This window comes from Ovis canadensis, chromosome 6, assembly GCF_042477335.2.
Source record: "Ovis canadensis isolate MfBH-ARS-UI-01 breed Bighorn chromosome 6, ARS-UI_OviCan_v2, whole genome shotgun sequence".
In the NCBI taxonomy this organism is placed as follows: domain Eukaryota; kingdom Metazoa; phylum Chordata; class Mammalia; order Artiodactyla; family Bovidae; genus Ovis; species Ovis canadensis.
In genome coordinates, this window is record NC_091250.1 from 26,953,189 (window position 1) to 27,097,367 (window position 144,179).

At 40.5% G+C, this 144,179-nt stretch overlaps 1 protein-coding gene across 1 annotated transcript; it reads right to left on the reverse strand.

The window, feature by feature from the left end:
• Positions 1-9,550: 9,550 nt before the first annotated feature.
• UGT8 (UDP glycosyltransferase 8) lies at positions 9,551-114,517 on the reverse strand. Its single transcript, XM_069593408.1, has 6 exons — positions 113,949-114,517; positions 77,573-78,396; positions 18,299-18,441; positions 16,209-16,285; positions 13,497-13,716; positions 9,551-11,824 (listed from the first exon to the last, which is right to left on the reverse strand). The coding sequence occupies exons 2-6, from the start codon at positions 78,392-78,394 to the stop codon at positions 11,461-11,463; spliced, it is 1,626 nt and encodes a 541-aa protein (XP_069449509.1). The 5' UTR covers positions 78,395-78,396; positions 113,949-114,517; the 3' UTR covers positions 9,551-11,460.
• Between the last annotated feature and the right edge of the window lie 29,662 nt (positions 114,518-144,179).

Genomic DNA, 144,179 nt, shown 5'->3' on the forward strand with positions numbered 1-144,179 from the left:
AGCGACCCCATGGACTGCAGCCCACCAGGCTCCTCCGTCCATGGGATTCTCCAGGCAAGAGTACTGGAGTGGGTTGCCATTGCCTTCTCCAGAAGATATGTGCAGATGCTTCTTAAAATGTTTCTGAAACCTTTATTAATCTTATAGTTTAACTATCTTCATCCATTGGTAGAGAAAAGTTATTGAATCTGAGAAGAGACCTAACTATTGAATTGAGTCAGATGCCATTATTGCTTCATTTACCACACATGGTTCTTTCAATCGTCCTGGAGTGGGGTTTAGCCATCCTTCCATTCCACAGTTTTAGGAAGCTTTAGAAGCCACAGCTGATCTGATTCTGGGACCTGAGTTTGGTGTTTGGAATACAAGCTTTTCTGAAATGGAGACTGATAAAAACAGTAGTAACTGCTCAAGCAAAGACCAAAACTGTAGGAAAAAATCCAAGTGCTATTTGGATAATACGCATGGCTTGATTTAAAAGCTCTAAAAATTGTAATATATAACATTCAGTTGTTATATTTCTTGCATTTCACTGTTGCGGGCATAGCAGTTTCTCTTTTGTTCTCATGGACATTATGTCATAATCTCCACAATCACATTTAACCCATGAATTGCCGAGATAATCATAATGCTTACTCTGTTACTGTCATTCTCGAGCACTCCGTCAGTCAAAATTCCTAGGCATTTATTTTTCTTTACCAAGTCAAGTAAAACACAATTTATAAACTGTTACTTTTGCTGAAGCCTTTCATTACCAGAACATATTCTTTCCTATTTTAAGATGAAAAAAATTCCCATTTCTTTTTCTTCAAACTAGTTAAGAAGCTGGACTCATTACAACTAGTTTGCAGATTACCTAAGTACACAGGTACACTTAAGAGGGTTAGAGTTTGGTCTTCTACAGTTTGGCATAATAGAATGGCCTTTGCACGCTTGCATGCTAAGTTGCTTCAGTTGTGTCTGACTCTGTGCAACCATATGGACTGCAGCCCAACAGGCTCCTCTGTCCATGGGATTCTCCAGCAGTGGGTTGCCATGGCCTCCTTCAGGGGATCTTCCCCATTCAGGAATTGAACCCAAGTCTCCTGCATTGGCAGGTGGGGTCTTTATCACTAGCGCCACCTGGGAAGCAGAATGACCTTGACATTATGCCAAGTGTCTGATACAAGAAACTTGGTAACAACGGTGGTGCAACTGTGCCAGAAAACCAGGTATTCAGCCCTCAGGCACAGACACAGGCTTCCGGGGCAAGCCGCTGCCTGGCTAATGCAATGCAGACTATATTTGAGAGTGATTAACTGAAGATCCAAAGGGAAGAGTGTTGTCAGAAAATCACTTTCCTCAGTATAGTGGTCCTCCCTTCTTCAGAACGTCCCAGGTGTCTGAGTGGTAAAAAATCCACCCACCAATGCAAGAGATAGAGGTTTGATCACTGGGGTGGGAAGATCCCCTGGAGAAGGGAACGGCTACCCACTCCAGTATGCTTGCCTGGAGAATCCCATAGACAGAGGAGCCTTGCAGGCTACAGTCCATGGGGTCACACAGAGTCAGACACCACTGAGCGCACACACACACACACACACACACGCCTCCCTTCTTCATCACATATCCTTCTGTTAGAACAAACTACTTGTAGCTTTTGTGCCACAATTCTCCATAACTCATGATCCACCATGGAATCATGCCTTCCAAAAATTCTCTCTACTTACTTATCTGCCTCTTGAATGTCTATTCATTCTTTGTAATTCAACTAAAACAAGCCTAGGTGGACACTCCCTCATCCTTCTCTATGCCTCAACAGCACATTTTCCGTGTACATTACAATATATTCCACTGCTGACTGAAGCTGCTTGCTTGTGGGCTTTGTCTCCTTCATGTCCGGGACCGTGGCTTTTTCATCCTTCTATTCCCAGGGGCGCATACAGTGCCTGGCACTTTAGAAACACAGAAAACAATGTTTGATTGTGTTTTAATAAAGGCAGTACTTAGAGCAGTGAGATGGAGAGGATAATAAGAATACTGACAAAGGAACATTATTTTGTGGTGTTGTAGATGAAGATACAACTTTTGACTATGTGTAAATTAAAATAAATGTTATAGATGATTACATCCAATTTAGCATTAGAGATGTCAGTATGGACAGAATTGATAGCAAAAAATGTAGGCTACCTGTGATGCAACATTAAGAAGTGTTAGAAAAATAGGAGCTAGAAAGTGAATATAAGCAAGTAAGTCAAGGATTTTGTATAAAACGATAATTACAGTGTAGTCAGATGGATGTTTTTCATAACAGCTTTAGTAAAGATCTTCGGACATGACTGAGCAACTTCGCTTTCACTTTTCACTTTCATGCATTGGAGAAGGAAATGGCAACCCACTCCAGTGTTCTTGACTGGAGAATCCCAGGGATGGGGGAGCCTGGTGGGCTGCTGTCTATGGGGTCGCACAGAGTCGGACACGACTGAAGCGACTTAGCAGCAGCAGCAGTAGCAGCAATAGATATATCAAATGTTCTAGTATATGTGAAGCAGAATATTTCATTAAGATGCTTATATTAATGAATGAGGCAAATAGAAAACTATAAAAACATTGAGGTTTATGGTTTAATTATAAAACAGTATAAGAACACAGATATCAGAAGGGAAGCATTAATGTAATGAACAGATATTTCAGCAGAATGAAGAGAAGCGATAAGCTGGTGTTAAAAGGAGTGTAAGGAACAATTGATTTGTTAAAGAGATGTACAAAAGCCCAGGTGAGGGGTAAAAATGACATAGATATATCTGAGGAACAGAAACAACAGCCCAAAGAGGACAAAGCACTGTTCTGATGGGTGGCAGAGGTTTAACACCAAAAATCTGAGCTGGAATGTATGAAATCTTTCATCTCCGTAGATCTTCAAATCGTTTTCTATGGCGCTGACCATGAAGCCAATGGATTTTTGACTTACAATGAAATAGAGAGTCTACTAGAAGAAACACCAGAACAAGAGCAATTGAAGCTATTTAATGCTGATAATAAGGTGTTCTCCTATGTTGAACCAGTAAGAGAATTTGGACTGACTGGTAAAGGGGCGTCAAGGGCTAGGCCATAGATGAAGGCCCAGGGACAGGTAGCCTTGGACAGTGTTGTGTATTACAGCCCAAAACTAAGCAACCTGCAACTTAAGATTTCTAGTTTACAGTTGGATCCAAAAGCAAATGTTAAAAGAAAACCTTGGAACTAACAAATAAACATGGCATCCCATGCCAAACGCAGTGATAATGTAACTAATCAGTCAATCTAATTGCATGAGTAGAGGGTTTATATTTTCTGGAGGTGAAGGAAAAGCATAGTAATGTCTTCCTCTGTATTCGCTTAAAGGATTTTAGAATGACACTTTTAAGACTAGAACTTAAAGCTGAGTAGCATAAAGTGATGAGGTAAAAACAAAAATAGAAGGCTACTATTCACTTTATAGAATAAAATGTTAAGGCAATATGTTACTACATATGAAATACTAGAGAATCTTAAACACCTTTTAAAATTAGACAGCTTCCCTCATCTGCTTCTTTTCTATTTAGTTTTCACAGGCCCTATGGTGTAAGGAATTTAAAAATGCAGTAAATATCTAAGGGTAGTTTCTTAACCAGTGATATGAGCAACAGCAGAAGGAAATACAGATGGCTATGGAAAATTTGATCAATTAAATGGAGGAAATTCTGATGTGAAAAAAGGAGGCTTTTTGAGGTATTAATTCTTTTGAAGACATGTTAGAGCTTATATTTGAAGCTGGGAGATTAATACAACATACTTGGCCATGGAACAAAATTCCATGTAATCAAATGCCGAACTTAACCTATTTACTTTTAAATTGTGTGTGTGTATGCTCAGTTGCACAATTGTGTTCAAATCTCTGCAGCCACATGGATTGTGGTCCACCAGGCTTCTCTGTCCATGAGATCCTCCAGGCAAGAATATTGGAATGGGCTTCCCTTTCCTCTTCCAGATCTGCCTGACCCAGGGATCAAACTCGGATCTCTTGCGTCTCCTGTATTGACAGGTGGATTCTTTACCACTGTGTGCACCACCTGAGAAGCCCGCTTTCAAAACTGGAAAATAATAAATTATAAAATTGCAGTCTCCCTCATTTGAGAAAATAATAACCAGGAGAGATGCTTTGCACCTCTCCATCTGGCATGGACACGCAGTAGCTGACTCCCAGTGCAGTCACCCACTCTCAAGGATCACATCTGCTGCACATGGAAATATCTATGAAATAACAGGACCCACACGGCTGTAGATGCCTGGATACTGCAAAGTCCTGCATTGTTGGCCAAATCCCCCTGACTTCCCTGGGCCTTATATTCAAGACTTTAAAGATCTTTGCTTGATTTTGCCCCTTCCCAGCTTCATTTTTGCGAAAGAAAAAACAAACAAAAAAGATAGGCTAGCATTCCAAAATACAAATTGCATGGTTGGAGGAACCATTCATCCAAAGCATGAGAGCCATTCTGAGGTGGATTTGGATCTGAAAATGCTGCCTCCTTCCCAGGTCACCCTTGCTTCACTCTCACACCTTTCTATTGCTTCAGGAGCTAAGTTGTTGAATGGCTGCCTCCTATCAGGCCTGGGCCTTTCTCTGTCTCTAACCTGACAGCTGGCTGCAGTTCCAGCATCTTCTGTTAATATCAGGGACACGAGTGATGCTAAATAAGTGAGAGTTAGAGAATCAGAGACAAAATGCATCCTGGTGCAGAAGATCCTTTTAGAAGTTCCAGTAATGAAATGAGGCAGGCTCTCGCTGGGGAAAGATCAGGTCTCTATTTGTACAAACCAGTTGTATTAAAATTTTGATTACCAAGTAGGAGGTAAAAAAGGGAATACATGGCTTGACAGTTTAAAAGATCACTAATCTATGCCCCAAACCAGTTCACAGGGCCCCCTGGCTGTCCCCTGCTCAGAGCAGCATTCCTCCCAAACCAAAGACGAGACGCCATCTGTACATTCATCATTTTTGATGGAAACTACATCCTAAAGGACATTCAGCTAGTGCAGGCAAAATATTTTTTAACACAGTTGAACATTTTCTCAATTTGGCCTTCAGTAATGTGGAATGCTTGAACTTCCAATTGGATTTCCACACTCTGTTGAAAAACACATTATTATATACATAAGCACAATCTATGTGCCATAAACTGGAAACCGCTAAGGCAACTTAAAAAACATTGAACAGCAGACAACCCAAGAGAGGAAACTGAAAGCCTGGAAGCAAGAAGATGGGAAGCAGAAAAGGGAAGAAGGCAGATTGTATAATATGTAGTATGAAATCTGTAACTGGAAACCAACACACTCAAAAGTTAATTATGCTTTCACAAGTGGCAAAGCTAACTTATCCATTCTCCTGGATCTATGAAATGGGTTCAGAGGTACATGAGTAAACTTCTTTCTTGTCCTCATCTCCTCGAGATCCCAAATGAAAAATTGTCTGTGTCCGTTGAATTCATTGTAAAAGAAAATGTTATAACTAGGATCTGGTTTAAACTTCTAAATCTCAAAATATTTTTATTCTAGAATAAATAAGAAGATGGAAGTTCCAGAAAGAAGACTATATTCAGAGCAGTAGCTTGACTTTATTTTATAACTATTTCATCCTATTTTTTGCAATATTTTAGCCATAAGTTTTACAGAGGCACACCTGACTTAGATGCTAAAATGCCCTACTTCTTTTGGCTATCATTCAGTTTCAAAGAAGTTTTTGTTTTTTAAAATAAAATTTGTTTAAAATACTGCTTTTATTTTAAAAAACAGATGAATTATTGAGTTCATTTTTGTATAAAGAATTGTTTACTATAATTTAAATGTTAACTACACACATGCACAGAATCTTATCTATTTTTCCACGTATATAGGCATTTGTATTTGCTTTTTTTCCTACTGACCAAGCTTTAACCAGTTGTTCACAGTGGCATATTTAAGTATCTAGAACCACCTTCTTATTCATAAGGTGGTAAACTTATTATGTCCAGAGTGCAGAATCAGAATTGGAAGCAGAATTGATGATTTTTATATCATAGCCTTGGGCTCTTCTTAATGCCTGCTCTCTAACTACCAGCTCTTTCGATCTGAGAAAAAAATGTATAGACATCAATCAGAAATATAACACCACATATCATCAATAATGTGAGATTTGGATGTTACATTCAATTTACCTAATACGTTTATATCCAAAGTCACCATTTGCTGCAAAAAGGAATCCTCAGTCACAGTCCCATGAGTGTAACTAAAGCAAAATTAGCATAAATACATAAATTTCTTCCTTTCTAACATATTAGTAATTTACATTCTAATGCAGCACTGTGCTGAGAGTAATATATCCTTCAACAGCAAAATTGCTTTTATCTAGGATCTCAATAAGTAACTATTTCCTGTTGTGTTTTGCTTCTGCCCTGGATGGACAATTGATCTTAATATTAGGGCTAATATGGCTTGGTAGAAATTATCTTTTAAGTGTAGATATTATATTGAATTCAAGGTAATTCTCCCTTTGTAATAAGAAGTGATCACTTACTGCACAAATATGTCACTGAAAGAGGAATAACTAATTGTAAATGGAAACTAACATAGCAGTAAAATATTTTTAGTTGCATAAAATTCTGTGAGGACTTCAGATTTCATGATTTAATACATGAAAATGCTTTGAAATACCTGAGATATTTAATGTTGGTGCTAGACTTCTTACAGTAGATTTACACTATAACTGGGGGCTCTCCTGGTGGCTTAGTCGGTAAAGAATCCGCATGCGATGCAGGAGACCAGGAGACACAGGTTCGATCTCTGGGTGGGGAAGATCCCCTGGAGGAGGAAAACGGCAACCCACTCCAGTGTTCTTGCCTGGAGAATTCCATGGACAGAGGAGCCTAGCGGGCTACAGTCCATGGGGTTGCAAAGAGTCAGACACAATGGAGCGACTAACACACACGCACACACATTAGTGCTTTGGCGTAGTAATAAATATGTGAGACCTTTTGTTGGGAAACATAGCTGGCTAAAAATTATGCTCTCTCAGAAGAAAGAAAGAAGCTCTTTAATAAAATTCATATAATTCCTAAACTTTGTCATGTAAGATTTAAAAGCTTTGTTTCAAATTGTTTTTGATAATATCAATTGCAAATAAGCATTCTCTACTGTGATTTAATATTTACAAACCAGCTGAATTAGAGACTGGAATGAAAAATAACACTTTCAATAATAAAACAGATGACTTGAAATTGTTTTGTCAATTCAATTTGGTTTTCTCATGTTTAAACCTTGTCAAAGTGGAGCCATTCCATTTCAGTGGCACTTTGGAATCTGGTGCAGAGTTGAGCTATGAAGAGAGAGGATATGATGCAACTGTGATGGCCAAACGCACATCAGCAGGTGAACAGAAGCCTTAATAAATAGTTGGTGGATGAATGAATAAGACATGTTTTCTTAAACAGTTAACTTTCAAACACTGAAGTCACAGTAATATGAAAGAAGTTCGTCTATTCAGTATGTGTGTGTGTGTATTTGTTAGTTGCTCAGTCATATCCAACTCTTTGTGACGGCATGGGCTACGTGTGTGTGTGTGTGTATGTGTGTGTGTGATATATGTATTCAAGATATCATACAAATAAGAAATTAAAAACTTAAAATTAGTAGATGTTGGGGTAAGCTTGCAAAGTCAGGACCCTCAGACAATTAGAGCTTGAGTCCAATACATGATTCAAAAACTACATAAATTCATGAGGATGTTCCCAATGAGGCAATCCATGGACACACTGCATTGTAAGACAAGCAGTAGTGAGTGAACTCTCTGGTGCACACAAAAGCTTTTTTGACATGTACTCTTGCCCTCTGAGTGTCCCCACAGAACCCTGCACATATATTGACTATAGGTGCCAGTATTTATAGTTACTTGTATGTCCATGTCTCCCAATAGACCACAAGCTCCTTGAAGGAGAGACTGTCCTTATCGTCTGTAAATTCCCTTGGTATCCAGCTTATTGTCTGGAACAAGGTAGCAACCACAGAATATCAAACAATCTCTACCCCTACCCCTTCATGGCAGCTCCTAAGTTCTGGTGTATAAATATTCTTTCAATTCACTACAGTTGTGTATTTCAGAGGAAGTACTTACCGTTTATAAATAACAATGGTCCACAAAATTTTTACAACAAGCAGCTGAACGTTTTCATGTTAATTTCACTGCAAGTTTTATGTTCCACGATGTTTAATTATAATGTCTAATATACTTAATTATTGGGCTTCCCAGGTGGCTGGGTGGTAAAAAAATCTGCCTGTCAATGGAGGAGACAAGACGCAAGAGAGGCAGGTTTAATCTGTGGTTCAGAAAGATCCCCTGGAGGAGGGAAGGTCAACCTACTCCAGTATTCTTGCCTCAGAAACCCCATGGACAGAGGAGCCTGGTGAGCTACAGTCCACAGCTTAGCGACTGAGCACGCAGGCATGTGTATCCAATAACAGGCAAAGCTGGGAGTAGGGCCCTGAAGCAGGTCATCTGGGCATAAATATTCTTGTAGTTTTGGCAGAAACAGGATATGGGTGGAAAAAACCAAGAGGTTCGTCTTGTCTCCGCAGCACCTCACCACTGCTGGTTCCTAGCAGGGCAGGGCACCAGGGACAGGTACCGGATCACATGAAGAGGGTTTTTCTGTTTGTTTTTTAATTGGAGTCCTCAAGAGGATCCAGTGTGGTGGATTCCAGTACAGCTGGAGAAGGGCGTTGCATAGCACAATATGGAAAAGGGGTGGTGGTAAATATGTGGTTGGGTAGGAGAGATTCAGAGGTGACTCTTTTAAAAAAGGACAATACTCTCAAATCTAAGTTGATAAACATCAGTGGAATCTTTACCAGAAAATACCAACTTTGTACTCGGGTATCTGGGAATGTCCCCAGACTATAATACAAAGTATCTACATCTTCAAGAAAGAATCTCCAGCTTTTTTCAGTCTTAACCATATACCACTGCTTTAACCCAAACATTGCTTCCCTCCAATCATGGACATCCAAACTCTGCTTCTATGTCTATGTGGAGGGATACTGAAATTTATGGCTCTAGAGGAAAAATGATTGATGTATTAATTCTCATTTGCATTTGACAAGATGACAACCAGTTATAGAAACACTTGCAGAAGTTTTTAAAAAAAATAAATGAATAAATACCTTCATGAAAACTTTACTTTATTAGAGAATCTAGCCCAAGTGTGGAAAATTTAAAATCACTCTATTTACCAAAACTGGCTGACAATAAGCTTACTAAAAAAACAACAACAACAATGATCAGTAAATACCTACACTTAACATTCTTAATTATGGGACAATTTTATGATCCATGTTGATGTATTTGTAAGGTAAATCCCTCTGTTTAATAATAATTAAAAAAAAACATTCTCACATGTAACACACTGTTTTCACACTCATATACACATATAAAAGATGGGAGACCTGTCTCAGAAACATGTTTATAATGGATATACATAATATTGTGAAATAAAATCTGAATAAAAATTTTATTCCAACAACATTTCTCTATTTTTAAATCATGTTTATTGTTTAAGTTCTTATCACAGTGGAGATTAACTTATGCTTAATCGTCCAGTGAATGCCTACTGTCAACTTCATCCAATTCCAAAAAAGCAAAATCAACTCAGTCATACACTCTAAGTCCTGTTGCCATCCCACCACTCATTGCCTGCGTTTTTCTTTCCCTTTAACGGCAATATTACAAGATTGTGAAAAGGTATAACTAATAGGCTTACATATGTAATACCATTTCTTCAAGTATTCAGAAAGCAATATATTTGCCTGCATTGTATACTAGAAAACTACTTGTGACATTATTTCTAAGTACAGGAGAGTGGCTCCTGGTGGGAGTTGATGAAGTTGTATGTCATAGTGTATGACAAGGATTTACAGCATTCTAGAATTTTCACAACTCTTCCCCTGTTAGTGAAAGCCATTAGGTAAATGCTGTAGTTTTCTCCTTTCAGCCGTCAGACAGAAGATTTCGAACTACAAATAAATAAAGCATACACTCAACAAGTGTAGTGCAAATGCTAAGTAAACAGAATGACGTGGAATGAACTCCTAGATGCCAGTGAGTGTGTGGTCCAGCGGGGAGGTCCTGATTTTATGATGTCTGTGGCTTGCACCCCATTCTCAAACGAATACTGTCACTGCCCCACGTCAGCCACAACGGATCCAAGAGCCAGAGCAGACTGAAGTGAGGTGAAGGGAGTGACGAGGAAGTGGGAACTCATCTTCACAAACAAGTGGTACAATTTCTCTGTTACTTCTATATGTCATGGAAAGTTTGATTTGGTAACCAGATCTCAAACCTCTCAGACAAAGCAGGTACCAAAATGGAGAAAAGCGAAAGATTCAATGAAAAGAATTAAATGTTGGCACCTATATAAGAGATTGTGTGGCCCAGACACCAAAAGGGGATGAAGAAGGTGGTTTTTCAGTTAAAACTTTGGAAATATCACATCTGAACATTCAAAAATTACATTATAGAAAAGTCATCAAACAACGGTCCTGTTTAAAGATGCTATATAAGCAGTAGTCTTCAGTATTTTGAACAAAAATTAAAGCTTTGTTGCTTTGTCTGGATTATATAGTTAAGAAAATGTTATTCATTCAAATGAAATAGAAAAAAACTATAAAATTCTCCCAGAGGCAAATTATTGGTAGGGGGGAAATAAAAATTAACTATGACAACCAATTTGTACATTTACTTAATTGTACGTTTCCCACCCACCCACCCCCCCCAGAAGAATCCAATTGTTAAGAAAAAAAAAAAAAGAAAGAAAACAAATTTAAAAACCCCAAAGTACAAAAACAGGTGCCATTTATCTTTTGCATTTCCTTCCTCTGCATTCACTTTTAAGGAAAAAAGTGTTCTTTCGTGGTACTGTTTCTGAGTTCCCATATATTACGTTCTAGAAGAGAAACATTCGGATCCTAACTGTCTTTCTATTTCATTCTTAGATGTGTTGTACCGTCAACAAATATAACAAGCAGCTGGCTAAAAGTCTCTCATTTAGGAAACACACACACACACAGACATACACACATACACACACAGACAAACCTTTCTAAGAGAAAATAAACCATTCCTCATCCGGGACACACATATGTCAAGACTTAAAACTGAAGTCTGACACAGTCACTTAATTGATTTAAATAATTAAGGCTTCTAAAAGGTTCAGTGCCAAAACTACCTGTATCAGTATTCGAATAAAATACATTTTTGCATTTTAGGTTTGTGCTTTTTACAGCCATCTTAATTCCACAGAATTTCATTAATAAGATCAGATAAGGGAGTGTTAGAATTGTTTACTGATGTTTTTAATTTAGTAGTTGTTAGACTAACTTGTAGCAATAAAAATTCAATGACTGAATAGATTTGTTACTACCAGGTGGGCTGTTGGCTCATTTCACCTTCTTTTCGTGTTTAATGTGGCCATTTCTCTTATACTTGCCATTGAGGATTCCATTATGGTAATGTCCATTCACTGTGCTATGCTTATTGCTTGACCACAGACTTTTGATTCTTCTGCAGATAAATTTTGTCACCCATGACAAGAGGAAGTAAAACAAGGCAGCACCAAGCAAAAGCACGAAGACAATATCCAGTAAAAAATACTGATAGAAAGAGATCTGATGGACGGCGGCACGTAGGTGATGAGCTCCATCGTGACGGAGGATATAATCGATCCAATAGACAGTCCGGTTGACGGGGTGACCAGGTTGATCCTTGTGGATTTCTGAAAGCTTCTGAGCCCTCTGACGGTAGCTATGGAGTAGAGGCAAGACACACATGTCATTTTCTGTAAGAACATCATATTCTGAAAAACACTATACTTTTAAAGCCTTGATATACTCCAATACTTTGGCCACCTGATGCAAAGAACAGACTCATTGGAAAAGACCCTGATGTTGGGCAAAAGTGAAGGCAGGAGGAGAAGGGGATGCAGAGGATGAGATGGCTGGATGGCATCACCAACGTGATGAACATGAGTTTGAGCAAGCTCGGGTAGTTGGTGATGGGCAGGGAAGCCTGGTGTGCTGCAGTCCATGAGGTCACAAAGAGTTGGACACGACTGAGCGACTGAACTGAACTGATACTTTTAAAGGACTTCCCAGATGGTAAGGAATATGCCTGCTAAAGCAGGTAGATGCAAGACACATGGGTTCCATCCCTGGGTCGGGAAGATCCCCTGGAGAAGGAAATGGCAAGCCACTCCAGTATTCTTGCCCGAAGAATACCATGGGCAGAGGAGCTGGGTGGGCTAAGTCCACGGGGTTGCAAAGAGTTGGACATGACTGAGCATCTGAGCACAGTTTTAAAAGGAAAGCTATAGAACACAGACAAAGGGGTCCCCTACTCCAACACCTTGGATGATCAAACATACTGCTCCAAGTGCCTAGAATTACAACCAAGACCGTAGATCCTCTAAGGGGTCAGTGCATAAAGGTCGCCTCCGAGCCCACATATGGCAGCATAAAGAACCCCAGGACACTTGAATCCAGTCTTTTACATAGAAGAAACATTTTATATGAAAGAGTTTTTCTTTATTATATATTCTTAGAATAGGGCAATATTTCTCAATCCAGTGTTATGCTATATATCCTGGGTATTAAGAGGAAAGTGAAAGTGAAGTCACTCAGTCGTGTCTGACTCTTTGCGACCCCGTGGACTGTAGCTCACCAGGCTCCTCTGTCCATGGGATTCTCCAGGAAAGAATACTGGAGTAGGTTGCCATTTCCAAAGCTCACACATTTCCAGATGTTAATGCCACTTGAAATGCAGGATGAATTAAATGTCACATAAAAATGGGAAAACCTATGCTTTGTTTTAAAACTATGCAGGCCAACTCTCAACTGTTTGAAGCTCAGTTGCGAACTGGGTAAACTCAAGACACATCAAGAATTTAAGAAATAAAATAAGACAAAATATTCTGACCAAGTCATTCACCTGAGTAAATATACCTTGGCATTTCATTGACGGCCAGTGCTAGGGAAACCCAGCACCTGGCAGTATCAAGAGCACCTGTTTTGAAATCAGACAGTCTTGGTTCAAGTCCCTACTCCAAAGCTGTATAACTAGGGGTGTATTACTTAAGCTCTCTGAGTTTTAAGTGCCTCATCTCTATAATGGAAATAAGGAAAATGGTGATATAAAGTTTTATGAGCATTAAAATGACGTAAAGGACACAAAAACCATGGTGGTTTCTTCCCCAGTTTGGCAAACTGTGGTGGAATATTATTCAAGGTCACACATGGCTGGCCAAATGATTGCTATTTTTATTTTTCAAATGACAGAAGCATGCACAAAGCATCACACACAGGAATCTAAAGGATATTTCTATATTTAGTTTACTGACGACCTACTGGCAATTATCAGCTAGTGACAATATGCTGTGGTAAATACAGTTCGCCTGCTTTAACAGCAGTTGAAACCTTACCTGGGGTTATTGATAACTTTCACTAGTGCTTCATACAGCTCTCCTTCAGTCACTGTCTTCCATTCCAGCAGTATCCCCATGCCTTTTGCCTGTACCCGGGTCATAGTATCATAATGGTCTCCAAAGAGCGGGATTCCCACCACAGGCACACCGTGATACATAGTTTCAAAAATACTATTCAAACCACCATGGCTCAGGAAGGCTTTAATACTGGAATGCCCTAAAGAAGGATTTAAAAAGAAAACCACTTAGAGTATTGTCTATTATTCTAGAAAGATGTTTTCCAGAAATCTTTAAAGAGTTGACATTATAATAAACATGCATTTCAGATAAAAGATTTTTAAAGACATAGTTTCACTGATTCCTACACTGCGCCAATTACAATGTTTATTATAAGCATAATTATCAGATGTGTATATATCAATTAAAAGCCATTGTAAGTAGTTAACATTTATAGTTTTACGAAGTATATTACAATATCTTCACCCAAAAAACAAATACCAACTGCATTCAAATAGCCAGTAATTAATAAGAGGTCAATGAAAGCAAGGAATAACCAAAAAATACCAGAGTATAACCACATTCTACTAAATGCAGATATCCACTTCTGGCTACTTCAACATTTATCTATATTAAAGTCAAACATACTCTGTAAAAAAAGAAAGTTAAAATGTGAGGCTGGACTCCAGATGTCCAAGAAATGTTTCTGTGCTTCTCCAAGGAGGAACATTGCACAGCGCTCAGTATTCACAACATTCAAGTCATGTCTGCAGCATCTGTGCTTCTCAATCTTAGGGTCCATTTCTACATTTTACGAATAAAAACAAGCAGGGACAGATAAATACAAAAATTAGTTCTAAGAGATAGGACATCATGTAACATCTGGTTGTCATGGAGATGAAAGAGATAATTTATCAGAGTTAGTGATATTTCAAACTCTACATCTCCTTGTGAGCAGAGAGACTTGCATAAAAAAATGGAAAGACAAAAAAACATGGCACTTGAGATGGGTATTAGACGGCCAGAAAGAAATTACAGCTTGCAAAAACATGAGCATTTAAAATAAACGCATGTCACGTATGAACCTAGGTCTCAGTGGGGCTCCAGGACCCTCCACCCCCAACATCTAGCAGGCTGCTCACTCAGTGTCTCTTGCCCTGACCCACAAGGGGCTTCTCAACGCAGCCCAACTAAGGACTCTGCCCTCGCAGTGCATTTCAAACTTTCTTTTCAGCAGTAGAACTCTTTTTCTTCAAGTGAAACCGGACCACCAGCAAGGCCAGCTGTGAAAAAGTAAAGAGAACTGGTGTGTGGAGACCAAGGGGAATGCACTGAGAGAGGAAGGAACACTGATTTGGTTCCTGCTTCTGTCCTGGAGGAATCTTCTGAACAAAGTTAGAAACCAACAGGATCCACAGAGGTCATGGCTGGAGCTGAAAAGGATGCTAATCTCAGCAAAGGCGAAGAGCTGAGATTCTGAGGAACCTGGAGGAGCTGCGGAATTGGGAGGCCCTCTGGGAGCAGCTACACCCCACTGTATAGCCTCAGAGACAAATGGCATGAAACCAATTCCAGCGATCCCAGACAGCAGTCTGCTACTGCAGTGAGATGGCTGAGGGCCAAGACGCAGAGGCATTTAAATTTCTTGCTTCCTGCCTACTTTCTAAGGCATCTGACATCATAACAGTAAAGATAAGAAACAGAAAAAAATGCAAATATCAAAAAAGGTAAATTGTCTTTTTTCCCATCATTTTTATAATTATAGAATATTTATAATAAACTAGATGAAAAGGAAGTATTCATATTTACTGTTTTATAGTTACAAAATTCAATTTGCAGGGTTTTAGAGGGTCCATTTAGCTTCTAAAAGATACTCTCTAAAAGTCTATTTTTAAGAATATAACTTTCACCTACTTTCACATAATCTGTTAAGATTAGTACTATTGAACAAATAAATGAGTTGATATTGCCAAAATCAATAACATTTTTATAATTTCCTTAGGAAGTAATATCTCAAAGGATAACATGACATTATGTTTTCCTAGAGATTTAATGAATAAAGCAACTTACATTTTACTATCTCTGCTTATCAAAGAGAATTAAATTGTTTATATTCAAATCTTGAGATATGCATATAATTGGCATTTTAATTTTGAGTTGAGGATCAGAACCCCAATAAATAAATAAATCAAAAGAAATAAAGTGTTCAAAATTGCCCAGTGATTTGGGGGTAAATTTAGTCAGACAATTCAAATAAAGTTGAAATAAACTGACTGTTTTTTGGCTTTCTGCTTGACTGTGGTTTCAAACAAATGAGTAACTTCAACTTTCTCTGGTTTCTTAGATATAGCTATAGTAAAAGTATAATACAAATCTAAATTTTCACTGTTTTTAATTTGACTACTTTTAGCTGATCAGTCTAATGAGATATAGCTTTACTCCTACTAGTTGATGCAGTGTTCAGTATATTTTTCAGAAAATCAAAATTTGTGACTGGTCTGAAATTTATAGGCCTAAATGATTACACTTTAAAATGATTTGCCAATAACTGAAGATCTGACTTGTTGGTCCGAAATCTAGGACTTAGCACTCAAGATAACATAATGATTCTATTATAAACCACACGTATACTATATAAGCCACTCAAGTGTAAAATTCACATTTACACAATTAAAATCAAGCCAAGTAACCACCCATGGGTCACTGACTTACCAAGCAGGTCATTTTGTGGTAACCATTCTATGAGCCTGGTGTTGTTTCCCAGATTCTTTGGTTTGGTTCCAGAAAATCTGAAATGTATACCAGACAATGAATCAAACTTGACTCCTGGTATGAACTGTCTGGTCAAACTTTTAGGTTTAAAATAAATGTTACATGATCTTTTGTTGATATTCAACAGCAAAAATTTTAGTTACTTTTTCACATTTTCATTGATTGAGGGACAAATACGAAACATTCTGGATTATCTTGAGATCCATGTTCCTTCAGCAGTTCTCACAGAGCTGGGGAAAATAGCAACCATATGAACCTCTGCTAGAAAGTCAACTTTCTACCAGCATCTAGAAGGTGAAAGAGGAAGGCAGGGAGGGCCACCACTGGGCAGCCCCCACTTCCCATCTGGACACCCAGAACCCGAGGAAAGGCTCGAGAACTAGGAGAAAGCAGGAAGTATTCTTCTCCAGCTGGGCCCCAGGGATGGTACTGTGGGGTAAGGATGCAGGCTGTTTCCTGCCTTGGTCTTTGAAACACAAACCATAACGTGCTCATCAACTGAGCGGAAGGCAAGAGCCTGAAATGGGCTGATACAAACCAGCCCAGATAATTAACTGAAGGGGCACTTTCTGGGTTAAGCCTGAAACAGGAAACCCAACATCCACTTCATAGCTTAGCCGAGAGAAAAGGAAAAGTGTTAGCCCCTTAGTCGTATCAACTCTTTCTAACCCCACTGATTGTAGCCTCTGTCCATGGGATTCTCCAAGCAAGAATAGTGGAGTGGGTTGCCATGCCCTTCTCCAGGGGATCTTCCTGACCCAGGGATTGAACCCGGGTCTCCCACATTGCAGGCAGATTCTTTCCCATCCGAGCTGCACCAGAAGAAGTGGGAACTAATTCTGCCACAGTCTGTACAAGGGAGAAAACCACATTCCTTACAGCATATTTGTAAAGGCTTGACACTGTGGGGCTGACCTTGTTCACTTCTGTATCCCTAACGCTCAATGGTGGGGGCAGGTACTAAATATATAAGTGCTCAGGGCCAAGTTCAGACACTGGGTTAGAAATTCCAGAGACCGGACTGCCCCGATGGTACAATGGATTAAGAATCCGCTTGCCAGTGACAGGGACATGGGTTCAATCCCTGGTCTGGGAAGACTCTACATGCCGCGGAGCAACTAAGCCCGTTCACCACAACTGCCACAATGAGAAGCCCGAACACCACAACCAAGAGTTGCCCCAGCTCGCTGCAACTAGAGAGTGCCAGAGAGCAGCAATGAAGACCCAGAGAAACCAAAAATAAAAATAGGTAAATAATTTAAAAAAAAAAATTCCAGAGACAGACACTTGTTGGCCATGCCTCCCAAAAGAAGTGAGGTCTGTTTGGACCAGCACTAACTGGCAAGTCACTTCTTTTTTTAAAGGCCTGGTCTCTTGGATGAAAGGAATCAAAAGCATTTATAAACAAAGTGGGAGCCCCAAAGGTCCCATGAAATATTTTACCTATTTAATCATTCACCTATCAGTTTTTAATCTCATTCCAACACTGATTTGAAGGAGTATACAGAAATGGCTTCTCTGATGGCTCAGACAGTAAAAAATCTGCCTGCAATGCAGGAGACCTGGGTTTGATCCCTGGGTCAGGAAGATCCTCTGAAGAAAAGAATGGCAACCCACTCCACTATTCTTAGACAGGGGAGCCTTGTGGGCTGCAGTCTATGGGGGTGCAAACAAAATGACAGTATTATATAAATTATATATATTAAAATTTAATATATATTAAAGAGTATTATATAAATTGTTTTATTTATATTAGAAATATATAAATTCATGTAAATTATAATTATATAAATTAATTTATATTGAATATTATATATTAATAATATATAAATTGATGTGTTATTTATATATTAAAGAGTATTATATAAATTAATCCCTAGATTTCAACACACTAAGAAATAAAATGAAAAGTCAGGGCATCCTGCTAATGCTGCCAAGGTATCAGTGTGTTGTGGTTATTTACACCTGCGGACTAAGCAAGAGGATACGGAAAATCAGTGGTGAAGAAACAATCTATATTATTCCTTTACCTCCAAATTACTTTCTGGGGCAATCTCCCCAGAGCACCAGCCAGTTTGGTAGCAATGTCTTCTGACAGATACTTGACGCCAGCTCCAAAAGACACCAGGACAAAGCCATGCTCATGAGCACCATTGACCCACCTTTGGAGGTCCTGCAATTCAAAACATGGCAGTTAATTTTATGATGGAGTAATATAGCTTATCATCAGTGTCATCACAGCTCTGTTTTTAAAAAACACTCAGATAATTTTCTTAAACAATTAGAACCTGAAGAGGATATATTTTCCTTTAAATGCTTTTCTTACAAATATTTCACCTGCTGATGCTAACTAAAATAAGGAGAACAGATAGTTAATTCGGTAAGATTAATAAACAACAACAAAATATCAGTAATTAATGGCCTAAGACCTCAGACAGAAGTAAAAAAAAAAAATTGAAACTTATGTTTAAAACATGGCTAGAGATAAATCTGTATGAGGATATACCTAAAAGATTAGACATATGATAAAAATAAAAACTACTACCGCAACACCCACCCAGGGAGAAGCTCCAATACTCTGGCCACCTGATGCAAAGAGCTGCCTCAATGGAAAAGATGCTGATGCTGGGTAAGATTGAAGGCAGGAGGAGAAGGGCATGACAGAGGATGAGCTAGGTGGATGGCATCCCTGACTCGACGGACATGAGTCTGAGCAAGCTCCAGGAGTTGGTGACAGACAGGGAAACCTGGCGTGCTGCAGTCCATGGGGTTGCAAAGAGTCGGACACAGCTGAGCAACTGAACTGAATTAATCTGAACTGAGGCTGATTTTATCTTGGTCTAAGCATTTCTGAAAAGCATACTGTAGTATATGACTGAGAAAGAGAAGGAATTAGCTGATAGGGGCACAGAACCATAGGCCTAACAACTTTTACTGTATCTCTAATTATTTCTTCAACTTCCACTCACACAGAACGGAAATCATACGTACTGTATAGAGAGGCATCCCAGGGTTCTGGAAATCTCCGAGCAGAAGCTTGCCCTCGTTGTGTGGGAAAACACTAAATTCTCAGACATGTCCATCTACAGCTAACAGATACAGGGCCATAGCAAATCTGATATTAACTAAGGAAACTGCCAAACTTCAGGAATTACTCCTTCCATAGGAAGACACATTAACACCCTTCTGCCAGCATCACTGACTTGTGCTAAAGATAAAAGCAGTTTGTTTTAAGGAACATGACCCTGGCAGCATTTTATTCTGTAAGCACCAGCTTGTTTTCAGGGTAACTCATCCCTCTGACTAAGCCTTTTGTCAAAGTCACTGAGCTTCAGTTCCCCATATGAGAATTCATAAAGCCACAGTGCTTTGAAGAACACGTAATTCTACTGTAAGGAAAACAAATATACTATCCACTGGCAATACCTATGCCCTATTACAGTCATGGAAACGGGACAGTCCCACATTGTAGTCACAACAGGCAGAGTGAGCTGTCTCAGTTAGGGCTTGCAGTCCTGGGAGGTCTCTGGTTCAGGGTGAAGAAGTTATTGATATGACTGTGTCGTCTGTGTTTTTCATGGCACACCACTTTCTGGCATAACTGAGCTGCAGCTGAGAGGTAAGAAGTACAGTATGGAGTACCATCACAACGGCATCACCATGTAGCTGAATATGAAGTATTTATATGGAATGTTTGGCCTCTTTATGTCTTGATTTTCTCTGCTGTCTTTCCCGCCTCTCACTTAATGAGATCTGTGTTAACTGGCTCTATTACACTTTTTCTTAGCAGGGAAGAGAGGACTACATTTTATGCCCCAAATGAATTAGTGAATAGTGTCATTATATGACCAAGAATGAAGATGGAAAGGAAGTACATCCTTCCAGCTACTGAGTGAGTAAAATAGGCTATCATTATTTGGGAGGGAAGAAAATCTTATCAAAATACCTCATTTTCCAGGAAACTCTACTTATTAATGAATATATAAAAGAAACAGAATATATCAACTGTAGATTAATGCTTTTAACTTATACGCTACCACATTTATCAAGAATATCACATGTGCTAAAAATTTAATAGTGAAATTTGAAGATTCAAAGTAAGAAACACAACAAACTGATTCAGAATTTTCATTTTATATTTATAAGCTAGGTGTACTTAGAACAACTATAAACATAGCACAGTAGAATGATCTCAATACATATGGTGGTTTCTCCCTATGGCTTGTCTTCAAATAATTTATCACCAACTATCCAATTCTCTAAAGCCAAAGATTTCAGGGCCCCTGCTATTTACAAAATGTTTACATTCAAAAATACTAAACCTTATAGGAAAAGTAATGCAAAAAAATAGAGGAGAACAATAGAATGGGGAAGACTAGAGATCTCTTCAAGAAAATTAGACATACCCAGGGAACATTTCATGCAAAGATGGGCAGATACAATTAAGGACAGAAATGGATAGACCCAACAAAAGCAGGAGGTATTAAGAAGAGGTGGCAAGAATACACAGAAGAACTATACAAAAAAGATCTTCATGACCCAGATAACCACAACAGTGTGATAACTACGAACAAAGATACTGGAAGTGATGGAATTCCAGTTGAGCTATTTCAAATCCTAAAAGATGATGCTATGAAAGTGCTGCACTCAACAGTCCAGCAAATTTGGAAAACTCAGCAGTGGCCACAGGACTGGAAAAGGTCAGTTTTCATTCCAATCCTAAAGAAAGGCAGTGCCAAAGAATGCTCAAGTGAAGTGAAGTGTTAGTCACTCAGTTATGTCCAACTCTTTGTGACCCCATGTACTGTACCCACCAGGCTCCTCTGTCCATGGAATTCACTCATCTCACACACTAGCAAAGTATAGTTCAAAATTCTCCAAGCCAGGCTTCAACAGTACATGAACCATGAACTTCCAGATATTCACACTGGATTTAGAAAAGCCAGAGGAACCAGAGATCAAATTGCCAATATCTGTTAGATCATAGAAAAAGCAAGAGAGTTACAGAAAAATATCTACTTATCAACTATGCCAAAGCCTTTGACCGTAGATCAAACAATAAATTGGTGGATCACAACAGTTTGTGTGAATCACAACAAACTGTGGAAAATTCTTAAAGAGGTGGGACTACCAGAACACCTTACCTATCTCCTGAGAAACTTGTATGCAGGTCAGGAAGCAACAGTTAGAACTGGACATGGAACAACAGACTGGTTCCAAATTGGGAAAGGAGTCCATCAAGGCTGTATATTGTCACCCTGCTTATTTAATTTTTATGCAGAGTACATCATGTGAAATGCCAAACTGGATGAAGCACAACTTGGAATCAAGATTGCCAGGAGAAATATCAAGAACCTCGGATACACAGATGACACCACCCTTATGGCAGAAAGCAAAGAGGAACTAAAGAACCTCTTGATGAAAGTGGAAGAGAAGAGGGAAAATGTTGGCTTAAAACTCAACATTCAGAAAACTAAGATCATGGCATCCAGTCTCATCACTTCGTGGCAAATAGATGAGGAAACAATGGAAACAGTGAGAGACTTTATTTTGGGGGGCTCCAAAATCACTGCAGATGGTGACTGTAACCATGAAATTAAAAGATGCTTGCTCCTTGAAAGAAAAGCTATGACCAACCTAGACAGCATATTAAAAAGCAGAGTTATTAATTTGCCAACAAAGGTCCATCTAGTCCATCTAGGTTTTTCCAGCAGTCATGTATGGATGTGAGAGTTGGACTATAAAGAAAGCTGAGTGTGGAAGAAATGATGCTTTTGAACTGTGGTGTTGGAAAAGACTCTTGAGAGTCCCTTGGACTGCAAGGAGATCCAACCTGTCAATCCTAAAGAAAATGAGTCCTGAATATTCATTGGAAGGACTGATGTTGAAGCTGAAACTCCAATACTTTGGCCACCTGATGCAAAGAACTGACTCATTGGAAAAGACCCTGATGTTGGGAAAGATTGAAGGCAGGAAGAGAAGGGGACGACAGAGGATGAGATGGTTGGATGACATCACCGACTCAATGAACATGAGTTTGAACAATCTCCAGGAGTTCGTGACGGACAGGGAAGCCAGGCATGCTGCCATCCATGGGGCTGCAAAAAAGTTGGACACAACTGAGCAACTAAACTGATGGGAATAACATTATTCAATTTTTGTCTCGTAAGAACTTAGAACGTCTTTAAGTTTCAGCTGACTCTATGGATACATACAGAATTACAGATACTTCTTCAGTTGTTCTCTGCTTTGCTTGACACACAATGAAATCATAAACCTGTTTTCCCAGCTTTTCCTATCACAGTCATTAGCCATAAGCAGAATATATTCAAGTATCTTGTCTTTATTGGTATGTAAGGGACTAGAAAAACTTTTATTCATTATGGTTCACTCCCTCCAGGAGAAATACTCAGCTTTTTTAGAAGGTAGTACCACATTTGGCTTGCGATTTCCAGGTGGCATTAGTGGTACAGAACACTCTCATCAAAACAGGAAACATAAGAGACACAGGTTCAATCCCTGGGTCAAGAGGATCCCCTGGAGGAGGGTGTGGCAACCCACTCCAGTATTCTTGCCTGGAGAATCCCATGGGCAGAGGAGCCTGGCCGGCTACAGTCCATGGGATTGCAGAGTCAGACCCAACTGAAGCGATTTAGCACGTACATGCACCGCACTTGGCTTAATGTGATTTTCCGACTCTCTGTCCTGAGCTGGAGGCAGAAGAGGAGAGTGAGAGACTGGAGTCGAGAGAGGGAGGGGCAGAGGCCACCTGGCCACGAGGGGACGGAACCCCTCCCCAAGGTCTCCAATCTGCCGCGTACATTCAGAAAAGGTTTGGTGTGACTCATGTCCGCCAAGTACACAGAAACAGCTGGGTTTGGGGTTTGACTGGTTCAGTGACCCTCAGGTAATATGAGGAGATGCAGGAGCTAGACACCAAGGGGGTCTAGAATCTGTTCAACTCATTGGGAAGACTCTGGAACTGAAGCTTCACTGAAAAGTGTGCTCAGGTTGCCAAAGAGCTACGAGGCCAGGCAGCATCTCAATTCTACGTACAGGCACTGTGTCTCCTAGAATTTAAGACTCCACTGGTTATAAAGGGTAAACTGTTTTCATAACAGTTCTTCACAAAACCCTCTCCACCCTTCATAATAAATGCAATTAATGTAAAAAAAATTATCCCAATTCCAGAAACTTACCATTATTAAAATTATAGATACTTTAGAATCCCCCTGCCCTGTGGCAAACACTAACTTAAAAAATTGGACTGGAAAAAAAAAAACCCTCAAGATATCAACAAAGATAATACACATTTAAGATGAACTTACTAATAAAATATATAAGATCCACAGAAAGAAAACAAGAAAACTTTACTGAAGGACAAAAACAAAAATCTATTCAAATGGAGAGATGTAACATGGGCTGGGAAGGAAACATCAATGTTATTAAGATGCTGATTTTTTATAAAATTTAGTTCAATGCATCCTCAACCTACATTCCAAAAGGATTGTTACATACCAAACTTAAAAATCTGAGCCTACAATTCATCCAGAAAAGAAAATGTATAAGAAAGGCTAAAAAACTTATGAAAAAACAAGAGTTTAAAGATACTAAATGCCTCAAGATATTAAAATGCACTGTAGAATCTAGAAGCATCACAATTCACGTCTTTGGTATTCGGAAGAGAGAGAGCCATGAGGTGGCAGACAAGATGGACTGCCTTGTGGACAGGAAGTCGGCATCTTTATCAGCACAGGAATGAGGTCTCCAGCCACGGGTCCAGAAAAAAACAGTGAGCTAGATCCTTCCGCTAACACAAATCGGGAAAGGATTAAACAGTTAAACTAAATTAAAACAGGTGAAGTACTTGAAATAAACCCCAAAGATAATTTTATTGCATTTGGCGGCGGGGGGGAGACCTTCCTGAGCCAGTCACATACCCCAGAAGTCATAAAGAAAAGACCGACACATACGATCACAGAATAAACATCTAGAGAAGGGAAGACATTTTATCAATAAAAAGCAACAGAACCAAAAGTTGATGCAGAGTATTTGTAACACACAAAATAAAGAATACATAGAACAAAATAATGAGGAAATGGGTAACCCACAAGAACCCACTGTACAGCGCAGGGAACTCTGCCAGTGTTACGTGGCAGCCTGGGGGCAAATGGACACGTGTATATGTACGGCTGAGCCCCTCTGCTGTACACCTGAAACTATCACAACTTTGTTAATTGGCTATACTTCTAAACAGAATGAAAAATTAAAATTAAAAAAAAAACTTAAATAATGAGGAACACCCCCCACACCAACAGCTTGAGAAAACACCTATTTCACAGAAGAAAAGCAGATGGCGTAACACAGAAGCTGTTCAGCCTCAGATAGATCATCGGGGAAACAGAAATTCAACTCTTTTCATCTCTCGTTCTCCAGTAGTCTGTATAGTACTCTATCAGATGCTGTCAAGGCAGTATCACCTGATTCACTTTAGCTTCAGAACTGAATGTGGCATTTCCCTTGAAGTATTGCTGCTTTATAATTTTCTGACTTTTTTTTTTTTTGGCCAGAAGGATAAATGCCTTTTCCTAAGTGGTCTCTGAGTTTATTCCCAAATTACTTAGCAAACATTTCCCACTTTAAGATTATCTTTTAAATTGTTCTACTTCATTTTATATTGTTTCTTTAATTTTCAACCTTTCCTCATCTAGACATTTTTTTCTTTTTTTGAGGAAAGAATGAAACTGGGATCCATTTAAACCAAATTTCCAGCCTTTTCAACACTCCTAGGTATTTCATCTGGTTCTCATTTATTTGAAATGTCACTCTCTCAGTCAATTTCTAAATTCTATTTTTTTTTTTTTTGGCCATGCTTCATGGCTTGTGGGATCTTAGTTCCCTGATCAGGGATTGAACCCATGCTCTCAGCAATGAGAGTGCAAAATCTTAACTACTGGATTGCCAGAGAATTCTCTCTAAATTCTATTCTGTTCCACTGAGCTATCCATTCACTTCTGTGCCTGTGTCAGAGAGCTGTACTTATTGGTATAAAACATTTTAATATTTGCACTAAATGTCTCACTACTTTCCATTTACAGACTTTGCTTTTTTAACACATCAATGTATGTAATGCAGGAGACCCCAGTTCGATTCCTGGGTCAAGAAGATCTTCTGAGGAAGGGGTAGGCTATCCACTCCAGTATTCTTGGGATTCCCTTGTGGCTCACCTGGTAAAGAATCCACCTACAATGCAGGAGACCTGGGTTTGATCCCTGGGTTGGGAAGATCCCCTGGAGAAGAGAAAGGCTGCTCACTCCAGTGTTCTGGCCTGGACAATTCCATGGACTGTCACATGGAGTCCACGGGGTCTCAAAAAGAGTTGGACACGACTGAGCAACTTTCACCATTTATCAGCAGTACCATTTTTTAATGGATGTTATTGGTATTTATGCATATATGCACAGCATAAACACATCATTTCACATATCATATGAGTTTAGAAATGCATTCGGTCCTCTATACTTAACTGAACAGCACTGCAGCTTCCCAGGTGGCACTAACAGCAAAGAATTCCCCTGCCAACCCAGGAGATGCAGGAGACTCGGGTTTAATCCTTGGGTCAGGAAGATCCCCGGGAGGAAGAAATGGCAACCCACTCCAGTATTCTTGCCTGGAGAACGCATGGACGGAGGAGCCTGGTAGGCTAAGGTCCACAGAGTCACAGGAATTCGGGCATGACTGAAGCGCCGTAGCAAACACACGACCAGCGCCGCATCTATGCTGCTCCACTAGATGGCAGGGCAGGAGCAGAGCACGGATGTCTGGGCTCTGCAAAGGTTCCCAGACTCTTGGCCATCATCACAGGCCCGAACCCACAGCCTATCTCTATGGCTTTTCCTGCTTATTGTCCAGGGGAAGCACTCTGTGTTTCCACAATGTAAGTAAGAGCAAAATCCTCACAAAGTGAAAGTGAAGTCACTCAGTCGTGTCTGACTCTTTGCGACCCCATGGGCTGTAGCCCACCAAGCTCATCAGTCCGCGGAATTTTCCAGGCAAGAATATTGGAGTGGGTTGCCATTTCCTTCTCCAGGGGATCTTCCCGACCCAGGGACTGAACCCAGGTCTCCCACATTGCAGGCAGACACTTTAACCTCTGAGACACCAGGGAAGCCTTCACAGTACTAGGTCAAATACTGAGCAGAACAAAGCAACAACAGTCACAGGTCTCACTATATTACTGTGTGGTGGTTTAGTCACTAAGTCGCGTCCAACTCTCGTGACCCCGTGGACTGTAGCCTGCCAGGCTCCTCTGTCCGTGGGATGCTCTAGGCAAGAATACTGGAGTGGGTTGCCATTTCCTTCTCCAGCTATATTACCAAGAATAATTACATTTCTATGCAATTTAACCAATTTAGATATATACTTATATTTTCCTATAATTATAATATACAATATATTAGCTTTTGAAAAGACAATCTTACAATAAGAATAATCATGTTATCTTCCTGTAGCATTAAATAGGGAAGGTGTCTTAAACTCTCTGTGGAAAAGGGTAGCATAATAGGGAAATATGGATAATATATTTATCATATTCAAGTGCTATATATTTACATATTTGCCTTTTTTTTTTAAATAAAAGACGATTACTGCTACGCATGATGTGTTTTCTGGTATGGCCAGATTCCTTTCCCTAGAGTAATTATACACCACGTGCCTTGATTTGGTTGTCAGATGAATGAGGCAACACAAAGTATATTGTCTTCCCCCTCCCCACTTCCCTCGGTGGAGCGCTGGTCAGGACGGGCGGGTACACAGCCTGGCCCTGTGAGACCCCAGATGGGTGTACAAGAGAAGTACCAGCGTTACACTGAGGCAGCAAATGCTCCCAAAGTGTAAAAAGTCCAATAACTTTACGTAATGTCTTGACATGGTGAATGTCGAGAGATGAAGATAGTGGACCAGTGGAACACTCAAAGAAGGAGCAGAAAGCAGATTCTGAGACTTCTAGAGAAGGCAGTCATTGAGTGACTCCTTTTTTTATGCAGTCAGGCCTCCTATCCAAAAACAACGAGAAACTACCTCTTAACTGTACGTATGTAAAACACACCCCAGTTTCAGAAATGTAAAAGTAGATCTTTAAGAGATGGTCACTTCAGAATCAACGGAAGACCATCCAGTGAAAAGGTGGATGGTGCAGGCCCACCTCTATCCTGTCTCGGCTTCACTGGAAGGATGTGGAGAGGCCCCCTCCTCCCCAGAGAAGCCTGTCACAGTTTCGAGCCTGGGGACAGACGGGGCTGCTGAGGTGAGGACCAGATCTGTCCTGACGGCAGCCTATGACCCAAACCTACTCCCTTCTCCCCACAAAATAGGAGCCTTGAGAGGGGGCCAGCGCAATGGAGACACCAGAAACACTGCACCCTTTGTCAGCCCCATGCGTTCTGAGGCAAAGAATGCCTGGACTGTGAGAGAATCCCACACAGAGATGGTGACGGGAGAGGAGGGGGGTGGCTGTTGGGACCGCTCTTCTTGTTTCCAACACCAGTATCAATAGCTCTCTTTTCCCATTTTAAAGGGCCTGATACAAAGAATGTTCCGATTTGGTCAGGTGGGCTGCACAGAATTGAAATATTCATTCTGCAAAATCCAGTACAGATAAGATAATACGGAACATTTCTGACATAAAGCGTTTTAGAAACACCATGGGACATCAAACGTGATCTTTGACTACTGCTAAGACAGTTAATCAAGACGTAGTAAACAAAAATAACAAAAAAATACCACTGAGAATACAGAAGATACCATTCAAAGTGGAAATGCACCAACCATTGCTGTCACGGAGTTAACTGGGAAAGCATTTGGTTTAAACCTCCAGTTCCATGGTTTGCCGTGTAATCTCCATCAAGGGCTCATTCTCTCTGAGACCCAGCTCTCTCTTCTCTAGAAATTCTGATAATACTCCATAGGGACTTTGTAAAGATTAAATGAGATCAAATATATAAAAGTGCTTTGTCACATAAAAATTACAGTGTCATTTTCCCAGAGCAGGAAGTCTGGAAAACAGTATACAGATGATGGACTGAAATGATAAGCTACACCGAGAAAAGGAAGAAAAAAAGTCATTTGCATGAACAGATTTCCTCTCAATTTTATTACTCTCTTCATCATGGTTTGTATTCTCCAGAATAAAGCTGATTAATACAAATACATAAACGAGAAATACCACAAAAATGTTTTATATCTAGTTGTCAGATTTTTCAGCATATTCAAATGATTTCTGATGATCCAAAGGGGTTATGTCACAACTAACCTGAAGAATGACCAATGTCAGTGACCAATGTCAAGGTGATGGTTCTATTTAAAAAAAAAAAAAAAAAAAAAAAAACCTCTCAGAAGATGCCTTCATTAACACAGTGAACATCCAGGAGAATGAAACAGGTACCTAGAAGGGTGTACTCATTTCCACGGAGATTCTGCAGCATCTTTTTTCTTTCTCATAGGGCTTTTAAATTTTTGCCATTACAGTTACAATGAAAAGAAGTAAGCAAAATTTGAAACCCTGATTTGACTGTGAAGAGAGTTAAGTTTTCAACGTTCTTAAGACCTTCAAGAAACCGCACACAGTCAGGATGTCCCCAGGAAGCGATTATGGCAAGGGACTCGGGCACTATGGAAAGTACTGCATGTACATTTTACTGAATGTAAAAAGATGAAAATCTCACCAGAAGAAAGAAAATCAGTCCCCAAAAATGACATTTAAATCTTCCTTATGTTACCAAAGGAAATTAAGAATGCAGAGGTTTGGGGTGAACAAGAGAGATCTGAGCGTGCAGATCTGCAACAGAAAAGGAGGATGGGCATGTGGGGAGGGGAATAAAGACGCAGGAAGAGGAGATACTTTTCTGTGCACATGTGAGTGTAGTGTTCAGATCTGTGATCCTGGAACATTCTTTCCAAAAAAATCTGCTGTCAACTAAACATTCACATTTCTGCTGGAAAAAAGGAGTGGGGTGCAAGGCTATCAAATACTTGTTTATTAAATAGTGTCCCAGCAAGTGAGGTGAGTTACAGAGTCTGTTCATGGATTCAGTAAATATTATTGAGGACCTGCTGTGTACCATACGTGGCATTCTTCCAGATATTTGAGACATATCAAAGAATAAATTTATGACCAAAAATTCCTGTCTAGAGACTTTACATTCTTAACAACATGACCACAACCTAACTTTCTACCCTCACCTCCATCAGGCTTCCACACCTCATCTACTCTTCACTCCTCAGATACAGCCTGCCGCGGGGTGCTTGCCACTTCCTCCTAAGCCCACAGGTACCTGTCAAAGTCATGACAAAGGATGGGCTTCCCAGGCGGCACTAGCGGTAAAGAATCCACCTGCCAACGCAGGAGGCGTGGGAGACGTGGGTTCGATCCCTGGGTCGGGAAGATCCCCTGGAGGAGGGTATGGCAACCCACGCCAGTACGGCAGTCTGGAGAATTCCATGGACAGAGGAGCCTGTGGGCTGTAGCCCATGGGGTCACAAAGGTCAGACATGACTGGAGTAACTCTGTGTTATCTCTTCTGTGAGATGTGCTATCTCCTAGGACACACAGCACACACCCTGCAGTGTGTGACTTTAGGCACAGGATTTTCTGTCTTCCAGGGCTATGGGACATAGTAGGTGCTCACTACTTATGTCTTTGAATAAATCAAGAAAGCCAATAGTAACCTACAGCTTCAAAGGATAAACAATAAATAGCTTTATTTTTTTCATTCAGTAACACTGTCCCTCCCCTAGAATTTGAGCTAACAGAATGCTGGGTATTTTAAAATCAAGTTTAACTACATGTCCTGCCTCAAGAAAATAAAGGTGGGCTTGCCAGCCAGTGTACCTGACTGCCTTCTTTTCTTGGGAAAATAAAGTGAAACTTTCTTTGTGATAATCATAATACTATGCCACAAAGATCATGAACTCCTTATTGCCAAAATCAGACTTAAATTGAAAAAAGCAGGGGAAAACCACTAGACCATTCAGATATGACCTAAATCAAATCCCTTATGATTATACAGTGGAAGTGACAAGTAGATTCAAGGGATTAGATCTGATAGACAGAGTGCCTGATGAACTATGGACAGAGGTTCTTGAAATTGTACAGGAGGCAGGGATCATGACCATTCTCAAGAAAAAGAAATGCAAAAAGGCAAGATGGTTGTCTGAGGAGGCCTTACAAATAGCTGTGAAAAGAAGAGAAATGAAAGGCAAAGGAGAAAAGGAAAGATATACCCATTTGAGTGCAGAGTTCCAAACAATAGCAAGGAGAGATAAGAAAGCCTTCCTCAGTGATCAATGCAAAGAAATAGAGGAAAACAAAAGAATGGGAAAGACTAGAGATCTCTTCAAGAAAATCAGAGATACCAAGGGAACATTTCATGCAAAGATGGGCACAATAAAGTTCAAGATCAAAGATCTTCACAACCCAGATAATCACTATGGTGTGATCACTCACCTAGAGCCAGACATCCTGGTATGCGAGGTCAAGTGGGCCTTATGAAGCATCACTATAAATAAAGCTAGTGGAGGTGATGGAATTCCAGTTGAGCTATTTCAAATCCTAAAAGATGATGCTGTGAAAGTGCTGCACTCAATGTGCCAGCAAATTTGGAAAACTCAGCAGTGGCCACAGGACTGAAAAAGGTAAGTTTTCATTCCAATCCCAAAGAAAGGCAATGTCAAAGAATACTCAAACTACTGTACAATTATACTGATCTCAAACACTAGCAAAGTAATGCTTAAAATTTCCCAAGCCAGGCTTCAACAGTATGTGAACACTGAACTTCCAGATGTTCAAGCCGGATTTAGAAAAGGCAGAGGAACCAGAGATCAAACTGCCACTATCTGTTGGATCATTGATAAAGCAAGAAAGTTCCAGAAAAACATCTACTTCTGCTTTATCGACTACGCCAAAGCCTTTGTCTGTGTGTATCACAACAAACTGTGGAACATTCTTTAAGAGATGGGAATATCAGACCACATGACCAGCCTTTTGAGAAATCTGTATGCAGATCAGGGAGCAACAGTTAGAACTGGACATGGAACAACAAACTGGTTCCAAATTGGGAAAGGAGTGCGTCAAGGCTGTACATTGTCACCCTGCTTATTTAACTTATATGCAGAGTTTATCACGAGAAACGCTGGGCTGGATGAAGCACAAGCTGGAATCAAGACTGCCAGGTGAAATATCAATAACCTCAGATATGCAGATGACACCACCATTATGGCAGAAAGTGAAGAGGAACTACAAAGCCTCTTGATGAAAGTGAAAGAGGAGAGTGAAAAAGTCATGTATGGATGTGAGAGTTGGGACTATAAAGAAAGCTGAGCACTGAAGAATTATGCCTTTCAAATGTGGTGTTGACGAGGACTCTTGAGAACCCCTTGGATTGCAAGGAGATCCAACCAGTCCATCCTAAAGGAAATCAGTCCTGAATATTCATTGGAAGGACTGATGCTGAAGCTGAAACTCCAATCCTTTGGCCACCTGATGTGAAGAACTGACTCATTGGAAAAGACCCTGATGCTGGGAAAGATTGATGGCAGGAGGAGAAGGGGATGACAGATGGCATCACTGACTCAAAGGACATGAGTTTGGGTAAACTCCGGAAGTTCATGATGGACAGGGAAGCCTGGCGTGCTGCAGACCATGGTGTTGAAAAAGATTCAGACACAACTGAGTGACTAACCTGAACTGAGTGATGCCACAGAGACACAAGGAAGGAGGCAAAATTCACGTCTAGTATGAAGGCCAGGAATGCTGGGGTGGGCAGGCTGTCCCTTCTCCAGCAGATCTTGCTGACCCACGAATCAAACTGGGGTCTCCTGCATTGCAGGCAGATTCTTCCCAACTGAGCCGTCAGGGAAGCCCCTAGTGTGAGGGCAGAGGAGGGAAATGGCTGTTGTAAAGTGAAGTTCACATAGGAGAGGATTATCCCAGGACATTTCGGAGGAGATGGGAGACAACGGTGAGGAGACTGGGAGGGAACGAGGCGAGGGTCTAAGGCTGAGAAGAGGAAGGAGTGGGTGCAGGCGGGTGTTTATTAGAAGGAGAGACTTAGTGAGGGGTTGGGAGAATGTGGGGTTAGCATGATTTTCAAGTTTCTGGCTTGGAATAACTTCCTAATCCACCAAGAGAAGTAACCTATGGAGAGGCAGATCTGGGGGCGAGGGGGAAGAAGAACAGTTTTTATTTGAACATAATGAATCTGGGATGTCTGTGTAATATACATGTGGAGCTATCTAGAGAACAGAAGGAAACAGAAAATTGGGGGAGGAAATGGGGCTGCAGATACAGCTTTGGAGAGCACTTGACTACCTCAGGAGAAACACATCAGCATAACGGACAAGTGGTGACCAGCGGCCTCTTTAAAGAGAATCGAGAGACAGAGAGTCTGGGTCTCGAACACAGAATGATTTAGTTACAGTTCTGCTCAGAGCCCGAGTCAGAATGCGGTCCCCCAGTTCAGTAAGCAGCAGGCAGAGAGTCCACAGCACCCCACCCAGGGAACCCCACAAGAGCGCAGTTGGGCCCTATAGTCAATCTGGTTCCTTCAGGGAGGATCCCAAAGCAAGTCAAAGACTTGGAATAACCATTACTCCAACTCCAGAATGAGTCCTCCTTAATCTGCTGGCTCTAATTCTCTGGACGTCCCTGCTAGGCTCTCCAGACCCTCTCCAAGCTGAGAAGCAACTGGGCTTACCTCTAACTCACTGAATTCAGTGCTGATAAGGAAGGAAAAAACACAATGACTTCCTGTTGAGCAAAACTAGCACCTGGACTAAAAGGAGACGACATAAAATAAGGAAGTTTGATAAAGGGAGTCCCTGTCTATTTTTATTTTTCTTAGAATGATTTTCCATTGAGAAATTCCTGAATGAGATATCTGTATAATTCCCTGTGCCATCACAAAATATAGCTTAGGATCATAAAGAAATAGACATGGTGGCTCACTGACAAGTATGTCTTTGCTATATACCTGAATGAAGATAAAACTGATTTATATTCAAGGCGAGAGAAAAGTGAAATAGCATATAGCAAAAAGAAACAAGAACAAGTTCCCTAGAAGCTGAGTATTCATTATTTACTTGTGCAAGAGAAGGATGGGATAATTTTATCCCTTTTACAATCAAATTTTATTATAACTCCTAACTGCTCTCCAAAGTATTAACACACCTGTAACTGCCTCACTGGGAAATACAAGACAAAAATTCTAGATAATCTAGTCATTTTTATTTTTAAATGTAAACTTCCCTCCATCAATTTCAGTACCTGATCAACACGAGCATGTGTGCTAGACTGCGTTAGTCGTGTCCACCTCTTTGCGACCCTGTGGACTATAAGCTGTCAGTCTCCTTTATCCATGGGATTTCTCAGGCAAGTATACTGGAGTGGGTTGCCATTTCCTATTCCAGGGGACCTTCCCAACCCAGGGACTGAACCTGCGTCTCTTGGGTCTCCTGCACTGGCAGGCAGATTCTTTACCATTGTGCTAACTTGGAAGCCCACATGCTTTCTGAACCTCACTACTTCCCATCACAATGGGGCTGTATCCACACCCCTTGAACTTGGGCAAGCTTGTGACTCTCCTGATCATCTGATACAGTAGAAGGTCAAAAAAAGGATACAGATGTTACCTGCTTCTCTCTTGGAACACGCAACCTTGATGCCCAATCACCATTCCGTAATAAATCCCCATCACATGAAGAGGCCACAAGTAGGTGTTCTAACTAACAGCCTCAAGTAGGGTCTCAGCCACTCACCAGTAGCAAGAGCCAAACATGTGACTGTCTGTACCTACAATGATTCCAGCTTCCAGTTTTCAAGGTGTCCAGCTGAGGCCGCAGAAAATGGAAGTACTGGAAAGCCCTTCCCACTAGGTCCTTCCTAAAGTCCTCATCTACAGGTTCTATGGGCCACATGAATGGTTGTTAAACTGTCACTAAGGTTGTCCTTACACCTCCAATAACTGGAATGTCTCAACAGATCTTCATTTGGTTAGCTTCTCAAGAGTCACAGGTAGATTTTAAAAACAGGGCTAAGAGATTCACATGAAGTTCCTGGCATAGCATTTTTTTTTTTCTCAGAAAAGACTGGGAGAATAGGAATTAACTATCCATCACTGAATACTTACTCTGATTATCAACCCATCTAAAATTATTTCTAAGAAAAAGAGATAATGAATAAAAGTGAGGCCCAATAATAACAAAAGAACCTGTTTCTGAGCCATGGACTTGTGGTACTCATCAATAGTTCAACTGAAAAAAATATATTTACCTTGTATTTTTCCAAAATAATTCTTACAGCCACATTCCCTTTTGATGTGTATTGATACTAACAAAGGACTGGGTGGAGTGCCCTTAACTAATCTGCAGGTGTATTCATGTCATCAATAGTTCGGTAACAGTTAAACCATTACTGATCACTTTCTATGCTACAAGTAACAGGAGCCAAGAATACAAAAAAGCAAGATATGGTTCTCTGCGCATATCACAGAACATCACAGTCCAGGGCAGATTTGTGGACTTCATTCACTACCATTACATGACAGTGTTCAGTCATTACATGAACACAGCCTTTGCCCCATGTATTCCCTCCATGCGGGGGAAATGGAGACTCAAGAAATAATTTCAAAACATTCTTTCACATTAAATTTCTGTAAATTATAAGTCAGTCTTCTCCTCACTTTAGAGTTGACTTCCCAATGGAAGAGTGTGGCAACAAGCAATGAAAAGCTGTATGCTAACAATTTCAGTAGAATGGGAAAGATGAGAGATCTCTTGAAGAAAATCTGAGATACCCAGGGAACATTTCATCCAAAGATGGGCACGATAAAAGACAGAAATGGTATGCTCTTAACAGAAGCAGACAATATTAAGAAGAGGTGGCAAAAATACTCAGAAGAAAAAAAGATCTTTACAACCCAGATAATCACTATGCTGTGATCACTCACCTAGAGACACACATACAGGAATGCGAGGTCAAGTGGGCCGTAGGAAGCTTCACTACGGACTAAGGTAGTGGAGGTGATGGAATTCCAGTTGAGCTATTTCAAATCTTAAAAGAATATGTCATCGAAGTGCTACACTCAATATGCCAGCAAATCTGGAAAACTCAGCAGCGGCCACAGGACTGGAAAAGGTCAGTTTTCATTCCAATCCCAAAGAAAGGCAACACCAAGGAATGCTCAAACTACCGCACAATTGCACTCATTTCACAAGCTAGCAAAGTAATGCTCAAAATTCTCCAAGCCAGGCTTCAACAGTATGTGAACCGTGAACTTCCAGATGTTCAAGCTGGATTTAGAAAAGCCAGAGGAGCCAGAGATCAAATTGCCAACATCAAATTGCCAGACTGTTCTGGAACAAGACAGTTCCAGAAAAACATCTACTTCTGTATTATTGACTATGCCAAAGCCTTTGACTGTGTGGATTACCACAAACTGTGGAAAATTTTTAAAAAGATGGGGATATCACACCACCTGACCTGCCTCTTGAGAAATCTGTATGCAGGTCAGGAAGCAACAGTTAGAACTGGACCTGGAATAACAGACTGGTTTCAAATAGGAAAAGGAGTACGTCAGGCTGTATATTGTCACCCTGCTTATTTAACTTCCATGAAGAGTACATCATGAGAAAGGCTGGCTAGAGGAAGCACAAGCTGGAATCAAGATTGCCAGGAGAAATATCAACAACCTCATATATGCAGATCTGCAGATTCTACCACCCTTAAGGCAGAAAGCAAAGAAGAAATAAAGAGCCTCTTGATGAAAGCGGAAGAGGTGAGTGAAAAAGTTGGCTTAAACCTCAACATTCAGAAAACTAAGATCATGGTATCTGGTCCCATCATTTCATGGCAAATAGATGGGGAAACAGTGGAAACAGTGACAGACTTTATTTTTTTGAGCTCCAGAATCACTGCAGATGGTGACTGCAGTCATGAAATTAAAAGACACTTGCTCCTTGGAAGAAAAGCTATGACCAACCTAGACAGCATATTAAAAAGCAGAGATATTACTTTGCCAACAAAGGTCTGTCTAGTCAAAGCTATGGTTTTTCTAGTAGTCATGTATAGATGTGAGAGTTGGAATATAAAGAAAGCTGACCACCAAAGAATTGATGCTTTTGAACTTTGGTGTTGGAGAAGACTCTTGAGAGTCCTTTGGACAGCAAGGAGATCCAACCAGTCCATCCTAAAGGAAATCAGTCCTGAATATTCACTGGAAGGACTGATGCTGAAGCTGAAACTCCAATACTTTGGCCACCTGATGCAAAGAACTATCTCACTAGAAAAGACCCTGATGCTAGGAAAGATTAAAGGCAGGAGGAGACAACAGAGAATGAGATGGTTGGATGACATCACTGGTTCAATGGACATGAGTTTCAGTAAACTCTGGGAGTTGGTGATGGACAGGGAAGCCTGGTGTGCTGCAGTCCATGGGGACGCAGGGTCGGACACGACTGAGCAACTGAACTGAACAGTTTCAAAACCAATTGGAAATACATTGATAGTTCAATAAAATACTATGTCAAAAAAAATGCCTTGGGAACTAAAGAATCCCTTCCTAAATAAAAGAAAAAAAATCTACCTTCTTCTATTTTAATACTGATATTAATTTCCAGATTATAAACCTAATAAAAGAACAGTAAATGCAAATACTAGCTAAAACCAGTCTAGTTCATTTCAGTTTCAGCATAAATCATTCAATTAGATGACAGTATCAGAGTGCCCTGGAGTCAGCTCCTCCCAAATGCTTAAAGAAATAGGAAGACAGACAAAAACCAACATATGCAATAAGCTGCAAGTGTACCCAGTGGATATTTCCATTAACTCCTCTGTCTTTCCATGCTGACCATAAATGGTGCACATACTCAGAAAGAAGGCAGAAGTTTTTGATTTACTTTTGCTGTCAGCTTGGGGTAAGAGACTATACAGAATAGAAAACTAAAACTGCCCAACTCTTTCCCTCCATCTCTTTCCCCTGTAGATCATCTATTTCTATAACTCATCAGGAAGTACATCTCCCCCTATGCAACAAAGTCAATGACCCAGAAGGGTCTGGGCAACAGTGCATTGATCCTTGGATGAGGAGGTGAGTCATCCCAGGGAAAGCATTTCTACCTGGGGCAAAAGCATGCAGAGCCGAGGTAACAGTGCCTGCTAGACTGTGTAATCTTCCACGTACTTCCATGTGCTACGCTACATAATGACAATTTACAAAATAAATCTCACCCTCTGCTTGGACAGAGAACAGGAAGATCACAATAAGATGAAAATTCTGGCTGGGCCCAGCAAAGGCACCAAAGACGGAAAATCAAGAGAATGTTCGGTGGGGTTGCTCTGCCTCTCAGCCTCCCTCCAGGCACTGCTCTGACAGAAGCACTCCCCCAGGCCAATTCTGTGGAACAAAAAATTGGATTGATCTGTTTGTCTAATTCACCAATGTCATGAGTTCCTTCCACTGATACAGTTAACCACTGTGCTTCTAGAGAAGCCTGAAGCGGAAATCTTTGAAACAGTTTATTTCAGTTCAGTCGCTCAGTCGTGTCCGACTCTTTGCAACCCCATGAATCGCAGCACACCAGGCCTCCCTGTCCATCACCAACTCCTGGAGTTCACTCAGACTCACATCCATCTAATCAGTGATGCCATCCACCCAGCTCATCCTCTGTCATCCCCTTCTCCTCCTGCCCCCAATCCCTCCCAGCATCAGAGTCTTTTCCAATGAGTCAACTCTTTGTATGAGGTGGCCAAAGTACTGGAGCTTCAGCTTCAGCATCATTCCTTCCAGAGAAATCCCAGGGCTGATCTCCTTTAGAATGGACTGGTTGGATCTCTTTGCAGTCCAAGCGACTCTCAAGAGTCTTCTCCAACACCACAGTTCAAAAGCATCAATTCTTCGGCGCTCAGCTTTCTTCACAGTCCAACTCTCACATCCATACATGACCACAGCAAAAACCATAGCCTTGACTAGACAGACCTTTGTTGGCAAAGTAATGTCTCTGCTTTTGAATATACTATCTAGGTTGGTCATAACTTTTCTTCCAAGGAGTAAGCATCTTTTAATTTCATGGCTGTAGTCACCATCTGCAGTGATTATGGAGCCCCAAAAAATAAAGTCTGACACTGTTTCCACTGTTTCCCCATCTATTTCCCATGAAATAGATGGGCCCAGATACCATCATCTTTGTTTTCTGAATGTTGAGCTTTAAGCCAACTTTTTCACTCTCCTCTTTCACTTTCATCAAGAGGCTTTTTAGCTCCTCTTCACTTTCTGCCATAAGGGTGGTGTCATCTGCATATCTGAGGTTATTGATATTTCTCCCGGCAATCTTGATTCCAGCTTGTGCTTCCACCAGCCCAGCATTTCTCATGATGTACTCTGCATATAAGTTAAATAAGCGGTGACAATATACAGCCTTGACGTACTCCTTCTCCTATTTGGAACCAGTCTGTTGTTCCATGTCCAGTTCAAACTATTGCTTCCTGACCTGCATATAGGTTTTTCAAGAGGCAGGCCAGGTGGTCTGGTATTCCCATCTCTTTCAGAATTTTCCACAGTTGACTGTGATCCACACAGTCAAAAGCATTGGCATAGTCAATAAAGCAGAAATAGATGTTTTTCTGGAACTCTCTTGCTTTTTCCATGACCCAGCGCATGTTGGCAATTTGATTTCTGGTTCCTCTGCCTTTTCTAAAACCAGCTTGAACACCTGGAAGTTCACAGTTCATGTATTGCTGAAGCCTGGCTTAGAGAATTTTGAGCATTACTTTACTAGTGTGTGAGATGAGTGCAATTGTGTGGTAGTTTGAGCATTCTTTGGCATTGCCTTTCTTTGGGATTGGAATGAAAACTGACCTTTTCCAGTCCTGTGGCCACTGCTGAGTTTTCCAAATTTGCTGGCATATTGAGTGCAGCACTTTTTTTCTGTCCTTTATAGAGCCCATCTTTTCGTGAAATGTTCCCTTGGTATTTCTATAATTTTCTTGAAGAGATCTCTAGTCTTTCTCATTCTGTTCTTTTCCTCTATTTCTTTGCATTGATCGCTGAAGAAGGCTTTCTTATCTCTTCTTGCTATTCTCTGGAACTCTGCATTCAGAAGCTTATATCTTTCCTTTTCTCCTTTGCTTTTCGCCTCTCTGCTTTTCACAGCTATTTGTAAGGCCTCCCCAGACAGCCATTTTGCTTTTTGCACTTCTTTCCCATGGGGATGGTCTTGATCCCTCTCTCCTGTTCAATGTCAGGAACTTCATTCCATAGTTCATCAGGCACTCTATCTATCAGATCTAGTCCCTTAAATCTATTTCTCACTTCCACTGTATAATCATAAGGGATTTGATTTAGGTCATACCTGAATGGTCTAGTGGTTTTCCCTACTTTCTTCAATTTAAGTCTGAATTTGGCAATATGGAGTTCATGATCTGAGCCACAGTCAGCTCCTGGTCTTGTTTTTGTTGACTGTATAGAGCTTCTCCATCTTTTGCTGCAAAGAATATAATCAGTCTGATTTCAGTGTTGACCATCTGGTGATGTCCATGTGTAGAGTCTTCTCTTATGTTGTTGGAAAAGAGGTGTTTGCTATGACCAGTGCAAATCTATGAATAAGCAACTCCAAGTTCCCTTTCTCACTGTTTTTTTTTTTTTTTTTTTGTCCTAATACCTGGGCCCTCTCAAAAGTTTTCTGCCCAACCTGAACCAGTATATTTTCAAAGTATTATACAAGTACTCTTCATCCAGCACTCAAGTTCTCACTTTCTCTTAACTTTACCCATTAAGAAAAATCTTAAAATTCTCATTGAAAATGCAAGGCCAATCTGTTTCTCACTTCTAACACTGAACCACATCATATCATTCCACATTCTCTTAGCTTCTTCCACCCTGCCCACACTGGTAACTATATTTTCTGTTTTTGCTGCATCAGGGTATTTTCATTTATCCAAATTTAGCATATCTTTAAGGGTCAGACAATTGTTATTACCTTCTACATCAATCTTGGATCTTCCCAAGTTTAAGAATATATTCTTTATTTCTCTTCTTTGATAATGCTTTATATCTCTGGTATGGTACCATCCATATCTGAACTTGTTATAAAATTATTTGTATGTATATGCAGAGAAGGCAATGGCACACCACTCCAGTACACGTGCCTGGAAAATCCCATGGACAGAGGAGCCTTTTGGGCTGCAATCCATGGGGTCATGAAGAGTCGGACACGACTGAGCGACTTCACTTTCACTTTTCATTTTCATGCACTGGAGAAGGAAATGGCTACCCACTCCAGTGTTCTTGGCCTGGAGGATCCCAGGGACAGGGAACCTGATGGGCTGCCGTCTATGGGTCCCACAGAGTTGGACATGACTGAAGAGACTTAGCAGCAGCATATGTCATATCCTTTCAGTTCAGTTCAGTCGCTCAGTCCTGTCCGACTCTTTGTGACCCCATGAATCGCAGCACGCCAGGCGTCCCTGTCCATCACCAACTCCTGGGGTTCACTCAGACTCAACGTCCACTGAATCAGTGATGCCATCCAGCCATCTCATCCTCTGTCGTCCCCTTCTCCTCCTGCCCTCAATCCCTCCCAGCATCAGAGTCTTTTCCAATGAGTCAACTCTTTGTATGAGGTGGCCAAAGTACTGGAGTTTCAGCTTCAGCATCATTCCTTCCAAAGAAATCCCAGGGCTGATCTCCTTTAGAATGGACTGGTTGGATCTCTTTGCAGTCCAAGGGACTCTCAAGAGTCTTTTCCAACACCACAGTTCAAAAGCATCAATTCTTTGGCGCTCAGCCTTCTTCACAGTCCAACTCTCACATCCATACATGACCACTGGAAAAACCATAGCCTTGACTAAACGGACCTTTGTCGACAAAGTAATGTCTCTGCTTTTGAATATACTATCTACATTGGTCATAACTTTTCTTCCAAGGAGTAGGCGTCTTTTAATTTCATGGCTGTAGTCACCATCTGCAGTGATTTTGGAGCCCCCCAAAATAAAGTCTGACACTATTTCTACTGTTTCCCCATCTATTTCCCACGAAGTGATGGGACCGGATGCCATGATCTAAAGTACCCCAAATAGTGTATTTCTCATAACTCATCTAAACTCAATAAACATTCATTGAATATATGTCTATCTGATGAATTACATTATATTTTCATTACTGTTTTGCTAAATCAAACCCATGCACACATCCATCGGCTTATAAATGGGTTTATTCTTAAGGTTCATTTGGAAATCTTTTTCTGAAATCTACCTATTTTCACAAAATGCTGTTGTTACAGGCAGTAATTTAGGATAACTGAATTTGAATTCAGTACTTCAAAGATAGTATGGATCAATTATTAATTTACAAGACAGTTGGGAGATATAGAAAGAACCTAGCTGTGATGGATATCATTTTTCCAGTGGGAATTTGGGGACAACAAATTTACCTTCTCTACTCCTATTCTGGGGCATCAGTGACTGATGGACTTGCTGTTTCTGTTTAAAAAAAAATCATCTTTCTGTATATTTTAAAAGTAAGTATCTTAAAGAGTTTATGAATCTTAAATATGTTTGTAAGAGAGGGGACATAAAGGAAAAGCATAACAGCATTTCAGCTAGAGAGCAGAAATGACATATGTATGGAAAAATCATCCAGTTCTTGTTTATAATTTTGGAACTGTCTCAAATTTTACATAAAATTAAAAGATATGATACTTTTATCTTATAAAAGAAAAACATAACTAAAGAAAAGGGGTTATGTAATATTTCTCTTAGACATAGGTTCTTCTAGCATTCTCAATTGAGAAAAGATGGAAAGAATAAAGACTTGCCAAATCTTTTAAGACAAACTGGTCACAGATTTTCCGAATATACATGACTTAGTTCACTATGTGACTCCAGAAGAAAACCTGTATGATGGTTATCTACTAGAGTGAAAAATTAGAAAAGGGGTAAACAACTTTTTCCTCCAAGTTAACAGCTTCAAGGAAGTTTGCTGGCAGAGATCTCAACTATCTCATCTAGGTCTAAGGCTGGGCAAACTGAGAACAGCAGTACAGAAGAAATGCTGAGTAAAGCAGAGATCAGGTTTTTCCAGGATCAATCAAATCAGATTATGATGCGTTTATCCTGGATTCCTGTCACCTGACAGTTGATTCTGATGAACTGAATAACCTTCAAAATAGATGAAAAACCAACAACCAAAAGTCACCAAACAAACCAAACCAAACAAAAACACCAAGAAAGAAACTATTTTCATGGAACTGGAAATCACAGTCATTTTGTGTGTGTGTGTGTGAAGTCACTCAGTCGTGTCCAACTCTTTGCGACCCCATGGACACCAGGTTCCTCCGTCCATGGGATTTTCTAAGCAAGAATACTGGAGTAGGTTGCCATTTCCTTCTCTAGAGATTCTTCCCAAACCAGGGATTGAACCCAGGTCTCCAACATTGTAGACAGATGCTTTACCGTCTGAGCCACCAGGGAAGTCCATCATAGTCATAATATTAGACTAAGTATGACAAAAAATGAGAATACACATATATTAATTTTGTACACCCATGGCTGATTCATGTCAATGTACGGCAAAACCACTACAATCCTGTAAAGTAATTAGCCTCCAATTAAAATAAATTAATTTTAAAAAATTACAACAAACTTAAGGGGAAAAAAAGGGCAAATTAACTTTAATTGTAAGTAGTAGCTGTATACAGACAGCTTCAAAGCATATCATCCTTAAGAAAAAAGTAGCTCATACATAAGAGAAATGTGAATGTGGGGATATTACCAACAATTGTCATTTGTAATATTGCAATCTGCTCCAGGAGAAGATGTAGATAAAGTGATAAGAAAAAGGATTACAAGGTTGGCCAACTGCCAGTCATTTGGAAATAATACAACTCCAGAGGTAACTGACATGACCACATAGCTGAGTCACAGTGAAGAATTCAGCACCTGGGAGAAGAGGAACCAGTGGTCCCTAAGCACATCAGGTCCTCAGGGCAAATGTAATCTCCAGCTCAGCAAGGGAAAGATCTCTGCATGCCAACCCAGTGAGGTTAAAAAAAAACACCACCAACCAAACTCAAGGCCCACTGGTCCAAAACACCGCTGCTTTTAATTAACAGTCCACGTATCACTTTAAGTCAGTGTTTACTGAATTTAAATACTCACATATAAATCTGTACTTCTCAAAGTGAGGAAACACCCAGGTGTAGGAAGGAATACACACATCATAAAGCCATAAAATAAAAACATCAAGGAATGTCAATTTTAATCACAAATAATATTAACTTAAAAAAAAAATGAAACAAATGAAGGTATAAAATTGTAGGAAAGACTGCTGGTTGCCTAGCAATATCTATTTTCTCAACTTCCTTAGTAACAATTCCCAGATATTAGCTGGGCATATTGTAGCCCAAGTAAAGAAGACACTTTTCAGCCTCAGCTGAAGCTGAGCATGAACAGGTGAGCAGCCAGTGTTCTGGACAATGAGATGTACGCGGAAGCAATGGGTCTGCCAATGGCTGGCATACGGCTGGACTACAAGGACCAGAGCCGCACTCCAGGATGGCAGAACGAGGGCTGGATCCCTGCTGACCTCTCACAGTTGCCAACCTAGAGATTCCTTTTTGTGACACAAAAATAAATTTCCATTGGGTCTGTATATTTGTTTTCTGCTTTTGCATTAAACTATAATTAAAATGTAATTCTTAAGTAATGTAATTACGAAAAAGGATGCAAAATAGGAGACTTCAAATAAATGTCCATGCTTCTGGCTGGCTGCATAGGCTTTCCCAGCACCACCCAGGTGCACAAACTCATGACTGTGACGTAGGTCTGAGAAATCGTGCAGCACAAATTATTATAGAATGCTAATTTCTGGATCTTTGGGTTGCTTTAAAACTAGAATGCTCTACCTGTACTATATTATCAGTCTCTCATACCACAGTGACCAGGAGTTGTACCTGAAAATCAAACCACACCAGCATCATAAAGTCTGAACAGCAAAAACTCATGTTGTCCTGCTAAGCTATTTTACAACTAAAGAAACTGAAGGAAGACATAAACCAATGGCAGGAAATCAGAAGCAAGCGGGAACTGAGTTCCAGCCTTAAGTTCTAGTGCTCTCTATTATAAAATCGCAGCATGGCCATTTATTCTATGAGACAATGCAAAGACTATTTTAAATTCCTCAGAAGAATAATGTTATGTAAATCAAAGGTATTAATCCAGGGAATCCATAACGAATTTTTTTTACTTGCTCAATGAAAAGATACAATGCTGTACTATGTCCTCCAAAACTGCATTTTATCTCCCCTTTTTCGGTGCACTGGAAGGCAGTGAAAAACAGGAAATGAAAATTAAAAAAAAAAAAACCACTTTCATTTTGCTACTGGTAAACACCGTGTTTCTTATTTTTCACTTTTAATTATTTTTTTTCTTTAATTTTTTTTGGCTTTAGTGCATACGTATTAATCCACCTGAAGTGCAGTCAATGAAGCTTTTTAAAATGTGCCAACTGCTTCTTCTTCATAAGAAAGGCAATTCCAAAGAATGTTCAAACTACCACACAACTGCACTCATCTCACATGCTAGCAAAGTAATGCTCAAAATTCTATAAGTGAGGGTCCAACATATGTGAACCAAGAACTTGCAGATGTTCAAGCTGGATTTAGAAAAGCCAGAGGAACCAGATCAAATTGCTGACATCTGTTGGATCATAGAAAAAGCAAGAGAGTTCCAGAAAAACATCTACTTCTACTTTATTGACTATACCAAAGCCTTTGACTGTATGGATCACAACCAACTGTGGAAAATTCTTAAAGAGATGGGACCTGCCTCCTGAGAAAACTGTATGCAGGTCAAGAAGCAACAGTTAGAACTGGACCTAGAACAACAGACTGGTTCCAAACTGGGAAAGGAGTACATCAAGACTGTATATTGTCACCCTGCTTATTTAACTTACATGCAGAGTACATCATATGAAATGCCAGGCCTGATGTAGCACGAGCTGGAATCAAGATTGCCGGGAGAAATATCAATAACCTCAGATATGCAGATGATAGCACCCTTATGGCAGAAAGTGAAGAGGAACTGAAGAGCCTCTTGATGAAAGTAAAAGAGGAGAGTGAAAGAGCTGGTTTAAAACTCAACATTCAAAAAATTTAGATCATGGCATCTGGTCCCATCAATTCATGGCAAATAGATGGGAAACCATGGAAACTGTGACGGACTTTATTTTTTGGGCTCCAAAATCACTGCAGATGGTGACTGCAGCCATGAAATTAAAAGATGCTTGCTCCTTGGAAGAAAAGCTATGACCAACCTAGACAGCATATTAAAAGGCAGAGACATTACTTTGCAGGCCAAGGTCCTTCTAGTCAAAGCTATGGTTTTTCCAGTAGCCACATATGCATGTGAGAGTTGGACTATAAAGAAAGCTGAGTGCTGAAGAATTGATGCTTTTGAACTGTGGTATTGGAGAAGACTCTTGAGAGTCCCTTGGACTGCAAGGAGATCCAACCAGTCCATCCTAAAGGAAATGAGTCCTGAATATTCATTGGAAGAACTGATGCTGAAACTGAAACTCCAATACTTTGGCCACCTAATGCGAAGAACAAACTCATTGGAAAAGACCCTGATGCTGGGAGAGACTGAAGGAGGGAGAAGGAGATGACAGAGGATGAGATGGTTGGAGGGCATCACTGACTCAATGGACATGAGTCTGAGTAAACTCTGGGAGTTGGTGATGGACAGGGAAGACTGGCGTGCTGCAGTCCACAGGGTTGCAAAGAGTTGGACACAACTTAGGGACTGAAGTGAACTGAACTTCTTAAGTATTACCTTGGATTTGATTTGACTGAAAAGTTTAAAGAATACAAAACAGGTTATCTGTGTGCCTGAAGATACGTGTAAGTGATGCTACTAAGCTTCCATGTTCATGACACCATCCTGCTTCGTCACCACAGATATGAAGTGCATACCCTACCTTTTCATATCCTGTCTTATATAACGAAGATAAATAAGGGAATCAAACCAGGAAATGTTCTGTCCTAAATGCCCAGGTATAGAATCGGCAAAGGAATTTGGAAGAATAGTTAAATTCATTCTATTTTACATTTTTGATGGTAGAAAACTTCCCCAACTGGCAAACCAGTGACACCAAACTGACAGAACTGTAATTGTAAGTAAGAACATTATGCTCTGCATGACCTGGGCTATCTGCTTGCTTTCATGTGTCTCCCACAGTTCTGTCCTGTAATAAGTGTGAAGACGAAATGAAATGGTACCTGTAAGTCACTCAGTACCGTGCCTCTTCATAGTAAGCCAACAACAAGGGACGTCGACCAGTATTATTTTCAAGCAAACCTGGTAGTGAAATTCTTGATGTTTATTCCCATTCAAGAAATTCTGCAATGGTTTTCTTAATAATTTTGACCAATTCACAGACTTGTTAATTTAACTGCTCATTAAATGTAATTGCTCATTAAGTTTTTTTCCTCTATACAGTCTGAATTCCTCCCACAAAGTCTCCTTTTTCACTTTCAACTCTTAAAGATGGTCAGGAAGCCTGTATCTCTGAGCCGTGTGTATTCTGCTCAGTTAAGTCTGACTCTTTGTGAGCCCATGATCTGCAGCCCACCAGGCTCCCTCTGTCTATCTGTCTATGGGATTTCCCAGGCAGGAATACTGGAGTGGGTTGCCTCCTTCTTCTCCAGAGACTTGTATATAGTGGGTGTTTTATAAACACTTAGTTACAGTAGAAGCTCAACATGACTTTAATGAGCTAATTACCACATTAGCAATATTAATATGTAAATATGCGTTAGCTGCTCAATCATTTCCAACTTTTTGTGACCTCATGGACTGTAGCCCACCAGGCTCCTCTGTCCATAGAATTCCCCAGCAAGAATACTGGAGTGGGTTGCCATTCCCTTCTCCAGGGGATCTTCCTGACCCAGAGATTGAACCTGTCTCCTACATTGCAGGCAGATTCTTTACCATCTGAGCCACCAGGAAAGCCCATATGAATTATGTGTTAAGTGTCAACAACTAGTTGTTTTCATCTAAACAACTGACATAAAAGTTACAAATGCATTCACACATCCAATGGAGATTCCCTGAGGCCCTACTGTGTGTAGGCCAAATACTGAGCTGTCAGAAGGAAATAAATTTGAATGATTGATCTGTTTCTGAAATGGTGCATTATTCTACAATAATGTCACAAAGAAGCTATTTAAAGGTCAAGAAATATTAACTTCACTCAGGAAAATCTGATAACATTTTTTTCTAAGCCCTACAAGTACCTTTTTATCAGTACCAAATGGAATACCACAAAGCTACTTCTACCTGTTATGATATGGCTTAGGACTTTCTTTTGCCCCCAAGAATTTTCCCACCCAATTGTACCAACTGGAGTTAGGTGTCACCCACCTTTATTTAGGCGCTTTATCACTCACCAATACTGTGTAACTATTAAACTTTAAACTTAACATTTACAGTATTTGTCTCCATCCTCTGGAACACAGGTGCCTAACGGCCTAGAAGCTGCTTTCAATGCCACTGCCATCATCTTGCATCCAGAACTGTTTTTACAACTTAATGTTTAAACCAAAAAGAGAGAGTGTGACTGTGCATCTTAAGTACCAGGTCCTGCCATTTCACAGTTTTTACCTTGGACCTTAAGCCAAAATTTTACAAACCAAAACACCATTAAAAGAGAAAGAATGAAACCCAAGCTCCTTTGTTTTCCTTTTAAGCACCCCCACCTCAAATTGATTTTCCATTTTGGAGGAAAAATAACCCTTTAAAGGGCTAGTTGCTTCTAATTTTATTCTGATTAACGCATGATGCTTATCAGAGATCACATCTCATCTCAGAGGTACACATGTAATATACAAAAGAAAAGCACTATATTTTTCATTAAAAATAATTTCTCTAAATGCAAGGGGAAAAATAGTGACTTTAGAGAATTTCATTCTATAAATTTTTTATATAAGTTATCTTTTTGAGGGACTTTAAAACAGCATGTTTTTTTTTTTTAATAAATACATTTTTCTCTTACACCAACAGAAAGTCAAATAGCAAGCTTAGATTCTGTTGCTTGCAAACTAAAGTAGCTTTGAGAAAAAGAAAAGAGAAATAAATAAAATGATGTTTTATTTACTGACTTGTTGAGTGCTAGTTTATTCAGCTGTCCGTACTGGGTGAGTCATTACAGCTGTTCATTCAACTGAAAATAGAAGGGTGGATTCAGGAAGCAAAATATTCATAGTCTAATAAGTTAGGAAAAAGAACAGGTTTAATTAAAGAATCTCATATTGAAAAGAACACATCAATACAGTTTGAACTAAAAATACAACAGAATATTTTCCTTACTATGGCATTAAATAATGTGCCTTACCTACTCTATTGCCCTATTTAAACTGCAAAACCTAACTGTAAGGTAAACAGTTTCCCCTTTATACAGACGAAATACGTGCCGGCTCACAGTCCCAATATCTCAAAGATACAAATGGCTTAAAAAATTCCAACAAAGTTAAAGTAAGATTTGAAAAAGTTCATGAATATTCTGCCAGCTATTGGTGTACCTGATCTGACAATTCTATTTAAATCCATGGGGCCATGTTAACAATTGGCTACTACTCAGCGTAAAGGTACCAGTAACCCTCATATAGACTACTTCATAAGACATAATGAGTCCATTTCCTCCTCTTACTGATGTTTATTTCCCTTTAATAGAAATTACCATATACTGCAAAACTATTAAATTTAATCTGACAACATTTCAAGTTCACTTTTTAAATTACTGGTCATGTTGTAATACCTTTCAGTGTACAGACGGATGGAAAATGACTATGAATTTTTCCTTTTACTGTCAAATGCAAATGAAGATGGAAAGATTGATTTAGGCAATGGATAAATTGAGACCCTACAATTTCTTCAAGTTTAACTGCATCTATTTTAGTTTCTAAAAATCTAATAAAATTCCAGGTATGCAAGGCTGGTTCAAAATTAGGAAATAACCCATCACATCAACAGGCTAAAATTAAAAAAAAAAAATCACAATGAGGATATCAATATATGCAGTAAGACATCTGACAAAATTTAACACCCATTCACGATAAAATTAGAATTAGAGAAGTAGAGAAATAGAGAAGTACCTTCTTAACTTGAAAAAGAATAGCTATAAAACCCCACACAGTTAACATCATACTTAATTGAAAGAAACTAGAAGCTTTCCAACAAGATCAGCAACAAGGCAAGGATGTCTCCCCTCATCTCTCCCTTTTCACACTGTATGGGAAGCAATGTGCTAAGATAAGGAAATAATCATATTGATTGGGAAGGAAGAGATAAAACTGCCTTTGTTCATAGATGACATCATGATTAGAAAATCCAGAAGAGTTAGTAACAACATTAAAATAAAAACTCCTTGGAACTAATAAGTAACTATATCAAGGTTTCAGGATACAAGGGTAATACACAAAAGTCAATCACTTTCCCATATGCCAGCAATGAACAAGTGGAATTTGAAATTAAAAATACAATATTTTTAAATTAGCATCTCCAAAAACTTCTTTGGTATAAATTTAACAAAATATATACAAGATCTAAATGAGAAAAAGTGTGCACCTTTGAGAGTGAATGAAATAAAAAAACTAAAGAAATAGAGCGATACTGCATGTTCACAGACAGATAGACTCAATTATTTTCAAAATGTTAGCTATTCCCAACTTAATCTAGATTCAGTGATATCCAATCAAACTTCCAGTTTGTTGTTGCGGACAGCAACAAACTGATTCTAAAGCTTATGCTGCTGTTGCTGCTGTGTAGTTGTTAAGTCGTGTCTGACTCTTTGCAACTCCACGGAGTGTAGCTCACCAGGCTCCTCTGTCCATGGGATTTTCCCAGGCAAGAACACTGGAGTGGGCTGCCATGTCCTTCTCTAGGGCATCTTCCCAACCCAGAGATCGAACCCAAGTCTCCTGCTTTGCAGGCAGATTCTTTACCGCTGGTGCCACCTGGTCTTTATTCTGGTAAAAGACCCAGAATAGCCAACATATTAGTAACATTAAGATGAGGAACAAAATTGGAAAACTGGTTTCCCAGTTACTGGGAGCTTACTAAAGTAAGTTCTCAAGACTTACTTTAAAAGCTATAGTAATCAAGACAGTATGTAAAACTCTTAGAGGAGAACATAGGCAAAACACTCTCCGACATACATCACAGCAGGATCCTCTATGACCCACCTCCCATACTATTGGAAATAAAAGCAAAAATAAACAAATGGGATCTAATTAAAATTAAAAGCTTCTGCACAACAAAGGAAACTATAAGCAAGGTGAAAAGACAGGCTTCTGAATGGGAGAAAATAATAGCAAATGAAGCAACTGACAACTAATCTCAAAAATAAACAAGCAACTCCTGCAGCTCAATTCCAGAAAAATAAATGACCCAATCAAATAATGGGCCAGAGAACTAAACAGACATTTCTCCAAAGAAGACATACAGATGGCTAACAAACACATGAAAAGATGCTCAACATCCCTCATTATCAGAGAAATGCAAATCAAAACCACAATGAGGTACCATTTCACACCAGTCAGACTGGCTGCAATCCCAAAGTCTATAAGCAATAAATGCTGGAGAGGGTGTGGAGAAAAGGGAACCCTCTTACACTGTTGGTGGGAATGCAAACTAGTACAGCCACTATGGAGAACAGTGTGGAGATTCCTTAAAAAACTGGAAATAGAACTGCCTATGACCCAGCAATCCCACTGCTGGGCATACACACCAAGGAAATCAGAATTGAAAGAGACATGCATACCCCAGTGTTCATCACAGCACTGTTTATAATAGCCAGGACATGGAAGCAACCTAGATGTCCATCAGCAGATGAATGGATAAGAAAGCTGTGGTACATATACACAATGGAGTATTACTCAGCCATTAAAAAGAATACATTTGAATCAGTTCTAATGAGGTGGATGAAACTGGAGCCGATTATACAGAGTGAAGTAAGCCAGAAAGAAAAACACCAATACAGTATACTAATGCACACATATGGACTTTAGAAAGATGGTAACAATAACCCTGTATGCGAGACAGCAAAAGAGACACAGATGTACAGAACAGTTTTTTGGACTCTGTGGGAGAGGGAGAGGGTGGGATGATTTGGGAGAATGGCATTGAAACCTGCATAATATCATATAAGGAACGAATCGTCAGTCTAGGTTCGATGCAGGGTGCAGGATGCTCGGGGCTGGTGCACTGGGATGACCCGGAGGGATGGTACGGGGAGGGAGGTGGGAGGGGGGTTCGGGATTGGGAACACGTGTATGCCTGTGGCAGATGCATGTTGATGTGTGGCAGAACCAATACAATATTGTAAAGTAATTAGCCTCCAATTAAAACAAATAAATTTAAATCTTAAAAAACAACAAAAAGAAGACAGTATGGTATTGGTGAAAGAATAGACCAATAGGCCAGTGTGACAGAACAGACAACCCAAAAATAGATGCACAAACTGCTCTTTGACAGAGGAGCAAAGGCATTACAATGGAGCAAAGACATTCTCTCTAACAAATGGTGCTGGAGCAGCTGTATATCCACATGCAACAAGATGAATCTAGATACAGACCTGACACCATTGGCAAGCATTAGTCGAAAAATGGATCACAAGCATAAATGTAAAGCAAAGAAATAATAATTTTTAAAAAAAACTCCTCGATGATAACATAGGAGAAAACCTAGACAATCTTTTGGTATATTGATGACTTTTTAGATACAACAACAAAAATATGATCCATGAAAGAACTGAGAAGCTGGACTTCATTTAAAATTAAAATCTTACAGCTCTATGAAAAACAATTTCAAGAGAATGAGAAGACAAGCTGCAGCCTAGAGAAAAAGGAAAAGACACATCTGATAAAGCACTGTTACCCAAAATATGCAAAGACTTCTTAAAACTCAGTAATACAATGACCAGTGTGATTTTAAAATGCAACACAGACCTGAACAGATACCCTACTAAAGAAGATCTACAGACAGCAAAGAAGCATGCGAAAGGACGCTCCACATTACACTGTCGAGGAACTGCAAACTAAACTATGAGATACCACTGCATGCTTATCACAAGCCTCCTCCAGGGGATCTTCCCAGCCTAGGGATCGAACCCAGGTCTGCCACATTGCAGGCAGATTCTTTACCATCTGAGCCACCAGGGAAGCCCTCACCAAAAGCCAGACACTGACAATACCAAATCCTGACAAGGATGTGGAACAAAAGGAACTCAGATTCGTTGCTGGTGAGAAGGCAATATGGTGCAGCCACTTTGGAAGAGAGTTTGGCAGTTTCTTATAAAACTTAAAATATTCCTACAACTGAATCCAGCAACTGAACTCCTTGGTATTTAGCTAAAAGAGCTGAAAACTTATAACCACACAAAAATCTGCATATAAGCATTTATAGCAGCTTAATCATAATTCCCAAACTTGGAATCAAAAAGCTGTCTTTCAGTAGGTAAGTGGATAAACAAATGCTGCTACATCCAGACAAAGGAATATTACTCAGCATTAAAAAAGATATTAACTGTCAAGTCATGAAAAGACATAAAAGAATATTAAATAAATATTCTCAAGTGAAACAGCCAATTTGAAAAGGCTACATACTGCATGATTCCAACTATTTGCCATTCTGGAAAAGGCAAAATGACAGAGACAGTAAAAAACGATCAGTGCTTGCTAGGACTTGGTGGGAAGGGGTGACTAGGTGGAAAGCATAGCATTTAGGGCAGTGAAACTATCCCGGGTAACACTACAGTGATGAACACACTTCACGATACATTTGTCAAAACCCACAGAACGTGCAGCACCAAGAATAAACCCCACTGTAAACTGTGGACTGTGTGTGATTACGACGTGTCGAGGTGACACAAGGCTCATCAGTTGATACAGATGTGCTACTCTGGTGCAGGATGTTGATAATGAGAGAGTAAGGGCTTATGCAAATTCTCAATTTTGCTGTGAACCTAAAACTGCTCTTTATTGGTTTTTTTGCTGTTTTCTTTTTTTTTAATATACATTTGTTTTAATTGGAGGCTAATTACTTTACAATATTGTATTGGTTTTGCCATACATCAACATGAATCTGCCATGGGTGTACATGTGTTCCCCATCCTGAACCCCCTTCCACCTCCCTCCCCATACCACCCCTCTGGGTCATCCCAGTGCACCAGCCCCGAGCATCCTGTATCATGAAACTGTCTTTTAAAAAGGCAATATTTTTTTCTCCATCCTCCTCTCTCATTTTCTATGAATTTACTTCAGTGATTAATCTCTCATTTTATAAATCAGTAAATACTGTCAAAACACTTGAGGTCTTCCTCTCATTGTAACACCAAACACATAAACGGCCAGCAAGGAGATCAAACCAGTCAATCCTAAAGGAAATCAACCCTAAATATTCATTGGAAGGACTGATGCTGAAGCTGAAGATCCAATAATCTGGCCACCTGATGCGAAGAGCTGACTCATCAGGAAAGACCTTGATACTGGGAAAGACTGAGGGCAGGAGAAGGGGACGACACACAGTGAGATGGTTGGGTGGCAGCATGGACTCAGTGGACACGAGTGTGAGCAAACTCTGGGAGACACTGAAGGACAGGGAAGCCTGGTGTGCTGCAGTCCATAAGGTCACAAAGAGTTGGACAAGACTCAGGGACTGAACACGTGAATAAAGCTATAACTAACCTCCACTGGGGGCTTCCCTGGTGGCTCAGTGGTAAAGAATCTGCTTGCCAGTGAGTAGACTTGGGTCCTATACTTGGGTTGGGATGATCCTCTGGAGAAGGAAATGGCAACCCACTCCAGTATTCTTGCCTGGAGAATCCCATGGACAGAGGAGCCTTGCAGGCTATAGCCGACAGGGTCACAAAGAGTCAGACACAGCTTAGTGACTAAACAGCCACACCAATATCCACTGAGGTTTGTACACACCAAATATTATTTTTTTCTTCTCTTTAACTAACATTATATTATGAAAAATTTCTATACCAAATATTTTAGATAAGACATAGCTTTCTCATCACTCATATGAATTGGAATCCATAACTGGGTCATGGAGAACAGTCACCAAACCAAAATTTAATATAATCCAAATTCAAGTTTGTTTATAGCAAGAGAAATAAAGTGAGATTGAACAAAGAGGGAAAGATTTCTTAGATGGTCAGAAGAAAGGGAAGGAGTAAGCTAAAAATGAAGCTGTATTTTAAAGAAACATTATTACCTATGAATATAATCCCACTGACAGTGGGGTTTTGTGGTTCCTTTTTTAGTAACTAATTATCAGTTGACAATGATTCATTGCAAATTTTTTAGTTCAAACTTCATCCGTAGCTCTCTCAAAGGCTATTAACTTAGCTTTTAAATTTAGAACTTTGCCTGTCGTGTTTGAACACAGCGACAGTCAAACGTTTATCAGAATTTCTCCACAGAAATCACTCTAAGATTGACAACAATGATTAAAGTGCCAGAAAAAATCAGGGCTTCATTTTTAAGGTAAGAATATCCTGTTCTTTTGGTGATATTTTCTAAACTATATCTGTGAATTAAATCTAATCAATCTGTGAATTAAATGTAATCAAGAAATATATGACCCTAAGATACTGTATAGATAAATATATTTATATAATAAATATTTTAATTTTAAAATCATTTTGAAAAATATTTTCTAATTTATTTTGGATGGCAGCTAGCAGCTACGGGAGTAAATAACTATAAATGTATTCATCCTGAAGAATGTTACAGATGTAGAAACCGGAGGAAAGTTTCTCGTCTATGGAAAACCCTTAGGAAATTTTCTAATATCTCTTTCCATGAAAATGATCAATCTATGAGATCAAAACAGTGAAAACCAAAGTGCAGCAAATGCCAGATGAAAGCACAGTCGCCCCAGAAATCCTAGGTGAGCTTGGGAAGGAAGTTTAGGAAGATCTTCTGCAATGAGAGATGTCGAAGAATGGCAGCTGGACCCGAGCATGGCTGTGACCTGTAGAGCTTAGTGAAGCTGGAAAATGACAAGCAAGCAGCTAGTGGGACGGAGTAACTTTCCAATCAGCAGAGAACACTCAGTGTGAACCAAAGATCAGAATGACCTAAAATGTCAGCCACAGTGGTGTTAGGAGGAGGTCCTTGCTCCCTGCCAAATGAGATGAGTTTTAAAATGGGCCTCACACACGGTGACCTTCAATAAATTACTATGGAAAGAATGGCAGAGGAAGGAGAGGAGGGACAGAAGGAAGGGAGGAGGCAGGCAGGAGGGAAGGAGGAATGAATGCCCCCAGATTTGCTCCTCCTTAGAAAAAGCCTGAGTTCTGGGTTCCCTGAGGGTCTTATTAAAAGTCAGTGACTATCCTTGGCACTTCCAATTAAAACGCTCTTAACGGACACTATCTGCAATTCCTAGGTTCTAATGCCACACTCCTTGGGTCCCTACCCATGTTTTCCATCACCAGTTCAGTTCAGTTCAGTCGCTCAGTCGTGTCCGACTCTTTGTGACCCCATGAATCGCAGCATGCCAGGCCCCCCTGTCCATCACCAACTCCCGGAGTTCACTCAGACTCACGTCCATTGAGTCCGTGATGCCATCCAGCCATCTCATCCTTGGTCGTCCCCTTCTCCTTGCCCCCAATCTCTCCCAGCATCAGAGTCTTTTCCAATGAGTCAACTCTTCGCATGAGGTGTCCAAAGTACTGGAGCTTCAGCTTTAGCATCATTCCTTCCAAAGAAATCCCAGGGTTGATCTCCTTCAGAATGGACTGGTTGGATCTCCTCCATAGCACTTCCAAATGTCATTTAAGGTGATTAGAAGTTTAGTATCTGTCTTCCCATGGCACTTAAGTGCCCTGAGGGTACAAGCTCACTTTGCTAAATCTTCTATTCCCAGGAGCTGACAAGCTCTCTGGATTTAAGAAAGTGCTTCATGTAAATTTGTTAAATAAATGAATGCTGCTGCTGCTAAGTCACTTCAGTCTTGTCTGACTCTGTGCGACCCCATAGACGGCAGCCCACCAGGCTCCCCTGTCCCTGGGATTCTCCAGGCAAGAACACTATAGTTATAACTTAATTTCCAAGTCCTAAGACCTTAAAGATAAATGTTTTTTTTAGTGGTTTTATATGAATAAAGCAAGTACTGCATGTCATCCTATGTCTTTTATCAGATATATTCTGTGGAAAAATTGATTTCAAGAAATGTGGCTATTTTAAAATGCACAATATTATTCTGATAGAAGAGATATATGAAGCTACATGTTTTAGCCTCTAATTTGAAAGATTAGTTTAGCCCAGGCTCTTCATTTTGCAAATGAATGTGTATGCTAAGTTGCTTCAGTTGTGTCTGACTCTGTGAGACCCTACTGGACTGTTGCCTGCCAGGTTCCTCTATTCATTGGATTCTCCAGGCAAGAATACTGGAGTGGGTTGCCATGCCCTCCTCCAGGGGATCTTCCCAAGCCAGGGATCGAACTCACGTCTCTTCATCTCCTACACTGGCAGGCAGGTTCTTCACCACTACTGCCACCTGGAAAGCCCTTGCAAATGAATACACTGGGCCTATCTTGATGGAGTAGTTCTGGATCCCTTAACCCAAATTAATACAAACTATCTGAAGCCTGTTGTGAATTTGCATCTTTCTGAGTATTTTCATTTACATGACAGCTAAAGCATATTGTTGATGGATGGACTCATAAAAGGTGCTAGGGACACATTATTTGCTTATACAGCGACTTCTATAACATATGAGCTCAATTATGTTTTTGCATCACTATAACAGAGTGGTTTCCTGGTTCTGCAACACTAAATAGCCCAAGGGGACTATGCTCTTGGAGTTATTTATATTCTTCTTCTAGTTATTCCAGAAGGGTATCCTTTTTCTATCAGATTATTTGTTACTTTTCATGATTTGGGGCATGCTAACATGAAAAACTTACTTGCTTTTTTAATCTTCCAGAGTCTTAGAAATAAAATAACTAAACTGTTTCAAAGGTATGTAATTTGAATGAATTCACTGCGAGGGAAGACGGTCTAAGGGCATCTACCTTGAGTAAAATACATGAATTTTAGTTCCTGGACATTTTGGCATTTATTGTGGTTTCCCAAATGTCTTTCTGACTGAGATTTTAGCTCCTGGTTCTCATCCAGATAAGCAGTGCTGCCAGAAAAAAGCCTGTTTGTTACCGAAGTTGGTAGGAGAAATGGCACTAAGACTCTGATCGTCGGGTCTCCACTAAATGTTCTCTAAAAAATGCAGCTCATCTTAATATATGTTTTTTTAAATTAATAATGTATAGTTCCTACATAATATCTCAATTATCTTTTACTTTTATATAATACTCAGTCATTTGTAGAAAACAAATACTATTTCAACAGATCTTCAATGAACATTTCTTGATACAGATAAAAACATTATTATCCCCCTCCTTTTACAAACAAGATAAGTGCAACTGGCAAGTTTGGGTGACAAGCCCCAAAGATGACAAAGTTAGTAAGTGGCAGACATGGGACACTTCAGTGTCTCGAATCCCAGAAGTCTTCTGTTACTACAAGGACATAGGTTTAATAATGTGAATTACTGGAGTAGCGCTAGTCTACACCAGCTCAAAGCAAACAACCATAAAAAACTAAGAAATCGGTATTTGCTGAACTTCGGACAATCACTACTTCAGTACTTTCCCAAATGCATGGTTCCGCAAGATCTGTGCCATTTAAACATTTTCAATGCATTTAAATATTTTCTGCACATCTTAACTTCTCCACATATTATTTGTCTGGCTTATTTAATCTGCGGAAGCTACAAGAGTGTTAAGCACCCATTATATAAGCACCATGTCAGACCCCACAACATTCCTATTACCTCTTAACTCATAAGGACTGTGAGATCTGATGCCATAAAAAGCTAAAATTGCTGCATTATCAGGGTAAGTTAGACCCTTTGAGAGCATAATCACCCATGGGAGTGGGTAATAAGAATTGGTATTAGGGACACCCAGAGTGTCTTGTTTTCTGTTTTGTTTTCTTGTTTTCTTGTTTTCTGGAACCATTATCTTCCCCTTTTCCTAACCAAACTAATTATGCTGCTGATATTGATTCTTCTGACGTATGCCTTACTGCCACTAGACCTTCGATTTCAGTATAAAATATTCACTACTCCTAGAAAGGTAATACGTTAAATTGCTATCAGCCATTAACACAGCACTGAATAAATTAGTCCTCCTCTACACTACAGCTAACTAACTGCACCTAAGGTCTGCAGACAAGGTGGCTTTAACAAAAAGGACAAGGGGGTTTGGGAGCGCTGGGCAACCTGAGTCTGAGTAAGGCTGACGGAAGATTCAAATTAAGGCAAAAGGGCAAAGGGGAGCACAGGAGACGGTCTGTGTCCTTAGTGCAGGGTGGGTGTCAGGTTGGAAGGGGTTGCTGCTGAAAGGCAACAACGTAAGGAGAGTGAAGAACTGAAAGAGGAGTCGAAAAGCCACGTGTAAGCTTGACAGTCCTGAATAAGGCTGGCCATATCCTACCGAGATTACCAAGAAAGGGTGATACTGACAAAGCATTCCCAGCGGGTTAAAACATTTTGCTAAAGATCACCTACTTTCCATACTCTGCACAAATGCTTCTAATGAAAAGACTACTGCGTAAAGATCATTTATTTCTGTTTCTCAAACAAAAATGGCATTGTCTCAATTCCACTGGGTTCGCTTTGTCCAATGTGATGTTCTAATTAGCAATTCTTAGCATGATTAAATGCTAAACACACAGCTGTGTGAGGCTTCAGCTGGTAGTAACCAGTAGTGCCTAATACTGATTTTTAAAGAGAAAAACAAAAGTACTCAAATACTGAATATAAAACTTTTGAGGCCCTAATCAGCTGAAAGAAGTAAAGTTATCAATAAAGGCACTGATTATGTACAAGATGTGCATAAAGCTAATAGCCATGGAATATTTTTCATTTCTGTTAAAAAGCTATTTGGACTAGAAAAAAAAAACAAGGTAATACGTTAAACAAGGTAATACGTTAATAGGCTAGGTAGCTGGCTTGATTTAACCCATAAATAACATACTATACATGATTTCCATTAAATCTTCATAGTTTAAAAAATATTTTATTCCTAAGGAAGCCTAGAGGGATAAACTATCTATATTCAAAAATTATTATAGGAAACCCATATATTTTTTGATAAAAAATGAACTTTTCAGCATTCAACTAAAAATGAGTTGCACATAATAAACTAGTAGATAAATAACTTCACTTGTTATCTTTACCCAACTTTAGTCCTCATAACATCTAACACTTTTCTAAAAGAGTTTAAAATAAAGGAGACTTTTCTATAAGAGAAAAGTGATCCAAACTGCATTTCAGCATAAATTTCTACCCTTTTAATCTGTAAAGATCCATTAAATAAACTTCATTTGAAGTTTCAGTCATGAAGTCAGTTACTTTTTAAAAAACCAACTGAAATAAGTTGTAAAAGAAATCAAAACTTATTTGGTGAGGCATTTTTAACAGAAAATAAGTTTGTCTTTTGTGCCTCAGATGACTGATTATTAATCTTATATATATGTCTACGTATAACTAACCCAAGTTTTCATGCGTCTAAGTTTTGGCAGCAAAATAGCCAAATTCCCTCATTTTACTACTCTACATAATATTCAACTAAGTATGAACTTCACCAAAATGAAATCAAGTTGCAAAGGCCTTCAGCATTTTCCTGTCATTTCAATTTTTGCCTTTGAGAAGAATGTTTTACAAAATCCATTCACAAATTATCATAAAAAACCTAAAAGATATAATCTTTGAAGCAAGAAAAGAAATCATGTGCATGGTTTGAGGCATTCTAAAATTCTCCTTAAGATTCCAGTTCGGGAACGTATTCTTCAATAAAAGTGGTAATTCAATTATATTCCCAAGGGAAAAATACATCTTGTGTATTATACAAAATAAAACCAAATGATGATTTGAATTTTATCAGTTTTTTAATTTTAAAAATTTAATCAGTGTTAAAAAACACAAAAATTATTTCTTAATAACTATTCTTTATGATTTACCAGAAAATCAAAGGTTCACCATATGTAAATTATAATTTCAACCCTCTTCTGTACCTATGTCTCATCCGTTCTCTGCAAGCCTCCACTTTAATGAACTAAGACTTAAAATACACCTATAGAGAGGTCTGCTTGACTTTGATTCTGTCAACATTAATTGCACCAAAAATAAAAAAGTTTTAAGTTAAGAATGTAAGTCTGGATTTTAATGTATGTATGGTGCTCAAAATGTTCTATTTCCCACCATCACTGAAGTGGAAGAAGACTTTAAAGACCAGTTCAGCCCTCATCCACTCACCCACCCACAGCCTGGTGATAAAGGAAGGGGAGCCCACAATGAGAAAGTGATCTCCCCAGGGCCTAGCTGGACGCTGAATATTCAGCTGACCTCTGACCCGGGGGCTAGGGCTGCCAAACATTCCTGCTGTCAATAAGACCAGAATAATTTCTAGTTAGCTCTCTGTAATTCTGATTCCTCCACATTGGGCCATAAGAGGAGCCACCCAGTTCAAACTCCTGTTGTTCAAGGGTCAATTGTATATATTTGTCTGATTCCGAGGGGTGCCCTTTCAACTGTACCTGTGGACTGATGTAGCAGATGTGAGGCTGATTGTTAAAGATGAGCACAAAAAGTACTTTGCTGTCATTATCTACTTGTTATTGCTGTTGTTTAGTTACTAAGTTATGTACGACTCTTTGCGACCCCATGGACTGTAGCCCTCCAGGCTCCTCTGTCCATGGGATTTCCCAGGCAAGGATACTGGAGTGGGGTGCCATTTCCTTCTCCAGAGGATCTTCCCAACCCAGGGACTGAACCCACATCTCCTGCATTGGCAGGTGGATTCTCTACTACTGAGCCACTGGGGAAGCCCCAAAGAGATCATAGGTTCTCGTATATTGATTAAGCAATTATCTACTTAGCAACAACTAAAGCTGTCCAGTGATATATACAACCATGTGCACATGCCTCCAACTAACACATGGGAACACCTGATTTGGTAGCAATGATAACTGATGGACTTCTCTTCCAGAAACACCCACTCCTTGGATCCTAAAACATGCCTTTTTCCTGGTTATGCTTCACATCTCGGGTGCTGACACTTCTCAGAGTTCCTGGAGGTTCCTCTGCCTTTAACCAACCTGTACAAGGTCAAGGCCTGGTGACTCAAACCTAAGTCCTCTTCTTTTTCTACACCTCTCTGTTAGTAACCTCCTTTTTTCCCACCGCTTTGGTACAGTCTTCTTGAAGATCATCCCCACATTTGAATAGCAAGTCTGGCCTTTCCCGTCAAATCCATGTTCAGAGATCCACAGGTTTCTCAAATTCAGTATGTCCCAAACTGAACAATGTGTTTTCCCTCAAAAATCTGTTGATTGCCTAGTCTTTCCATGCAGCAAATGCCTCCTACTGGGTTATTTAAGCAGGAAACCTGGCTGTTTGAAAGTGTCCCCACTCCCCAGATTGGACCTTAGTTAATTCTACTCCCCAGTGCACCTGGAATCATCTCTCTCTCACCACAGCCACATTCAACAACCCACCTCCTCCTTGAGCTACAGCAACATGCACTCAACTGGTCCTCCCAGCCTCTCGCTTTCTATTCTATAATACCATCTTCACAAAGCAACCAGAGGGAGTCTTTCTAAATGCAAACCCCATCAGGTTTTAACTGATTTGGTGAAATCCACTGGCTCAGATGGTAAAGAATCCGCCTGCCAATGCAGGAGACCCAGGTTTGATCCCTAGGTTGAGAAGATCTCCTGGAGGAAAGCATGGCAACTCACTCCAGTGTTCTTGCCTGGAGCATCCTATGGATCGAGGAGCCTGGCGGGCTACAGTCCATGGGGTCACAAAGAGTCAGAAACAACTGAGTGACTAACACTTTGACTATTCCGGGGAATCTATACCCCTTGTAGTGACAGGCTCTTTGCTCACCTCTCCAAACCCAGCTGAACCACCTGCCCAAGCCTCAGGCCTTCAGCGCTTCAGCTTCACTGATCTTTCAAAGTGCAAGCGTCTCCCTACCGGGGGACAGGTGAGTCCCCTGCCGGGAAAGCTTTCCACCCTGTGGCTTCACCTTCTCCTGAGACACTACCCAGTCACCCGAGAAGACTCCCTGTTCTCTATCATTGCGCCCCACTGGTTTCCTTGCTGGTAGTTCAACATCAAAATTGTCCATCTTATCCATCTACATCTTTTCTAGTCATTTCTCCCCTTAGACTATAAGCAGCGCTTGATGAAGGCAAAAGAGGAGAGTGGAAAAAGTTGGCTTAAAACTCAACATTCAAAAAACTAAATTCATGGCATTCAGTACCATCACTTCATGCCAAATAGATAGGAAATAAAATGGGAATAGTGGCAGGTTTTATTTTTCTGGCCTCCAAAACCACTATGGACAGTGATTGCAGGCATGAAATTAAAAGATGCTTGCTCCTTGGAGGAAAAGTATGACAAACCTAGACAGTGTATTAAAAAGCAGAGACATCACTTTGCTGACAGAAGTCCATATAGTCAAAGCGATAGTTTTCCTGTAGTTATGTAGAGATATGAGAACTGGACCGTAAAGAAGGCTGAGCGCCAAAGACTAGATGCCTTTGAACTGTTGTGCTGGAGAAGACTCTTGAGAGTCCCTTGGCTAGCAAGATCAAACCAGTCAATCCTAAAGGAAATCAACCCTGAATATTCACTGGAAGGACTGAGGCTGAAAATGAAGCTTCAACATGTTGGCCACCTGATGTAAGGGGCCATCTCATTGGAAAAGACTCTGATGCTGGGAAAAATGGAGGGCAGGAGGAGAAGGGGGCAACAGAGGATGGCATCACTGATTCAATGGGTATGAGTTTGAACTAACTCAGAGAGACAGTGAAGGACAGGGAAGCCTGCCGTGTTGCAGTCTGTGGGATTGCAAAGAGCTGGACACGTCTTAGCAACTGAACAACAAGCATAAATGAAGAAACTATGATTTGTACTTAACATTGCTAACCTGGTGCCAGGCACATACTTGGCACTCAAAAAACATACACTGAATATATAACTGAAGAGCTATCTATCCCTTCTATGAGCGGCCATCCCTTTGTGTTTTGCAAAACGTTTGCCCTGCCACACACAAGGAGGAGTTCTCAATGGACTTTCCACTGAAAAAGAAAACCTTAAGTTGGTTTAACTGTTCCTCACACTGTGCTGACAATGCTAGGCGAGGAAATTAACAATTAGCCTCAGGATTTTAATAATATATATCAAGCCATTCGAGCTGCTTTTTATAAAAGCTCTGGGAATTTACCATTTAAAAACATTTTACCCCGGTTTTGCTAAATAACCTGGGCAAATGCACCAGCTTTTACAACTTGAAATTATATTAATTCAAAATATATGTATAAGGGCCTATGCTTTGCAAAGCACTGCAGAACTAGGTATGAAAGTGGGTGGGATATAAATGATGACTAAACTGGGAACCCTGTTCTCAGAGAGTTTCTTCCACTACTCTTTCTGAAAGGTCTTCAGTTTTTCAGAACCTAGTGATTTTTTTTAGAGATCTATGCAGCTGAAATCTTTTCAGATACTATCAAAAGGACTCTTCTCTAGATCTAATTGAGCATAAAGCAATTCGAAGCAACAAACAATTATTAAGCAGTTACTATATTCAAAGAAGTATAAAATCAGGTCAGCCTACTTTGCCAGGTTTATTCTTACTGTATCATACATCTAGGGGGGAAAAGAGAGAAGCACATTGAAGGAAAACATTCATGACATTAAGTTTTCCCCTCTTGCATTTGAACATCATAACTCGTCCAAAAGCCACTCTGACAAAAAGTCATCCGTATGAAATAATCTAAGAAAATGACTTTTTAATAGGCACTCTTCTCTTTCAGGTGGACAAACATTTTAAGGAAAAAAGCAGACATGCTTTCTCTGTCTCATGCCTCTCTCTCTCTTACAGCACTTTCTAAAACAAATGCTCACCAGTCTAGGTTTGACGCAGGATACAGGATGCTTGGGGCTGGTGCACTGGGATGACCCAGAGAAATGGTATGGGGAGGGAAGTGGGAGGGGGGTTCAGAATTGGGAACTCATGTACACCCGTGGTGGATTCATGTTGATGTATGGCAAAACCAATACAGAATTGTAAAGTAAAATAAAGTAAAAAAAAAAATTTTTTTTAATAAAACAAATGTTCTGTTAAAAGGCTAATTAACTGACTGCATTTATACTGACAGAATCAGAAATCTTGACCCTCCTACTAACAGTGATTCCTGCAACAGTGATAAATGCTGCTTTACAAAAATATACCTTGACAGAAAGCCGAAAGACAACGGTGGAGGAATGCATATCGCATTCTGGTCCAGGAACCTTGCAGCTGGCAGCACAGCTGGGTTTAATTGTGCAGAAGGTCTCTTGGGCTGCAACTGCTTCATTGCTGCTGCTGCTAAGTCGCTTCAGCCGTGTCCGACTCTGTGCGACCCCATAGACGGCAGCCCACCAGGCTCCCCTGTCCCTGGGATTCTCCAGGCAAGAACACTGGAGTGGGTTGCAATTGCCTTCTCCAACTGCTTCATTATCAGGATTTAAAGAAAAGGCCTCCCAGCACCAACACGCAGCGTTCTGGTCTCTACAGTTTCATCACTTTCCCTTTGGCACCCAGTTCCTACCATGAATGCAGGCACTGTGAGAGCGCTTGCCACACTTTTCCCTGAGCTCGGTGAAACGACGCTTCATCCGCACTGTGTGAGGAGCAGTTTTCTAGATACTATGATTTCAGGGGAATAAGAATATATCCTGGGTTAAGAAGTACCTGAAAAAGTCCACCCCACTACTTCATGCCTCTCTCTCTTTGGCTATCTGTTCTGTTTTCCTGCTACAAAAATACCCATTATAAAGCCACTCCTGGCCCAGGACAACACTGGGTTTATCAGGCAGGGACCAGTTTTGGCTTATGTGCATGCTCAGGGTTTGCTGATTTATAAGAGAGATGCCTTCAAAGCAAAAAGATAAAAGTGGTTGTCACAGTGTAAAAAACACAGGTTTCCCTTGAACAACATGGGTTTGAACTACATGGATCCACTTACACACTGATTTCTGCAATACTAAATACTACCATAGTACATGACCCATGGTCAGTTGAATCCACAAATGAGGAACTTTGAATAAAGAGGAACCGTGTACACAGATACTACTATAAATTACACATGGATTTTGAGGGCACAAAGGGTCAACATCCCAACCCGTGTTGTCAATGGTCAGCTGTATTTTCTAAATAAGCAAGCTAATATAAAGACTGACTCTAAAAACCAAACCCTCATTTTGTTTTATTTATAAGAGATATATTAACATCTTATAAATACAAAAAATGTTTGATGGGTAGTGAGCATTTACAGGATGCTATATAGTAAATACGGAGAAGGCAATGGCACCCCACTCCAGTACTCTTGCCTGGAAAATCCCATGGATGGAGGAGCCTGGTGGGCTGCAGTCCATGGGGTCTCAAAGAGTCAGGCACGACTGAGCGACTTCACTTTCACTTTTCACTTTCATGCATTGGAGAAGGAAATGGCAACCCACTCCAGAATTCTTGCCTGGAGAATCCCAGGGACAGAGGAGCCTAGTGGGCTGCCGTCTATGGGATTGCACAGAGTCGGACACAACTGAAGCGACTTAGCAGCAGCAGCAGCAGCAGCATATAGTAAATAACACCCTGCTTGTTACTAGATTTTGGACAAAGGATTGCACATAAAAGCTAAAAGTATCTTAGCACATGACTTCTTATAATTATAGAAAAAGACATTTATGTAATGACTTTAAAATCACAGCCTGCTTTGATCCAATGCTGTATATTAACCTGAAATAAAATATTTTTAGAGTGTTATTAAAAGACAGTGCTGGAGATGAAGGAAAATAGGGAGAAGAGTTAAAGGATATATGAACAGGGCTGCACATGGATGTTCTATTTAGACCTGCTTCCTAGAGCAAGGGCTGATACATCAACAGCATCATCATAATTTCACAAAGCAAAATGATAAGGTAATGAGTTCTCCAGACATACAATGGAATCCATGGCTCTCCTAGTCCTTGAAATCTAAATACGTATACATTTATGGTGGTACAATTTATACTGAAAGTAATTTTCTAGAAGAGAAAAAACCCTATAATGATGAGGAAAAAATTATTCTCAGACAAAATATATTAATGCTGTAATTAAAATGTATAATTCGTGCAGACGAATTATAATGTATAATCTAGGTCAGTGGTTCCCATAGTGTGGTTAGTCCTTAGACCAGCAACAGCAGCCTCACCATGACACAGGAACTTGTTACAAATGAGTAAGGCCCATCTCAGGCCTCCTAACTGGCCCTACAATACACTGTTTTAACAAGAATGTAATGGGATTCTGATATAAACAATACTGTGGAGAGTGAAAGAATCAGACAGAAGCGACAACTTGCACAGATGACAGAGATCTAGGCAGAAGTAAGGATAAACACTGAAGCTGACTGCAGAGTCTGCACTTCAGATCTTAGAAGAAAATTTCAAACTTTTTTTTTTTTTTTTGAAGGTCATGTCTGACTTTTTGTGACCCCATGGACTACAGCCTGCCAGGTTCCTCCATGGAATTTACCGGGCAAGAATACAGGAGTGGGGAGCCATTCCCTTCTCCAGGGGATCTTCCCAAACCAGGGATCATACCTGGGTCTCCTGAATTGCAGGCAGATTCTTATCATCTGAGCCACCAGTACAGGGTTATCTAATCTAATAACCTAGTGCAGCAGGGTCACAGTGTGGAGGGGAATCTGGGTAGAATCTCTGGCTAGGAGGCAGGTATTTATTAGTTTGGAGCATCTCCTTAGGTCCGACAGGAATGAGAAGCACAGAGGAGGAGAAGGAACAAGGATGGAGCCCGCAGAACAGGGCTGGAATTGCTGCTCCTCCATTTAAAGGGCTGAAAATCCACAGATAACATCACTGAGCTTAAAGAAGGCAGCATCTGGAAGCACCGGGAGGGCACTCCCTGAGCAGGACATACCTGCCAGCTTCTGCTCATTTCTTAAGGCTCAGATGTCTAAACCCCATATAGTTCACTTGCTCTTTTGCTTCTACTTCAGTGAGAAAGCGGATGAAGAAAGGGAGATAAACATCCCCAAGATGGAAGGAGAAGGACCAAGGGCCAGCCCCTGGAATGAGCAGGGGTGATGCCACAGGCACTTCCTCCACTTCTGAAACCCTTCTTCTGTTTGCCAGGTGGAAGACAGCAGGTGAAAGGGATTTAGTAACCAGAGCTCATCTTCAGTAATGAGAATTATTGGAACAATAGTAAGAACAAGAACTATCCCCACCAGGCATTGCCACGGCTCTCATTCCCCGAAACCCTCCGAAGTAAGCACTGCCATCCTCACTTTAAGGAGGCTGACACCCTCCCTGTCCAAGTCTTATTAAGGCCAAGATTAAAGCCCAGGGCCATTTGGCTGAAAAAGCCCATGTTTTTCCATCTGGCTACTGTGCCACAGCCCCTGGACATTTTGGTATAAAAAATTCTGTAAACAAAACTATGAAATGGGTAGCTTGTCTCCAGAGCCACCACTTCCTCAGAAGCTCAGGCTCACTTGGTCTTTTCTGTCAAACTCTGCACTCAGGAATATATCTGACAAACTGAGGGACAGTAGCGATTTCCATTTCAAACTGTTTGGCTTGGAATGAGAGTATTTGTGAAAAATATTATTCTAAAAACTGGAGCAACTATTTAATTGTGAGAATTACTATTTGTAAATATGATCAGTTAAAAAATATTTTCCTTGACATTGCCACTGTCTAACATCTAAATGAACAACTCTGCTGCGCATCTTAAAGCTTAAATACTCAATAGAAGAGGAAGAAAGGTGTTTAAAAATTATGTCAGACTGCACTTTCAATTATATTTGGGTCTCTAAAAGTATCAGAAAACCCTTGCAAGCCTATAATGCTTACAGAAGCAACTGATAAGCTATTCAAAACTACAGTGCTGCTTAGAAAACCTCCGTATCAGTGAACTAAACAGTAACTTGTCGATAGTTGCAACACTGCCCAATTTACTTCCAGATAGATTCACTTAGTCAGGTAATCTGGTTTCTCACTACAAAATAAAGACAAAATATATGTTCCATGTACAAAACTTCTGCAAGAAATATCTGCAACACTTCACATTAATGAATTACCGTGGTGGTGCTGAGTGCTCTTTCACTCAGTCCTGTCCAACTCTTTTGCGAACTTATGGACTCTACAACCCACCAGGCTCCTCTGTTCATGGGCTTTGTCCAGTCAAGGATACTGGAGTGGGTTGCCATTTTCTCCTCTAGGGGATCTTCCCAACCCAGGGACTGAACCTGTGTCTTCTGCATTTCCAGTATTTGGCAGGTAAATTCTTTACCAATGAGCCACCTAGGAAGCCTATAAATTCCCTTATGCCCAACTATCATGTTGTGGTGAATCTTTCAGCTAAGAACTAGTAGTTGAAATTAAATCATTCATCTCTTCCAAATGTTATAGTTCTCAATCTTCTGATCCCTGCATAGCTACCAATAGAGCACACGAATAAAGACACCCTAAAAAATTATTTGTAGGTGATGGTATCCAAAATTAAGAACCAACTATAAAATATACAGATTAAATTATACTTACTTAAAAGAGGACAATTTAATCAATATAATAGATATAATGCTATCTCTAGCTTTATATTTCAAGAAATAATTTATAAGCAACATACTATTTAAATAGCCTTCAGTTCAGTCGCTCAGACGTGTCTGGCTCTTTGCGACCCCATGAATCACAGCACACCAGGCCTCCCTATCCATCACCATATCCCGGAGTTCACTCAGACTCGCGTTCATCGAGTCAGTGATGCCATCCAGCCATCTCATCCTCGGTCGTCCCCTTCTTCTCCTGCCTTCAATCCCTCCCAGCATCAGGGTATTTTCCAATGACTCAACTCTTCACCTGAGGTGGCCAAACACTGGAGTTTCAGCTTTAGCATCATCCCTTCCAAAGAAATCCCAGGGCTGATCTCCTTCAGAATGGACTGGGTGGATCTCCCTGCAGTCCCAGGGACTCTCAAGAGTCTTCTCCAACACCACAGTTCAAAAGCATCAATTCTTCGGCACTCAGCCTTCTTCACAGTCCAACTCTCACATCCATACATGACCACAGCAAAAACCATAGCCTCGACTAGACGGACCTTCGTTGGCAAAGTAACGTCTCTGCTTTTCAATATGCTATCTAGGTTGGTCATAATTTTTCTTCCAAGGAGTAAGCGTCTTTTAATTGCATGGCTGCAGTCACCATCTGCAGTGATTTTGGAGCCCCCCAAAATAAAGTCTGACACTATTTCCACTGTTTCCCCATCTATTTCCCATGAAGTGATGGGACCGGATGCCATGATCTTCATTTTCTGAATGTTGAGCTTTAGGCCAACTTTTTCACTCTCTTCTTTTACTTTCATCAAGAGGCTTTTTAGTTCCTCTTCACTTTCTGCCATAAGGGTGGTGTCATCTGCATATCTGAGGTTATTGAGATTTCTCCCAGCAATCTTGATTCCAGCTTGTGTTTCTTCCAGTCCAGCGTTTCTCATGATGTACTCTGCATAGAAGTTAAATAAGTAGGGTGACAATATACAGCCTTGAAATACTCCTTTTCCTATCTGGAACCAGTCTGTTGTTCCATGTCCAGTTCTAACTGTTGCTTCCTGACCTGCATACAGATTTCTCAAGAGGCAGGTCAGGTGGTCTGGTATTCCCATCTCTTTAAGAATTTTCCACAATTTCTTGTGATCCACACAGTCAAAGGATTTGGCATAGTCAATAAAGCAGAAACAGATGTTTTCCTGGAACTCTCTTGCTTTTTCCATGATCCAGCGGATGTTGGCAATTTGATCTCTGGTTCCTCTGCCTTTTCCAAAACCAGCTTGAACATCAGGGAGTTCACAGTTCACGTATTGCTGCAGCCTGGCTTGGAGAATTTTGAGCATTACTTTACTAGCATGTGAGATGAGTGCAGTTGTGTGGTAGTTTGAGCATTCTTTGGCATTGCCTTTCTTTGGGATTGGAATGAAAACTGACCTTTTCCAGTCCTGTGGCCACTGCTGAGTTTTCCAAATTTGCTGGCATATTGAGTGCAGCACTTTCACAGCATCATCTTTCAGGATTTGAAATAGCTCTACTGGAATGCCATCACCTCCACTAGCTTTGTTCGTAGTGATGCTTTCTAAGGCCCACTTGACTGCACATTTCAGATGTCTGGCTCTAGATGAGTGATCACACCATCGTGATTATCCGGGTCGTGAAGATCCTTTTTGTACAGTTCTTCTGTGTATTCTTGCCATCTCCTCTTAATATCTTCTGCTTCTGTTAGGTCCATACCATTTCTGTCCTTTATCGAACCCATCTTTGCATGAAATGTTCCCTTGGTATCTAATTTTCTTGAAGAGATCTCTAGTCTTTCCCATTCTGTTCTTTTCCTCTATTTCTTTGCATTGATCGCTGAAGTAGGCTTTCTTATCTCTTCTTGCTATTCTCTGGAACTCTGCATTCAGATGCTTATATTTTTCCCTTTCTCTTGGTTTTTCACTTCTCTTCTTTTCACAGCTATTTGTAAGGCCTCCCCAGATAGCCATTTTGCTTTTTTGCATTTCTTTTCCATGGGGATGGTCTTGATCCCTGCCTCCTGTACAATGTCATGAACCTCAGTCCACAGTTCATCAGGCACTCTATCTATCAGATCTAGGCCCTTAAATCTATTTCTCACTTCCACTGTATAATCATAAGGGATTTGATTTAGGTCATACCTGAATGGTCTGGCAGTTTTCCCTGCTTTCTTCAATTTAAGTCTGAATTTGGGAATAAGGAGTTCATGATCTGAGCCACAGTCAGCTCCCGGTCTTGTTTTTGTTGACTGTATAGAGCTTCGCCATCTTTTGCTGCAGAGAATATAATCAGTCTGATTTTGGTGTCGATCATCTGGTGATGTCCATGTGTAGAGTCTTCTCTTGTGTTGTTGGAAGAGGGTGTTTGCTATGACCAGTGCATTTTCTTGGCAAAACTCTATTAGTCTTTGCCCTGCTTCATTCCGTATTCCAAGGCCAAATTTGCCTGTTACTCCAGGTGTTTCTTGACTTCCTACTTTTGCATTCCAGTCCCCTATAATGAAAAGGACATCTTTTTTGGATGTTAGTTCTAAAGGTCCATCACCATAATTTCCCATATTTGCTGCAACCCTGGATCAGTCTGTTAGCCCCAGTGACTGTGGTCCCATAACTCAGCCTAGAGATTCATTCACTCTTGGGGAAGGCAGCTTTCCTTTTCCATATGTAGTAATAAGGAAAGGCTTCTAGGTGACTCAATGAGAACTACATGTAAAAAGACACTGTTTGGCTCCTCAGTTTTATTCTTCTCTCATAACCTGATCTGCTCCCAAGTGGGTTAATCTAATGCATCTGTTGCACAATGTCTCTTTCCCCACCCCGCCTCCCCCAGACCTTCCTCTGTGAGGGAGTTCTGGCAAAGGACAGAATGAACAACAGGGAGGATCTCATGACCCTGTCCTTGGCCTCTGGCTCTTTCTTATCTCTGTTCAACTTTTTATCTTATCTGTATCCCTCCCCAGGACCGTTTCCCTAATTTAAAAGAATGTCTGTACAAATGGTGCAATGAAAATGCCTTTCACACCCCTAGCCTGGCAATAAAGCCCCTCTGCAGTCCAACCAAATGAGGGTCATACCCTCCCAAGCCATCTTAATAAAGCAATAGTGCCTGAGCACCACTGGTCCTGTTCACATGCGTATCTGGAACACTCTAGGGACCATTTAGCTCACCAACTGGGTAATGAGCAGTGAGATGATCACCTTTTCTCAATCTTGTATCATTAAGTAGCTATCCTAATTCACTACAAGAACTTGGAATGTTAGGTTACTTAATGGCTACAATGGCATCTGAACACAAATTTGGAATAAACAATGGTTATACTATTAACAATATTGTTATACTCACTGAATCACCTATTTTATGGCAACAATTTCTATTTGATGCATTTCGTTTAATTTTTAACAGTTTTTGAATGACTATCATTTTCCAGGCACTCAGGGTACAAAGGTTATCCACCTTGTTGTCCACCCTTTAAGGCATCCACACCCTAGTAGGGGAGAAAACCATGTGAAAAACCAATAATTAAGATACAATATGTTAGGTGCAATGATAGTTCAGGGCTATAGAAGGTAAAAAGTGGCAGAGATCAGCAGCTTAGCAGGGCTAGACCACTTTCTGCCAATGGGAAATCATCTAAAATTTATCACCTGAAACATGTGAATTTTAATAATCAAAAGACTCCCTTAGTAAATGTACTATTCTTTGGGAGTATTATTGTTATTACCTCCTAGTCAAACTACTAAAAGCTATTTTAGTACACCCCCTATTAGATGTTATTATTTATTTCATCCACATTTAATACTTGAAGGATCTAGTGAAATGGGGGACTTTTTACAGACTTCCTTCCTGGTGGAAGTAAACCTTCAAAAAAAAAAAATTGTTTCTGTGTTCTCTACCACACTGTAATGATAGAGATAAGCCACAGTATGGACACAGTCCAATCTAAACCTCTTGCTCTAAAGGTCATTACTCCTATTGTAGGCAGTGGGTAGTAAATAGCGTGAGTCAGGCACATGCATTTAGAAATCATTCGATTATCAGTGCAGACAATTTCTTCTCTCTACACCAAGACAACATTTTGTAATCAAAAGGCTTTGGATTCTGGCTGATTTCTATCATTAAATCTCTGAAACACAAGTGCTAGTCTCTCAGTCAGGCGCGACTCTTTGCAAGCCATGGACTGTAGCCTGCCAGGCTTCTCTGTCCCTTGGTTTTCCTAGGCAAGAATACTGCCGTGGGTTGCCATTTCTTTCTCCAAGAAGCGGTACAAATGGTGTGACTTGACCGTCATATTAAATCCTCACAATCTTTGAGCTATCAAATGAAGATGGGTGAAATTGTCTCTGCATAGTTTTCAATATGTTGTGCTTAGTCGCTCAGTCGTGTCCAACTCTTTGCGAGCCCGGGGACTGTAGCCCACCAGGCTCCTCTGTCCATAGGCTTCTCCAGGCAAGAATACTGGAGTGGGTTGCCATTCCCTTCTCCAGAAGAACTTCCTGACCCACAGACTGAACCCAGGTCTCCTGCATTACAAGCAGATTCTTACCGGTATGAGCTACAGGGAAGTTCCTTGAATATGCTGCTGCTGCTGCTGCTGCTAAGTCACTTCAGTCGTGCCTGACTCTGTGCGACCCCATAGAAGGCAGCCCACCAGGCTCCCCCGTCCCTGGGATTCTCCAGGCAAGAACACTGGAGTGGGCTGCCATTTCCTTCTCCAATGCATGAAAGTGAAAAGTGAAAGTGAAGTCACTCAGTTGAGTCCGACTCCTAGCGACCCCATGGACTGCAGCCTTCCAGGCTCCTCCATCCATGGGATTTTCCAGGCAAGAGTACTGGAGCGGGGTGCCATCGCCTTCTCCGAATATGCTATAAATGTGTAAATGAGTAAAATGAGTAACAAGAGACGCAGGCATCTTGACAAAATATCTAATTCATAGGAAAACAATCCATGTTTCACCTGGCTGTGCTACAAACTGTGTGGCCTGGATGAGACACTCAGATCCTCTTAATCTCGTATGTGACAAGTGAACGGGTCACTTCCTGTATTTTGAGGTGGAAAAGCGGAGTTGAACTCGACGCTCTCTAGAGTTTCTTTAGGCTCAAACATTGTGAAAGCTTCTGAAAACACGTCTTTTAGACATTTTCTCCACCTTTTTATCCCAGGCTGTGAAAAGAAGTCTCAGTCAAATCATTTCTAGACATCTGGAAAACTTCATCCACTGCCAGTGTGAGACACCAAGGCGGTTAACAATTAAGCTGTTATTAGTGAGTCATGTGCTCTAAGAGGCCACTTGCTGGGCTCTATCATCTTACTGTCACAACTGTGACCTGCAAATAATACAGGCATTTGAGAAACTCCTTAACTTTTAGAACGCTGAGGTACAGTTTATTGCATCAGACAAATCTACTAGAGAAATCTCAATAGAAATGCACGTGTTCCAAAGCATATAAAACCTCACTAGGGTAGGGGTATGAACAAATAAGACCCACCATTCTTCAAAATTCTCCCTATTGAAGAGCTCTGTAAATGGAACACTGAAGTGAAAAAGGCCCTTCACACTTCATAACCTCACAAATTTTCAATACTAATATACTTATCCCTGATGGTTCAGTGGGTAAAGAACCTGTCTGAATGAAGGAGACACAGGAGATGTGGGTTCGACCCCTGGGTTGGAAAGATCTCCTGGAGGAGGAAATGGCAACCCATTCCAATGTTCTTGCCTGGAGAATCCCAGCAATAGAGGAGTCTGGGGGGTCATAGTCCAACAGGATGCAAAAAGTCAGACATGACTGAGCACACACACAATATACTTATCTAGGTTCACACACCTAACACATACTCCTGCCAGATGTGTGTATTTCTGAGTGTGACACCTGTCAGAGCCAAAGCAATACTTGTAAATAAGGAGCTGCTGCTGCTGCTGCTAAGTTGCTTCAGTCGTGTCTGACTCTGTGCGACCCCACAGACGGCAGCCCACCAGGCTCCCCCGTCCCTGGGATTCTCCAGGCAAGAACATCGGAGTGGGTTGCCATTTCCTTCTCCAACGCATGAAAGTGAAAAGAAATAAGGAGCACATATTCAAAAGAATAATTACAAAATGCCCAGAGAAGAAAAAAAGAACAGGGAAGCCCACAAATTGGGTCAAACTGGTGCCAAACTAGAAATCATGGCAAGTCAGAAAACATCTTGGGTAATAACATTATAGGAAATTCCAAAAACCATGCAAAATATGCTTTTAAAGCAAAACAAAGTATCCAGTAACCCAGTTTATCCACATGGCATATGTTCCAAGACCCCCAGTGGATGCTCGAAATCTTAATACTGGACCCTACATATACCAAGCTCTTTCCTACACATACACACCTATGATGAAGCTTAATTTACAAATCAGGCACAGTAGGGTATCAACAATAATGACTAAAAATAAAACAGATCAAAATACACTGCAGTAGACATTATGTGAATGTGGTTTCTCTCAATATCTTATTGGGCTCTACTCTCCCTTCGTGTGATGACACGAGATGAGACACGATCAGATGGAGTAAGGTCAATGACTCGGGCGTTACGATACAGAGTCAGGCTACAGCACGAGGATCATCTGCTCCAGGCGACGCTGGATCGCAGAGCCATGATGATGTCGTTGGCTGGAGGCCAGAAGCAGACCACGTGGACGGATGGGGATTCAAGGCAGCATGGAGCAGGGCCGAGATGGACCATATAAGATATCATACTTCACTACTCAAAACAAGGTACAATTTAAAACTTACACATTGTTGATTTATGGAATTTTCCCATTAATATTTTCATATTATGGTTGATTGAGGATAACTGAGCTACAGATAAGGAGGGCCTACTGTAATGAAGCCATAAGGACACATGCTATTTTACTAAGCATACAATAGTGTTCTGTACTTACCGTTCAAGCTGCTACAATACAGGAAAAATGAACGTCACTAATTCCTTCTTCCGCATAAAGAGGGGAGAGAGTATTCAAACAAAATTTCAAACGAACAGGCAAAATGGCAGTGCTCTGGTTGGGAAAAGATGAAGACTTGAAGGGAGCAGGGCTGTTATGCCCGACATTAGGAATGGCTCAGTTCAGGTAGAGATGAACTTGATTCCGGGACTTTTAGAAGCTATTTCTGAAGTTTGATTTTAGATACTTTTAGGAAGGTGGTAATACATCACACAGTGACTCTGAAAGAGACTAATTAAATTTTCCAAGTGGGCTTGATAATGGCTGAGACAGCCTGAGATTAACCTTTATCCTTTACAGCTGGCGTCAGAAAGAACAACTGCTCTCTCTCTCACCATCTTCAACAGTGGCAATCTAGGGTTTATAGGTCAAAGATCTGGCAAGTTCTCTCTCTTCATGTCACTTGAAATATATCAAAGTGTTATTTATTAAATGTGCTTCTAATGCAGGTGTGAGAGAAATCTACAGGCTATATATCCCAATCACCTTATTTCCCCAAGAGAAAATTCTGCCAGAGATTGTGCTTATGTGACACCTATAGGAGAAATTCTAGCCTGACTCTTCAAGACTCTGGCAGATTTCTTTAAATGTCGTGACCAGAGTTGGAAATGAACACTTTGACTGTTGTTGTGAGTGGCTGCTTTAAGAATTTTAAGAATAGAAACGGCTGCAGTAGAGAAAAACATAGAACAGGCCCTACACTTCTGATAAATGCCATCAGAGGCTGAGTTTCAATCCAGAGTCAACCTGAGGCTGGAAATTCCACCACCACAACAGATATGCATTATGGCTCCTACAGGTTTTGAGACACCTAATTGAAAAAGAAAAGCCAAAGTAAGATGAATAATAGAACACAAGTGTATTTGCTGACAGCTCAGCCAGAAAGAAGAAATCAGGTTTGACTCAGAGAGTAAATAGGTTTTGTTAAAATGTAGTTAATTCCATCTTTTTCATGAAATCACAGTGAGACATGATTTCTTTAAATAGTTTTACTAACTTAAAATCAGCATCCTAGTCTGATGGAAGTTAGTACCTCATTTTCGTTGCTGGACATACGCTTTTTAGTGGTCATGACTGCTGAAAGAAGACCCACTACTAACATTGTTCTGCTTATTTGAGTTCACAGGACCTAACCTGGCTGTAGAGACTTGTGTTTGTGCTTTCTGGGGGAGATCAGAAGGAACTCTGTGTTTACTTAAAGGTGAAATCACTTACACTCACTAAAATGAACTATCTAACTCCATTCCTCTCAGAGTTATAACTTAATCAAAAATCTGCTTCTCAGACAGTCTACTGACCATATGGCACAGTGGCCTCCTGGTGTTACGGAAACGCTCGTTCAAAGCAGGAATGCGTTCCAGAGGAGTGGGGCACCCACAAATAAAAGGGCCTTGGCAGGTTCTGTGTCTTAACCACTTTTTAGAATAATAGCATCTATTATCCAACAATACCCAATCCCCTCTCTTCTAAAAATCCAAACTGGCAAACTGACATTTACATTAAGAAAAGATTACCAAGGAGTTCACCAAACCTTACTTCTGGCAGTGGGCTGGCCGGTTTGGTTAGGATTCCTCCTACATAAACAACATTAGGCAGGGTGGGTCTCGGGAACTCCAGGGCTACGTCTGTACACAGCATCCACAAGCTGGACCCGTGGACCAAGTCATACATGGACTTCTCCGGCAGCAGGTTGTACTTCTGCATGATCCTTTCATATTTGGGAAGAACCAGAAAGCTGATCCCTATTCTGGAAATGAGGTAAACGCCGGTGTTCTTCATCCTCTGCAGGAGGTTCATGTGGTCTGTGAGGAGTGAGTTAAACTCTGGGACGTAAGCCAAGGGTGCAGGAGCGCCCACTTCAGCGGGATACCAAAGGCCAGTTGAAAATACAGCATATTTAACCCCCAAGAGATGAGCTATCACAAATCCACACATGTCATTAGGGTCCACCAGCAGCAGGTCAAACTTCTCCCTTTTCAGACCCTGAATCAGGGCGTGGTTGCCAACCATCATGTCACAGTTCTTGGTATAGTGATCCAGTATGTCTAACAGTTCGATTGCTGTCAATCTCCCAGAGAAAATATTCCGCATTTTGGACTGCAGGAAAGCATCCGAGGTGGTACTGTTGAAGATCCCTGGGTAGCGCTGGAGGCTATAGTGATTAGATGGCGCGATGTCTCTGCCTTCAGAGAGGAGGAACACTGTATGGTGGCCTCTCTCATGCAAGGCCGAGGCTAGCGTCTTGAAAATGTACATATGGCTTTCGAACATAATTGGCGGCACGATGATGATTTTGGCAGCCTTGGCTATCCCAACAGCACTCCACAGGAGCATGAAATACGGAGTGTAAGACTTCATAGCTGAAATGACAACCGGAAAACTGCTTAAAACAGATGGCAATCTGCACCATTCAAAACCCTCACAAAGATGCTTTCGCACAGGATCTGATGATCCAGTACTTGGCCTAAGGATGGCTTTAAAAAATTATCCCAGTATATGTTCTGTCTCTTCACTTCTGAAAGGTGTCTCTTAAAACAGAGAATTGACAGTAAGACTGCCATAAACTGACATAGATTTAAAATGTATCAGCTTTGGAACAACAATAGAGAACTCATTTTTTTTTTTTTGAAATGAAACCTGTAAAATTGAATTTGAAAGAAAAACTCTCTTCATTGAATAAGAGCTATAAGCCATCCATGAAACCTTTGTTTATCTTTTAATTGAACATCAATGTTAACCCCAGGAAGAAGAGCCAAGACTTCTTATTTTGGGGTATATCAGCATGTATGTCTCTTTTAAAATCATTTTATCACAGCAGTAACATTCCCCAATTATGACTAAAGCATACCAAAGAATGACTGTGTATCAGAAAATCATTCTTTCAAGTAGTAATTCTACAGAAAATAAGCTTTCCCACAGGAGAAAAAAATGACCTTTAATGTGACCTTCTCCTTTATCTAAATACCCTTAAGTATCCTGGCCAACTCTGTTTATGTAATTTATATCAATTGGCTGACTCATTTCAGGGCATTATCTAAAAGAGAAACCTTTAATACAAAAGTTCAAGAGGGCTAACTGGATCTCAGTAAATACTTGAGAAAGAGATGGCTGATGAGTGCCTGTGTCCTTGACTATACTTCCTGTGTTGTACTTGGAACTCAGGTGCAAAGGTCAAGCGCACAGGACGGCTCATGTTTCTTCTACTCCTCTGCTTTACTAAAGTGTATACAATAGTTAGAATCACCTTCTACCATTTTTTTTTAGAAATACCTATGTGGGCCACTGAATATGGAAACTTGCCCTACCTACCCAATATAATTTACATTTAGATTCTAAATTAGCCACCAAATAGGGAAAGACTTAAACAATAATTACCCATGAGAACTGGACTTTTCTACTTCAAGGAACAACTCAAAATAGATTTACATGCAATCACCAAATCGATATCTGTGTTTACCCATCATATATTAACCATCCTGCTTATACAAATTCCTGCCATCTAAACGCAGTTTAAACAACTATACCTTCTCAACATTCAAACACTGCAATAAACCTAAAAAAAAGAAGTCAATAGCAGGCAAATGATAGATTCTTCCAATACCAAGATTAAACGATATTTCCAGATGCTTTTCAAACCAATTCCAAATGATACTATCATTAAATTATCATTACTATAACAGTAAACTGAAGTAATATGTGTTATAAACATATGAAAGCCTATGTTAAATGTTGCCTGAATTAATGTGAGGCCTTTAAAAAAACAACTTGGAACAAACACTGTTTCTACAGCAATGAAGTTTATTCTATAATTACAATGTCAATGAAAGAAGAAAATTAAACAGCCAATCTTGGAGCAAACTTTGCAGGCCTTTATTCTCCTGTGTTGTCTCTCCGAATGTGTCTCTCTGGTATAGTCTTCTGCCAATAGTGGCGGGGGTTTAGTTGCTAAGTCACGTCCAACTCTTGTGACCCATGGACTGTAGGCCGTCAGGCTCCTCTGTCCATGGGCTTTCCCAGGAAAGAATACTGGAGTGGGTTGCCATTTCCTTCTCTAGCTTATTTTCCCAACCCAGGAATCAAACCCGGTTCTCCTGCAATGCAGGCAGATTTTTTACCAACTGAGCCACCAGTGAAGCCTAGCCTTCTGCCTTTGCCAAAAGAGAGAAAAAAAATAGGAATTTTAAATAGACAAGTTATTAATTCTGAGAATGAGATCTATGCAGAAAAGTTATTTCAGCTGAATTGTCCACTGCTGTGACTAATAGTGCCTGTTACTACTGGCATGTTCAAGAAGACCAACATCATGAGGGACTAACGTTAGACAACTGTTCTGCCAACTGTATTTCGCATTTAGCTGAGCAGAAGGTGAGCATACTCAACTCCTTCAGCTGTAGTTGTAACTGTTACTTTAACATAAATCACTGAGAAACAAAAGATAACAGTAGGGAAACAAATGCTTTCACTGCATTTCTTAATTTTTTCTTTTAGTATTTTAGTAATTACTGCAAAGTAAAAAGAAATCACACAAAATGACTGTTTAATCACCGTTTAACTGCTTATGTTCTAGAATCACACTGTCCAACAGAACTACCTGTGATGATGAAAATGGTCTATCTCCTTACCATCTAATATGGGAGCCTCTAGTGAGCAATTTCCAGAGAAGGCGATGGCACCCCACTCCAGTACTCTTGCCTGGAAAATCCCATGGACGGAGGAGCCTGGTGGGCTGCAGTCCATGGAGTCGCTAGGAGTCGGACACGGCTGAGCGACTTCACTTTCACTTTTCACTTTCATGCATTGGAGAAGGAAATGGCAACCCACTCCAGTGTTCTTGCCTGGAGAATCCCAGGGACGGGGAAGCCTGGTGGGCTTCCTATGGGGTCACTAGGAGTTGGACATGACTGAAGCGACTTAGCAGCAGCAGCAGTGAGCAATCCCAGCGTGATCAGTGTGACTGAGGAACACCTAAACTAGCACTGTCCTGCGTGTGTATGTGTGTTGGTACCTTAGTCATATCTGACTCTGCAACCTCATGGATGGTAGCCCAGCAGGCTCATCTGTCCATCGGATTTTCCAAGCAACGGTACTCAAGTGGGTAGCCATTCCCTTCTCCAGAGGATCTTTCTGACCCAGAAACTGAACCTAGGTCTCCTGCGTTGCAGGCAGATATTTGACCATCTCAGCCACCAGTGGCTGTCGTATAACAAAAGGAGGTTAGAAAAGGTACATAGACTCTGCACATGTAAATTATAAAACTATTCAGAAATGCCAATATTCACATGATAAAATGTCTTCTGAAAATAATGTCTACTAGGTCATCATATGTCTTCATGAAAAAGAACTGATTACCAGCAAAGAAGCATCATTTGCACAAGTGTGTTACTCACTATTAAAATACGAAGTTAAGTATGGCAAAACCAATACAGTATTGTAAAGTAAAATAAAGTAAAAAAAATACGAAGTTAATTATGAAGGATCACAACAGCACTTTAATCTCATAAATATCACCGTTATGGATAACAGAATGACTAACACAACTGCCAATAAATGGTATGATCCTTGCTAATCCAGAAATATCACATCGTGTCAACTGAAATTTTGGACTTCATTAATATTAAAATCTTCTCTGAGAAAGACAATGTCAAGAGAATGAAAAGATACACACCAGACTGGAAGGAACACTGGCAAAATATATATATATATAAAAGGATTGCTACCAAGATATGTAAGGAAGGAACTCAAATCTCAACAATAAAAAAATAAACGACCTGATTTGAAAGTGGCTAAAGATCTTAACAGACATCTCACCAAAGAACATACAGATATAGAGTAAACCGATGAGAAGATATTCCACATCAAATGTCATGACGACAATGCAGATTAAAATAATAATGACGACTTCCTTGGTGACTCAGTGGTAAAGAATCTGCCTGCCAGTGCACAAGACGTGGGGTCAACCCTGGTCGGAGATCAGAACAACTGAGGCCACGCGTCACAACTATTGAGTCCGTGCTCCGGAGCCCAGGAGCTACAACGACTGAAGCCCTAACAACCTGTGCTCCCCAACAAGAGAGGTGACCCCAATAAGCAGCCTGCACACCACAGCTAGGGAAAAGTCCATGCAGCAACGAACACCCAGCACTGCCAAAAATAAATAAATAAATAAAATTAGAAAAAAAAATAAAGCAACCACATTGCAATTAAAAAAATAAGGATACCACTACGCATCTGTTAAAGTGGTCAATATCCAGAACACTGCCAACACCAAATGCTGAAGAGGGTATGGGGCAACAGGAACTTTCACACATTGCTGCTGGAGATGCAAAATAGTACAGACACTTTGGAAGACAAATCAATGGTTTCTGTAAACATACTCTCACCATGTGACCCAGCAGTTGTGCTCCTTGGCATGTACAGAAAAAAGGTGAAAACAGATGTCTGCACAAGAATCTGCACATGGATGTTTATAACAGCTTTATTTATAATTGCCAAAACTTGGGAGGAACCAAGCACACCAGCTAAAGTCAGCTGAATAAATAAAAAAAATTTGGTGCATTGCTATGGTGGAATATTATTCAGCACTAAAAAGAAATGAGCTATCAAGCCATGAAAAGAGAAGGAGGAAATTAAAATGTCTATTTACTAAATGAAAGAAACCTATCTGAAAAGGCTACATATGGTATGATTCCAATTATATAACCTTCTGTAAAAGGCAAGTCTATGGAGACAGTAAAGACATTCGTCATTGCCGATGGTTACAAGGGAGGGAAGGATGAACAGGTGGAGCACAGAGGATCTTTAGGGCAGTGAAATTATTCTGTAAGACTCTACACTGGTGTATAAATGTCATTATACATTTACCCAAACCCAGAGAATATCCAAACACCAAGAATGAACCCCATAAAGCAGGGCTCCCCAACCCCAGGGCTGAGGACTGGTGCCAGTCCGTGGCCTGTTAGGAACTGGGCCACACCAGGAGGTGAGTGCCAGCCCAGTGAGCAGGTGAAGCCTCATCTGCTGCTCCCCATCGCTCACACAATCACCTGAACCATTTCTCCCCACCTTCAGTCCTTGAGAAAAATGTCTTCCATGAAACCAGTCCCTGGTGCCAGAAAGGCTGGGGACCACTGCTGTAAAGTATGGACTTGAAGAGATGCTGATGTGTCAGTATAGGCTCACTGATCATTAACAACGGACCACTGTGGTGCAAGATGCTGATACCGGAGGAAGGTGTGCACCAGTGTCGGGGGAGGATATGGGGACTCTGTGTACTTCCTGCTGTGAACCGAAAACTGTTCTAAAAATGAAAGTTGATTATTTTAGGGAACAATTTAAAGTAGCCTGAAAAAATGAAGAGAAAATAAACCAATTTTTAAAAATGGATGTGGATGCATCAAATGTGATGTAAACATAATTAAATGGAAAATTATACCCTAGAAAAACAACCTGCAACATACATAATAGACATTTAACCTCTATAAGCATTTTCATGAAGCCACTGTTTAAGGCGGGAGAAGATTGCTACTAAGTGCAGACATTTGGAGACACGTTAAACCCCCAACAATTGGAAACTGGTTAAAGTAAACTGTGATTCATCCATACAATAGCCCCTAAAATAATCCTGTAAAAGAATATTTAGGCATGAAAAGACCTTCAAGATTTACTATTGATTAAAAATGAGGTTACTAAGCGTTATCATGTAATGTGCTCATGCTCAGTTGCTCAGCCGTGTCCTACTCTGCAACCCCATGGACTGTAGCCCACCAGGCTCCTCTGTCCATGGGATTTTCTAGGCAAGAATGCTGGAGTGGGTTGCCATTTCCTCCTCCAGGGGATCTTCCTGACTCAGGGGTCAAACTCCAGTCTCTTGCATCACAGGCAAATTCTTTACTGCTGAGACATCGGGGAAGCCCACCATGTCAAGTATCACTTTACATAAGATACATACATATAAATATTATACACAGAAGTGATAAGCATCAAAAGGCAGTGTTTCTTCCTGGATAGTACAAATTATAAGAGATTTCACTTTAACTTTTTCTACATTGGTCACATTCAGTTCAGTTCAGTTCAGTCGCTCAGTCGTGTCTGACTCTTTGCGACCCCATGAACCACAGCACGCCAGGCCTCCCTGTCCATCACCAACTCCCCAGAGTTTACCCAAACTCATGTCCATTGAGTGGGTGATGCCACCCAACCATCTCATCCTCTGTCGTTCCCTTCTCCTCCTGCCCCCAATCCCTCCCAGCATCAGGGTCTTTTCCAATGAGTCAACTCTTTGCATCAGGTGACCAAAGTATTGGAGTTTCAGCTTCAACATCAGTCCTTCCAATGAACACCCAGGACTGATCTCCTTTAGGATGGACTGGTTGGATCTCCTTGCAGTCCATTACTCCTCTCTTAATAAATATGACTTATTTTTAAATAATATAATAAAAAAGATCTCATTCACAGTAACAATAAAGTACATAAAATACCTTTAAAATTAAAATTAACTAAAAAACATATATGTTGGCTATTCGAAGTAAGGCAAGTCTTTCTCTGAAGATATACATGAAAAGAATATAGGTGTGCAGCAATACCATATTATTTTAAGGGAATATAATATTCTAAAAAAGTCAATCCTTTCCATATAATAAATAGACTGAATAAATTCATCTTAAAATTCCAGTGGATGGCTTTGTTTTGTCTGGGATTTGACCAAACTATATCCATGTTACAGCAGGCTAGAAAGGAGATTTCACTTTTGAAAATGATACAGTAATGACTTAGGACAGAAAGGGAAAAATTTTGTAATTAAAACACTGTCTGGCAGCCTTCTGAATGGGAGAAAATAATAGCAAGTGAAGCAACTGACAAACAACTAATCTCAAAAATATACAAGCAACTTCTGCAGCTCAATTCCAGAAAAATAAACGACCCAATCAAAAAATGGGCCAAAGAACTAAATAGACATTTCTCCAAAGAAGACATACGGATGGCTAACAAACACATGAAAAGATGCTCAACATCACTCATTATTAGAGAAATGCAAATCAAAACCACAATGAGGTACCACTTCACACCAGTCAGAATGGCTGCGATCCAAAAATCTGCAAGCAATAAATGCTGGAGAGGGTGTGGAGAAAAGGGAACCCTCCTACACTGTTGGTGGGAATGCAAACTAGTACAGCCACTATGGAGAACAGTGTGGAGATTCCTTTAAAAATTGCAAATAGAACTATCTTATGACCCAGCAATCCCACTGCTGGGCATACACACCAAGGAAACCAGAATTGAAAGAGACACATGTACCCCAATGTTCATCGCAGCACTGTTTATAATAGCCAGGACATGGAAACAACCTAGATGTCCATCAGCAGATGAATGGATAAGAAAGCTGTGGTACATATACACAATGGAGTATTACTCAGCCGTTAAAAAGAATTCATTTGAATCAGTTCTAATGAGGTGGATGAAACTGGAACCGATTATACAGAGTGAAGTAAGCCAGAAAGAAAAACACCAATACAGTATACTAACACATACATATGGAATTTAGGAAGATGGCAATGACAACCCTGTATGCAAGACAGGAAAAAAGACACAGATGTGTATAACGGACTTTTGGACTCAGAGGGAGAGGGAGAGGGTGGGATGATTTGGGAGAATGGCATTCTAACATGTATACTACCATGTAAGAATTGAATCGCCAGTCTATGTCTGATGCAGGATACAGCATTGCTTGGGGCTGGTGCATGGGGATGACCCAGAGAGATGTTATGGGGAGGGAGGTGGGAGGGGGGTTCATGTTTGGGAACGCATGTAAGAATTAAAGATTTTAAAATTTAAAAAAAATAAAAAATTAAAAAATTAAAAAAATAAAAAAAATAATAAAATAAATAAATAAAAAATAAAACACTGTCTGAGCCTGTCCTTCAGGGTCAGCTCACCCTCATGCCTCAGGGGTACACCATCTTGTGTTGACCACATAAAATTCTGAGCTGTAACCGAGCTGTAAAAAGAAAAAAACAAAAAACTGTATCTATCTATCTATCTATATATGTATGTATGTATATATATGTAGCACACATATGCATAATGGCAATGGAATAGTACTCAGCCATAAGAGAAACACAAAATAATGCCACGTGCAGCAACATGGATATAACTAGACATTATCATACTAAGTGAAGTATATCAGAAAGACAAATACCATACGGTATCAGTCACATGTAGAATTTAAACTGTGATGCCAAGGAACCTACCTACAAAGCAGAAACAGACTCACAGACATAGAGAACAGATCTGTGGTCCCCAAGGGGAGGGGTAGTGCGAGAGGGATGGAGTGGGAGGCTGGGGAAAGCAGATGCAAGCTATTATACACTGAATGATAAGAAAAGGTCCTACTGTATAGCACAGGAAATTATATCTAATATCCTGAGATAAACCACAAAGGAAAAGAATATGAAAAAGAATGTGGGTATGTGTACATATATATATATATATATATATATATATATAACTGAATCTCTTTCTGTACAGCAGAAATTAATACAACATTGTATACCAACTATACTTCAATTAAAATTAAAAAAAAAAAACACTATGGAACTCGTCCAAGAATCTTAATTCAAATCAATGGTAGCCTGTAAGAATTTCTTGAATATAACATGAGATGAAGGAAGTACCACAAGTAAACGAGGAAAGAACTCACTCAATGTGAAGTCTTATAAAATGGCTCTATATTGGAGAAAGAAAATCACTAAAATTTTTGCCTTAGACTTTCCCCAAAGTAAATCAGACTGATGATTGTTGAAAAAATTTTTTTTCTAATAAAGTCATTAAGAGTGTTGAGCTTTAAATGATCTCTGGAAGGAAAAAGATAATTCTGAGTATAAAGCAAAGGGAAAAAAATCACTATTATTAGATTTTATTACATAATCATTAACTATTTTTGGAATGTTTAGAACATCCGGAGCAGAAGTTTCCAGTCCAGGATCGCTATCTGAACACAGGGGTCTCTAGTCCTTTCTTCCTAAAGCTCCCCCAAATCTGAGAACCGACATGAAGAAGGGAGGTGTGGGCAAGACAACAGTCAACAGTGGAATGGAGTTTGGATAGCGTGTCAGTAATTTGACAAATGCTTATTGAGGGATACTAAAGGATGAAAGAAGTCACGGCCCAAAACACAGAGAGGAAGCTGCAGGAGAGATGAAGATTGCTTCCAGATGGCTGAGAGCTTAAGAGGACACTCCAGGAGCAAGAGATGTAGGGGACGTGCACCCAGGGAAAGCAGGGGCCGTTGCATTCACCCACCAAAGGAGAGATGAAGTCCAGCTCTCCAGGAAAACTGGATCATCTGCCCGAAGAGCAGTTAGAACTGGTGACTGAGGGGGAAGCCCTCCTAATGTGGGCGTGTGGTGGCGGCAGAGGGCTCCTCACCCGTGGACCCCAGAGGCAGCATCAGCACCAGACATGCCACCCGCCACGTGCAGTCTGGACGCAACCCCCCAGTCAGTCTTAAGGAGCTCAAACTTGCTGAGTGACTGAAAAAATGAGACTTTTTCCTCCATGAAATTGGCAAGCATGTAATTTTTAATGATAAGGCTTAGTCCCTGCAAAGGTACAAAGTAGTTGAATGCAGCTAGCAAAAATGTGCTTCGTGCTCAGTCGCTTCAGTCCTGTCCACCTCTTTGTGACCTTATGACCTGTAGCAGGCCAGGCTCCTCTGTCCATGGAATTTCCCAGGAAAGAATACTAGAGTGGGTTGCCATTTCCTTCTCCAGGGGATCTTCTCAACCCAGGGATTGAACCCATGTCTCTTGCTTTGTCAGGCAGATTCTTTACTACTCAGTTCAGTTCACATGCTCAGTTGTGTCCAACTCTTTGCAACCCAAGGAATGTACCATGCCAGGCCTCCTTGTCCATCATCAACTCCCAGAGTTTACTCAAATTCATGTCCACTGAGTCAGTGATGCCATCCAACCATCTCATCCTCTGTTCTCCCCTTCTCCTCCTGCCTTCAATCTTTCCCAGCATCAGGGTCTTTTCAAATGAGTCACTTCTTCACATGAGGTGGCCAAAGTATTGGAGTTTCAGCTTCAGCATCAGTCCTTCCAATGAATATTCAGGACTGATTTCCTTTAGGATAGACTGGTTGGATCTCCTTGCAGTCCAAGGGACTCTCAAGAGTCTTCTCCAACACCACAGTTCAAAAGAATCAATTCTTCGGCGCTCAGCTTTCTTCACAGTCCAACTCTCACATCCATACATGACTACTGGAAAAACCATAGCCTTGATGAGATGGACCTTTGTTGGTAAAATAATGTCTCTGCTTTTTAATATGCTGTCTAGATTGGTCATAACTTTCCTTCCCAGGAGTAAGCGTCTTTTAATTTCATGGCTGCAATCACCATCTGCAGTGATTTTGGAGCCCCCCAAAATACAGTCTGACACTGTTTCCCCATCTATTTGCCATGAAGTGATGGGACCATATGCCGTGATCTTCGTTTTTTGAATGTTGAGCTTTAAGCCAACTTTTTCACTCTCCTCTTTCACTTTCATCAAGAGGCTCTTTAGTCCCTCTTCACTTTCTGCCATAAGAGTGCTGTCACTGCACATCTGAGGTTCCTGATATTTCTCCTGGCAATCTTGATTCCAGCTTCTGCTTCTTCCAGCCCAGGGTTTCTCATGATATATCCTGCATATAAGTTAAATAAGTAGGCTGACAATATACAGCCTTGACATACTCCTTTTCCTATTTGGAACCAGTCTGTTGTTCCATGTCCAGTTCTAACTATTGCTTCCTGACCTGCATACAGATTTCCCAAGAGGCAGGTCAGGTGATCTGGTATTCCATCTCTTTAAGAATTTTCCACAGTTTATTGTGATCCACACAGTCAGAGGCTTTGGCATAGTCAATAAAGCAGAAGTAAAATATCAATAACCTCAGATATGCAGATGACACCACCCTTATGGCAGAAAGTGAAGAGGAACTAAAAAGCCTCTTGATGAAAGTGAAAGAGGAGAGTGAAAAAGTTGGCTTAAAGTTCAACATTCAGAAAATTAAGATCATGGCATCTGATCCCATCACTTCATGGCAAATAGATGTGGAAACAGTGGAAACAGTGTCAGACTTTATTTTGGGGGGGCTCCAAAATCACTGCAGATGGTGACTGCAGCCATGAAATTAAAAGACACTTACTCCTTGGAAGAAAAGTTATGACCAACCTAGACAGCGTATTCAAAAGCAGAGACATTACTTTGCCGACTAAGGTCCGTCTAGTCAAGGCTATGGTTTTTCCAGTGGTCATGTATGGATATGAGAGTTGGACTGTGAAGAAGGCTGAGCGCCGAAGAATTGATGCTTTTGAACTGTGGTGTTGGAGAAGACTCTTGAGAGTCCCTTGGACTGCAAGGAGATCCAACCAGTCCATTCTAAAGGAGATCAGTCTTGGGTGTTCATTGGAAGGACTGAGGCTGAAGCTGAAACTCCAGTACTTTGGCCACCTCAAGCGAAGAGTTGACTCATTGGAAAAGACCCTGATGCTGGGAGGGATTGGGGGCAGGAGGAGAAGGGGACGACAGAGGATGAGATGGCTGGATGGCATCACCGACTCGATCGACATGAGTTTCAGTGAACTCTGGGAGCTGGTGATGGACAAGGAGGCCTGGCATGCTGTGATTCATGGGGTCGCAAAGAGTCAAACACGACTGAGCGACTGAACTGAAGTGAGATATTTTTCTGGCACTCTCTTGCTTTTTCGATGATCCAACAGATATAAGCAGTTTGATCTCTGGTTCCGTTCCTCCGCCTTTTTCCAAAACCAGCTTGAACATGTGGAAGTTCAGGGTTCACGTACTGTTGAAGACTGGCTTGGAGAATGTTGAGCATTACTTTACTAGCGTGTGAGATGAGTGCAATTGTGTGGTAATTTGAGCATTCTTTGGCATTGCCTTTCTTTGGGAATGGAATGAAAACTGACCTTTTCCAGTTCTGTAATACTAGCGCCATGTAAAAATGTAAATAGGCACAAATGTTCTGAAAAACAACTGGCACATTATTTTACATTTACAAAACGATCCAAAATCAGAATTGCCAACACGTATCTACAAAGATAATCTCTGTATTCACTTCTGACAGCTAACAGCCAGGAACCACTAGGAAGCCAGCAGTAAAGGACTGATCAGAGTACAGTGCATTTTATAGAGGGATGGTACGGGGTGGGAGGTAGGAGCGAGGTTCAAGAGGGAGGAGACATAGGCATGCCTACGGCTGATTCATGTTGATTTACGCCAGAAACCATCACAATTTTGTACAGCAAGTATCCTTCAATTAAAAATTAATTAATTTGAAAAAGTATAGCATATTTTACTATGGAAAACTCTAGCACCATCAAAAACCATGCTTTGAAAAACAATTTTAATTTGAGAAAATGCTTATAACATAAGAAAGTAAGAAACAGAATGTATATATATATACACATGGACTTTCCAGGTGTTGCAGTGGTAAAGAATCTGTCTGCCAATGCAGGAGATACAAGAGACACGGGCTTAATCCCTGGGTTGGGAAGATCCCCCGAAATAGAAAGTGGCAACCCACTTGAGTATTCTTGCCTAGAAAATACCATGGACAGAGGAACCAGGCATGCTACAGTCCATGGAGTCACAAGGAGTTGGACACGATGGAGCACACACAAACATACACATATATATGTAAACATAAAGTGATTGTAGGGCTTCCCTGGTGACTCAGAAGGTCAAGGATCAGCCAGCAGTGCAGGAGACCTGGGTTCAGTTCCTCGGCCGGGAAGATCCCCTGGATAAGAGAATGGTAACCTACTCCAGGATTCTTGCCTGGAGAATTCCATGGACAGGGGAGCTCGGTGGGCAATGAGGTCCATGAGATCGGAAAGAATCAGACACAACTGAGTAACAACCACTTTTACTTTCACTTTCAAAATGATTATAGTAACAGCAAAGTAAATATAAAAACTCTTATCAGTAGTAAATTTGGCTTGTCAGATTGAGTGACTTTGTCTTACTTTCCTAGTTACATATTTCTGGACTTCTGAAGGTTTCTATCGAAACTACATAATATTTATTACACACTCATTCAACATACATGCCACTTGAGCATGTCTTACTCTCATTTTCCCCTTGGAGTCAAGTGTCTTAAAACATCAGTCTCTATTTATTGGGCCCCACTTATTTCCCAAATGATTACAGTCTGCCACGGACTCCACCACAACTCTGCCTGAACACTCATTGTCAAGGGCACTAAATATCTCCTATCTGTGTACTCAGTTGCTCAGCTGTGTCCAATTCCTTGTGACTCCGTGGACTGTAGTCTGCCAGGCTCCTCTGTCCATGAAATTTTTCAAACAAGAATACTGGAGTGAGTTGCCATTTCCTCTTCCAGGGAATCCTCCCAAACCAGAGATAGAAACCTCATCTCCCATGTCTCCTGGATTGGCAGGCGGATTCTTCACCACTGCACCAACAGGGAAGCTAAAATATCTCCTAATAGTCATCGCAATACCTTTCTTTCCCAGTACTTATCTGACTGGGCTTTTCTTTCACTTAAGATACTACTGAGCCCCTACCTGCTCCAAATTCTCTCCTGGCTTCTAATATGCAACTATTACTTGACTGTACCACACTGCCAGAATACTGACAAAAATCCCAGATTCAAAGTCTTTAAACAAATTCTCAATCCCCAACCCAGGGATGGAACCCAAGTCTCCCACACTGCAGGCAAATTTTTCACCATCTGAGCCACGAGGGAAGGCCCAGTGGACATGAGTTTGAGCAAAACTCTTGGAGAGAGTGAAGAGGAGGAATCTGGTGTGCTGCAGTCCATGGGGTCACAAAGAGCTGGACATGACTTAGTGACTGAACACAACAAAACAAATTTCTTGTTGCCCATCAGTCCACCCTTCCTTCTTCATATAAAATTTTTTACATAAAAATTATTTCTAGGGCTGTATTCAAGATAAGAAACAATGCTAGTCTTAATAAGTGTGCCCACCCCTCACCATATGAAAACCATTCAACATTTAAGTATGAATTAATTTGGGCAAAACAACAAGAATATCTGGGTGTACCTATGTGTCTGTGTGTATGTTTGTGTGTTAGTCGCTCAGTTCTGTCCAACTCTTTGTGACCCCATGGATTTTAGCCCATCAGGCTCCTCTGCCCATGGAATTCTCCTGTATGTTGCCTCTACAAAACACTCATTTGCAAAAGTGATCCCCGCAAGACCCCATGTTTCTAAACCCCTGAGGAGCACCAGAAAAAATTAATTATTAATAGCTCTTTTGTTCCTGCTCCTAAGCAACAATGGTTAACAAAGGCAGAAATTTAACTCAAGAACATCCCATCATACCACTAAGATTTTAAAAGATAAGCAATAGACTTTATGAATCCATATTGCTCCCATTTTCTCAAATATCAGAGTGTAACACCATGCTAGACCTCCAGCAACCATCTACTTATTTAAAAAGAAAAAAGGAGGGGGCCTCACTTTTGACCACTACTGGAAAGAATCATTTCTCTGTTTTTTGTTGTTCTATTTGAAGTTGGATCATTAATAACTCTGAACTAGACATACATGAGGATGAACTATATAGGAAAAAACTATGAAAAACACAAAACAAAATTAGAACTCAGGTTTTGACAGCCTACCATCTAACATTCTAAACAAGAATTAATCACAATCTTTTAGTGATTACGGAAAACCAAGGGCTAAGGGGAAATTTAAGATCATGTCGGTACACAGTGAATTGGGCTATTTAGAAAAACAAAGTGAGTGACTGAATCCTCAACGCAGATCACATAGTCCAGCAAGCCGCACAGCAGAATTTCTTCGTGCTTTTAAGTTCCCTTGGCATTGAGGATTATGTGGATGGCAATAAGAAGAGCAAATGTATCAATCATGACTGCCACCACAGGTTGACTTTGGTACTATATGAAATACTGTCGAGTAATTTCATTCTCTTCTAAGCACCTTCTACAAGTTAAGCCTCAGAAAATACCATCCAGTAAAACAAAAATAGGAAAATTAAATCCAGCAAAGTAAAAACTAATTGGGAATCATTAATAGGGCTTACTCCTTGGAAGGAAAGTTATGACCAACCTAGATAGTATATTCAAAAGCAGAGACATTACTTTGCTGACTAAGGTCCGTCTAGTCAAGGCTATGGTTTTTCCTGTGGTCATGTATGGATGTGAGAGTTGGACTGTGAAGAAGGCTGAGCGCTGAAGAATTGATGCTTTTGAAATGTGGTGTTAGAGAAGACTCTTGAGAGTCCCCTGGACTGCAAGGAGATTCAACCAGTCCATTCTGAAGGAGATCAGCCCTGGGATTTCTTTGGAAGGAATGATGCTAAAGCTGAAACTCCAGTACTTTGGCCACCTCATGCGAAGAGTTGACTCATTGGAAAAGACTCTGATGCTGGGAGGGATTGGGGGCAGGAGGAGAAGGGGTAGGATGAGATGGCTGGATGGCATCAGTGACTCGATGGATGTGAGTCTGAGTGAACCCCAGGAGTTGGTGATGGACAGGGAGGCCTGGCGCGCTGCGATTCATGGGGTCGCAAAGAGTCGGACACGACTGAGCGACTGAACTGAACTGAACTGAACTGAATAGGGCTTTTAAATAAATGCAAATTTATTTTAAAAGTCTATTTTCCTGCAGCATAATCTAAGTTCCAAAAGGGCAGAAGTTGTAGAAGTTGATAACTGTCTTATTCCTATGGCTTGGCCAGGTGGTGCTCAATGAGGATTTATTAAATGAGTGCCTGTGATTGTGATTCTGAGCCAGGATACACAGTTGGACCACAGACACCTCCACCAATGGACTCTTTTCTGTCCTTTAATCTGAAATGAATGAACTTGTAATTATACTTATTGCCTTCTTTCTGAACAAAATTCTAAATCAGAAGCTTTGCCCGAGGCACTGGAGTTAGCTACCCACTTCAATTAGGAAGAGAATTTCTGGGCTAATGGGTACTGCAATTGGAAAAAGTTATCAAGTCGAGAATAGATTTCATTACAGCTTTTCCTTAAGTCTAAGGGTCTTTTTTCATGTTATTTGTTAACTTCCTACACATTCACAACAATGTTGTAAATGGCCAAGCAAATAACCATTTATTAAATAATGAAAGGAAACTGGATGTCATAAATAGGCATATAAGAGAGAGTCGTGGCATACATTTTCCCTTCTCTTTTCTAGTAATGGAATCCTCTACATTAGCTTGGCTCATAGCCGAAAAGACTAAAGCCATTTCCCAGCCTCTCTAGGAGCCAGTTTAGGCACAAAAGTTAGTTCTAGTAAACAGGATGGGATAGAAGCAGAGTGGTACGTGCAATTTCTCATTTACACCCTTAGAGCTTACACGTTTGGTCTTTCTGCCCAACGGAATGAGGACTCGGTAATGATTAACATCCTGGACCACAGGACAGAAGCACAAACCAGGAAACGTGTAAGAAGAGAGACACTTAGCACTGTGCCGCCTGAGTATCAGTCCTGTCTGCTCTGCCCACTGTAACCATTATCCATGAGGAAACTCCTGACACTTTTCTGAGGTCATTGTCATTCGCAGACTGTCTCCAGCAGTAGGGTGACCAACCACCCCAGAACTGAGGGCATTTCCAGAATGTGGAACTTTCAGCGCTAAAACTGGGAATGTCCTGGGCAAACCAGAAGGAGCTGGTCGTGCCACAGCTTGAAACCTACACCTTAACATAAAACTCTCAGTGAACAGCAGCTCGTAAAGTTGTACTGTGTACTATGTACCTTCTCTGTATCACAGGCTTTATGAGTGTTACCTCATTTTATACTGAGATAAGGACAAAAATAGTTGTTCCCATTTACAGATGAGGAGAATAAGACTGAGACAAGAAATAACCTAGTGTATTGCAGAGCTTCATATCCACTTTTAATCCACTTTCATCCCACCATTCAAAGACAGGAAGAAAGCGAAGCTGAAAAAACATATTGTGACTGTGGACAAACTGGGGGGATACTCAGCTTTATTGCTACAGAGTTGTTAAAAAGCCCAGGTTTAAACATTTCTCTCTCATATGTAAAAAATATCTTGTGTTCTGAAGTCAATTATGACCATCTATTACAGACTGGTTCCAAATAGGAAAAGGAGAACATCAAGACTGTATATTGTCACCCTGCTTATTTAACTTATATGCAGAGTACATCACGAGAAACACTGGGCGGGAGGAAGCACAGGCTGGAATCAATATTGCCAGGAGAAATATTGGGAATCTCAGATATGCAGATGACACCATCCTTACTGCAGAAAGCAAAAAAGAACTAAACAGTCTCTTGATGAACCTGAAAGAGGAGAGTGAAAAAGTTGGCTTAAGGCTCAACATTTAGAAAACTAAGATCATAGCATCCGGTCCCATCATTTCATGACAAATAAATGGGGAAACTGTGGAAACAGTGGCTGACTTTATTTTTCTGGGCCCTAAAATCATTGCAGATGGTGGTTTCAGCCATGAAATTAAAAGATGCTTCCTCCTTGGAAGGGAAGTGATGACCAACCAAGACAGCATATTAAAAACAGAGACATTACTTTGCCAACAAAGGTCCATCTAGTCAAGGTTATAGTTTTTCCAGTAGTCACGTATGGATGTGAGAGTTGGACTATAAAGAAAGGTGAGTGCTGAAGAATTGATGCTTTTTTTTTTTTTAATTTTTTTAATTTTAAAATCTTTAATTCTTACATGCGTTCCCAAACAAGAACCCCCCTCCCACCTCCCTCCCCACAACATCTCTCTGGGTCATCCCCATGCACCAGCCCCAAGCATGCTGCATCCTGCGTCAGACATAGACTGGCGATTCAATTCTTACATGGTAGTATACATGTTAGAATGCCATTCTCCCAAATCATCCCACTCTCTCCCTCTCCCTCTGAGTCCAAAAGTCCGTTATACACATCTGTGTCTTTTTTCCTGTCTTGCGTACAGGGTTGTCATTGCCATCTTCCTAAATTCCATATATATGTGTTAGTATAATGTATTGGTGTTTTTCTTTCTGGCTTACTTCACTCTGTATAATTGGCTCCAGTTTCATCCATCTCATCAGAACTGATTCAAATGAATTCTTTTTTACGGCTGAGTAATACTCCATTGTGTATATGTACCACGGCTTTCTTATCCATTCATCTGCTGATGGACATCTAGGTTGTTTCCATGTCCTGGCTATTATAAACAGTGCTGTGATGAACACTGGGTGTTGGCTTGAGAGTCCCTTGGACTGCAAGGAGATCCAACCAGTCTATCCTAAAGGAAATCAGTCCTGAATATTCATTGGAAGGACTGATGCTGAAGGTGAAACTCCAATATTTTGGCCACCTCATGCGAAGAGTTGACTCACTGGAAAAGACCCTGATGCTAGGAGGGATTGGAGGCAGGAGGAGAAGGGGACAACAGAGGATGAGCTGGCTGGATGGCATCACCAACTTAATGGACATGAGTTTGAGTAAACTCTGGGAGTTGGTGAGGGACAGGGAGGCCTGGCGTGCTGCAGTCCACGGGGTTGCAGAGTCAGACACAACTGATCAACTGAACTGAACTGATTTGCAAGTAAACTACTAAAGCAAGAAGACCCCTAAAATCACACTGTGAAATGGGAACACCGTGGCTTGGGGTAGGGGCTAGGGGTGATAATTCAGAAAATCAAGGCCACTTGCTTTTGGTTAATGATCCCTCCCACCACCACCTCCCCCCCAAAAAAGAGCAGTGATCTGGAAACAATCTGGCCTCTTTAATTAAGAGTGCAATCTGGGTGAAAATCCTATATTTGGTTGGCAACTGGCAGTTAATAAAGAGAGGTAACTTTCAGATTTTCAAAGTCTGCTACTTTATCAAATTTATAGTTTTGATTCTTACAGAAAAGTTCATGAGAAATGCTGGGCTGGATGAAGCACAGGCTGGAATCAAGATTGCCAGGAGAAATATCAATAACCTCAGATATGCAGATGACACCACCCTTATGGCAGAAAGTGAAGAAGAACTAAAGAGCCTCTAGATGAAAGTGAAAGAGGAGAGTGAAAAAGTTGGCTTAAAGTTCAAATTCAGAAAACGAAGATCATGGGCCCATCACTTCATGGCAAATAGATGTGGAAACAGTGGAAACAGTGGCTGACTTTATTTTGGGGGGCTCCAAAATCACTGCAGATGGTGATTGCAGCCATGAAATTAAAATAACCCTGTATGCGAGACAGCAAAAGAGACACAGATGTATAGAACGGATTCTGGACTCTGAGGGAGAGGGAGAGGGTGGGATGATTTGGGAGAATGGCGTTGAAACATGTATACTATCATGTAAGAAACGAATCGCCAGTCTATGTTCCATACAGGATACAGGATGCCTGGGGCTGGTGCACGGGGATGATCCAGAGAGATGATATGGGGTGGGAGGGGGGTTCAGGATTGGGAACTCATGTACACCCATGGCGGATTCATGTCAATGTATGGCAAAACCAATACAGTATTGTATAGTAAAATAAAAATAAAAATTTAAATAAATAAATAAAAGACGCTTACTGCTTGGAAGGAAAGTTATGACCAACCTAGACAGCATATTGAAAAGCAGAGACAATGGACCGGGAGGCCTGGCGTGCAGAGGTTCATGGGGTCCAAAGAGTCGGACACCACTGAGCAACTGAACTGAACTGAACTGATTTGTCTGGATATGCACAGCTCAACTACAGAAATGCAAACTACTCAAGGAAATAAAACAGTAGCAATACCATTCAAAAAAACCAGTCCTGCCCTTGGGACTCTGATGAGCACCACAAGGGGGACAGGAAAAACCTCCTCTTGAAGGAGAAGTTATAAGGAGTGTTTTGTGGTCCTTTATCGTTCTTGTTGCTGTTATAGCACTTCAAGCTAGCTGCACTTACCACTTTCCTACACTGCCAGTACCTGCAGTTATCTCTTTCCAGCCATCTATAGTACAGGTGGTGAAGCTGTAATGAGAAACCCAATGCTGTTCGCTTATCAGTGATAGCTGGCCCAGATGCACCTGGGCTCCTTGTCTGAAATCATCAGGTGGGAAACTAAGATTAAAAAAAACAAGAAAATAGGAAAGAAAAACAGGATAATACGGATACCAACAGACATGGCACTCAGCACCTAGTACAATATACGTATTCAATGCTCAATGATGGCAATTAAATTTAACTATATTAAACAAAAATTTAATCCCCTAATGAAATGATTCTCAAATGTGTGCATCCAAGTGAAACACCTACAGTGCTAACTAAAAATGCAGATTCCACAGTCTTTTCAATACACAGGCTATTACGAAGTCTGGGGGAAATCCCCATATCTGCAATTTTTAGAAGCAGCTGGGGTTTTTGATGAATTCAACCATCAGATTGAGAGACAAGGATCTCACACTTAATCCTTATCTGCAATAAGAGATATAGAAGTGATGCAGTGGATGTGTGGATCTGAAATCTAAAGATTTGATAAAGCTCACCCCTCCCAGGGATGTGAAAAAGAACAAGGCCCATCCCCTGTTCCTGAAGAACCCAGAATAAACAAATCAACACTCCCCAAATATTTTAAATGTCTTGTGATAAAGTGCCTGCAATATCTCAGGAATGCATGGATACAGTTTTAGTAATTTATAAGGACACACATTACCTTCCAATTTTCATTAAGTTTAATATCACATATTCTACTTTCCCATCACCACTAAATTACACAAATTATAATTTGAAATATTAGTTTATTAGTAAAGTATTTCAATGTCACTTTAGATATATAATTGAAATAAATGTCAACGTGTATTTAAAATTTTGGTGTTCTGAATATGTGTCACATTTGAGTAACGTGATTGTCTTTTCAGGTAGTTCACATTTCAAGTTGTTTATATTATGATAGTAAAATTGTTGTAAGTGACTCTATCATGATGTCCCTACAATTAAAGGAAAACACACACACACACATGCGTGGCAAGCAACTATGGATGCCCCAATCCATAGTCTTGGTAATTTAGGCCATGTCATTTAATTTCTCTGCACCTAATTTCCTTCACCTGCCAGTGAGGATATTAAATTAGATAGTCTGGAAAACCACTTATAGTCTAAAGCTTATTGAAAAATGAGGTTAAGAATAGGCTTAATGAGACTGAAATGATTTGCATCATAAAAATAGTTAAGACCAGATCAATGGATGCTGAGGAAAAAAACAAAGAAAAACGCAATTTACCCTGAGGTTAAACTTTATGTTCTAGAGGATCTTGACTGTGAAGACAAGTTTCACAGGGACACTGTTAAAATGCAGTTACGATTCAGCACGTCTGGTGTGGGGCCCCAGATGCGTTATCTCTGACCAGCTCTCTGGTGACACAAGGCGCTACAGGTATGCGCAGTGCACTGTGAGCAAGCGAGGATGCAGAGTGAAGCCAAGAGGCAGAATGAAGAGTAAGAAAGCACCATCAAGAAAGCGGTCGGTGAGTCAACACCACCAATAGCCCACTGGAAAACAGATTATTTTTTAATCACACACAAAAGACAATTTGTTTAAAACAATTAAAGGACCGGAGGAGCCTGGGAGGCTGCAGTCCATGGGGTGGCTAAGAGTCGGACACGACTGAGTCACTTCACTTTCATGCACTGGAGAAGGAAATGGCAACCCACTCCAGTGTTCATGCCTGGAGAATCCCAGGGACGGGGGAGCCTGGTGGGCTACGGTCTATGGGGTCACACAGAGTCGGACACGACTGAAGTGACGCAGCAGCAGCAGCAGCCTAATATATGTTTTTTTTAAGGAACTGCTACGTGTGGCAGGGAGCCAATCTCCCAGCACAGGGCGGCCCTCCAGTGTCTCTCAACTGTGAGCGCACATTATAGTCACAGAGGAGCCCAGGAAAACCAGAGACACCCGAAAACCTGCCACCCCCACCCTACATCAGTTAGAATTTCTGGAGACGGGGCCTACCTAGGTCTTAGCATTTTTCGTTTTCTGTTTAATGCTCCCCAGGGGATTATGCTATTGAAAGCCACTGGGTTCCATTTACACAAAGTCACAGTAAAATACACAAAAGTGAACTAACTAATCCAACCTACTTTCTTTTTTTTAATTAACTTTTAATTGGAACATAATTGCTTTATAATATTGTGTCGGTTTCTGCCATGTATCAGGACGAATCAGTCATGGGTATACTCATGTCCCTTCCCTCCTGAACCTCCCTCCAACCTCACACCCCATCCCACCCCTCCAGACTGTCATAGAGCACCAGCTTTGAGACCCTGTGTCATATAGCACATTCCCACCAGCTATCTGTTTTAAATATGGTAGTACGTATGTCTCAGTGATACTCTCCCAATTCGTCGCACCCTCTCCTTCACCTTCTGTGGCCACAAGTGTGTGCTCTATGTCTGCACTGCCATCGTTGCCCTGCAAATAGGTTCATCAGTATCATCTTTCCAGAGTCCATATATATGCATTAATACACGATATTTTTCTCTTTCTGACTTACTTCACTCTGTATACTAGGCTCTAGGTTTACCTACCCCATCAGAACTGACTCAAATGCATTGCTTTTTATGGCTGAGTAATATTCCATTGTGTATATGTTCCGCAACTTCTTTATCCATTCATCTGCCAATGGACATCTAGGCTGCTTCCGTGTCCTAGCTATTGTAAATAGTGCTGCAATGAACACTGGGGTACGTCTGTCTTTTTCAATTATGGTTTCAATTAAGGTATAAGCCTAGTAGAGCGATTGGTGTGTCATATGGTAGCGTTATTCCTAGTTTTTTTAAGGAATTTCCATACTGTTCTCCAAAGCGGCTATATCAATTTACATTCCCACCAACCCATTTTCTGGTGTTGTCTTTTAATAAACTGAGGAGCTTGTGTGTGTGTGTGTGTATGTGTATGTATATGTGTATGTTGGCAGAACCAAGAATACTTGAATATTCCTAAATAACCAGTTAGCATATAAAATACAATACCATGAATTTAGGGTATAAAAACTAGCCAGGAAGTGCTAAGCAGGAAAACATTTTGACATTCCTATTGGATTTTTCTTTTGTCCATAAAATGACTAGAAATTTTTCATTACATGAGAAAATTGGAAACGATTATATTTACTATCATAGATCAGTGGTTCTCACACTTTAGCAAGTAGCAGAGCCATTTGACGAGCTTGTTGTAACAGACTTATTGGCCTGTCCACCGTTTCTGTTCCCAGAGATCTGAGATGCACATCTAACAAATTTTCAGGCGATGTTTCTACTGGTCCGAAGATCATTTTGAGAATCATTACTAGAGGGAAAAGTTTGTGATTTTACACACACACACAGATGCAGCGTGGGTTTCTTTTGCTGCTAAGCTGCACAGGTATCTCCATGTCCCTGTACCATGAGCTCAACACTCAGCCAACAATAAGGAAACTCTTTGTTCTGACACTGTTCTCATCCTTAAACAAATGAGAAAAGTTTCATACATCATACAACTGGTTCTGTGTGAGGCTTTAAGTTCCAATAGGTATTTGCTTTCTTTAAAAAAAACTGACGTTTGATTCATGATCTAAAATGCTTCATTAGGGCTTTTATTAGCTCTCATTCACTGGGATTTTAATTAGCAGAATACCACAGTCAATGTGGAGGACATGCAGGTCAAGTTTTCATCTCCTGCCACAAAGGGACAAAATCACACGTGGGGGAAGAGAGCTTTTCAATACACCATCACCTACAGAATCTTAAAGTTTCAGAAATGTACTAGGTTCACAAAAGATCATGGGATTTTTTTTTCTCCTACTTATTAATAATATCCTTTCTTTAATATCACTAGTTTAAATTGTAAACATTATCTACATTAACATTATCAAGAGTCAAAAGATAAATCCCTATGTGATATTTTTAACATGTTTTCAAATAAAAAATGCCTGACTAAATGTAACCAAAAACAAATTTAAAATAACTCTGGATATTTCCCTATTTAACTCCTTGGAAGTCCTGAAGAATGAGCAAATAACACATTTCCCAACTGTAGTCTCATAAAATACTAGTGAAGTCAGAAAGAGAAGTTTGTTATGGAGTATCAGACAAAACTGCAAAGTTGTATTAGTCCCCAGAAGAGGAAGATTTTCGTAAATTCTACAGAAAGACAGAATGCATTCTCTGAGACTCCCTTGTTAACAAGTGAAAATGTAGTTTTGTGGCTTCTTAGCATCTAGGATTAGACCTGATGTTCAACAGAATGAAGCAAAGCCAGAGAAGGCTTTTGTATATCACTGCCATTGTTAACAGTCTTGAAAACATAATATAAATATGCTTAACATTGGTACTTAATACATTTGTTATGAAATGATGCCAAATATGTTTTTTAAATATGTATTTCATATTTTACAAAATAAATCGAAGTCCCAATTTCAAAACTAAAGATAACTGAGTCCAAACCCTTTCGTTTGTAGAGAAAGGAACAAGGTTTCAGGCGGTGGTTGCCAAGCATCACTTGGCTAGTTCCTAGTTACTCATTGGCAGAGTCGGAACTAGCACTCAGGTTTCCTGGGTCCTAATTCAGTATCTCTTACCTGTACCATAAAAAGACTCTCTGAAGTTGCCACTGCCACATGTCAGATAATAGGCTTTTTTTGTTTTTTAATTCTGGGGTACACAAAGCAAATCAGCAATGTTCAAAAAGCTTTTCAATGTTAGGCTTGATTTTTTTAAACCACTGTATATTTTGGCTCTAAGACAGAAGACATCTAACACATAATAGGCTGCTTGTGAACGAATGGTTGGATCAGTTCTTCTCTGTTACAGATGCTCATCTCACAAACCTCCTGAAATTCAATATGTCTGGTTCAAAATGTCTCTCCCCTTCCATGCCCTTGTGAGCAGAGTAGGGATATAGGAATAGGGCTGCATTTGCTTAGTATCAAAATGGCAAGCTGTGTGATCTTTACTGGTAAAAATACTGATGAGAAAGCATAAAGCATCTGGGCTTATACAGAGGCTGGGCAACTGCTACACAGGATGATTTGACTAAAATGACCAGATCCTCCTCTAGAAATGGGCAGACTCCACCGCCCTCCCCTCTCCACACACACCTCTATCCGCATCCTTACCTGACGTGTAAGCCGATCACTGGGATCACTCTTCTGAGCTCACCACAAAGACAGGGACATCATCTTCACAAAGGAAGACGATGTAATTGGACAGAAGGAGAGTGGGACAGCAAAAAGAAGCTGCAGGACAGCCAGAGGGCCTTGTTTCTGCATGGCTTTCATCATTTAGAGATTGAACAAAAAGTACGTTCTACTCTCAGGCATATGCTCAGTGAAAGTGAAAGTCACTCAGTGTCCAACTCTTTGCAACCACAATCCATGGAATTCTCCAGGCCAGAACACTGGAGTGGGTAGCCTTCCCCTTCACCAGGGGATCTTCCCAACCAGGGATCGTACCCAGGTCTCCCGCATTGCAGGTAGATTCTTTACCAGCTGAGCCACAAAGGAAGCCTAAATGCTCAGATAAAGTCTAACTGATCAAAGCAAAAGTACTTCTTAAAGCTCACATGAATTATTTAAAACTGGGAAATGACAGAGTCAGGCATCGGTTCTTACTAACAGTCTTAGTTAACCTGTCAATTTCCTTTTTTGTTGTTGCTGAGGAGATTTCTCAAGATCTAGTCTCATTGTATTGCTACTCCTATTTCCCTGCCCATAATGACATGGAAGAGTTACACTTTGAACCAGAAAACTTTGGTTAGACGGAAAAGAACTCATGCTGTGCTTCTGGTCAGTTGATATAAAAGGTCTTATCAGGGGGTCAGGGAGAGAGGAAACAATTTGATTGCTTCAAGTCACAGCTTCCTAACATGTGTAATCATTTTCTCCAACTACTGTTTCTTGACATCAGACATGTCTGACTCGGTCGTGTCTGACTCTTTGTGACCCATGGACCGTAGCCCATCAGGCTCCTCTATCTATGAGATTTCCCAGGAAAGAAGACTGGAATAGGTTGCCATTTCCACCTCCAGAGGATCTTCCCAACCCAAGGATCGAACCTGGGTCTCCTACATTGCAGGCCGATTCTTTACACTCTGAGCCACCCGGGAAGTCCATATTCAAATATAAATACAAATTAAAAACTAAATACACTTAATTATCTGTGTCATTATTTCCTCCTATTAGTCTTTCCTTAAATTAGCTGTGAATGTACTTCCATGCATTAGAAGCCCTGGGTAAATTTTAAAAGAAAAATCTACCAAACCATTACATATTTTATAATAAAGAGTTCAAAGACCTATAATATGATCTTTCCACAGACCAAACCTTTTTTTTTTTTTTTTTGCCGTCATAACTAAATGTTACAGCAGTCTATACAGGATGATTCATTTACAAAGAAAGAGAATGTTTCTAGTTTCAATGATATGGTTTTAAAAAAAAAGAACAAACAGGAAAAAAGTATCAATATACATACAGCATTTTAGGGAATTTACCTCCCTTCCTGCTCTGAGTCACAGAAGGTATCATTCAACCATGTTTAAATATCTTATCTCTGATTAGTGTATTTGTCCAAGGCCTTATAGGGAAACCCAGAGTGAAAGTCCACCCTCTAACTGCACATACTCTTTTCAGAGGGAGAATTAACATAACCAAGTGATCAACTATCACAGCCAAATACAGAAATGAAAGGCAAAGGGAAGTAATGGAAACTGGGACACAGTAGTCTGAGTTGGGACTTGAGTATCGAGACCATGAAGGATGACAGTTTGCAAGTCCAGAGGGAAAAAAGCAGAACCCAGAGCCATTCAGGTGGGGGATATCCTGAAGCAAACTCCTAGAGAGACAAAGGGAACCCAGAGAACGGAACTGTGTGGGGGACAGGAGGAAGCAGACAAGGGGGATCAGAGGGGAGCCCGATAACAGGGAGCTCTGAGAGCCAGCATTCCCAGGTGAAAACGAAGGGCCAGGAGCCCAGGTCCAAACATTACGCCTGTCCTGGTGATCTCAGAGCACTGTGTCTCCATGGTTCGGAAGATGTGCCAACCCACTGGACCAGCTGCCCCACACGGCACAGTGGTAACGAAACTGCCTGCAATGCCAGAGACCCAGGTTCCATCCCTGGATAAGGATCCCACAGAGAAAGGAATGGCAATCCACTCCAGTATTCTTGCCTGGAAAATTCCACGGACAGATGAGCCTGGTGGGCTACAGTCCATGGGGTCGCAAAGAGTCGGACACGACTGTGTGACTAACACTACTGGACAGGCAAGAATGAGTATGAAATGATAGAAGGTCCGAGTAAGCAATGTGCAAGGTACAAAAAAGCTGTATCAATGTGAGATTTTACTACTGCTCAAAGGAACTGAGTATCTGCAACACATAGGTAGTGTCCGAGATGGTAGCTACATTTGGCCACCAAAGTTCCTAGTAAACCTCAGTCCTGACTGAGCCAGTAGTGTTTCCTCTTCTGAACGTGGAGGATCACAGGCACTGGTTTTTATTAAACTCAAGCCCAGATCAATGCTATGGTTTCCTGCCACGGTGCTCCAGGTTCACACAAAGCCCACATAGGCCGCTGAGGCACTCATTCTCTTCTGCCTTTTTTTTTTTTCCTTCTCCCCCAATATAATCTCCTTTCCCACTCTCCATCTTGCTCTAATTCCCTGTTTCTTAGCTACTTCTCCTTCCAGATTCTCTTCTGATCACTTTAGTTCCATTAAGGTATTAATATATTCTCACAAATGCCACTGAAGTATTTTCTAAACCAGGAAAAAACAGTCAGTGATTAGCATTAATATTCCTTAAAATAGCTTCACCCTTGACTTTATGCACAATTTTGCTGCCACCCCCAGCTCCCCCCCACCCCTTTCTAAATAGACAGGCAAACCTGTCTGACTAGTTTTCTTCTAAGTCCAGCTCTCCCAACTGGATGACAGTACAAATGAACCACAGGGACAGCAGCACAAATGCAAAGGCTATGTAAAGCACATGGCCTTCAGAAGCAGACACAGCTAGGGCTCTGCGCCATCCACCCAGTCTCAGGGCAGCTGTCTCAATGCAGGAAGACAACATCACTGAAGGGCTCACTCTATTGCTAGTTAAAAAAAAAAAAAAAATTCCTGTCTATGCATTCTCTTCTGAACAAGGGATATTACAATGTGGTTACCACTGAGAATCAGATTAAGCCTTTATCTGACAAGTTTAAGATGGTGGATATGACTGTATTATTTACAGTGTGGTACAGAGGTGTCCTTGCGGTTTGTTGCTGTTGTGTGTGTTCGCTTAAGTCCATTAGGAAAGTACGAGTTTGCAAAACAGATTAATCAGAATGAGATTTTTTTAGAGAGAGGGATGTACTTTGAGATTGTTTGGTGTGTGTGTGTGTTAGTCGCTCAGTTGTGTCCGACTCTTTGCGACCCCACAGACTGTAACCTACCAGTATGTCTCTCTCCATGGGATTTTCACAGCAAGACATCCTGGAGTGGATTGTATTTTCCTGTTTCAGGGGATCTTCCCAACCGAGGGATCGAACCCATAAATCCTGCATCTCCCTCACTGGCAGGCAGATTCTTTACCACTGAACCATCAGGGAATCTGAGATTGTTTTAAATGGGTACATTTTAAACATGGTATGCTTTAAAATCATTGTCCATATTTTTCTGGACTGTCAACTATTTCAAACATATGGAAAGGTATAAAATTAATGTAAAAAAATCTGTATACCCATCACCTATATTTTAAGAGTTTAAATTCTACCTTACTTTCAAGTGTTTTGAAACTTAAATTCTACAAATATGATTCAATTTATAAAAACTAAATTTTATATAACTTTTCAGGAACATATTATAAAAATCAAGGCATGTCTCCACACTTGATTCTATTGTTTAAAATTTTTTTTAACCCATGAGAACATTTTGTTTAAGCTAAAACATCTCACGTGGAGTAAAATCAGCCCCATGGTTATCATTAAAGCAAATTATGGCCAATATACAGCTAAAAAAATATAACTTGGTGTCTCGAAAACGTTTCAAGTATTAAATTTCTTTAAAATCTAACTGAAAAGTGTGAAGCAATTTTACACGTATGTCTGTATTCATAATATTCTCAAATGAGGCAAATATTTACCAAAGCAGTTACAATATAAATTTATTTAGTGAAAGGGAATACCTCTAGGTGCATTTCTGTTATTTCAATCAAGTCAAGGGAAATAATACCTCCAATATAGTGATTGTTTCCATTATTAAAAATTCAGACAAACAGAAGAGCGTTATTAGCAAAATACACAGAATCTGTGAAACGTTCCTAACTACATGTTCTTTCCACCTAATCCAAATGTTTTACTGCTTATAGCCAGAGACTCAGAACTGACCCGGCTGTCCTATACACCCTTGCCATTCACAAACCCAGAAGTTCCATTTCCATCTGGGCTCTGAACCCTAAATGCTGACCTCATGTCTAAGTCAGTTTCAACGTGGCATTGGCCATCTCTGTAAGGGAGTCCTGAACGGGACAGTATAGAGTCCAAAGCCGAGTTTGTGAACATACAATATGGAACTTTCAGGAGTCTTTGAGAATCACCTGCATAGGCGCTATGGTTTGCAAGGGTGGGACCATACTCTGAGAGGGAGTTAGCGCAACAGACCAAAACTCAACTCCAAGACACAGAGGTCCCGATGACAAAGATGTAGGTAAAGAATCTCAGGAAAAGAAGGTCATCACAGGTTAAAAACTACACACATAATGGACTTCAGTTCATCTTAAAATACTGAACATTCAATTTCATTTTACTCAAAAAACATTTATTGGGTGTCCCAAAAACTATGTACCATTCTTCATGCTATTTAAACAAATGATAAGGAATAAATATTGATAAGTATGTTTTGAAACAGACTTCTTAATTTGAACTAAAAAAAATAATAATTAATTAATTAACCACCAATATGCCTAACAACCACTTGGTAAACAGTATACACTATGTTATTGTTAATTGGCTCCAAAATCAGCTCATGTATGTAAATTTTTTTTTTTTTTCAAAATACCCACTAAATACATGGCAAGAAAATCCATATACATATTAATATAGAAACCTAATTTCAGATGTTTCTAATATAGAGCACTATTTCATCCAAATAGAGAAAATCCTAAAGAAAAAAGGAGATATTTTAAAATATTACTATGGTCAGCTCAATTTTTCAAGAAATCTACACATCAGCCCCTCCTCTACTACACAGGTTAATACCTGCTTTCCACAATGTTGATTTTTAAGACACCATTTGACATGCAAGTGCCATCTGAATCAAACATTACATTATATTTTGTTACTTTACTATCACCTATCTTTTTTGTTTGTTTTTGTTTCCAGAGTCTCTTAAAATGAATCATCTTTGGCCTTAGTGGATTACCTGAGAAATTAGAACTCACTTAAATTCACTTAAATATCAAGAAACTTTAAATAAAACGTTAGAAATGTTTATGATTTGATTACCAGAGGCTTTTAAAAAGCAGCAAAGTTGCTATGGACCCTCCAGGCTGGTGAGAACATGGCCTTCCCTGAGGACGCTAACTCCTCTCCAGAGCTCCTGACCCAACCCCACCCACACCCTTTCAGGAACAGGTTCCAAAGTTCTCTCTTCTCCCTTCAAAAGTTTCTCTTTTTTTTTTTTTTTTTTTACTTTATTATTGCCCCTGTTGTACTGGCTTCTTCCCCAAAGGTTATAAATATAATAAAGTTTCCACCTTAAAGTGAAAGAGTATTCACTCAGCCCTGCCTGACTCTTTGTGAGCTCCTCTGTCCCTGGGATTCTCCAGGCAAGAATACTGGACTGCGTTGCCATACTCTTCTCCAGGAGATCTCCCAACCCAGGAACTGAACCCTGATTTCCGGCATTGCAGGCAGATTCTTTACCATCTGAGCCACCAGGGAAGCCCCTTTTAATAGATCTTTTAATCAACCTCCCTAAACCCTGAAAAGGAGTGCTGCTAAAAGCAGTAGTATCTCCAGACCACTCAATCACCAAATCCAAGTTCTGCTTCCATAAAGGGCTTCCCTGCTGGCTCGGACGGTAAACAACCTGCCTGCAATGCGGGAGACCTGGGTTCGATTCCCAGGTCGGGAAGATTCCCTGGAGAAGGGAATACCGGCAGCCCACTCCAGTATTCTTGCCTGGAAAATTTCATGGACAAAGGAACCTGGTGGGCCACAGTCCATGGGATCACAAAGAGTCCAACATGACTGAGCTTTCCATAAAATCAGCTATTGAACACTTATTGAACACAAACCAGTAACCTTCCAGTCACTGAGCTTGATTTACCTCATTTGATTCTCACAGTAGCCCTGGGAAGGCACACTTTGATCCTCATTACGTAAATGAGGAAAGGGAACTAAGCTCTGAATTCAAGGTCACAGACATAGACAGGGGCAGAACCAGAACTGTCTAATACCGCCCCCCCTCTATCTTAGTACTCAGCTTCTCATATCTTGAAATTCTTCTTTCCTTCAGTTGCTAAAAACAACTCTCCCTTAATTTTCCTCCCAACTTGCATTTTACCTTCTCTTTCTTTGCTGCTGCTGCTGCTAAGTCGCCTCAGTCGTGTCCGACGCTGTGTGACCCCACAGACGGCAGCCCACCAGGCTCCCCCGTCCCTGGGATTCTCCAGGCAAGAACACTGGAATGGGTTGCCATTTCCTTCTCCAATGCATGAAAGTGAAAACTGAAAGTGAAGTCACTGAGTCGTGTCCAACTCTCAGCGACCCCATGGACTGCAGCCCACTAGGCTCCTCCGTCCATGGGATTTCCAGGCAAGAGTAGTGGAGTGGGGTGCCATTGCCTTCTATAAGCACGTCTTATTCTACATTTCCAAAACTGAACTCTACCATCCTTGGTCTTCGAACCTGCTTCTCCTTTAAAGTCCCTATCCTGTCCTCCCATACCACCCACCATCTAACCAGTCATCTAATCCAAGAGATTCTACCACCTTAACATCTGTGTGACCAAACCCTTTTCTTCATCTCAGTGCCACCATATTGGTATAAGGTCCTCAACTTCTCTTAACAAGATCACTTCAATACTTTCTGACTTGTTATCCCTGTCTCCCACCTCAGATCAATCCTGCTAGACAGCTGTGACAGCTGTCTTCTCATCACTCTTTAGTTTAAAACAACATTGAAGAGAAAATGGTCTATGCATCTTAGGATGACAAACAGTCCTCCATGATCTTGCCCTTAACTGGTTACCTTCTGATTGCCTTGTCTGGTTGACCTCTGCTGTTACCTTCCCTATGAAGCCTCTCTAGTGTTCTGTCCCCATGTAGAACTGGCCACGTCCAAATGCCTATTTAGGGCGCCCTGAGTATCCCTATCACAGCACTCTCAGAACATACAGCACTATAGTAAAACTATATTGAAACTAACTTGTTTTCTGTCCATCTAATCCTCTTAAATCCAGAGTCCTCCCACAGTCTTTATGTCTGCATATCCCCAGTGTACAAGACCACGGTGCCCAATGCATAGTATGTATTTAATAAGCATTTATTGAAAGTAATAAGTATTTATTGAAAAAAAGAAGGATGTTTGTAAAATGCTTTAGATTAGGAAGATATGATTACCACTGTTTTCAAGACTAACTAAAACAACTTTATTCAAATTCATCTGATTATGTAGCCCCTCCATACATGGGTATGCAAAACAGTATTGAAATGATTCACCTAGCTTCAAGTATGGGAACCAGGATTATCAAATCACACTATTCATGGCTTTCAGAGAAGAGACATAATTGTCAACACTGTGAACAGTTAGTCAACTTCAGTGGCAGGAAGTAAGATGTAAAATATCATCATACATGTATCCTTACACAAAGATAACCTGGGGCTACCATCAGAAAAGTAAACTCTTTCATTACAGGGTTGCTTAGATTTCTCAGAAAAGCAAAGATCTTCCAGAAGACTGAATGTCTGAAATTAAGACACCCTTCTAAAGATCTCATATACAAATTTTCTATTAAAAAAAAAAACCCACTTAAAAAAACCACTTATATAGAAGCTACCTGTCTAGGAACCTCAGCAACTGAGCTCACTATATGGCCCAGAAACAAAAGATGAGGACAGCATGTATCTGTCACAAATGACACAGGCTTTATACGAGAGCAATAGCCCACATCATCTCGGAAGCCAAAAAAAGACAACAGATACAGCAGCAGGGCCCGCTTACAGTCTGACAGCAGTAGAAAGTGATAGCTGATAACAGAAAGAGGGCACAGAAAAACCACAAATTAAAAAAAGAGAGAGAGAGAGAGGAAGAGAACAGTACTTATGTCTCCATTCTAGTATTTCAACTGGGCAGGCTGAGACCATTTACCATAAACAAAAACAGCTCTATACACCTCAAGAAACAGCACTATTCAATTCTTTATGAATTCATGTTCATAAAGACAATCTAACAAAAAAATTTAGCTTACATCCTGGGGACCAACTAAGAGGGGAACATTTAGACACTGCTTGTTTTAATAGCTAAATTTTTAAAGTTTCAGTAATGAATGGTGTGAGTGGTCAGCTATTTAGAAAATGTGCTTATGTAAATAAGCAACAACCCAGATGGTATCAAATAAATGCAGTTTCATTACATATTGCAAAAACAATCCAAAGTGTCTCATTCTCAATGTACTTTGGAAACTTAATGGGAATTAAACAGCATCAAGTCAATATTATCTGATAAACAGGTACATAATAACCCTGAAAAGGAGTCGAAGAATTGAGAGTGTGGTTATTTTGTTCCTTGGCCATCAATATTTACATAGTAATTAAGCTGATGGTTATTTATAAGATACCATGAAATGTTTTAAGTAATTTAAATCAAATGTGAACTATCAAACTCTTTACATACAAAAAAAGACTTTACAAAAGACAAATTCTGTTATAAGTATTTTTATTTACTGAATTGGTTTACTTATTCTAATATGTGCACCAGGCATTAACACCATGAGCATAAAGCTCTGGAAAGTTTAGACATAAGAGTTTGATCTCTATAGTAGTATTATCTATAGTAGTATCATCAAGAGAAAGTCACAAGTACAGTTTTTACTCAATTACACCCAAGCTACTAACATACTATCAGTCTATTATTAAATGTCAGGGCATTATGCTTCATTGTAGTTTTTAAACACTCCTACAGCAGTAAATCACAAAACATAGCAACACAAATAATACTCCAGTGTTTTTTTCTGGAATTATCTAGAATAGTTGAACAGAGACATTCCAAAACCAAACCTCAAACTGCCTGGAGATAAGTTTCTACAGGAGAAAACTAGTCCACTGTTTCTCTGAGACAGAAGAAAACATAGACTGATTTATGATCGGATTCAATGAATGCAAAGTGCGGATTCCCTCACCATACAATATTGATGTGCGTGACTCTACAATTAATTTAAAAATCTCCAGGGAATAAAATACGATTACTTCTAATACTATTAAATACCATTTAAAAAGCACTTTCCCTCCTTTCTTCAAGTGTTTGTTTGTTTGTTTCCTGAGAATAAGTGGAAATAAAGCACACCAATTACACCAATTCTGAGTGGAGACGTTTTTCTTTGAACACGAAATTATCAGATATAGAAACAACAGCACTCTTGGCAGCTAGCCAGACTACCACATCTTCATGTCATTAATCTTGAAAAACTCATTATACTAGATGACAGCCTGAGGGAAACGGAAGGTTTAGAGTAGCGTTTTTTCTACCTTTTCTGGATAGAAGCCACCTGAAATAAAAGGCTGCCTCTATCACTAACACTGATTCATAATAGAGGTGACTCTTGGGTCATGCCTAGTTGAAAATAAAAATGCTACCCACTCCTCACTCTTGTGATACGCCCTCTTTCCCTTGAGGATGACTAGTTAACACAACCCAGCCGACTGAGTTAGTCTGCAGACTTTCAGAAGTTCTCTCACTTTCTTCCCTCCTCGCCCCCAGAGTTGCTTTAAGGTGATGGGAACCAGCGGTACAGGTACAGAGGTGGTCCTTTCTTAAGGAAGTGCTGCAGAGTGGCACATTCCGGTACTCAACTTCATAAACCCTCAATTAAAGCAGTGAATTTACACATACAGACTGAATAAACCCCTCGCCACCCGTGACCGTCCTTCTGCCGGGTCGCACGGCTAAATCTTGCGCCCCCCTACGCGGTTTGCCCGGTACAACTCCGAACCGCATATCCCAGGCCCCCTCACCGCTCCTCCGGTCCATGGAAGGCGCCCTACTTCCTGCAGCGCGTTCTTTCTCTCGACTCCTCTCTCACCCGCACAGGCTTCCCTAGAGCAAGGGCACGCCATATGGGCCCCGCATCCGCGCGCAGACCCTGCCACTACTGTGCATTCCCCAGGGTCGCACAGGCTTGCGGGCACTGAAAGGTCCCTGTGTCGGTGTCCCCAGCCACGCCCTACCCCCAACGCACCCAGGTCTAGCTCCCCCTCAAGGAGAGGACGAAGTGGAGGAGAGTTGGAGAGTTTTTCCGAAGAAGCACCTCCTGGGGCCCCCATCCCTGACAGCGGGCTATGGCCTTGGGGTTCCGCGGTGCCCATCCCTCCAGGGTCAAGTGCAAAGTCCTTGGCCAGATCCGCGCCGCGTTATGCCCTCTCAGTCTGCACGCGCGAAGCGAGAGGACCCTCACTCGAGAGCCATATGGGAGGGAAGGGCGCACAGGCGTGACTGGGGCAGCTTGGAAAGATCTCCTTCACACCCCTCCGCCTCAGCTCACCGTCTTCCTTCCCACCCACCCCCAACCCTTAACTCCCTCAGCCCAACCGCAACTGCACTTTCGGATCCCTAACCCCCACCCCGGGATCGCAGTCATTCGCCCAGCACTCACCTCCGGCATCAAACAGCGCCCCTCTCCTCTTGCCTACCCGCCCCCCTTCCGCCCGCTCGAACCGCGTGGTCCCTCCGCTTACCTCGGCTCTTGGCTGCTGCGCGTGAGTTTGAGTGTGTCTCCGCCGCGTAATTGTATCCGGGGACAGAAGGGACCCGTGTTTGGGTCCCTGGATCAGGTGTCGCCGCCTTCGGTGGCTTGGGGTCGTGAGGGAGGCTGCAGAGTTAGCGTGTTAGCTTAGGACGGACTTTCTGGACTCGGAATTGATGGCAAAGCTTTAACCGTGCCCTCCCTCGGGTCCGCAGCGCGCCTGCTCCTCCGCGGCTCCCCGCAGGCGGCCGGGCCCCCCCCAGCAGCCGCGCCCCGCCCCGCGCGCCGCGAGCCGAGCTGGAGTGCGCCCCTCACCTCCCGCGCCTGGCTCCGCAGGGCACGACGCGGGCCGCCACGCGCTCAGCCTCGCATTACACGCCGGGGGCTGCGAGCGCCTCCTGCTCGCGCGGCCGGGGCATGGATGGCGACGCGCCTTCGTGCCGCGCGCTCGCGGGCTGAGCGAAGCGCAGAGTCCTAGGACCGGGATGCTCGCGGGCGGGCGGCGGGCGGCGGGCGGGCTGGGGCGCGCGAGCCTTCGGGTGCTGCAGCTGGGAACCCTGGGACTGGCACGTGGCCCCGCCCCGTCCCCCCGCGAGGCGTGCCCTGTGCCCTCGTTGCCACCTCCCAGCTGGTCCCCGTGCCCGCCTTTTTCCGTCACACCAGCGCCGCTCGAATCTGCGTGGTGTGGTGGGAGCGCGCCTGCCCTAACTTCTCAACCTGCTGGTCTGCCTCCTTCTTTACGAACCCACGAAAAAGTTGAACTTGGGCTAAGAGGTGAAGGAGATAAGTGAAGGGAAGGGGGAGGGGAGCGGGGGAGGTGCTTAGGTGATCAGCCACCTGCCTTGTAGGTCAGAAAGGGTTTAGAAAAGGCGAGTTGGGAATCTTGGAGGAAGGAAATGGGGTTGCTGGGCTCAGGAACATCCCTCCTCACAGACTCGTGCTGAAAAGAGCCATTTATGCTTTGCTTGGTTTAGTCTGTGGCGACTTTATCCTGACTGATCTGTGTTTGCCAGCAGCAGAGCTTCGCCAAGTTGGCGTCCAGGCAAGAAAGCCAGGAAGCAGCTTTGCATACCCAGGCCTGCTGTGGTACCTCACCTTCCCTGCCCTCTCCCCCAGTCAGAGGCCAAGTACCTTTAAGAGTCTGATCTTAGAGTGCTGTCCTCCCGGGAACCAGGAAAGTCTAACAGTTGTTCGCTTTTCCTCTGAGCATGATTGGCTATGTATTCAATGTGTATATATATGACATAGCTTTCAGAAAAGCTAAAAATCATGTGGGGTGTAAGCTGCAGAAGCTAAGATGCCGCCGCTGTACATACGTTATACGTTTAAACACCAAACACGGGAATTTAAAAAAAATGCCAAGTCAAGCCGTTCTTTGCTTGCTCCAAACAGAATTTCAGAGATAGGCTGGGATTTTGTGCCCTTAGAAAAGAAAACGGAAACTATGTTTTATTGTGCATAGTATTACTTAACATTAAAAGGAGGGGGGGGGGGGACTAACATGCATTGCTATTAGCATTTTATTTATGTTTCTATGTTTAAGTACCAGAGTCCAAAGTTCACTGATAGACTTCCAAACGCAGATTTTAAAAAAGAATGTGTTTACCTTCTTTGCAGATTAGAAATTTGGAATATTGTGAAAACATAGGGGATATTTTCTCAGTCTTTGTACCTAACCAAAGGAGATCACTGACCTCTATAATCATTTTCCATTTAATTTCATTAGAAAAGCCTAAAATGTAAACACGGATAACAATCTGACATAAGAGAATTTAAGCATTTACTTTAAAAGTTCCCCTCTCTCAACTGTCAAGCTTCAAGTAATCGTTCAAGCAGTTGCAAGCTACTTTTTGGATAATGCATTTGTAAATTCTTGGTTAAAAAAAGTACTAGAAATTAAGCAAAAATACTCAATTTTATGAAAGATTTTTAAGAATTTGGGTCACAATCCTTTACTTAATAAAGTCATTTAAACTGACCGTCAAGTAATATTTTTGTCAGATTTTTGGAAAGAAAATGTGTTGCTCTAGTATGTGGGGATATATCCATGTTTATTGTCTCTGTTTTATCTATTGCCTACAACACTCTTTATATAATGATTATTTTCTCACATCTCTGCACACAAAAGACATCCCATAACTTAAAATATGTTAAGTCAGTCATTGTATACATACTTGAATTGCATTTTTGGAGCTTGAAATTATTCCAAAAAATCGGTGAGTCTCTTTCTCTCCTTTTTAAGGATCTACCAGCATTTAACACTTAATATTATTGACTGAATGGCTGGATAAAGTAAATGATGAAAGCATTTGCTACTTCTCTTGAAGAATGAATGCATATTTCTCATATTTAATCCATTTTCCAAGTTCCCATCCAGATTCACATGAAATTCTGTTCTTTAGCTTTAGTTTATAGAATGTTGACTAGCTCATCTGTAGTAAGGAAGTTCCAGCCACCCTGAAGTATGTTATTAAAATTCCCCCATTATTTCAGTAGACAAAGTGTATCAGTATACTCAGTTGTTAATTTTTTTTTAATGTTCATGGTTCTTCAACCAGTTGGGTCCATATGATTTTATTGGGAGATTAAAAAAAAAATAACTTATGAAGGACGCTAGCTTAGCCTGGTGATCATTAACCATGAACTATGGAATTTTAATCAGTTATGAATGGCACAGTTTTATATCATTTGTCTTTGTAATGTAGATGATATAATATAGACTATAAAAGAATGGGAATAAGTTTAATCATGGGGAGAAATGTGATGGCTGTACATTCCAACATTCCCTTGCTGATTGTCCCAAATATCTGAATATATCACAGTGGGGTATCATATGAGTGAAAATATCACTGACTTTGCAAATTAGATGTTTGAGCTCTGCTGAGTTCCTAAGAAATGTGACCATCTATTTTAGAGCTCTGAGGAATTCAGAGCATCTGAAGGTACATAAAAACTCTTTAGGCTTAATTTGATCCTGCACTCCATAATATTAATAATAATAATGATTATTATGGTTTCTACTTGAGTTTCTAAAGTGTAATTTCAGGCACAATGCTCAGTTAACAAGACTGATCTCATGTAATCCTCATAAGAATCCTGGAGGTAGATAATATCAGTTTCCCTGTGGAAGGTAGAGTAGTAGAACGTTGGGGAGTCAAACATGCAAGCTCACAGAGGGAAACTGACAAAACTGGAAACTGAATTCAGAATCAAAGATCATGCCCTGAGTGACTGTGTCTACTCAGACTATCTCATAGTGCAGTTTTAAGACATGGTCAGAGAAAATGTTGAAGAACATAAAGGCAGCCTGGCCATTTGGGGAAATCTCGGAATTCAACAAACACGTAAACCCAGTCTGTCTTGCTGCATCTGTTTCACCCCAAAACAGCTGCTAATAGGCAATCACACTGCAAACATACCTAGCAAGGAGAGAGGCTTAATTTTCTGTGTATCCACTTTAAAACTGTGGCCATTATTTTGTTTAATTCCTATTTCCTATGGACTCTGACTTGCTGTAAAAACACTAAACCTGAAGGCAAACAGAATGAAGATCATGCAGAGTCCATGTGATTTAAACAGGCACACTAGCACATCTGCACCTCCTCCTTTTGGCTCTTTCCTGTGTCCTTTCTCATCATCTATTTTCTTGCAAACATCTGCTTCCTGCTTTCAGGTTTAACTATATGCTCTACTTAGTGTCATATCCCATTTTTAAAATATGCACATTTTTTCATTCTTTATAAGCTTAATACATGCAATTTTCATCTTAATTCTGTTTTATTATGCATTATAGGCAATCGCACCCCACTCCAGTACTCTTGCCTGGAAAGTCCCATGGACGGAGGAGCCTGGTAGGCTGCAGTTCATGGGGTCACTAAGAGTCGGACACGACTGAGCGACTTCACTTTCACTTTTCACTTTCATGCATTGGAGAAGGAAATGGCAACCCACTCCAGTATTCTTGCCTGGAGAATCCCAGAGACGGGGGAGCCTGGTGGGCTGCCGTCTATGGGGTCGCACAGAGTCGGACACAACTAAAGCGACTTAGCAGCAGCAGCAGCAGCAGCAGGCTTCTTTAAAAAATGCTGATCTGTGGGTCAAATTGTAACAAAGAATGATTGGAAGAAGAAAGAGAAATTTCTAGAACTTTGAAAGTGATGGGGAACTTCTCATAAAAAAATATATCTTTAAATTGTCTTAAGGAATATCTGATATAAGGGCAAGTCAAAAAAAAAAAGCTGATACTTTTAGTAATTTTGGTTACATGATAGACATCATCAGAGAAGGCAATGGCAACCCGAGAATCCCAAGGACGGGGGAACCTGGTGGGCTGCCATCTGTGGGGTTGCACAGAGTCAGTAACTTATTCTGTATGTCCTTATTTATTGTTCATTTTATGTCTTTTTAGCAATATTTATTTTCATGATTAGAAAATGCCTTCAATAAAACTTTGCTTTCTCATCTATGTTTATTGGTTGTTTCAGTCATTCAGTTGTATCTGGCACTTTTGTGATCCCATGAACTCTGTCCATAAGGATTCCCCAGGCGAGAATACTGGAGTGGGTTGCCATTTCCTTCTCCAGGGGATCCTCCTGACTCAGGGAGAGAACCCACAGCTCCTGCATTGGCAGGTGGGTTCTTTCCTACTGAGCCACCAGGGAAGCCCCCTCTAATCTATACCAGTCAGTTAAAATCTTTTAAAATAATTTCTAACACTTCATGATGATAAACTCCGTTCAAAGTTAGTTGCGGAAAATGTATGGAGACAGAATATCTCTTTTAAGGCGTTTGGCCTTTCAGAACTGGGAGGTTTGCTATTCTGTATTCCTATGCTGCTGCTACTGAAGTCACTTCAGTCGTGTCCAACTCTGTGCGACCCCATAGAAGGCAGCCCACCAGCCTCCACCGTCCCTGGGATTCTCTAGGCAAGAACACTGGAGTGGGTTGCCATTTCCTTCTCCAATGCATGAAAGTGAAAAGTGAAAGTGAAGTCGCTCAGTCGTGTCCTATGGAGCCCTGTATTGAGTCTCTGTCCGTTACACCAACAAAGATTTAAGAGAGAGAATCAGGTGGTGCTACATGACAGTAAAGCTAAGCCCGTGCCACAACAGCTTCCTTCCCCATTCATCTTGCAGGCATTAATTTTTACAGCCATTCTGAATATGTCTAAAATATATCCCCCTGGTACCTTGGTCTGTGAGCTTCCCAAAGTAAACATTAATTTATCTGCCTAGTCAACTTGCATTTATTGAGAAGGTTAAAGAACCCCAGAATAGAAATCTTTTTAAGGACTATATCCTCTGCCTTTTAACATAAAGAACCAGTTATTTTCAGAAAAGAAATAAGGGACTTGCCCTGGCAGATTGATATAAGCAATATTTTGTGACCCTTATTTCATATGGTTATCTTAAAATCATGGTGTTTAAATTGTTACTTTCTCAGGTCAGGCCTTAACTCTCAGGTGAAACTATTAAGACTATTAAACTATTGTTCATAAGTGTCAGCCCTAAGTGTAACTCTCCCAAGGTCTGCAAAGAAAGAGGGTTTCTGTATCAATGGAAAACAAGAAACACTAAGGACTTTGCCCCTAGTGCTCAGATCATTACATTATAGTGTGTATTTTATTTTGTGGTTGGAATCCTGTTCTGAGTATCTCTTTTCTTGCCTTATTTTCCATTCATTGCCTCCCTTACTTTTGTGTCATAAAGAACCATAGTGTAATAAATTGTCTGATGAAGTATCCCTTACAAAGCCAGGTAGGGAAAAACCTAGTCATCGACAGTGCTATTTCTATAGTGTGAAGATATGAAGATTGTGTGGGTCTTTCCAGAGTATAATTAGAAATTGAGGCTGTTGCTGTAAAGCAGGTATAGACTACTTTTAAAATTGTTTTTAAAATGTGATGGCAAAGTTTTAAATGCCCCGAGTTGTATTGACCAATTCCCTATCCTTTCACACTAAAAATAATCCTCTTCTTTAACCATCTTCTCCAAGCCGTTTAGTTAAATACTTCTTTACCATTAAAACACACCAAGGTTTCAAAAACCTGTCCTAACCCTGATAACGTAGACATTTCTGATGGGGTAAGTTGGCTTTGTATATTTATCCTTTTGCAAAACCTCTCTGTTACAAACAAAAACTTACACCTGATAGAATGTAAAAGGATAAAATACTTGATAGACACAGAGGAAGTAAGGAACAAGGAAAACATCTTCCTAAGCTAGTGAAAGAACAGAAATGGAAAGCAGGGAGCCAAGCTGTGGCCAAGAGTCTCTTCTGGGACCAGACATCGATGGTGGTTTGGGAGATGAAGGTGCTTATAGTAAATAGTCTTCAGGGTGACCCATCATTCTCACCTCCTGACAGCATGCTGTCTGTAAATCTTTCCCTTTGTGTATGGGTGGGACCTTGACTTTCTTCTGGTCCCTATAATATGGTAAAGAAAGTGAAAGTTGCTCAGTCGTGTCCAACTCTTTGTGACCCCATGGACTGTACAGTCCAGGGAATTCTCCAGGCCAGAATACTGGAGTGGGTAGCCTTTCCCTTCTCCAGGGGATCTTCCAAACCCAGGGATTGAACCCAGGTCTCCTGCATTGCTGGCAGGTTCTTTACCAGTTGAGCCACAAGACAAGCCCATAAATGGCAAAGGTAAAGGGATTTTTAAACTGTAGTTAAGGTCCCAAATCCAGTGATGTTGAATTAATCAAAAGGGAGATTATTCTCTGTGTGTATGACTTTAAAGGTATCAGGGGAAAACTCTTAAAAGAAGTAGAAGGTCCTTCTTGAGAGGAGAGACGCTGCCTGCAAGCTTGATGAAATAACCGGCCATGTGGAGGAAATCCTTGTGGCAAACAGTTGAGGGCAGCTTCACGGACCTAAGAGTGGCTTCCAACCAACAGCCAGCAAGAAGCCAGGGTCCTCAGTCATACGGCTGCAGGGGAATGAACTCTGCAAACAACCTAACGCTCCCCTTTGTTTTAAGGCAGTCTAAAGAAACTGATTTTACCTATTTATTTACTTTAGATTATTTTAACTAGAGTATAGTTGCTTTTGAATGCACTTTAAAGTCTTCTTCCCCAGCCGAAAGGCTACCTGGCCAATGCCTGGTGTGAAGCCTTGAGAATCCCTGGTCATAAGACCCAGGTAATTGGTCCTCACATTTCTGACCCACGACTGTTAGATAGTAAGTGTGTCTTGTTTCAGCCGGCTGAGTTTGTGGTAATGTGCGATCCAGCAATAGATAACTAGCTCAGTACTCCATTCAGGAAGAGAAACTAAGGGCGAGGCCAGGACTCCCACGCAGGTGAATGCGATCTTAATGAAAGGCTAAAAACCTGGCTATATAGAAAACTAGCTGAAGTGGGTGTGGACTCCAAACTGGGAATCAAATCAAGCTGCTCACTAACTCTAGTTGCATAAAGTTTGTACCCCCAATATCTCCCCAGAGCAAGAACCTTAAAGTGCTGCTATCAAACTTGGGTCTGGATTGGTGGTTCAAGAGTGCCAAGTGAAAGCAATCGTAGGCACCTGAAAACTTAGACAAGAAAGGCCAGACCACGGGAAAAAGCTGTCCTTCTCCAGTCTTCTGTCCTTCTCCAAATAAAATGTATACTAAAGTCACAGGAAGAACTCTAAAGTTAAGAAAACCTCAGTGCTCCAAGCATGGATTCTTTGTAAATTATATTAATTACATTATATTATAATATTAATTTTATGGAATTACTTGACAAAGCTTTTAAAATCAAAATTACAAATTCATTTCCAATTTATAAGGCAAAAATATCTCAAGAAAAGTTTGAACATGAAAAAGGAAAAGAAATCTTGAAATTTCATTGTGAGGAATAAATTCTACACATTTGTGAAGAGAAATTAGTAAATCTAAAGATTGTTCTGAGAAATTCAGGATGGAGGAGAGAAAAACAGACACATATAACGTGCATGCCAACATTAAGAGACCGGGAGAATATATTAACTCAATTTTACCTGTAACTGGAGTTTCAGAAGAAAAGAAAGGAGGAACTATAAAAAGAAAGAAGAAATAATATAACTAAGAGTTTTCCAAAAACTGAAGAAAATAGATTCTCAGATCTTCATCCTTAACTGGTATCTGATTGTTACTAAACAGAGCAAATAGCACCTGAGAGAAGAGACAATTTAAGCAGTGATTGAATCCTAAAGAGGTTTTGAAAAATTCTCATGTATGATCCACACAATTATAAATAAATACAGAAATGTATAATTTAGAAAATCTTCAGTCTTATTTTCAAAGCTTATAACCCCAGTTTAATCAGGAATAACACATTAGTAAGCATCATGAAGTAACCTCCAATAACAGGGACATTCAAAATACTTGGCATTTCTCAAAACTGTAAAGGTCTTGGAAAAAATAACCTAAGAAACTACTATAGAAGAGAGGAGCCTATGGAAATTTGATGATTAAATGTAATGTATGCTGGATAGAGTCCTGAAACAGAAAAAAGGCATTAGATAAAAAACAAGAAAACTTAAAAAGATTCTAACTTTATTATTTTAAAGATTTAATTTTGATGTGAATCATTTTTAAAGCCTCTATTGAATTTTTTACAATATTGTTTCTGTTTTATGTTTTGGGTTTTTGGCCACAAGGCATGTGGATCTCAGCTGACCAGGGATCAAACCTGCACCCGCTTCATTGGAAGGTGAAGTCTTAACCATTGGACCATCAAAGAAGTACCTCCAATTTTATTTTCATCACCAGCTAGATTCAGAATTAATTGATTATGTTACTGTTTATAGTACAGATGAGAAAACTGAGGCAATTTGATTGTAGGCATTTGTATAGTTCTAGTAATTTTAGAGATAATAGAAGTTTTAAAATTATTGTAAATTGTGATTACAAGTTTCTATGAAATATCTTAGAATTAACCTTGATTTGAATTCTGTAGTTAAAATGAAATAGTAACAATATAATAATTGTAGCTAATTACAACAGATGCATATTATCCTTAAGGGTATTGGCACTCAAGAAAATTATTCTAAAGTCCATCTGAAAGAATGGACATAGGAGAATATTCATATGTGAAAACTAATAATTTTTAAGTATATCGCACAAAGTTGCGCTGATGTTCATTTTAATCATATGTTGTGGTTGTGGTTTGGTTAATGTCATGTCCAACTCTTCATGACCCCATGGACTGTAGCCTGCCAGGCTCCTCTGTGCATGGAATTTCCCAGGCAAGAATAGCAGAGTAGGGTGCCATTTCCTTCTCCAGGGGCTCTTCTCAACCGAGGGATCAAACCTGCAGACCTGCACGTCCTGCACTGCAGACAGGTTCTTTCACTGCTGAGCCACCAGGCAAACATTATTCTTACGTATAAAGCTGAATTTATGTCCTTTAGGATTGACTGGGTTGATCTCCTTGCTGTCCAAAGGACTCTACAAGAGTCTTCTCCAGCACCACAGTCCAAAAGCATTAATTCTTTGGTGCTCAGCCTTCTTTATGGTCCAGCTCTCACATCTGTACATGACTACTGGAAACACCATAGCTTTGACTATACAGACTTTGCAAAGTGATATTGCTGCTTTTAACACACTGTCTAGGTTTGTCATAGCTTTTCTTCCAAGGATAAGTGTCTTTTAATTTTATGGCTGCAATTACTGTCCACAGTGATTTTAGAGCCCAAGAAAATGATATATGTCACTTCTTTAACTGTTTCCCTGTCTATTTGCCATGAAGTGATGGGACCGGATGCCATTAACTTAGTTTTTTGAATGTTGAGTTTTAAGCCAACTTTTTCACTCTCCTCTTTCACCCTTATCAAGAGGCTCTTCAGTTTCTCTTCACTTTCTACCATTAGAGTGGTATCATGTGCAGGAATACATGTGTGTGTGTGTGTGTGTGTGTGTGTGTGTGTGTGTGTGTATACATATATATAACACATCGCTCTGGATGTGTCAAAGTGATGTATTTTTATCACAAGGACCACCCCCCGCCAGGTTCATGCCTTTCTTCAAATTGCTTAACACAATACATTTAATACCATATAAATGTATGAAGAGCTGGAAACCATACTAAATTGTATATTCCTGAGGAACTGTTCTTTACTTCTACTTCTCAGAAAGGCTGCTTGGCACATGCTTATTGTTTACTGATTTAATCTGGAAGGGGAGAAAAGTATGTTCTCTTGGCCATCTATTTGTGCGACTTTGTAAAAATAACGTTCCCTTTCTGAGTCTTTTTTTCTCATCTGATTATTGAACAGTGTATGGTTATTCTGTGTATCCGATAATTAATGTCATTTTGCATGTGTGTGCTCTCTACTGAAATTAAGGCATCAAGAATCTCTGTGTTTTCCAATTATTCTCCCTAAAGTGAGTTTCTCCTCAAAACACCCATACATACATATATAGAGACATTTATATTTCATTATCTTTTCCCTATTGATAGAGAATATTATAAAAATAGTCTGATGACTCTTAATAAAGTTTGAGTACACAAAATATAAGGATTATCATTATTTCTCATTTGTGTATGGATGCATTCTTCTATTTAATGCTAATTTCATGCAAGGTACTTTTCCACCAGAGAATACTAGACAGCTTTGAAATCATTGTTTCACTAATCATTTGTAGAATTCTTAGAGGTAGTTGATGATAAACATCACATGTCTTTTGTAAAGAAATAATGGTCTAGTACAAGGTATGACTTATTAGCTCAGAGAATAAGAGATCATTAAAGGTATATCAGAGAAGGCAATGGCAACCCACTCCAGAGGAGCCTGCTAGGCTGCAGTCCATGGGGTTGCTAGGAGTCGGACAAGACTGAAGCGACTTAGCAGCAGCAGCAAAGGCATATCTGCAAGGGAACTAAGAGATCTAAGTTTTCTGGCTAATGACATTATATAACAAATAACATCATACATGAAAATTAAAAACATAAAATTATCATTTATAAGCAAGGTGTTGTTTCGACTGTAAAAAGAAGTCAGGATGTCTAGGGTCATTTCACATTGAGACAATAGCTCCACCAAGATGTTCATACCAATAGTTCTTTGATCTCTGTTACACAATGGATGTACAATCAAAACCAGGGACCAAGAAGGAAAAAAATGTGATGCAACAACCTTGGCTGCGTCACTGTATCACTGTTGTGTGTAGAAGTACAGAGCTATCCATACATAGATAGCTCAGACAGTAAAGAACCTGCCTGCAGTGCAAGAGACCTGGGTTCCATCCCTGGGTTGGGAAGATCTCCTGGAGAAGGGTAAGGCAACACATTCCAGTATTCTTGCCTGGAGAATTCCATGGACAGAGAAGCCTGGCGGGCTACAGTCCATGCGGTCACAAAAAGTCAGACACAACTGAGCAACTAACACTCACTTTTTCATATATAATAGAATTCTAAAAGAATAATGTATGCATATATATAGTAGAGGTATAAACTGGATTATTATTAGATGGATTAACAGAATACAACCCACTTCCTTCCCCAGTTTGTAATTCTATTCTAGTATGTCAAGATACTCAGTTAATAATTCAAGGCCCCAATGGAAAAGTAAAAGTGAAAGTCACTCAGTCGTGTCTATACAGTCCATGGAATTCTCCAGGCTAGAATACTGGAGCCTTTCCCTTCTCCACGGGGTCTTCCCAACCCAGGGATCGAACCCATATCTCCTGCATTGCAGGTGGATTCTTTACCAGCTGAGCCTTCAGGGAAACCTAAGAATACTGGAGTGGGTAGCCTATCTCTTCTCCAGTGGATCTTCCCAACCCTGAACCAGGGTCGCCTCCGTTGCAGGCAGATTTACCAGCTGAGCTATTAGGGTGGGTACTAATCTCACCAGACAGACCCTGAGCCATAACAGTACAAAACCATAGAACTGTACTTTCTAACAACTACATATTGAGCTTTATTTACTCAGCACTGCACTAAATTCTCTAGAAAGACTGAATAAAATATATGGCATTCTCTTAAACCTTTCAAGGTACAGGATTAAACATTTTCATTGTGCAATCTGAAGATCTCATTATGTTCCAAATGCTAGCTTTTGCATTCGTGTGAAAACTTTTGCTTATTAAGTTCTTTATTTTTAACTTTGTAAAGTATATGGAGTGCCATGTTCCCTGCAAACTTTGCCTAGCTAACCTACTCGGGCCTCAGGTTTCTCTTCCTTAGAGAACATCCTCTGAGATTTTATTGAGCTTCTTTACCCATCTCTGTCATATCGCTATACTTCCCCTTTTCTGGCCTTTATGCTACTTTGTTGTAATTGTTCAGCTGTCTCTGTCGTCTGCTAAACTATAAATTCTACTATGATGGGGACATGGCACATAATAGGAAGGTTACAAATTAATGAATGACGGTAGATACATATTCAGAATCTTCTTGAAATATGCATGTTAATTTCCAGGTGCATGCATACTCAGTCACTTCAGCTGTGCAACTCTTTCTGACCCCATGGACTGTAGTCTGCTAGGCTCCTCTGTCTATGGAAGTTTTCCAGCAAGAATACTGGAATGGGTTGCCACGCCTTCCTCCAGGGAATCTTCCCAACTCATGGAAAGAACCTGTATATCCTGTATCTCTTCCATTGCAAGCAGATTGTTCACCACTGAGCCACAAGGGAAGTCCAATTTCCAGGTATGTTACTACAAACACTAGCCTTCCCAGGTATTGAAGACTCATAAACAATTGAAAACCACTAATCTGTAGTGTACATCCAAAGTTTTTAGTTGGAATATACCATTATATATCTTGCTGTATAATACAAATATAATTTATAATAGCTAACATTTGTCACATACTCATCTGAGCTTGTATGATAAGCAGTTAACCTCGTTATTGAACTCACTTCTCACAACAGTTCCTAGATGTTAACACTGTTCCTGTTTTATACCTAGGGCAAATTAATCTATCAAGTATAAGGAACCAAAGATCACATAGCTATTAAGTGAAGGCACCAGGAACCTATCTGTCTCCTCTCGTCTACCATGCAGCGTTTAATGCTGTGCTTTTTTTCTTTTAATTTATTCTTTAATTGGAGGAAAATTGCTTTACAATGTTGTGTTGGTTTCTGCCATACAACAAGGCAATTCAGCCATAATTATACATTTATCACTTCTCTCCTAAGCCTCCCTGCCCTCCCCCCACCTCACCCCTCTAGCTCATATTTGCAGGGAAGGCATGGAGACATCGATACGGAGAATAGACTTATGGACACAGTGGGGGAAGACGGGATGAATGGAGAAAGCAGCATAGACATACATACGCTACCATGTGTAAGACAGATAGCTGGTGAGACGTTGATATATTACACAGGGAGCCCAGCCATCACTATGCTTCTTCCACCAGTTATTAACTTATCTCTTGATCTTTGTTCCCTGTGCTTTGTGATTCTCAGGCTGAACCCATGTTTCTGTATCTCCAGCTGGATCTGTCTTAATCTCTGCCAAGAGGGGTGTGTGAGGGTGACTGGAAGGTTGGAGAAAGGGGAATGTGTTTTCCTGTTTCCTGTGGGATTCCTACAGTCTTCTTGTCTGCTTGTATGTGCTATGGACTTTCAGTTCAGTTCAGCCACACAGTTGTGTCCGACTCTTTGCAACCCCATGGACTGAAACATGCCAGGCTTCCCTGTCCACCACCACCTCCCAGAGTTTGCTCAAACTCATGTCCATTGAGTCAATGATGCCATGTAGCCATCTCATCCTCTGTCATCCTCTGCTCTTCCTCCCTTCAATTTTGCCTGGCATCAGGGTCTTTTCCAATGAATCAGTCCTTCGCATCAGGTGGCCAAAGTATTGGAGCTTCAGCTTCAGCATCAGTCCTTCCAGTGAATAGTAAGGACTGATTTCCTTTAGGATTGACAGATTTGATCTTCTTACAATCCAAGGGACTCTCAAGAGTCTTCTCCAACACCACACTTCAAAAGCATCAATTCTTAGATGCTCAGCCTTCTTTATGGCCCAACTCTCACATCCGTATATGACTATTGGAAAAAGCATAGCTTAGACTAGACAGACCTTTGTCGGCAAAGTAATGTCTCTGCTTTTTAATATGCTGTCTAGGTTGGTCATAGCTTTTCTTCTAAGGAGCAAGCGTTTTTTAATTTCATGGCTGCAGTCACCACCTGCAGTGATTTTGGAGCCCAAGAAAATAAAGTGTATCAGTGTTTCCATTGTTTCCCCATCTATTTGCCATGAAGTGATGGGACCGGATGCCATGATCTTAGTTTTTTGAATGTTGAGTTTTAAGCCAGCTTTTTCTTTCTCCTCTTTAACTTTCATTAAGAGGCTCTTTAGCCCTGGGCTTTAGCCTTGAAGGTTTCTCACTCCATCAGAAGTGCATTCTCTATCTGTGTGAAAATCCAGTTTGTAATTGTGCAACTCTAGTAGAACTAGATTCATTAAGCCCCTCTCCTCAGAGATCCTGGTCCCATGCTCATGAGGTCCTTTCCTCTGTGGTTCTAAATTTCAATAACTTTGTCTCTTTTCCTCCCAAGTACATATTAGAGATGAGGGCTGCTTGCAGTACTTGCAACCTCTAAGAAATTTAGAGTTCTACTTCCTGTAACTTAAATAACAACTTCACACTTATGTAACATTCAAGCTTTTTTGCTGTTGTTTAGTTACTAAGTCCTGTATGACTTTTTATGACTCCATGGACTGTAGCCTGCCAGGCTCCTCCATCCATGGTATTTCTCAAGCAAGAATGCTGAAATGGGGTACCATTTTCTTCTCCAGGGATTGAACCTGCATCTCCTGCATTGGCAGGCGGATTCTTTACTGCTAAGCCTACTTTACCAGGGAAGCCCACTGACATCCTTACTTTCCCTAATTTTAGGCCATGTTCTAAAACCTAAGTGTCTATACATAGTTAAGTATATTTGCTGAGTTGTTTTCAGTCGCTAAGTTGTGTCCAACTCTGGGACCCCTTAGGCTGTAGCCCACCAGGCTCCTCTGTCCTCCACTATCTCCCAGATTTTGCTCAAATTCATGTCCATTGACACAGTGATGGGGATACTGTATCTAACCATCTCATCCTTAGCTGCCCTCTTCTCCTTTTCCCCTCAGTCTTTCTCAACATCAGAGTCTTTTTAAAGTTGGCTCTTTGCATCAGGTGGCCAAAGTACTGGCTTTCAGCACTCTGCCTTCCTTATGGTCCAACTCTCACATCCATACATGATTACTGGAAAAAAACCCTAGCTTTGACTATTTGGACCTTTGTCAGCAAAGTGATGTCTCTGCTTTTTAATATGGTATCTAACTTTGTCATAGCTTTTCTTCCAAGGAGCAAATGTCTGTTAATTTCATGGCTGAAGACACTGCAGTGATGTTGGCGCCCAAGAAAATAAAATCTGTCACTGCTCCCACTTTTTCCCCTTCTGTTTGCCATGAAGTGATGGGACCAGATGCCACGATCTTGGTTTTTTGTATGTTGAGTTTAAAGTCATATTTTTCACTTTTTTCTTTTGCTCTCATCAAGAGGCTCTTTAGTTTCTCTTCACTTTCTGCCATTAGATTGGTATCATCTACATATATGAGGTTGTTGATATTTCTCCAAACAATCTTGATTCCAGATTGTGATTCATCCAGCCCAGGATTTCACATGATGTGCTCTTATATAAGGTGCAATTTCATTGACTCGTGAGTCATATTTACCTTTCAGTGTAAATATGTACAGTTCTCACAACCCACACACCAAACGCTTTGAGAAGTTTTCTTTAGTATTACTACAGAATGGCTGAGTTTGGCTGTGGGAAAGGTGCTGTGACTAGAGGAAATGAGAGCAGGGTATTATTGGCTTTTGTGCTCCCACAACTCATTGTCTTCTCTTGTTCTCCATGCCATGTGGGCATGCTCAGTTGCTAAGTTGTGTCTGACTCTTTGCTATCCCATGCCAAGCAAGTTTTAATCCTGTTGTCTGCAACTTTTGCTGTACCCAGACATCACCCAGGAGGCTTAGAAATGCAAATTTCTGAGTTGTTAGTGTATAGATATTTGAACTGCACTTTCCCAGATTCATTCAAGAGGTCTGGGGTGAAAGTCCACTTGGTCATGATGTACGATTTTTTTAATATGTTGTTGGATTCTGTTTGCTAGAATTTTGTTGAGGATTTTTGCATCTATGTTCATCAGTGATACTGCCTAAAGTTTTCTTTTTTTGTGGCATCTTTGTCTGGTTTTGGTATTATGGTGGCCTCAGAGAATGAATTTGGGAGTTTATCTTCCTCTGCAATTTTCTGGAAGAGTTTGAGTAGGTTAGGCGTTAGCTCTTCTCTAAATTTTTGGTAGAATTCACCTATGAAGCCATCTGGTCCTGGGCTTTTGTTTGTTGGAAGATTTTTGATTACAGTTTCTATTTCTGTGCTTGTTATGGGTCTGTTAAGATCTTCTATTTCTTCCTGGTTCAGTTTTAGAAGGTTATACTTTTCTAAGAATTCATCCATTTCTTCCAAGTTGTCCATTTTATTGGCATATAGCTGCTGATAGTAGTCTCTTATGATCCTTTGTATTTCTGTGTTGTCTGTTCTGATTTCTCCATTTTCATTTCTAATTTTGTTAATTTGATTCTGCTCCCTTTGTTTCTTGATGAGTCTGGCTAATGGTGTGTCTGTTTTATTTATCTTCTCAAAGAACCAGCTCTTAGTTTTGTTGATTTTTGCTATAGTCTCCTCTGTTTCTTTTTCAATTATTTCTGCTCTGATTTTTATATCTCTTCCCTTCTACTAACTTTGGGGTTCTTCATGTCTTCTTTTTCTAGTTGCTTTAGGTGTAAAGTTAGGTTATTTGTTTGACTTTTCTCTTGTTTCTTGAGGTAGGCCTATAGTGCTGTGAACCTTCCCCTGAGCACTGCTTTCACGGAGTCCCATGGTTTTGGTTTGTCGTGTCTTCATTTTCATTCATTTCTGTGCACATTTTGATTTCTACCATGATCTGTCAGTTATTCAGAAGTGTGTTGTTTAGCCTCCATATGTTTGTATTTTTAATAGTTTTTTTTTTCTTGTTGTTGACATCTAATCTTACTGCATTGAGATTAGAAAAGATGCTTGAAATGATTTCAATTTTATTGAATTTACCAAGGCTAGATTTATGGCCCAGGATGTTATCTCTCCTGGAGAATGATCCACATGCCCTGGAGAAAAAGGTGAAATTCATTTTTAGGGGGTGAAATGTCCTATAGATATCAATTAGGTCTAACTGGTCATACATCATGACCAAATAGGCTTTATCTTAGGGTTGCAAGAATTCTTCAATATTCACAAATCAATCAATGTGATATGCCACATGAACAAATTGAAAGCTGAAAACCATATTATTATCTCAATAGATGCAAAGAAAGCCTTTGATGAAATTCAGCACCCATTTATGATAAAAGTTCTCCAGAAAGCAGGCATAGAAGGAACATACCTCAACATAATAAAAGGCACATATGATAAACCCACAGCAAACATTATCTTCAATGGTGAAAAATTGAAAGCATTTCCTCTAAAGTCAGGAACAAGACAAGGGTGCCCACTCTCATCACTGCTATTCAACATAGTTTTGGAAGTTTTAGCCATAGCAATCAGAAAAGAAAAAGATATAAAAGTAATCTAGATTGGGAAAAAAAGAAGTAAAACTCTCACTGTTTGCAGATGACATGATCCTCTATATCGAAAACCCTAAAGGCATCACCAGAAAATTACTGAAGCTAATCAACAAATATAGTAAAGTCGCAGGATGTAAAATTAATACACAAAAATCCCTTGCATTCCTATACACTAACAATGAGAAAACAGAAAGAGAAATTAAGGAAACAATCCCATTCACCGTTGCAATGAAAAGAATAAAATACTCAGGAAGAAATTTACTAAAGAAACAAAAGACCTATATATAAAACACTGATTAAAGAAATCAAAGATGACACAAATAGGTGGAGAAATATACCATGTTCATGGATTGGAAGAATCAATCTAGTGAAAATGGGTATGCTACCCAAAGCAATCTATAGATTCAGTGCAATCCTTATCAAGCTTCCAATGGTACTTTTCACAGAACTAGAACTAAAATAATTTCACACTTCGTATGGAATCACAAAAATACCTCAAATAGCCAAAGGAATCTTGAGAAAGAATAATGGAACTGGAGGAATCAACCTGCCTGACTTCAGACTATACTACAAAGCTGCAGTCATCAAGACGGTACGGTACTGGCACAAAGACAGAAATATAGAACAATGGAACAAAATAGAAAGCCCAGAGATAAATCCATGCACCTATGGACACCTTATCTTTGACAAAGGAGGCAAGAATATACAATGGACAAAAGACAATCTCTAACAAGTGGCTCTGAGAAAACTGGTCAACCACCTTTAAAAGAATGAAACTATAACACTTTCTAACACCATACACAAAAATAAACTCAAAATGGATTAAAGCTCTAAATGTAAGACCAGAAACTATAAAACTCCTAAAGGAAAACATAGGCAGAACACTCTCTGACATAAATCACAGCAAGATCCTCATGATCCACCTCTGAGAGTAATGGAAATAAAAGCAAAAATAAACAAATGGGACCTAATTACACTTAAAAGCTTTTGAAGGACAAAGGAAACTATAAGCAAGGTGAAAAGACAGCCTTCTGAATGGGAGAAAATAATAGCAAATGAAGCAACTGACAAACAACTAATCTCAAAAATATATAAGCAGCTCAATATCGGAAAAATAAATGACCCAATAAAAGAAATGGGCCAAAGAACTAAACAGACATTTCTCCAAAGAAGACATACAGATGGCTAACAAACGCATGAAAAGATGCTCAACATCACTCATTATCAGAGAAATGCAAATCAAAACCACAATGAGGTACCATCTAACACCCATCAGAATAGCTGCTATCAAAAAGTCGACAAGCAATAAATGCTGGAGAGGGTGTGGAGAAAAGGGAACCCTCTTACACTGTTGGTGGGAATGCAAACTAATACAGCCACTATGGAGATCAGTGTGGAGATTCCTTAAAAAACTGGAAATAGAACTGTTTTATGACCCAGCAATCCCACTGCTGGGCATACACACTGAGGAAACCAGAATTGAAAGAGACACGTGTACCCCAATGTTCATCACAGCTCTGTTTACAACAGCTAAGACATGGAAGCAATCTAGATGTCCATCAACAGATGAATGGATAAGAAAGTTGTGGTACATATACAGTATGGGATATTACTCAGCTATTAAAAAAGAACATATCTGAGTCAGTTATAATGAGGTGGATAAAACTGGAGCCTATTATACAAAGTGAAGTAAGTAAGTCAGAAAGAAAAACACCAATACAGTATACTAACACATATATATGGAATTTAGAAAGATGGTAAAGATGACCCTATAAGCGAGACAGCAAAAGAGACACAGATATAAAGAACAGACTTTTGGACTCTGTGGGAGAAGGCGAGGGTGGGATGACTTGAGAGATTAGCATTGAAACATGTATATTACCATATGTGAAACAGATGACCAGTCCAAGTTTGATGCATGAAACAAGATTCTCAAAGCTGGTGCACTGGGACAACCCAGAGGGATTAGATGGGGTGGGAGGTGGGAGGGGTTTGGGGATCGAAGGACACATGTATACCCATGGCTGATTCATGTGAATGTATGGCAGAAACGACCACAGTATTGTAAAGTAATTAGCCTCCAATTAAAATAAATTAATTTTAAAAAAGAAAAAAGTCTAGAGTGTGGCTCACTACATTTTTCAGAACAACTACTAGTTGAGAATTGCTGATGCAAAAGAGTCATTGCTTCAAATGTTAGCTAGGTGCACTGGAATGAGAGTGAACTAGAAAAGTGTGATATGGATTCAGGATCTGGAACACAATGTAAAGTAAATCCACATGGGTTCTGAAAACATCTTGGAAAGATGATCATCTGAAGTTTTACACACTTACCTGATGATTAGGGAAATTTAGGGAACTTTGTGAAGCAGATCCTTCCTGGCTTTATCTCCTAGGGCAGTGGTTCCCAATTTCGCCTGCTCCATAGAATCACCTGGGGGAATATTTTAAAGTCCAGATATCCAGGTCACACAAAATCTCTAGGGCTTAGCCCAAGCCTGAGTATTTGTTCTTGAAATATAATTGACATCAGTTTCAGGTGGACAACACAATGATTCAATATTTGTTGTTGTTCTTGTGGAATGATCACCACAATAAGTTTACTTAATAACCATCCAAATACATAGTTAACAAACGCTGGTTTCCTTGTGAAGAGAACTTTTGAGGTTTACTCTCTTAGAAACTTTTAATATATGATTTGCTGTTTTGTTGTTTAGTCACTAAGTTGCATCCAACTCTTTTGTGACCCCATGGCCTGTAGCCCACCAGGCTCCTCTGTCCATGTGATTTCCCAGGCAAGAATACAATATAGTACTATTAACTATAGTCACCATGCTGTACAGTCCATCCTCATGACTTACTGTTCTTATAACTGGAAGTTTGTACCTTTTGACCTGCTTCACCCATTTCAACTCACTCCCTACTCCTGAACTTAGATAACTGCCAATCTGTTCTTTGTATCTATGAGTTATTTTTCATTTGTTTGTTTAGAATCCACATATAAGTGAGATCAGATGGTATTTGCCTTCCTCTGTCTGGCTTATTTCACAGGCATGAGTATTTTTTAAAGCTCTCCAGTGATTTCAATGTGCAACCAAGGTTGGAGTGATTAGAGAATGATCCCAGAAGTCAGGGATGGTGACCAAGAATCAGTACTTTTCGCAAAAGCTACAGGTGGTTCTTATGAAGACAAAGTTTGGAAGTTATTAAATTTGATATACAAGGATATATTTCAAGTTATTTAAAGAAATAGCCATCCACATGTGACTAACTTCATAAAAAATAGTTCATAATATACATAAAGTCTCTCTTTTTGGAATTGATTCTGCCATTTCTTAGTTCAACATGCCTGCCTTTAGTTGCAATTGATGACTGCTTTAAACACACACACTGTATCATTATCACCCTTATATTGTGAAATAAGGACTAAACACACAGATGACAAGTTATGACCTTAATAAGATTGATTGTTTCTTGACTAATGTGATGAAATGTTATTTCCTTAAATGTGTTTTAGGGTATGGTGTTAAAATTGCTCTTCCTGGAAACCTTAACATTGATTTCTATCAATCCCTTTAAAAGTCAGAGTGGAGCAACTTGTTCCCAAGAAGGAAAGTTCCACCCCACCTTCCAGAAACATAAACTGGAACACAATGTATGTCCCTCTGAGTATAGCAGAATGGAGGTTATGTCTTAAACTGTAACTAAGCAGGCAGAAAGTTACTTATTAAAATATCTCAATAATATCCTACGAAACAGACACCAGGGTAGCACCATGGCTTGAGTCCATGAAACCTTGACTATGGTTTCCTCCACCATGTTATACAGCCATCTCACAGAGCCATAAGACCTCAACTCTGAGCTGGACAGCAGAGACCTCGGTGTAGTCTAGCTGCCCCGTTTGAAAGGAAAGGAAAATGATGAACAAAAAAATCAACTGATTTGCCTCAAGTCAACACCACTAGTTAATGCCTAGTTTCCATATCTCCTGAGTGGAAGCCCAGACTCTTAAATGCCCCAGATGCTGTCTATGTTCTCCTCTAAATTATTCACCTTTAGCTGTTACTAAACACTGTAAACTCTAGTAATTTGGGGAGATCTAACACTCTTCCTCTGGAGAAGGCAATGGCAACCCACTCCAGTACTCTTGCCTGGAAAATCCCGTGGTGGGAGGAGCCTGGTAGGCTGCAGTCCATGGGGTCGTAAAGAGTCGGACACCACTGAGTGACTTAATTTTCACTTTTCACTTTCATGCACTGGAGAAGGAAATGGCAACCCACTCCAGTATTCTTGCCTGGAGAATCCCAGGGACGGGGGAGCCTGGTGGGCTGCCGTCTATGGGGTCACACAGAGTTGGACACGACTGAAGCGACTTAGCAGCAGCAGCAGCAACAACACTCTTCCTTATTCACCTCTGAGGAGTAAAAACCAAGCAATATTCTCCTAGGAAGATGGAGCTTTGACTGTGATTCAATAAGCCTCTGTATAGTGACTTTTCAATAGATTTTCCATCTTTCCATTCCCTTGAGTCTTTTAGGAGTAAGAACAAGGCCTGAGTCAGGAAGATAATTACATGAGCAATTTATTAAACTGTGTTGTAGCCTTTAAAGAGATTTCATTTTCTTTTGACCCTTGTTTCCTTATATCTCCCTCATCTTATTTCTACTGTAGCCACTGTGATACTAACACCGCATGAACAGGGTATGTGTTCCTGGAAACAGCCTGTTTTTCATTTAGGTCAGAATTTCTCCAACTGGTATGTACTCTTTGACATCCTAGAATTCTCTATGTGAAATCAAAATTAATTTGAGTGCATTCTGTAACTTTTGGAAGACAATCTGTAATTTGAGTGTTCACATTTGAGTTTGTGTCATAGGTGGGTTCTCATCAAATGAAACCGAGGTAACAGCATAAGATGCTTTAGGAAGGAAAGTTTTTCATTAGTTTAAGTTAAAAAATGTGGGAGAATTGAGTCATTACAGACCACACAGTAGGATAGACCCCATGGCAGTCAGACTCTATTGTAATTGGTCGTCTGTTGGTTTGGACCCACTTTTTGTGCAAAGGCTCCTCTGCCCTCCATTGTCTTCCAGATTTTGCTCAAATTCATGCCCATTGAGTCAGTGATGTTATCTAAGCATCTCATTCTCTTTTTCACCTGCAGTCTTTCCGGTATGAGTCTTTTCCAATGAGTCAGCTCTTTGCATCAGCCCACTTTGGCTGTCTTTGGCTCAGGTGGCCAAAACATTAGAGCTTCAGCTTCAGCATCAGTCTTTCCAATGAATATTCAGGTTTGCTTTCCTTTAGGATTGACTGGTTTGATCTCTCATTTCGGTGTTAAATGTAAGCAAATTAAGGAGGAGGGCTGAGCTGAAGTTTAAGACTGTAAAATGATTTCAGAGGAGTTGCTATTGAGGAATTAATAGACTTATCTATGAATTGTTCTCTAAATTTACCAGATTAAAAGGATCAACCTTAATATTATTTTAAAAGCAAGTTTTCATTGGAGAGTGTTTCTCTGGGTCTGGGTTGGGATTCTAAAATTTTTAACAAGCCTCTAGAGGGATTTTTAGAACTACCAGGTGTGGGAAACTAGACACCACAGAGAGAGGGAGTTAACTAAGAGTGAGTAAGAGCATTGGAAGATAAAGGCTGGACTCAGGTCAAGGGGTGAAAGGAATGGGAGGAGAGTACAGTCAGAAATGTTGATCCCTGCATTGCAGGCTGAATAGGGGTAGGAATGAAGCTAAGAAGGAAGAATATGCTTGTACCAGGAAGAAAGGGTTATTGGTCCTAAAAAATAATGAGGGTGTGTCTACTGGTAGGCTAAAAGAGCAACTTGTTATGGTAAAAGATTTCAGAGATCACGGTTTCAGTAGTGGAGCAGATTCTGAATTTGTGTTGACATGAATGCTGTGGAAAATGGCAGAATAGTTTTTCTGGCTTTACTTCCTTCAAATTCATGATCAATAATGCTGCCAGGAAACTCTTTTTAAAATGAAAAGTAAAAAAATAAAGAAATAAATAAATAAAATGAAAAGTAAGACTTTTTTTTCTGTGGCATCAAATACTTTCTTTCTCCTTAGCCTCCAAGATAATCCCTAAACTCTTACCACAGTATTTAGGATGCTTCTTTATTGCCTGCAAATATTTCATACCATTAAACATCTTACTGCCTGTACATCCTTGAAAACACTTCATTCATTCATGGTATGCCTTTGATTGTGTAGTTTCCTCTGCAAGGTCTGCCTGGAAGAATGGCAAATGCTTTTTTGTTTTGTAAAATCTCTATATGGAGGTTTTGATAAAATGCTCCTCCTTCCCGTACCTAACACACACAGCTCATCTTTTCCTTTGCTAGCCTACCTTTGTACCATGTTTGTGCTTTTGTTGTTGATCTTAACATTAGGGTACAGGTTACAAACCAAACACCTGCAGAAGGTGTGCATTCAACATAAATGCCAGAAATAGATAGGATGAAAGACACTTCATGCTAAGGTACTTGTAACCAAGCATAACACTTACAAGTTAAACTGCTCTTTTAAACATTGTTGATATAACCAAGCAGACAAAACACATCCAAAGACATAGTCTTTTACTACACAGGTCATAGCACTTATGAAATGAGAGATCTGTACTGAGAAGCAGAAATAAAAGCAACTTCAGTTTCAGGTGGAAGGAAATTGGATATGGAAATACAGTGACATGATTAATCCACTGTGGTATTTTAGTTTAACAGTGTCCCAACAGATTTCTTGTTGTGGGTGTCTCTTACTCAAAGAGGTGCAAAGAAAACTAGTGATACAGAATCACTACCCAGCAAAGAGATGAAAGAGGAACCCTTGAACTGGGGTGTAGAAACCTATGGAGTCCAGATGACACTTTGTTGGCTCTCCCATCATATTGGCCTTTATGATGTCTGAAAAAGACCATGCATTTTCCCCCAAAGTTATAAAACAATCCTCTGTGATTTATTTCTCAGTGTGTGGATTGGCTGGAGTCAGCCTAGAAGAGAGACCTTTAGGAGAGTGTCTATGGAAGCCGGTCTTGCAAGAATCTTTTAGCCACATCAGCAAAAGACAGCTTTATCTTCTGATAACTCACAAATGTCTATCTCCAACCAAAATTTCTCACATGAACTTCAAAGATAGGAATCCAACATCTTCCCAAATATTTCTTAGACGATGCTATAGGCATCTTAAACTTAATATGCTCAAAACTGAATCTCATTTCTCTCTTCATCACCAAAAACAAAGACAAAATATTGCTCTACTTCACGATTCACATAGCATCAGAAATCTATGTGTCATTTTGGAGGACTCCACTCTAATCTCCATTCTTATCTAACCAATCACCAAGCTTTATCAATTTCTCTTCCAAACTCTCTTTTACATCCACTCCCAGAATTATAATTTCAGTTGGTTCAGGTAACTAACAGGCTGAGTCTGCTCTTTTCCAATCTCTTTTGTTCCATTGTAGTCTACGTGATCTTTCTGAGATGCAAACAGCAACTTAAAGCTCTTTATCTCCCACTACTCTTAGAATGAAGGTACCATTCCTGCTCAGCCGCTTCAGTCATGTCTGACTTTTTGTGACCCTATGGACTATAGCCTTCCAGGCTCCTCTGTCCATGGGATTCTCCAGGCAAGAATACTACACTGGCTTGCCATGCCCTCCTCCAAGGGATCCTCCCAACCCAGGTATCGAACCTGCACCTCTTACAACTCCTGCATTGCAGGTGGATTCTTTACCAGCTGAGCCACTAGAGAAACCCCCGGAAGAAAGTTAAGAACTTAATTTGGTCAAGAAAGCCCTGCTTAATTTGTCCCCTGGCTAACCTTTTCTGTTATCCTTTCCTTCACCTCTCAGCCATTTGTTGCTTCAACAAATACTGAGTACAATAGCCTTACAGAAGCATCTAAATGCCCATCAACAGAGGAATGGACAGATAATATGTGGTACATATATACAATGGAATAATACTTAGCCGTGAAAAGGGTAGGCAACTGAGTCATGTGTAGTCATGGTGATGGACCTAGACTCTGTCATACGGAGTGAAGTAAATCAAATAGAGAAAAACAAATATCATTTATTAACGCATGTATGTGGAATCTAGAAAGATGGTACATTTGAGCCTGTTTGCATGGCAGGAATAGAGACGCAGATGTAGAGGATGCACACGTGGCCGTGGGGAAGGGAAAAAGGGTGGGGACACCTTGAGAGAGGGGTGTTGATATATACACACCCCATGTGTGAAACAGAGAGCTAGTGGGAAGCTGTGGTATAACACAGCAGCCTCAGCCTGGCGTTCTGTGATGAGCAAGAACGCTGGAACGGTGCAGGTGGCAGGGAGGCTCAAGATTGAAGGGATATATGTATACATATAGTTGTACAGCAGAAACACAATAATGTAAAGCAATTATCCTCCAAATGAAAAAAAAAAGATTGAGTGCCTACTGTGTGCCAAGAAGTGAGATAACAAAATAAGAGAAATAATAGACATTTTAAAAATCATATAAATAGAGAATTGTACATAGTGTTAAGTATTATGTAGGAAAAGAAGAGGGAAAATAGAAAGAGTATTAGCATATAGCATAATTTATATTAGTTATCCAGGGACCTGAATCCTGATGTTCCATCCATAGCTTTCCTGAAAGAGCCGTTTTCACATTTATGTGACCTTCTTACCTATCAGTCCACTAACACGTGCTCATCGGTGTCTCAGCCTATATGGTACTTCTTCCCAGAAGGCAGCCTTGAGACTCAAAACCTGGGTTTAACGCTTCCCCATCCTTTGCAGTTTTCTCATTCATATTGCCCTTGCTGTTTCCTTTCCTGTAATTCAGTGATGCAAGGACTCTCTGTTTTCTGGTCACTCTGATCTTTAACTGTTAGCACAGTGGTTGTTACAGATAAATGCTTAATAAACATTCCCTGGATCAATAAGTGGAAGTATTACTGCAAATGACAGAGTTGGAGAAATTCTAGGTAACTAGTGTTCATGAAAATTCTGCCTTTTACCACTGCCCCCTAGGATTAAATCTTAAAATCTTTCGCTTGTCCAGTTTACCCAAACACCAACACCATTTGTATTAATTTCTTAATATAGGACAAGTGCCTGACAATTGCAAGAGGGTAGATGATTTCCAGTTGTAGAAATAGATAGATCTAAAAGAGTTATTACTTAGGACGTATGTGTCTTTATTAAAAATATGACCTTGTTGTACCATCAACTATTTTATCTACAGCAGCCATCTTCAGCCCCACCTGTCTTTGTGGGATCAATAATTTCAGTCCTTATTTATTTGTTCTTATGTTAGTCAACCTGAAATATTGCAATAAAACCCCTGCCAACCTGACATATTAGAGAAGAAGCATAGGTTGTGAAATAATCTTTGTGAGTAGCTGAGGAGGCATTATGGAGATAGCTGATAAGCTTTAGGAAGACTACTTCCTAGATGGGCTAACGGGTGAGGTCAGTTTTTCTGAAAAGGAAATGATGGCATTCATAACCTAATGGCTTCCTTTTTGAATCCAGAAATACATCATCTGATGTAAATCGCATTACCAGTTGAGAACAGATTAAACAAATTCAAAAAAAATAAGCCACTTTCCATTTTCTTTATATCACTTTACAGCTTTACATCCTTCACCTAACTATACCAGACCTGGTGGACACGGGGCTGCCCAAACGACTCGTAGCCTTGGCAATCACCCCATCCCTGTGGAACCGCATAGCTGATGAGCATCACCTTCTGGCCTTTCCTCCTTCATTTTACTGTTTATTACAAGACCTGGCATGGCTATACAGTAAAGTTAGGAGTAATGGCCCTTCCACCTCATCTCTCCTCACTGCTCAATATGCGTAGAAGACCTGTGGTGTAGCTCACAAAATTCCTGTTGACACACACACGTAACTTCTTGCAAAGAAAAGTGGGAGCCAAATCTGACAAGGTCAAGTTAAGGTTTCACAATGATCTGTTGAATTTTAGAACTCAAGGTGTTTTATAAGAGGAATTTAAAATAGCGTGCTATTATTATCTCAACAACTCTCTATGCCTTTATCCATGTTGTTTCCTAGAATGCCTTCTGGTGTCCCTCAGCACCATTGTATTTTATGTCTAAATCCTACCCACCTAACCTCACTCAAATGCCAACCATAAAAACTCCAGATTCACACAGCAAGAAATGATCCCTCCCTATCTGCAGGAGACATTAACTTCTGACAGAAAGTACATACACTTGAGCTTTTGTATGGGTTAAATTTCTTGAAGGCTTTGTATTTGGTTCAGTTCAGTTCAGTCACTCAGTTGTGTCCAACTCTTTGCGACCCCATGGACTGCAGCATGCCAAGCTTCCCTGTCCATCACCAACTCCCAGAGCTTACTCAAACTCATGTCCATCGCGTTGGTGATGCCATCCGACCATCTCACCCTCTGCTGTCCCCTTCTTCTCACGCCTTCAATCTTTCCCAGCATCAGGTTGTTTTCCAACGAGTCAGTTCTTCACATCAGGTGGCCATATTGGAGTTTCAGCTTTGGCATCAGTCCTTCCAATGAATATGCAGGACTCATTTCCTTTAGGATGGACAAGCTGGACCTCCTTGCAGTACAAGGGACTCTCGAGAGTCTTCTCCAGCACCGCAGTGCAACAGCATCAATTCTTCCACGCTCAGCTTTCATTTTAGACCAACTCTCACATCCATACGTGACAACTGGAAAAACCATAGCTTTGACTAGATAGACCTTTGTTGGTAAAATAATGTCTCTGCTTTTTAATATGCTGTCTAGGTTGGGCATAGCTTTTCCTCCAAGGAGCAAGTGTCTTTTAATTTCATGGCTGCAGTCACCATCTGCAGTGATTTTGGAGCCCCCCAAAATAAAGTGTTTCTGTTGTTTCCATTGTTTTCATTGTTTCCCCATCTATTTGCAATAAAGTGATGGGACCAGATGCCATGATCTTAGATTTCTGAATGGTGAGCTTTAAGCCAACTTTTTCACTCTCTTCTTTCACTTTCATCAAGAGGCTCTTTATTTCCTGTTTGCTTTCTGCCGTAAGGGTGGTGTCATCCGCATATCTGAAGTTACTGATATTTCTCCCGGCAATCTTGATTCCAGCTTGTGCTTCTTCCAGCCCAGCGTTTCTCATGATGTCCTCTGCATAGAAGTTAAATAAGCAGGGTGACAATATACAGCCTTGACATACTCATTTCCCAATTTGGAATCAGTCTGTTGTTCCATGCCCAGTTCTAACTGTTGCTTCTTGACCTACATACAGATTTCTCAGGAGGAAGGTCAGGAGGTCTGGTATTCCCATTTCTTTAAGAAGTTTCCACAGTTTACTGTGATCCACACAAATATTAGTTGATTAAATAAATGATTTACACAGTAAGGTAGAGTTGATGATCTTGTGCTCTAGAATATTGAATTAAATCCTTGCATTTCAAGACATCAGCATTCTCTGTAACTTTCTGCTACATGCCTGCATGCATGCTAAGTCTCTTCAGTTGTGTCCAACTCTTTGGGACCCTATGGACTGTAGCCCACCAGGGTCCCTTGTTCATGGGATTCTCCAGGCAAGAATACTGGAGTGGGTTGCCATTCCCTTCTCTGGGATATCTCTGACCCAGGGATCGGACCTGTGTCTCCTATGTTGGCAGCAGGTTCTTTACCACTAGTTCCTTGAGAAGCCCTTTCTCCTACTTAGGGAAGCTCATATTCAGGCAATGAAGATCACTTCTTTGAATTCACAGCTTCCTCCTCCTTCCCCTGTTTCTTCAACCATAGTTTTAAACAATCCTGTTTATCAGTTCAGTTCAGTTCAGTCGCTCAGTCGTATCCGACTCTGCGACCCCATGAATCGCAGCACGCCAGGCCTCACTGTCCATTGCCAACTCCCGGAGTTCACTCAGACTCACATCCACTGAGTCCGTGATGCCATCCAGCCATCTCATCCTGGGTTGTCCCCTTCTACTCCTGCCCCCAATCCCTCCCAGCATCAGAGTCTTTTCCAATGAGTCAACTCTTCACATGAGGTGGCCAGAGTACTGGAGTTTCAGCTTTAGCATCATTCCTTCCAAAGAACACCCAGGGCTGATCTCCTTCAGAATGGACTGGGTGGATCTCCTTGCAGTCCAAGGGACTCTCAAGAGTCTTATCCAACACCACAGTTCAAAAGCATCAATTCTTCAGTGCTCAGCCTTCTTCACAGTCCAACTCTCACATCCATACATGACCACTGGAAAAACCATAGCCTTGACTAGACGGACCTTAGTCGGCAAAGGAATGTCTCTGCTTTTCAATATGCTATCTAGGTTGGTCAAAGCTTTCCTTCCAAGGAGTAAGCGTCTTTTAATTTCATGGCTGCAGTCACCATCTGCAGTGATTTTGGAGCCCCCAAAAATAAAGTCTGACACTGTTTCCACTGTTTCCCCATCTATTTCCCATGAAGTGATGGGACCAGATGCCATGATCTTCATTTTCTGAACGTTGAACTTTAAGCCAACTTTTTCACTCTCCTCTTTCACTTTCATCAAGGGGCCTTTTAGTTCCTCTTCACTTTCTGCCATAAGGGTGGTGTCATCTGCATATTTGAGGTTATTGACATTTCTCCCAGCAATCTTGATTCCAGCTTGTGCTTCTTCCAGCCCAGCGTTT

Coding starts and splice junctions, on each gene's coding strand:
- UGT8 (XM_069593408.1), bottom strand. CDS start 78,394: ATGAAGTCTTACACTCCGTATTTCATGCTCCTGTGGAGTGCTGTTGGG. Junction 18,442..77,572: donor CGGCCAGCCCACTGCCAGAA/GTAAGGTTTGGT, acceptor TTTGAATTGCAG/GACCTCCAAAGGTGGGTCAA. Junction 13,717..16,208: donor ACCACAAAATGACCTGCTTG/GTAAGTCAGTGA, acceptor ATCCTTCTTTAG/GGCATTCCAGTATTAAAGCC.